Below are 144,179 nucleotides of genomic sequence, written 5' to 3'. Positions count from 1 at the left end.
TGCATTCAGATGTTTGCGGTCCGTTTGATACAAAAAGCCTTGGAGGCAGCAGATACTTTTTGACATTTATCGATGACAGGTCACGTCGCATATTTGTATATTTCCTGAAGGGAAAGGATGAAGTATTTGGAAAGTTTGTCGAGTTTAAAAACATGGCAGAGCGGCAAACTGGAAAGAAGCTAAAGTGCATTCGGAGCGACAATGGTCGCGAGTACGTCAATAAATCATTTGACGAGTTTCTCAAGGGCAATGGAATATTGCGGCAGCTCACGGTACCATACACGCCGCAGCAGAACGGTGTAGCAGAGAGAGTTAACAGAACTCTTGTGGAGATGTCAAGATGCTTGCTCATCCAGTCTGGTCTACATCAATCTCTTTGGGCTGAGGCAGTTTATACAGCTGCTTATCTGCGGAATAGGTCACCAACTCGAGCCCTGGTTAACATGACTCCAATGGAAGCATGGAATGGTAAGAAACCATCAATAAGTCATTTAAAAGTTTTTGGGTCTATTGCAGTGGCACTGGACAAAGGACATCATAAGGGCAAGTTTGATCCAAAGGGCAAAGAATACCGAATGGTTGGTTATTCTCGAAATGCGAAAGGGTATCGGTTGTACGACGCCGAAACCAGGCAAGTTGTTGAGAAGCGAGACGTTTTGTTCGACGAGCGTTTCGGCAATGGCGATTCGAATGGTGATATCGTCAAGTTTGATTTTCCATATGCGGATGATCAGGATTCAGGATCTGTTGATGCAGCAGATGACTTGAGCAGTACAGACGACTCTGATGCAGAAGTCAGCGAGAAGGGCAGCAGTAGCGAAGATTTCGACAGAAGATTTCGGTTGAACAACGTGTTGGACCCGGCAGGCCGAAGCTGATTCGAACTCGAAGGCCTGGCAGACCAAAGAAGCAGTTCAACATTTTAAGCGCATTGATTACAAGTGAGGTGATCATACCAGAGACCTATGAGGAGGCGCTTAGTAGTCCGTTTGCTTCGCATTGGCGTGAGGCTATGCAAAAGGAGTATGATTCCTTGATGTCAAATCACACTTGGCAGCTTAGTACGCTACCGGAAGGGTATAAACCTGTTGGCTGCAAGTGGGTCTACAGTGTAAAGCGTGATGCAAAGGGAGAAGTCGAGCGTTTTAAGGCGAGACTAGTAGCAAAAGGATGTTCACAGCGCTATGGAGTGAACTACAATGAAACATACTCGCCTGTATGTCGCTTGGAGAGTGTTCGATTCATCTTGGCCCTAGCAGCGCAGTTAAAATTGTATCTACACCAGATGGATGTATGCACGGCTTACTTAAACAGTGATTTGGGCGATACCGTATACATGAGGCAGCCCGAAGGATACGCAACTGAAGACAAAAGTAAGGTACTTCTGTTGAAAAAGGCGTTATATGGACTCAAACAGTCTGGACGGGAGTGGAACTCCAAACTCGATAGTGTTTTGCGAGCTAATGGGTTCATACCTTGCGACAATTAACCATGTCTATACAAACAGCAAGCAAAAGGTAATCTATCTCTAATCCTTGTCTATGTAGACGATCTTCTTATAGGATGCCAGGAGAAATCGGATCTTGACAGGATTAAGTCAGCTATAATGGCAGCGTTTGAATGTGTGGACAAGGGACCTGTGCGTTTGTTCCTTGGCATGGAGGTTCACCGTGATGGCGAACTGGGCGAAATATCATTGGGTCATTCACAGTACATCAAGGATCTACTGGAGCGATATGGCTATGCTCAGTGCAGATCAGCTGCAACACCGTTAGAAGCAGGGTATCAGGTAGCCTGCGATAAAATGGAGTGTAAAAGGGTTGATGCAACTCTTTATCAGTCAATGATAGGCGAGCTAATGTGGCTTGCGTTGACTACTAGACCAGATATACTTCACTCAGTATCGAAGTTGGCTCAACGTAACAAGGACCCCCATAATGAACACCTTGCAGCCATAAAGCATGTTTTACGATATTTGGCTTCGACAGTTGGCTTCAAGATTCATTACAAGCAGTCGGATGCGGCGTTTACTGGTTTCGTGGACGCAGATTGGGCAGGCGATAGGATTGATCGCAAGTCTTATACAGGATATGTATATTTTCTGGCTGGCGGACCGATATCATGGAAATCGGAGAAGCAGCGGAGTGTTGCTCTTAGCAGCACCGAAGCAGAGTACATGGCGTTATCAACAGCGTGCAAAGAAGCCATTGTACTGCGTCGATTAATCATCGAGATTGGTTGCGGAGAGGAAGATACATCTACCGTTTTGTATGGCGATAACCTCAGCGCGCAGCAATTGGCTAAGAACCCGGTACATCATTCAAGGACGAAGCACGTGGACATTAGATATCATTTTGTTAGACAAGTAGTTAATGATGGTCAGATTGTTTTAAAGTATAAGTCTACTAATGAAATGATAGCTGATATCCTAACCAAGAATCTTGCGAAGAAGAAGCATGTAGAGTTTACGAATTTGTTAAGTATAAGATAAATTTGTGGACATACTTGCATTGAGGAAGGGTGTTGAAATAAGTCTCTCTCAACTCAATGCATGCATGATCACACACATACGAATATATATATGTAACTTTGTATACTCTCTCTCGAGATGCGTTAAAGAGAACAATGACTCGATGAGAGACAAATAGAAGTTAGTCGCGAATAAACTGCACAACCAACCACACGCATTCTGTTTTATTATAACAATAAAATTGAACTCGAAGAAGAGTCACGAGACATAACATCCTTTTCCACATGTAATGGCTCAAATCGCTTTACGCGATTACCATTCGGTTTAAAAATAGCGCCAAATTCGTTCCAGAGAATGATGACTATAGCATTCACTGACCTTGAACCTTCGCAAGCATTCTTTTACATGGATGACTTAATAGTCATTGGTTGTTCCGAAAAACATATGCTCAATAATCTAACAGATGTTTTTGAGAAGTGTAGGCAACACAACCTAAAGTTACATCCTGAAAAATGTTCATTCTTTATGCATGAAGTCACCTTTTTGGGACATAAATGCACAGATAAAGGAATACTTGTGTGCCTGATTACACAAAGGATGATGTCATTCAAAATTATCCAGTCCCACATGATGCGGACAGCGCTAGAAGATTCACCGTATTTTGCAATTATTATCGAAGATTTATACAAAACTTCACTGAATATTCTCGTCACATAACAAGACTATGTAAGAAAAATGTTAAATTCGAATGGACAAGTGATTGTCAAAATGCGTTCGAGCATTTAAAATAAGCATTAATGAACCCAACTATTTTACAGTACCCAGATTTTAGCAAAGAATTTTGCATAATCACAGACGCAAGTAAATATGCATGTGGAGCAGTCCTCACGCAAAATAATGGACTACAGCTTCCAGCAGCATACGCGTCTAGATCTTTCACAAAAGGTGAGAGTAATAAGAGTACAACTGAACAAGAGTTAGCTGCAATTCACTGGGCAATCACGCACTTCAGACCATACATTAGACAGTAGACAATCTACTGTCAAAACAGATCACAGAGCATTAACTTATTTGTTTTCAATGGCAAACCCAAGTTTCAAACTAACTAGAATGCGAATTGAATTAGGGGAATATAATTTTACGGTAGAATATCTAAAGGGAAAAAATAATTTCGTAGCCGACGCGCTATCGAGAATAACAGGACTTACAAAATATACCAATGACTCACAAAATTCTGAGAGTCACTACCAGAAATCAAAGTAAACAGTCAAATTCCTGCGCAGGAAAAGAAAATAATATAAAAGAGTTTTAAAAGCAATCTCTAAATGCTTCTAAGAACAATGTGTATGACGTCATTGTAAACGACGAAGTGCAAAAAGAAGTGACCTTGCGAATAACTGATTCTTTAACCACATTCAAACATGGCAAGAAAGTTATAGCAAGAGTTGACATTTGCAATATGTACACCAATGGAGTTCTCGACTTAGGTCAATTTTTTCAAAGGCTCGAACAAGAAGCCGGTATACTCAACATCAGTCAAGTCAAAGTGGCACCGAGCGAAAAGATCTTTGAAACTATCTCAATAGAATAAGAATAAGATTTTACAATTATTAAAAGTAGCGCTACTCAAGCCGGTGACCTTATTATCAAATAATGATAAAGAAAAAGAAGCAATACTGTTTACGTTCCACGATGACCCCATACAAGGAGGTCATATTGGAATATTAAGAACTATGGCCAAAATAAAAAGGCATTACTATTGGAGGAATACGACACGAGATATATCTCAATATATAAAAAAATGTAATAAGTGTCAACAAGCGAAAATAACAAAGCACACAAAAACTCCATTAATTATAACTGAAACGCCACAACTGGCTTTCGACAGGGTAATTGTGGATACGATCGGTCCACTCCCAAAAGCACTTTATATAACTTAATATCTTGTAATAATACCAATAAAAGACAAAAGTGCAAAACAGTAGCGAAAGCTATATTTGAAGATTTCATTCTGCAGTACGGTCCAATGACCGTCCATTTCGCACATGGGAACAGAATATAGAAACTCAATAATTGAAGATTTATGCAAAAACTTGCAAATTAAAAAGAACTTTAACTGCACATCATCACCAAACTGTAGGCACTGTGGAGCGAAGCCACCGAACACTTCATGAATACTTGCGATCATACATTTCAGTTGACAAAATTGACTGGGATGTATGGATACGATACTTCGCATATTGTTTTAATACAACACCCTCTATGGCACATGATTATTGTCCATATGAGTTGGTATTTAGTAAAACTGCGAACTTAGCCAAACATTTTAATAGTGTTGATAATATAAATCCACTATATAACATAGAGGATTATGCTAAGGAATCAAAATTAAGATTAGAACAGGCTAATAAAAAAGCCAGAATTATGTTAGAACAGCATAAAGCAAAGAATAAGGAAATATATGATAGAAAGGTAAAAGATATCGAATTAGAAATAGGAAATAAAGTTGTACGTAATGATACGTGTCATAAGTTAGAACCTAAGTATTTAGGCCCATACATTATAGAAGAAATAAAGGATAGGGATAACATTTTAGTTAAAGATACAAAGAATAAGAAACAATTAGTGCATGAAGATAGGTTAAAAATTTTTATCAATTAATATATATGAAAAAAAATAATAATAAAACAAAACAAAAATTTTTTATCTACATTTAATGACACTATACATATATACAAAAATACTTTTACCACATATATCATCAAACGAAAATCAAACATTCAAACTGAAAAAAAAACACAAAAAAAAAATATTTTTTTTAACAATAATACAAAAATAAATTTCCATTAGAAAATAACTCCATATAATTACGTTATTTTTCTAAAGATGGGGGATGTAGCATGTTCTAGAATAACAACATTACAATGTATACAAATATATTGTAGCAATTAGTTACAATATTTATGTGCGCAACATTCATTGGGCCACTCTGGCCCAATATGCAATATGATACATCCTCACTCTCCCGCTGCGGCGACATATATACATACATACTCTTATGTACACATTAATCATTTATACATTTATACATAAATATATTTATACAAAAGCATAACGCTCCTCTGCCTGCATTGCCAGCAGCGCAGCTACGCGGTCTTAGCTATAGAGAACAATTGTAATAGAATTAAGAATGATTCAATAAACCATACTCAAACTAAAAAGACCTGCTTGTGTCTTTCTTTTGCAAACTCAAAATACTACACCACGAATGATACAACATCGGACCTATTACATTGCAGTAAAGTAAAGCATGTCAGCTGTGTAGAGGGTGTAGAGCACTGGACCTAGAACGCTTCCTTAGGGGACTCCAGCTCGGACGTCTTCGATGACAGAGGCTACTGTCAATATTCTCTGAAGCCAAACTGGTTATCAGGGATCAAAACGGCCTCCTCCATTATTGGTCGGACTCTACGCAGAAGTAGTCTTTCAGCTACTTTGGAGAGAACCGCCAATAAGCTTATCGGACGCTATGAGACGAGATTGGCTGCAGGTTTCCCAGGTTTTGTATCAGGAAGCTTTTATTTGTAATTTGGAGGGAAGCTGTATACCATTCGGAGGCAGGGCTTTGATGGCTGGCACATCGATTCCGTCGTATCCAGGCGACTGTCATGGGTTTAACTTGGCGATTTCCAAAACTAGCTCGTCTGTTTCAACCTCTTGGATGGAGAGGGCCATTTGGTAGGGCACGTACAAAAACTCTTCAATCTCTTGGGCCTCCTGTTGGGAGCATCTATTGAAGGGGGTGAATGTTTCATAGAGATGGTTAAAGCTGCCGCGCTTTCGTTGTTCGAACGGCACCAGGATCCATTGGCGTCCTTAATTTGCTCCTTCCTTATGACAGAGTTTTTGATGCCTTTGGTCTGCCGCCATAGGTTGTGTTGGGGGTCTCCAGGCTCGACGTTCTCGAGAAAAGATTCAAGTGACTTCCTACGAAGACTGTTCAGTAGCTCTTTGAGAGTTTTTGAAGCTCTATTGAACAGGGTCTTGTCTATTGGGCTCCTTGAGTTGTGCCACGTGCGGCGGAGACGTTTTTTCTCAGCTACCAATGCGGCTACATCGGGTGACCAAAGATGGATTTCTCTGTGAGGGACTCTGTTTTTCGTGGAGCTCCTAGCGGGAGGTATGACATAGGTAACAGCCTGAAGGATACTCGCATTGAGGTCTTCGACAGCATTATCCAGGTCTTCACCGGTAGAGATCTCGGTCGTCGAGTCAAGATGATTTTCTAACCAGTACTGGCAGCGCACGATGTTGGTGCTTCTTTTAAATAGCCTGCTTCCTTTGGATTTGGTACTATATGCATTGTTATAGTTTATAATTTAACATTGTTTTTTTTCGTTTTTCCTTTTGACTCCGAAGCACGATTTTAAAACAAGTACATTCGGCATCCAAACGTCGTAACATTTTCATTCGTTCTGTTTTAATTCTTAAATGAACACAAAGTAGATAAAAACAAAAACAACATATATGTATAAATATATGTAGGTATATAAAAAAGATACAAGGCAAAATTTGACGACTAGAAAAGGAAGTTTGAAAATAGATTTGAAATTTCTAAATATATAAAAAAAACGTATTTGATAAATAGTTTGGTTAGATTAGGTAGATATATAAAAAATATATAGATAAAATCGCTAGAAAGTTGATAGATTGCCTCTTATTATAGTGTTGATAGATAACATTTATAAGGTAGTGTGTGCCAGTGTCAAAAAACATATACACATATGCATATATGTATGTATATAAAGAGTTGAGAGCCAAAAAAGCTTTTTTTGAAATTCGACTTATTTAAATGCAACTTTGTGATCTGAGCCAATTTAATATATGCAGCAGCGATGTGAGAGAGTGATTAAAGGTGGGCATTATTAGGATGAACTAGCTCGGGTCCAACGCCACCAGCCAAACGTTGAACTAATATTCCAATCTCATGGGCTAAACTGACGGTGTCCTCTTTGGTATTGGCCTCAGCATAGACACGTACAACATCTTCCGTTCCCGAAGGCCGAACAAATGCACGTCCACGTTTATAGTTGGACACCGCCTTATTAATCTCAAACTGCAGACCTTCAGGTTTCACACAAACTCGCTCCGCATCAGTAGTTGCGATGACATTGCGATCTTGGACTTTAATCTTCAGCTGTTGATTGGGCAGATCCGTGTAGGTAGATATCCAGTCTTTAACATCCCAGCCCTTATGATTAAGTATGGTCTCGACCAGCAACATGTCCGAGATGGCATCGCCGACAGTTTCGTTAATGAGATCTATGATTTTCAAGAAGATCTTGGCGTCCGGTTTATCTCCGGCTTTGGCTGCCTCAGCCACAGTGCTCTTGGCATGATCGCTAAATACCACAGTGCCATGGCCATTGGCCTCGAAATACACACCGATGTCATATTCCAGAGCCTTGTGGTGCAAATGCTTGACACCGGTGGGCACACAGGACACTGGCACCTTTAGTTCGTTGACAATGTAATCGGTTGATGCCCCATTGGCATAGGCTGTTTGCACCAGACCCAGACGTAAATCGAGTTGACACTTCTTCGCCAGATCCATCAGATAGCCGGCTACCAGGGTGGCGATGCGATCTCCGTCAAGCAATTGAAATTCCCCCTTGTCGTTGCTGAAGAAATAGACCACACGATCGGCATCACCATCGACACTGCAGCAGCGGGTATAGGGTTCGACTTCGGGCATGGATTTTGGTGGTCGTTGCTGAACTTTCACATAGTCGGCACCGCAATCCTCATTTATTTTGCCCTGGCCAATGCCCTGATTGATAACCGTCACTTGCAACGAATTCTGCATCCGCTTAATGAATTGCAACATTTTCCTAGCACCCACACCATTAGCACCATCGAAGATTAGATTATTCTTGTAGTTGCCATTCTCCAGTTGATCATTGCGCAGCGTCTTGAATGCAGTTATCAGTTTGTCATAGTAGCCCTCTTCCATGGGCTTGCCATAGGCCTCCTTTGTGTTGGCTGACACCACAAAATAATGGAGCATGGGCGTTGTCACTATGCCATATTCTCTCACATTGCCCTTAAGGGCTATCACACCATCGGCGACTGCTTTGAGCAGGCGCGGACTGTGATAACGATTATCCATGCCAACATAGACTATTGAGCTCGATGTTATATCTATATTATTGTCCTTGATTATCTTAGCTACTTGCTGCTCCAATTCCTGATCGCTAACATTAACCAAATCTGTGGCAATTGATTCCCAGCTGGCCTCAAGCATTTCGCCCTTGGGGTCAACGAGTTTGACGCCATTATCGGGTTCAGGATTGTGAGAGGCAGTGATCATAACGCCGATGGCAGCACCCGAACGGAAACGAGAACGTAATGTGGCCAGGACACCCATGCGGAACATCACACTGTCCAGAAATTCAGCCTTGCCGCGAAACCCACCTGTTCCATATTGAATATGTTCCGTGGATAGTTTCGGATACATTTCCCTGGAAAATGCGTAAGCCGTTCGCAAATTGATCGACATATTTTCACAGTTTTTGCTCTCACACTTTGGTAAAACGAAGGCAAGTCTTGGTGGCACCCAAAAAAACAACAACAACAGCAATAAACTACCAAAAGATCGAAATATATATAACCGGTCGGGAAACAACTTTCGAGTTTCACTTGCTGCCAACTTGAATCTAATTTTCATTTACTGGCTGGTAGGTTAAGAAGCAGCCTAACAGCACAGTGGGTAGAGCATAGCTCAAGCACATTACTGGTGACAATTTTGTGGCTTGGGATTCCTTTTGAGACTAAGATGTCTAAAACATGAGGAATTTTGTTGGGAGAAGTGGGCCAGTAAGTGGGCTCCCCAGATGATTGGTAAGACATGCCGCTGTCGGTGATGCATCTATAGAGCGCTCTGCCTTTGGGGTTGGTGATTCGTGATCCCCAGCAGAGTCTCCTCCAGCTATAAAGCGAGTACCAAGAATGTCCAATAGGCTGTGAAACATTATCTCACATACTATATCCCTAGGTGGGCAGTAGACAGCAGCGATCGTTATATCTCCTGTAAGGCTGATAACTCTGATCCTGGCGCATTGAAACCATGACTCTTGAAATGCCGGTAGCTCGATGTAGTTAATGTTGGATTTGATGATGATGGCTGCACCTCCTCGGGCTGTACCATTGGGATGGTTGGTGAAGATGACGTCGTAGCCGTTGATATTAAAGTATGATCGTTCCGTGAAATGATATTTTTATGAAGTATTCAACTTTTGGACTGCTCCTACACAGACCTTCGCATTCCATAAGACGATATGGATATTTACTTGCATTTTTTGGGCCATGATTAACGTTAGGAGTTGAGTCATGGCAGCAAATTGGTCCATCATTTTCTCCATTAGTGCTTCTAGACGATCCAATCTTTGGTTTGTTTGAGGCGAATTGGCAGGAGGGGCTTTTGCCTGCTGGGGAGGTAGCTGATTGCCTTTTGTATATTGGCGAAAGTGATGCCTGGCTTGCTCGCGGAGGTTTGCCAGTTAGCAGGTGATGTGGTTGGTGGGATTGACCTTGGCTTGGGCAGGTGCGTCTCCTTTGCCTTCAAATATACTTTACAACCCTTGTAAGAGGCGGTATGATTGCGGCAGTCTGAGGAATTATGAGTGCCACCGCACTTTACACAGATGAACTGCAGGTAACAGTTCTTTTGTGAATGTCCAAATCTTGACATCTATAGCACTGGATTACGTCAGTGGACTTACGGGGTGGTTCAATGGTGACCACGCAGCTGGAAAAGCACTTGATTGCAAAAACGTCCTTGTTGTTGCTTGCCGGTTCTAAATTGACAAAGAACATGCCCAGTGGTTTCTTCGTACTGCGGCTAATTGCGTTTTAAATGTCTTGACCTCTTACGTTGTGCCCGTTGGCAGCCAGGGCTTCTTTTATTTATTTATTTATTTATTTATTTATTTATTTATTTATTTACGTCAACTAACACAGCAGTCGACGAAAAAGCTTAAGCTAAAGACAGATAGTAATTAATTGAAAAAGATAGCTTAGCTATATACACAACTAAACATCCCCGACCCGGTGGAGGTGTTTTATTTGCATAAGGTGCCAGCTATGCCCCGATTCACAGCCAATGTGGTCAGGGATGAGTTGCAGCCAATCCAAGTCCAGAATATTATTATTAGTTTCGCTGTAGATGATTAAAAAGTATAGCGCGAAGAGAAGTGACAGAAAGATGAGGAGAAATTAGGTGAGAAAGGTTGTTAAAAGATTGGCAAAGAACACGAAAAGGTTCATGAAGAGAGTAGTTAGTCAGACATCTACGGTCTAAGGTGAATAGGAAAAAAGTTTCTGGTCCGACGTGAGGGAACACAAAAATATAGCGTATCTAGTAAATTAGTAGAAATGACTTCGCCGTTGACTAGTTTATGAAGAAAGAGAATGCCAAAAACGAGCCTACGGTTGTAAAGTGAAGGAAGATTGATAAGAAAAAGTCTGCTAGAATAAGAAGGTAGGCAAAGACTCGGGTCCCAATTAAGACCGCGTAACGCAAACTTAAGGAATTGCTTCTGTACCGATTCAATACTACGCTGGTGAACATCATATTGCGGATTCCACACTGGCGAGCAATATTCTAGAGTAGGGCGAACTAACGAAGTGTATAAAACCTTTGTTACATGGGGATCATCAAATTCTTTGGCCCAACGTTTAATGAAGCCAAGAAGGCTGCATGCTCTATTGACAATAGAAGAAATATGAACATTAAATGAAAGTTTTGGGTCAAACATCACGCCTAAGTCTTTGAACATTGGTACACAATCTAACAGAACAGACTTAACAGAGTAATGAGCTAGGAACGGAGACAAACGACTGAAAGTCATAAAAGAACACTTAGAGGCATTAAGGTGTAATTTATTAACGTGGCACTAATCACAGAACGCATCGAGATCTGATTGCAAGTACTGTTGGAAAGAAAGATCATTATAGGAATAACAAATCTTGACATCATCCGCAAACATGAGCACGCGTGAATGAGCCAAGGCCAAAGGCAAATCATTTTTAAACAGTGTAAATAACAGGGGGCCCAGATGACTGCCTTGGGGTACACCTGACGTAACACGAACAGTTTTAGATATCGAGGAACGAAAAGACACCTTTTGGGTTCTGCCAATAAGATACGACTTTAACCAAGCCAACAGTTTTGGGGAAAAACCCATTATGTTAAGTTTCACGAGGAGCATAGAATGATCAACCGTATCGAAAGCCTTACTAAAGTCAGTATAAATAACATCAGTTTGACACTTTTTACGGAAGCTATGGTGTACAAGGGTAGTCAATTCTAAAAGGTTAGTAAGCGACGAACGACCTTTCATGAATCCATGCTGACAAGGAGAAATAGTGGATCTGGATAGGTGTTAAAGGGAAGACGTAATAATTTTCTCAAACAGCTTTGGTATTGCCGAAAGTTTGGCAATTCCACGGTAGTTAGAAACATCCGATTTGCTACCCTTTTTAAAAACCGGAATAATAAAAGACTCCTTGATATCGGGAAAGGTACAAGTCTCACTCGATATAAAAAATAACCGAGATAAAGGCTTGGATAGGGAATTCGAACACATTTTAAGGATGCAACTAGGTATATTATCAGGACCGGGAACGAAGGAAGACGTCATAGATGACAAGCTAGAGATAATACAGTCTTCAGTAATACTAGGAAAAAACATACAATTTAAATGTGGGATTGAAAAGGGATAGGGTGTGGGTTCCGAAACAGTAGTAGGATAAGTCGACTGAAAGAATTTAGCAAACAGCTCTGCAATATCTGAATCATTATTAGCAGTCTGGTCATTAAGTCTGAAGGTGGAGGGTAGTACATTAGAGCGTCTTTTGGAATTAACAATGTTATAAAATCTTTTGGGGTTCTTATAAAATTCAACCTTACAGCGACCGATATAATTATTGTAGCATTGAGTGTTTAAAAGACAAAATTGAGATTTGGCTATACAGTAATTTGCATAGTCAAGTCGCGAACCAGTTTTTTTAAATCTTTTAAAATATCTCGATTTAATGTTACGGAGATTAGAGAGCTTACGTGTGAACCAGACTGGCGCGCTGGAGACGGTAGAGACATTCACATAAGGAACGCATTTATCAATTAGAGAATTAAGAGCAGAGTAGAAAAACTTCACTGCACGATCTATATCGCAGCACTTAAAAGAAAAAGGCCAATCAAAAGAGAAAATAAGGCTATTAAGAAGATTGAAATTTGTTTTACGAAAACATCTACGACGAGAATTTGCGATGTTATTAAATGAATTAGTAACGGAATTTTAAGAAATAGTAAGTTCAATGGTAGGGTGATAGGGATCTTTAGGTTTCACTAGGGGCTGTGTTCGGGATACAGCACTAACAGTGGGATCAGAGACAAAAACAAGATCAAGGATTCTTTTAGAAGAGTTAAGGAAAGAATTCAACTGATATAGCGGACATTCAAGTAGGCTATCAAGAAAAACATGTTGAGATGAAGGAATTAAGAAAGATAGATTATCATTAACAAGCCAAGAAATATTAGGCAAGTTGAAATCACCTACCACTATAAAGAAATCGCGATCTTTAAGACGATTAAAAATAGTTTGCAAAGCATCAGCATGATGCATATAGGTCGTTATATCAGAAGCTGGAGGAATATATGAACAAGAAATATATAAGCTAAAGTTGGAACATGTAATTTCGACGCAAATAAACTCAACACCTAAGGACAGATCAATCGGCACAACACTTGAACACAGATTCGAGTTGACAGCAATAAGTACTCCACCGCCGCGACGACCAACACGATCAAGCCTATAAGAAATAAAGTTATTAGAAAGAATTTCATTATCCAAAACAGAGGAGTTAAGCCAAGTTTCAGAGAAAGCTAATATGTCAGCCGAAAAGGTATGGCTATCACAGAACAGGTTCGAGAGCTTGGTAAGAAGTCCTCTTACATTTTGATAATGGATGCAAAGACTAGACGTTATTAGTTTTTTGAAGCAGAAGATAAATTAGGAAGGTGGACAGGCAACGGACGGGAGCGCTTATTGGGCGCAAACTCGTGTACAACTAGGCCCTCTGGCCAGAAATTAGTGTCAACCATAGCTGAGAAATACTCATTAGGTACTGTAATTTTAAAAGAGGAGATTTCGCGAGGCCTAGGAAACTTAAACTTTTGAATTAAAACTTTAGCAGGGCATATATTACTAATGTAAGCTGCCACTCAGAAGTATCAGGAGCAAGCCTAGAGATAAATAATTGTTTGCGATGAGGCACTACAGTTAGTGGAGGCGGAGGAGCATTGGGATCCGCAAGTGATTGAGAGCTAGCATGATCCTGTGATTGATCAGAGTTCCCGTGAGGGATAGAATGAGGTACACCAGGGCTTGTAATGGGTACTTCAATCTGAAAAGAAGAGCATAAAGAGGGACAAGAAGATGGTGTAGGCGAAAGTAAAATGGGAGACGATGTAATAGAGAGTGCTGGCGACTGCTTGCGAGGCAACTCAAGGGTACATTTCTTGGGCGACTTCTCAGAAGATGGAACAAACTTGAATTGCGACAATAAATGTACGCTAGAGTCACACTCGTTAGACAGCTGTTTGGCCAGTTTGTTTAAAGAAAGAAACTTTAAACGAATATCCCTATACATACGGCTAAAATCAAGCTGCTGGCTGGCACAAGATGGGCAAGTCCAGCGCATTAAGCCAAGCTCAGGCTTAGACACAGACAAACCAGAAAATTTGTCGTAGTCGCGGCCATTGAGGCCAGCACATTTTAAGTGAATAAGATTATCGCAAAGCCAACAAGATATTGCTCTATACTGATCATCAAAACGATCAGAATGCTTGCAAATAGGTAGACAACAAGCCATTATAAAGCCAAAAGAAACACAAGGCAAAAAAAAAATAAATAAATTTATATGTATAAGAATAAATAGAAAAATTTAAATACACAGCACAAAGATGTCCATGGGATTGGTGGTGTGGTGTAGAACTACTCTCTATGCATATGGGATGTTCTTTACATTGAGGTAGTTTTTCAATGTTGAAAAGCTCTCCTTGTCCTGTAGCGCTTAATTAATTAGCTGTAGGAGCTATATCAATTGTTGGCTTTATTGCCCATTTTGGCATGCCCATGTTTGTGCCTGTTGGGGCCGGAGCCGCAGACAAGTATGTGTCACTTTTGCTTTTTTCTTGCAGCACGCAAATATGCAACCCTCTTTAGAAAAATTGCTCCCCAAAAAGGTGCAACAGTTTATAAGTCTTTTCTGATTGGCAGGCCAGAGGCAGATAATACAGTTGGTTTATGTTATTGTTCTTCACTTTGTTTTTGTTTGTTATTCCGTTTACCGTTATACATACATAGTATTTACCCACTGAAACCATTATAATATGCCCGGAAGAAGGGTCATTCCAAATATGTTAGATTGTATAGTTTTAATTGAAGACACCAGTAGGTCTTAGCAGTTTGAGTTGGTTTTTATTCACTGATTCTTAATTCTATAACAATTGTTAACTAAAGCTAAGACCGCGTAGCTGCGCTGCCAGTGACGCCGGCAGAGGAGCGGTATGCTTATGTATAAATGTATGAATGTATAAATATTTAAATGTTTAGATAAAAGTATGTATGTATATATGTATGCCGCCGCAGCGGAAGAGAGAGGATGTATCATATTGCATATTGGGGACAGAGTGGATGCGCATGTTAGACTTGCCGACTCAGCAATGTCTAGCACCATGCTATGGAGGCATGGCACTTGAATGTTGTATACATAAATATTGTAACAAAGTGATACAATATGTTTATAATATTATTAATGTGTTTCACTGAGTACAGTGATCACTTGATATTTCAGAACATGCTACACCATCCGCAACACGTCCGATACGTTTGGCGTTCACAACTAGAATATGTAATATAGTGACATTCTAAAACTTGTGACACGTAGCGAGGATGCTAAGCTCAAAGCCGTGGGCGAATGTGTCCAAAAAGGGAGACAAACAGCAAGGGGCAACCTGCTTCTAGTTTTAAAAGGCAGTGCCAATGATTTGCAACAGCTTAAAGTAGATATCGATACAACATTCATCATTCTCTAAGCATCACAGGTGTGGACAGAGGCAGTGAAGACCGAGAGTTATACCAGAGGTATCCGGGCAGCATATCGTCTTAGCGCGCTCAGAGTCTGTTGTGTGTTCAGTACCATCTCCGACGATGCCTCGCTTGTTATCGCGGGAATAGTTCCGATAGAGCTGCAGGCGGACGAAGCTCAAAAAATGGCATTATGGCCCGAGGATGGCCCACCTAGAAGGGAGCGAAGGCTAGATAGAGAAGTCTAGCTACTTGGCAGCGGAGGTCCATAAATCAATCATCCAAGGCGCGTTGGACCCATAGAATGCTCCCCGATGTGCAGCACGGTGCCGTAAATTTTCACCTTACGCAACTCATTAGTGGGCACGTCTGTTTTGGGTATTGCCAACATCGCTTCGGACACAACGCATCCCCCTCCTTCCCTTATTGCATGTATGCCTGCCGTGGTTTGCCTAGTAAAAAAAGAGTAATAGTTTTAATATTTTGTTTGTGTATTGATAAATTGAGTTGCAGGAAATTAATTTTGAACATGTATTATTGCCTAGAACTAGAATGGTATAAAAACATCGGCACAGCCGACGATAGCGTCTTTGATATTTTGAAATTTATTATTATTTGCGATCTATCCTAAATGGACATTAAGCAAATATTGTGCAAGGTAATCATCAAATGGGGGTGGAATTACCCAGAGTCGAATGCCATAAGTCCATTCAGGCTTTAGAATGGCCTTGTAGAGCAGCAGGTGCGATGAGTGCTGACATCTCCTGCCGAGTAACCACTACATCTTGGAGAGCTTATGCGCTCAATCTTGGACATCGAGCTCTCACACATGACCTAAAATCGCATATCAACGAGGTATGATTTTAAGATCATGTAGTGCGAAGCAGATAGCGGTTATTTCAATTTGTGTAGAAGTCCATCGGGCTAAACTCGGTCGAAGGCCTGCTTGTCTTCAAAGGAGCAGAACACCTTGCTCACGATACGGTGAAATTACTCTGGTGTGCCGTGATGCCGTTGAAAACCAAATTAATGTTAGGTTGCCTTCTTTCACTAGGCTTAATATTCTAGCGAGAAGTACAATTCGAATCTATAAATTCTACATAATTTATAGTCAACAAATTTTTCGATTGTCGTTGAAAAGTTACAGCGCTGGATATGTGACTCGTGACTAGCTAAGAGCTGAACTAGGCTATTTTCGAAAGGATATCGTTTTTTTCTTACGTCCTAAAATTAGACCATAAAAAGGGTGTTTATCATAAAATACGGTGTTCAAGTTTATTTCAAATTTTCCCACGCCCCCTTACACCACCGAAAATTAAATATAACTGGATTTCTCGAAAACTAACATAGCTAGAAACACAAAATTTAATGTGTTGATTTGCTTAGTATGCGTGCAGATTATTAATATTTAACATTTTTGCCAGGCCTACTTTCGCCTCCAGAATCTAGAAAAATCGTATTGCCTCCTGCAATATTTTGATTATAGAAACCAGCACACCAGACTTATAAATATCTACCAACCTACCAAATTTTTTTAAAATCGGACTAGAAACATGGAAAATAAAAAAAAATTGTCCATAAGGGCGGAGTTGGCCGTAGGCATGTGGTGGCTCTAGAGTGTTCGTGTGTTTTTGTGAGGGTGAGCTACGACTTACTTAGGTTATAAATTTAACTCAGTTATCCCCTATGGTCTTATTACACAATTTAAAGGCACCTATCATTTATCAGAGTCTCTAAAATGTCAAATGCCAGACGTCATGCCATCATTTGTGTGTGTATACTGGCATACTGGTCATGAAAAATGCACCACTTAATAGACTAATGTTTTTTTAAGTTGTTCAGATAAAAATAATTAGATAAGATTTATTCTTTAATAATACTATAAGTGAAAAAATTGATTTCTAATTTACAAATTTCTTTGCATTTTGCTCCAAGAGAAAAATACACGAAAATTAAAAAAAAAAAGAACAGAGGGCCGGGGCCCTTAAATATGGCCTTCAAAGTGGAAAACCGTTTTATCTAAAAAGTCTAATGTTTGCTGTTGGTGTTTAGATTATATAAAATAAGATAACATTAAGACAATTATAATATAGAACAAATGGAAATGTATGTCAATTAAGTATGTAACCCGATTATAGATATCAACTAGGCGACTACTTTCTTTGCACGCTTTGGACACAGAACAATCCAAGGCGAGGGCACAAATTGATGAACATTTCACATCAATCTGGGGACTAAAAACATCGCAATTGATTAACTTTGCAATCATTGCGTAGCCACCTTGGCGAATAAAAACAATTTATTGGAAAACTAGGAGTTGGTTTTCTGCAATGGGGTAGAAGTGCATACCCATTGAATAAAAGTTGATCAACTAGGCGATCACTTTGTCAAAAACATTTAACAACGATTTGTGTCAACAAGGCGACCAAATCATAAAAAACTCGGTCATTAACCCAGGTAGTACGCACGAGTATATAGTTTGGCATTGGTCAGCAATTTTTGAAACAAAGAAACTCAAAAAAATTGGTTCCACTGTCGTGGCATTTATCAGTGTAAAAGAATAGGTATATTGGAAATAAAAATAAACTATTGTTAAAACACCAATCAAAAGGCGACTTCGATTTATTTTTTATTCTTATTTGTGCTACACTTGACCAATTTTAGGAACGAGTCGGAGCGTTCCCTGTCTTTGACAAAATAAATAAACTCCCATCGGGTCAAGTACTAATACAAATAAGCAATTACATAAGAATATAAAAGAACATGGAGGAGTTTTATAAGCAGCAGACAGAACGAGGAGAGGCAATCCAGGCCTTCATTCGGAATACCAAAAAAGATTCTTTCGCCAGGAAAACGAAGCCATCTTATTTCGAGGAGAAACTTGAGCTCCTGGAATACATGTGGGAGAACTTCGAGAAAAGTCATCAGGAGTTGATGGACAAATTAAATGACGTGCCAACTGAAGATGACTACTTTGTAACGGACTACTTCGACAAAATGAAGGCGGTTGTATCTAATATAGTGGAAGATTGGAAGGACGATTTGGCAAAGATAAAACTAGAGAGACAAGCTCGCCAACGGAAGGAAGAGCGAGACGTGATCAAACCACTGGTTCGCAAGCAAAGTGCTCTGCTGGATTCATTGTCCAGGACATTAAGACAAATTGTGCCTGAAGAAAAAATGACTTACAAATCGGTAGTCGACAAATTATGGATGCAAATTGAAGAAATCCATTATGAGATTCATCGGCTAGCTGAAAATCCAACCGAAGCCGGATATAAAATAGCTACGTTTGTAGCAGCACAAAATGCAATGCTGATATTCTGTGTGGCGCCAGCAGAAAATGTAGTGATACAATCACCACCTGTATTGCAATCGATACAATCATTGCAACTACCCAAAATTCCCATTCCAAAATTTGATGGGGATTATCTGAAATGGCAACATCTATAAAAAGGTGGTTCATGAGTCAAATGTATCCACGATAGAGAAAATGTGGTACTTAAAATCAAACCTTTCTGGAGAAGCAGAGAGATTGATACGGGCACCTGGAATTAACAGAAGCCAATTACAACACTGCTTGGTCAGTGTTGCAGGAACGTTTTAATAACAAACGAATTCTAGTAACAGCCATACTGGCAAAGCTGTTTGATCACCCAATTGTGGGAAATGACGCAGCTTCTATAAAGAATTTGCATGACAACATTATTGAATCATTGCAAACCTTAAAAAATGTAGGCGTCAATATGGAATCGTCAGATGCTGTCATAATATTTCATATGACAAGAAAATTGGATAGATTCAACCACGCACTATATGAGCAATCTTATTCCAACACAAGGGATCTGCAGGAAGTCCTTTACTTCCTATCTTCTTGGAACAGCGCTTCCTAACATTAGAGGCGATTGGGAAACCAAGAAACGAAAATCGCAGCATTGACAAACCAAATCCAAGGAAGACATGCGCAACAGCATCTGGGACAAACAGCACCTTGTGTGCTTTCTGCGAAAGAGCAAAGCACAAACTCTTCCAATGTGAAAAGTTCAAAATCAAATCCGCAGCAGAGCGACTTAATTAGGTGCAGAGACACAAATTGTGTGTCAATTGCTTCAAGCCGGACCATATGGGAAAAAATTGCTCTTGGATGGGATGCTTTAAATGCGACAAGAACATAACCCAATGTTGCATTTAGAAACAGGCAACCAAATGGCTACATCTGCTTCTGAATATGGAATTGGCAGAAAATACACCCTGTTGGCAACGGCCAAGGTAGTGGTAAAAGGGATCAATGAAAGGAAAGGAGAATTTCGAGCGCTCCTGGATAACGGCTCACAAATAAATCTCGTCTCAGAGAGACTGGTAAAGAAATTATCGTTAAAAATTAGCGAGACTCATGTGCACATAAATGGAGTGGGTGGTCAACCACAGATAAGCAAGGCGCGAGTAAGCTTGGTTGTAAGGTCAAGATACAGCAAGTTCGCAATGCTAGTTGAGGCATTTGTATTGCCACACATAATAGGTGACCAACACACAGAACAAATAACGCAGAAAGTCAAATTACCAGACAACATTCAATTAGCGGACCCAACATTTGATAAACCAGGAAAAATTTATATGCTGTTGGGAGCTGATGATCACTATGCTATACTGCTACCAGAAAGAAGACGGGGCAATCGAAACCGTCCAACATTACAAAACTCAGAGTTTGGATGGATTATTGCTGGCAGAATTAATATGTCAACGCTTCAATCACATGTATGGTAGGCGTGACGAATCCAGAGGAATCTCTAGAAAGATTCTGGCAGCTAGACACACTAGAGCCAATGAAAAGGTAAAGGAGTCCGGAGGAAGAGTATTGTGAATTTGAAGAATTGAAAAATTCTTCCTCGATAACCTACACACGGCGGCGGACAATCGAGTCATTGTAAAGCTTCTATTTGCTGAAGAGACTTCATCTCTTGGAGAATTTTGGGAAGTAGCCATAAGAAGATTCATGTCGTTAGAGAGGCGAATGAGCCCTGACATAAAAAAGGAGTATGTAAAATTTATGTCAGAATATGAACAGCTTGGACATATGAAGCAGGTAATGGTAGAACAAATTCCCAAGAACCATTACTTTATACCGCATCATTGTGTACTGAAGCCAGAAAGTACCACCACCAAGCTAAGAGTCATGCAAAACGTCATCAGGAAAATCACTGAACGACATTTTATATCCAGGACCAGTTGTACAGAGTCAGCTCTTCTCAATTCTTCTGCGGTTCAGTTTTATTTATTTATTTATTTATTTATTTACGTCAACTAACACAGCAGTCGACGAAAAAGCTTAAGCTAAAGACAGTAATTAATTGAAAAAGATAGCTTAGCTATATACACAACTAAACATCCCCGACCCGGTGGAGGTGTTTTATTTGCATAAGGTGCCAGCTATGCCCCGATTCACAGCCAATGTGGTCAGGGATGAGTTGCAGCCAATCCAAGTCCAGAATATTATTATTGGTTTCGCTGTAGATGATTAAAAAGTATAGCGCGAAGAGAAGTGACAGAAAGATGAGGAGAAATTAGGTGAGAAAGGTTGTTAAAAGATTGGCAAAGAACACGAAAAGGTTCATGAAGAGAGTAGTTAGTCAGACATCTACTAAGGTGAATAGGAAATGAATCAACCGTATCGAAAGCCTTACTAAAGTCTATATAAATGACATCAGTTTGACACTTTTTACGGAAGCCATGGTGTACAAGGGTAGTCAATTCTAAAAGGTTAGTAAGCGACGAACAACCTTTCATGAATCCATGCTGACAAGGAGAAATAGTGGATCTGGATAGGTGTTGAAGGGAAGACGTAATAATTTTCTCAAACAGCTTTGGTATTGCCGAAAGTTTGGCAATGCCACGGTAGTTAGAAACATCCGATTTGCTACCCTTTTTAAAAACCGGAATAATAAAAGAAAAGAATAACCGAGATAAAGGCTTAGATAGGGAATTCGAACACATTTTAAGGATGCAACTAGGTATATTATCAGGACCGGGAACGAAGGAAGACGTCATAGATGACAAGCTAGAGATAATACAGTCTTCAGTAATACAAGGAAAAAACATACAATTTAAATGTGGGATTGAAAAGGGATAGGGTGTGGGTTCCGAAACAGTAGTAGAATAAGTCGACTGAAAGAATTTAGCAAACAGATCTGCAATATCTGAATCATTATTAGCAGTCTGGTCATTAAATCTGAAGGTGGAGGGTAGTACATTAGAGCGTCTTTGGAATTAACAAAGTTATAAAATCTTTTGGGGTTCTTATAAAATTCAACCTTACAGCGACCGATATAATTATTGTAGCATTGAGTGTTTAAAAGACAAAATTGAGATTTGGCTATACAGTAATTTGCATAGTCAAGTCGCGAACCAGTTTTTTTAAATCTTTTAAAATATCTCGATTTAATGTTACGGAGATTAGAGAGCCTACGTGTGAACCAGACTGGCGCGCTGGAGACGGTAGAGACATTTACATAAGGAACGCATTTATCAATTAGAGAATTAAGAGCAGAGTAGAAAAACTTCACTGCACGATCTATATCGCAGCACTCAAATAGAAATGACCAATCAAATAAGAAAATAAGGCTGTTAAGAAGATTGAAATTTGTCTTACGAAAACATCTACGACGAGAATTTGCGATGTTATTAAATGAATTAGTAACGGAATTGTAAGAAATAGTAAGTTCAATGGTAGGGTGATAGGGATCTTCAGGTTTCACTAGGGGCTGTGTTCGGGATACAGCACTAACAGTGGGATCAGAGACAAAAACAAGATCAAGGATTCTTTTAGAAGAGTTAAGGAAAGAATTCAACTGATATAGCGGACATTCAAGTAGGCTATCAAGAAAAACATGTTGAGATGAAGGAATTAAGAAAGATAGATTATCATCAACAAGCCAAGAAATATTAGGCAAGTTGAAATCACCTAAAACTATAAGGAAATCGCGATCTTTAAGACGATTAAAAATAGTTTGCAAAGCATCAGCATGATGCATATAGGTCGTTATATCAGAAGCTGGAGGAATATATGAAAAAGAAATATATAAGCTAAAGTTGGAACATGTAATTTCGACGCAAATAAACTCAACACCTAAGGGCAGATCAATCGGCACAACACTTGAACACAGATTGGAGTTGACAGCAATAAGTACTCCACCGCCGCGACGACCAACACGATCAAGCCTATAAGAAATAAAGTTATTAGAAAGAATTTCATTATCCAAAACAGAGGAGTTAAGCCAAGTTTCAGAGAAAGCTAATATGTCAGCCGAAAAGGTTTGGCTATCACAGAACAGGTTCGAGAGCTTGGTAAGAAGTCCTCTTACAATTTGATAATGAATGCAAAGACTAGACGTTATTAGTTTTTTGAAGCAGAAGATAAATTAGGAAGGTGGACAGGCAAAGGATCACAAATATGTGTTCACGGCGGATATTGAAAAAATGTATCGTCAAGTTTGGATAAACCCTGCCGATCAATTCAATCAGATGATCAGCCCCATATTTAGCGACGAAGTGTCTGTCTAAAATATGACTTTTATGTTGATGATTGTCTCACAGGAGCAAACAGTTTACCTGAAGCCCTGCAAATAAGACAAGAGCTTCTAGAAATCTTGAGACCTAAGGGTTTCAACTTACGAAAATAGTGTTCAAATAGCAGTCAACTTCTAAAGGAAATTCCAAAGGAAGATACGATTGCTGACATCAATCTCGGTGACACACTGGAACAAACAAGTGTCAAAACATTGGGAATCATATGGGCACCCAAAGAAGACCAATTATGTGGAAAGGCTCAAAGACATACAAAAGGAATAACCAGACGAGTGGTGCTATCTGAAGTCGGTCAAATCTTCGATCCTCTAGGACTGTTCGCACCGGTAGTGGTAAGAGCGAAAATGTTTCTTCAACATGTTGCTACCGAACGAATTGAGATGGATGGTAACCTACCGCCGTATTTGGAGAAGCAATAGGAAGCCTAATGAAAGGATGTACAGGCACTAAATCACATGAAAATTCCAAGGCATATTTTTTATGGCAAAGTCCCGACTACAAAGGAACTGCATAACATTTGTCGATGCATCAGAAAAGGCGTATGGTGCGGCAGTTTATGTCCGATCAACCTATAAAAATGGCCAAATGTCGGTCAGATTGTTGTGCGCCAAGTCGAGAGTGGCTCCCCTGGAAAAACAGACACTGCCCCGGCTGGAACTATGTGCAGCTGTACTTGGAGCTGAACTCACGGATAGAGATCGACAGGATCTCCAATTAGGATCAGAAAGTGTGGAATCATTTCTCTGGTCAGACTCAACAGTAGTACTCTCGTGGATTAATTCACGGGCATCACATTTCCACACGTTTGTGGCTAATCGGTTGACAAAAATACACGCAGTATCACATCCAAGGCAATAGCGTCATGTGTCATCAGCGCTCAACGCAGCTAATTTTCTGTCTCGTGGCATATCAGCAGTTCAGCTTAGCACACATACATTATGGTTGTATGGACCACTATTTTTGCATGGACCACATCGTGGCTGGCCAGCACCATTTAAGCCTACAGAGCACACGATGGATACCGCTGAGAAGAAAACCAAGGTATTCAACATGGTGACTGCCACGGCAAACAACAAGAGTGAATGGATATATACGGTAAATCACAGAAATTCGTTTTACCGGCTACAGCGAATAGTTGCGTATGTTCTACGGTTTTGTCACAAGCAGAACAGGAAACCAACGGCTCAGTTAGAGGTGGAAGAGTTGGACCAAGCACGTAGAGTTATCATTAAGCAAATTCAAGAAACAGGATTTGCATATGATTTACGGCACTTAAAGAAACGACCTGATCAACCGCTAGATCGCAAAAGCACGGTTGCAACATTGCCACTAATACTGGACGAACATTCAATCGTACGAGTAGCAACTCGGCTACAACAAGCACCAGTATCAACGGAAACAAGGAATCCATATCTTTTGCCATATAATGATCCGGTGGTAAAAATGATACTATGGAAACTTCATGAAGAGAATCTTCATTGTGGACATGAGGCACAACGCGGAATAGCTCGGCAACAGTACCACATCATTAAGGTGAAACCGATGTTCCGTGATCCAGGACTGCGTAGTATGCACCAAGTACCGGCCTCAGTTCTTTAAACAAATCATGGGTGACTTACCTGAGCATCGGGTATCTCAGAATAGACCTTTTCTCAACGCCGGAGTAGACTATTGTGGACCATTCTGGATCCACCATAAGGTTCGAGGAAAACGTCCCGACAAAGCCTACATTGCAGTATTTGTATGCTTTGCAACCAAGGCAGTTCACTTGGAGTTGGTCGGAGACCTGTCCACCTCCTCATTTGTGGGCGCGCTTCAGCGCTTTATTGGGCGCAGAGGAAGATGCCAGAGGAAGATACTGCGATAATGCAACAAACTTTGTTAAAGCAAACAACCAACTTAACCAACTGACCGATACAATACACTCAGAAGCGGCAGCAGGTAGTATCAAGGAATTTTGCAATCAAAAAGGAGTGCAATTTAAGTTCATACCACCACGGTCTCCACATTTCGGAGGATTATGGGAAGCTGCGGTAAAGTCCGCTAAGCATTTACTGTTGAAAAACGTATCGACAGCAAACTTAACGTTCGAACAACTGTCTACCATCATTGTCAATGTTGAAGCAGTGCTGAACTCTCGTCCGTTAACGCCAAACTCAGACGATCCCAACGACTTAACAGCTCTAACCCCAGGCCACCTATTGATCGGAGAACCATTAGTAGCCCAACCAGATGCAGAGCCAATAACACAGCGATCGATTCCAGAGCAATGGGAATTAGTGCAACGACTTAAGCATACATTCTGGACCCAATGGTCTCAAGAGTACCTACAAGAACTGCAGGGTACATCCAAGTGGAAAAAACCATATAACAATGTCAAAGAAGGCATGATGGTAATTCTAAAGGAGGATAATGTGCCAATTTTGCAGTGGCCAATTAGACGAATTATTAAATTATATCCAGGCCTGGATGGATACGTCCGCGTGGTAGACGTTAAAACAGCCAGAGGCACCTACAAGCGGGCTATCCATAAATTGGCCCCCTTGCTTAGAGAGACGGCGACAATACGTAAAATCGAGGCAGATGACACAGAATCGAATTCCCAAAAAGACCCTGGTATCGAGGACAACGCAGAACCAAAAACAAAAAGACGCTTATTGATCGGTCTGCCACCGTTGGCAATGACGATCTGCCTAATGCTGTTGTCATTGCCTATAGCATTTGCTCAAAGAACTAATATAACTCGATTCAACCCCAAACCAGGCATATACTATGAAAGTATTGGCACAGGAAGGATGGCAACGTCTGACTGGACTATTGTGGCATTCTACGATCTCGAACCATATTGGGCCGACCTGAAGACATTTTCAGACGGAGTAGTAAAGGTTGGAGAAATATGCGTGTTAATGAAGGTTCCCGAGGCATGCACCGCAATGCAGAGGCACTTCGAGTATGTCAACTCAGAGCTACGGACAGGAAATGATTTCCTTCACATAGAACGCCAACGACGATCGCCTTTAGATATAATTGGGAACATTGCGAACGGCTTATTTGGTGTGCTGGACTCAAAGTATGCAACAGAGATGTCAGGCACCATACGAAAGGCTAAATCAAATGAAGACTACTTATTGAACTTGCTGCAAAATCAGACATCTGTAATTGACTCAACGTTAAATTGAACGATTGAAAATCAGGTGAAACTAATGGAACAATAAATGAACGACATGACCAAGCTCCAGGACAATGCGGTAAAGGCATTGCAATGGTATATCACGCTAACTACTCAGATGACAGTTATTGCAGGGAATTTGCAACGAATTCAAACCGAAATTTCCCGAGTATTTACAGATGCCCATCATAGCAAAATAAGCCCGTTACAACATTAAAATTCCCATCATTGCTGTCAACAAGGAACAGAATCAATACATTGGGCTTTCAAGAGCCGATTTGGAACTATGCCATCAGCTCAACAACGAGCAATGTATTTGTTTTGATAAACAAACGACGGTTACGGCTAATAGCAACTGTGAGTTCCAGCTATTCAAAAACACAAAATCATCAACTTGTCAAATACAACACACAAACAGGTCATTCGTGTGGGACGACATGTATCACAGAAATCAGTGGATTTTTGCCACCACTAGACCAATTGAACTCGCAGTGACTTGTGACGATAATATACAAGGTGTCACTTTTAAGAAGACTGGATTGTTAACTCTAGACCCGACGTGTACAGCAAGGAGTTCTGCTATACGAATAACAGGTCACCGTATAACTACGACAGACACAATGAAATTGCCATATGTCTGATTTGGCAACTACAGCATTGGCCCAACAAAAGTAGCGCCAACAACAACACAATTCACAAAGATGCAGCTAAGCTACGACGAACTAAGCAACATTCAAGGAAACCTGGAAACAAAGCAACACTGGAAATTACCAGAAGCCCCCAGCCAGCCGGCTCACCATGTTATCGTCTCCTACGTAGCGCTAACAATACCATTGGTTCTTGTGATGGTATATGGAATAAGAACATGCTCACAACCCCCACGACACAATAGTCCAGAGCAGACAACCGTGAGGATCGTCAATCCCATACCGACTCCTGTTGCAGTAAGCCCAGCCCCCAGTAATTTGGATAACGTTGAACAAGTGTTCAAAGGCCGGGAGTATGTTGGTGTTTAGATTATATAAAATAAGATAACATTAAGACAATTATAATATAGAACAAATGGAAATGTATGTCAATTAAGTATGTAACCCGATTGTTGGAGGAGAGCTCCTGAATTTACATTCATTAATTTAATTATTCTGAAATATTAACCATTGGGTTAAATAGCTAAACTATCGATATATCGCAAGCTCAAAGAGAGTTCAATCTAGCATCACTGTTGGCTCTCTTCTTGCGTTTACTTTGTATTACTCTCTCTCGTAGCATATAAGAATATAAGAATTTACTGTACCAAGAGAACTCGATTGCGACCGACGCCAAAATAAATGGAAAACTACTAACGTCGTCTAATCTGATTGTGGCAGGGGAAGTTTTGATTCATTGAATCCAACCGAGTAGCAGATTATAATTATGGCCGAGAAATTGGCCAACATTTTGGCGACCGTGACAGGATCAGAAACGTGCTGTTAAATAAGTTTTGGTTCAAGTGCAAGTTGGACTCGTTGTTTCATGACTTCTTAAGCAGTAAAGTAATTGGAATAAAATCGCAAGTATTCAATCAAACAATTACAGTACTCGCACATGTCCAATAAGAGAAAACCGAACAGTTATATTTTCGTCGTTTGTCATTCCACTCTTTACATATCGAACACAAACAAGCGTGAGTGCCTGCGCCAACTGTACATCAAAAAACAGTTAAGTTTGCGAACATACACATATAACTATTCAACATTCGCGTTGGTTCTGCTGCTTGGAGGTGTTGCTGGGGTTTATTGAAGCATTATGGGCAAAGACGGTTCAAACACTCCCGTAAGCTCAAAGGGAACAGACAAACTAACAAATCTTAGATCCCAGCGGACTCAGTTTGAAAATCATATTCGAACTTTACATGAAAAGATCATTGCTACTAGCGACCAAGAAGTTGCCGATACACTAGACTGAAGACTTCAAATACTTGAATCTCATTATAGGCAAATTACTCACATTCAAACACAAATTGAAAATTTATACGTAATTGATAAAGAGCGCAGTAATTTAGATGAAATGTACATAAAGGTCAAGGTACATTTATTGTCTCTTTTACAAAGGAAACGTTCAACGGGACCAGTAAACACATCGGATATGAGTTTTATGAGTTCTTCAATGTCTCCTACAGTGGTTCACAGTCAACGATTACCTAAACTGAAATTACCCAGTTTCGATGGTAAATATTAAGCGTTTAAGAGATTCAAATCGTCTTTCCTGAATCTAATTCACAACGATACCCACATGCCAACAATTGATAAGTTCAATTATCTTCTCGAATGTTTATCGGGACCTGCACTGGAGGTCGTGCAGTCGTTCCAAGTCACCGAACAAAACTATAGTCAAGCTTGGTCAAGATTAGAAGCTCGCTACGACAACGACGTTCTAATCTTCCATGATTGTATATCGAGTCTGTTCAATTTACCATTAGTCAAGCAACCAGAAGCAAGACTTTTGCAGAAGCTCATCGATAATGCGTCCGCTATACGCGGATCACTTCTTACACTAGGATCAACTGAGGAAATAATGAATAACATCATGATTCACATACTTCTTATGAAGGTTGATGCCGAGACCAAAGGCGTTTACGACGAAAAGCAAAGCTTCGACAAGCTTTCAACGTGGGAGGAATTCTGCACAATTCTTCATCGCCGCTGCCAGTTCCTAGAAAGTCATCAGACAGGTCAACTCGGTCAGCGCAATAGTTCACTAGGAGGAAAACGACCATCAACGTCAAAGGCATTCCTCAATATTAACTCTCAATGCTTACACTGCCATTCGACGGCACACTATGTTAGTAATTGTAAATCATTTGGAGAGTTATCGCTACAACAAAAGTTCGAAACAGTCAAACGGACAAATGCATGTCTTAACTGTCTGCGAACGGGACATCGCGTCAAGGATTGTCCCCCACTCTCCCAGTGCAAGGTGTGCCGATCGGCACATCATACGTTATTGCATCAATTCGCCTTCACCCCGATAGAAAACCTATCATCATCGATTCAATCTGTTAATCCAATAACTAATTCACAAAGCACTTCGTTATTAACGAACACTGATAAAAAGGGGATGCTTCCTACAGCATTGGTTCACATAATGGATAAGTCTGGCCAATTACATACTGTACGGGCACTTTTAGATTCATGTTCTGAACTTAATTTTATTACAGAAGAGACTGCCAAGCGGCTAAATCTGGATAGGACTCTTGTATCTCACGAATTCAGCGGCATTACCGGAAGCAGTCAAGGCATTAAACACAATGCGTTTGCGACAATACGTTCTAGGCATTCATCATTAAAGTGGTCCGCCAACTTTGCCGTCATTAAGAAAATTTGTGCTCAGCAACCACACGAGCATATCGATACATCAAATTGGACCATACCTACGGATCAATCAAGCCGATCCGTATTTCAACAAGCCCCACAAGATACACATTTTAATAAACACGAATGGGCTGTTTGCAGCAATCCTCGATGGTCAGCAAGGCTTGGGCGAAAACATGCCATGTTTAATCAACACGGAATATGGATGGATAGTTAGTGGAAATTTGGAAACCACACACGGTAGGCCTCGACAACAATGTTTATTGGCACACGTCAACCCATCACTTGATCTTCTAGTTAAAAGATTTTGGGAAATTGAAGACTGTGAGTTTGTTGGTAACCGACAAACCAAAGAAGAACAGGAATGCGAAAGCCATTTTTGTAAAAATGCAATTGTAAAATCGGATAGAAGACTCCAAGTTCGACTTCCATTTAAGGAACCCCCAGAGAAATTAGGATTCTCCTACGACAACGCAGTACGGCGTTTCAAATCCTTAGAAAATCGTCTCGACCGCGACGATCAACTAAAAAAAGCATATGTAGATTTCATCAACGTGTATGTAAAACTTGGCCACATGTCTACCAAAACTGTCGCAAGCCACAACGAACCGCATTATTACATACCTCATCATTGCGTGTTGCGTCCGCAAAGCGTTACTACGAAACTTAGAGTTGTGTTTGATGCTTCGGCTAAAACATCATCGGGAAAATCATTAAATGAGCTGTTAATGATTGGCCCCACAATTCAACAAGACCTATTTATAACATTTCTATCATTTCGTCTGAACAGATATGCACTTACAGGCGACATAGCCAAGATGTATCGCCAATTAGATCCAAGAGACCGAAGATTTCAGCGCATTGTATGGCGACCAACAAAAACAGAAGAACTAAAAACTTACGAGCTCAACACCGTGACATATGGCATGTCAGCTGCACCCTTCTTAGCTATCAGAGGCGTTCACCATATTGCCGATTTGTACTCACATAATCATCATATAGGAGCTAAAACATTACGCAACGACTTATATGTGGATGACTTGCTAACCGGAGCTGATAGCGTAACCGAGCTTCAACACATTAAAAATTATACAGTAGACATCTTAGCACAGGCTGGATTGCATCTTACAAAATTTAGTAGCAACTGCAAGGAAATTACGAAAACTTCAGAGGACGAATTATTTATCGCCATGGAAGATCAAGACACTACCAAAACTCTGGGAATGACGTGGATGCCCAGCAGTGACATCTTTACATTTCGATACATTTGTGACCACCAAGAACCATATACAAAACGATCAATTCTTTCAGTAGTAGCAAGAATGTTTGACTTGCTGGGATTCATAAGTCCGGTCATTGTTCGGTGCCAAATTCTTATGCAAGACTTGACACTCAACGGCCTAGATTGGGATGAGCCTGTCGATGGTCAAATTAAGGAAAGATGGAAAGAACTTTTACAGGATCTTAAAGACTTAACAAATCTACAAATACCACGATATGTGAACACATCAAAATCGTATCGATGCTAACGCATCCGATTGCGAAATCAAAGATAGCACCTACCAAGACACAGTCATTGCCTAAGTTAGAAGTGTGCGGAGCATTGTTGCTCAGTCGGACTTGGCGCAAATTCGAAAGGACATTAAAATTATACATCGACAAGGTATACTTTTGGACCGATTCAAAAATTGTTCTGCAATGGCTGAAACTTCATGCATCAACACTTAATTGTTTTGTAGCAAATAGAGTATCAGAGTTACAACAACACACGGAAGAAATAATATGGAAGCACGTCCCTTCTAACAAGAATCCAGCAGACATTGTTTCTCGTGGTTGTCGGACATCAGAGCTGCAAACAAGCATGTGGATAACATTGTGGCCAACATTCTTAAAATTGTCTAAGGCCGAATGGCCAATTCTTAGGGAACCACTTCCGCCGCCTATCGAAGTAAGAACCAAGTCAGCACTTCTTTGTAGCAGAGCAGACAACGCTAATTCACAATCTATTCTAAATATGATCAAAAATAATTCTTCATCGTATATTCGAATCGTTTGAATTGTTTCATACCTTTATCGCAGCGTGAACAAAGTGAAGCCTGATCGCACTCTAAGTTCATCATCAATAGCCGATATTCGCATTACTGAGACAGAAATGTATCAATCGTTTTGGAAAATTGTTGCACTAATAGAACAAGAATGTTATGCTGATGAAATATCTTTACTAAAAAACAAACAAACCTTAACACCGTGTCTACAGCGTTTGACACCATTCATGCACACAATGATATTTGAACAAACTGCAGTATGTGTAATGAGAGTCGGAGGACGTCTCGACAACGGAGACCTTCCATTCAACGCCAAGCACCAGGCCCTGCTACCTCAAATTCATCGTTTTACCAAGCTATATATCGAATTCTTGCACACCAAAAATCTTCATGCTGGCCTAAAGTTTATTTTATCTCTTTTACGAGAACGAATTTGGGTAATCATCGCAAGAGCGTTGATTAGAAAAGTTGTGCGAAGCTGCATCCGCTACTTTCACTGTAAACCTCGCCTCATGACTCAACTGATGGGCAATCTTCCTGCTGATCGACTACGAGCTGAAAGACCATTTCTAGTAACAGGAGTAGATTTTTGCGGCCCATTTTTCACGTCTTACAGGATTCGCGGAAAGCCGCCGTACAAAACATATGCGGCAATTTTTGTATGTTTTGCTTCAAAGGCGATTCATATTGAATTAGTCTCCGAATTGTCAACAAATGCATTTCTGCTTTGTACACGTAGATTTGTAGCGCGCCGTGGTATACCATTGCGCATGGTGTGCGACAACGCCACAAACTTTGTTGGCGCTGCTACAAGGCTAGCTGAGTTTAAGTCAGAATTGTTTAACTCAGACGTCATAGACCACATAAAAACATATAGTTCAATTAAAGGATTTAACTTTTGCTTTATTCCCCCTAGAGCTCCACACTTTGGCGGCCTCTGGGAAGCGTCAGTAAAATCAGCGAAGACACTGGCTCTGAAGAATATTTCAAACGCGCCCTTACTTTCGAGGAACTACTCACTGTGTTCTCGGCTGTGGAAGCTATCCTTATTTCAAGGCCAATAGCACCCACTTCAGATGACCCCAATGATTTCAATGCTCTCACTCCTGGGCATTTGCTAATTGGAACCGAATTAACGTCAGTACCAGAATCATTACTTTACCATTCCACGGACCCTCCCGGAACGGAACTTCGGTATCTGGATAGATGGCAGCGAGTGACCTATTTGAAACAACAATTCTGGACACTGTGGGCACGGGATTATGTTCATAACTTACAACAATGCAGCAAATGGATTTACGGAAAAATGTGGCCTTGGGACAACTAGTTATAGTACATGAAGACAACGTGCCGGCTCAACATTGGCCTTTAGCAAGAGTAGTGTCTGTAAATGCCGGACCTGATGACAAAATTCGAGTAGTCGAACTTAGGACTGCAAAAGAAATCTTTAAAAGGCCAATTCACAAGATCGCTCCGCTTCCAGAATCATTTATTTGAAAGTTGGTTCTTTCAACAGGGGGAGCATGTTGGAGGAGAACTCCTGAATATATCGCAAGCTCAAAGAGAGTTCAATCTAGCATCACTGTTGGCTCTCTTCTTGCGCTTCCCTTTACATTTTACTTTGTATTACTCTCTCTCGTAGCATATAAGAATATAAGAATTTACTGTACCAAGAGAACTCGAATGCGACGGACGCATAATAAATGTAAAACTACTAACGTTGTCTAATCTGATTGTGGCAAGGGAAGTTTTGATTCATTGAATCCAACCGAGTAGCAGATTATAATTATGGCCGAGAAATTGGCAAACACCGATTATAGATATCGATGGCTCATCAGTCATAAGTAGATCTGATATGGTCAGCAGTAAACAATAAAGACCTAGTTAATTAAGCTGCTATGGTTAGCTATTATCAATAAAGACGTATTTTGCTGACCTAACACTATGTCGAACTATGCATATAAATTCATACAATTTCGAAAAACAAGAGAAAGAAAATTTGTCTGGCCAGACACAAACTAAAAACTATTTTCCTAACATACTATAATAATAATAGTTTTAATAACTCCTTCTAAAAAGGGGAGGTGTAGTATATACATACATATATACAAATAATCATTTAATACAAAGAGCTCAACTTGTAACACTTTGTTGCAAGTATAAACAATTAAACATATACGCATTAAAATAGAATTGTGCACTTGAATATGTTTATGTGTATACATTGATGTCACATAAATACAGATACAGCTAAGCATGATCATACGTATATGTACATATGTACATTTGTATATGCACATACATATATTCACATAAGCAATGTCAACAAGTCAAAAAGCACACAGAAACACTACGCCACGCTCAGTCCATGTAGCCATCCCGCTCGCACCACAAGGCTCGAAAGGTCGCATACAGTCACTCTTTGCATATTATCTACATATGTTTATTCACACGTTTCTCTGTACTGACAATACACATACATATCTTAACACTAGCAGTCTATGTCTAATCGAAATGTAATAAAAAAAAATGCATAAAAAAACTATGACTAAGATGGAGGTTTTAAAAAAATTTTTTTTTGATAGTCTTATTTGGTTGGTGTCTTCATGTGAGGTTTAACATGAGAAACGTATCCACGTGTATTCGCCACTGTATGTGTACAAGTTAATAAATGGGGTAGTCCCGCGTAGCTGCTAACTGCGTAATTCAAGTCAGGAGGGATCCGTAAGGATGCCGGTCCGAGGTGAGACACTGAAGTGGATGACTGTTAGGAAGTTTAGGTTGGAGGACTTGACTTCGTCCCCTTTGATGATTACTGCCCTTGTGGTACAGTAATGTATTTAATAAAGACAAATATATCGGCTGTGCGACGGAGTACAATTGAAGCGACTTGAGTCTTCTTTATTTAAAATCGAACTAAAACTAACGACAAAGGCCAAGCATAATTCTACCCAAGAAAGCCTATGCATCGCGCCATCACGCCACAGTCGGCATCCCGACTCAGCATTCAAAGCGATCAGCACTTCAGCATAAGAAGTGAAATACGATCGCTGCTGCCTGTTGCTAGTGCAGAGCACTGAACACATAACTTGGCGTGTCAACATTGTTTACGTAATCTTACTTAGTAGCTACTCGTTCGAACATTACTAAGTTTGTTCCCTTTGCGATTATTTCTGGGTTATCGTCAGTGCGTATGCGGACCGTTGCTTCATTGATGATGATAACTCCGTCATCTACGTGCAATTTTTCCTTTAGGTAACTGGGTTGAGTTGTTGTGTGTGGTCTGGATGCATTCGGTGACCGCGAAGGTGTCCTTTTCGCATTCGGCCAGTAAGTTCTCGTCGAGACGTAATATAGTGTGATTGTGAGACACGGGATAGATGGTGACATTCTTACATCTGGCTTCGATCCTTGGAAAAGCTATTAGTATGTGGATTATATCATCGGACTGTAAGGCCCTAACTTTGATGCTTCTATTAGACTAACTATTGGGGTGTCTTGTTTGACAAGTGAATTCAAATCTGCATGATTTAATATTGTAGGATTTACTATGCCAGATTTTGCCAAGGTTATTGTAAGGATTAAATTCTGGATTTCGATGGTTAGCATTTTGTTCCTCGCCAAGAGCGCCTCATACAGGTGTGGGGTGTCGGTTAACTTATTTTGTTGGGCTTTTATTATTTGGTTAATAGTGTCAGTTAGTTTATTTATCTGTTTCTGTGTTTCGGAATTTATGGCTATTTGTCTGGAATTTGATTCAATTAATTGGGCTTCTGTTACCTTGATTTTTAAGAAGTCAGCGGCATCAGAGGTGCCAGCCACTAGCTTCAAGGCTGTGCCTAGGAAGTCTAAACTCCTCGCCATTCTATGGTGTATTTTAAGGATGGACAGAAGTGTTTTCAAGTGATCAGTGTCTACATCTAGCAGATTGCGCATATGTGAATGGGGAAAGAAATCGGATAATTTTTCTGTCGCTTCTATTATGCTGACAAATTCAGAAAGGTTACTAGTGTGCCGACTATTACTGGGATGTAGTTGGCATGCGAGAAATCGGTGATCCGACCGTTTGCTACTGCGAGGATGATAAGTGCCACGAGGGAGAACCTGTAATTTGGATTGAGTGGTGAAATTATTTGTCTTGGAAACCTTAATTCTTAACTAACTATAAGGTAGAACTATTTTATGTTGTCCTTGTGGACCACCCTCCCTTTAATTAAGACAGACGTTCCTAGGTCTGCTTGTATTTCTTGTCTGGTGCAGAGGGGGGTTAGTTTGTTTCCTAACCTCTTGTTGCTTTTGAGGAATACTTCCTCTCCTCCTTCAAATACGCGGTTTTACCTGTTTGCGTTATTTCTTTTTAATGTGTTTTGTTGAGCTTTTGCTAGTTTGGAAGCAATGCCTGAACTGCGTTTTTCGGGGCCCGCGTGAATAACTTTAATTGGTTTTTCGCAGGTGACCGAATGTAGCGTTTTATTGTATTCAACCGTTGCTCTTAGGATTAATTCAACTGTGTCCCCGATTTTTTTGTCAATCTTTAGGCACCTAGCGATCTCGACTAACGTACTGTGGAATCGTTCCACTTGGCCGTTGGTTGAACTATGCAGGGGAGGAGCGTTTACGATGTCTATGTCGTATTGGTTCTTCAGCATGGATGTTATAGTTTCTGATTTGAATGCAGGCTCATTGTCGCAATATATTGTTTTAGTGTTGGGGAACATATTCACAATTTGCAACAGGGGACCTTTAATATCGACAATTGTTCTTGATATTATTGGTTGTACCAAGACGAACTTGGAAAACTTGTCGATACAAGTTAGGAATTGTCTTTTGTCGGATGTGAATACGTCTATATGCAACATTTCGCCGGTGTATTGTGGAATGGGCGTTTCGCCGAGTTCTTGCTTTTTGGTATGCGTGCAAACTTTGCAATTTGAGACTACTTCCTTGGCTAAGTTGCTCATGTTTGGAAAGTAGTAGTCGCGCAGGATTTGGTTGACGTTCTCTCTATTTCCAATTGATCGCTTTTACCTGTTATATCTTGTACGAAATTTTTACAAAACCGAAATTTTGTAGCAGGAAAATGAGCAATTAACTCGTGTTGGAAAAATGCCAATGTGGGAAGGTTACAATGGATAGCGTTTACGACCGCCGTATTTACCACTTCTTTAAGGATTTTTAAGATATTGTGTTTATCGGTAAAATTGATCAAGTGGCGAGTTTTGTTGCAGAATAAGACCAAGATGCGTTTCAATGGGATACGCGCTTCTTCCAAAACGATTTGGTTTCTGAAGTAATTCAAGTGTTTGTCCGTGGCTTTGACCGTGTAGGTCAAGGAAAGTTCATTGTGAACAGTTGCAGCGTCCGATTGGGGCTCGTTTTGTAGGGTATTGAGATTTTGTCTTGACAGTGCGTCTGCTTCAAAATTTTCCTTGCCTGGTTTATAGTAAAACTTGGCGTTGTGCTGATCAATGTATGCTTTCCACCCTTTTATTTTCGCATTAGTGTTTTTGTCTGCTACTACGAAGGTGAGCGGCTGGCGGTCAGTAAAAATGTTGATTTCCCTGGAGCCATATAGATAGTTCTGTAATTTACCTAAAGCCCATACAATAGCAAGCAATTCCCTCTCGTTGGTTGCGTAGTTTAATTCTGCACTCTTTAGGATTCGAGAAATCATGGTAATTGGTCTGCCTTCCTGAGACAGAACTGCACCGATTCCGTCAGCCGAGGCATCGGTGGTTAGGTCAAAGGCTTTTTTAAAATGCTGCGCAAGCGCTGAAATGCGTCGCGCTGTGTTTCATTGAACTCGATTGCTATTTTCTTCGACCTATATTTACTTACTGAACCATTTACTCCTTTTAGGATATCGGTTATTGGACGAGCTATAGCTGCGAAGTCTTTTATAAAGACTCTGTAATAGCTTGCCAGACCTAGGAATGATCTGACACTGTAGATGTCTTTTGGCTCGGGGTACTCTTGAATGGACCTGACTTTTTTTGGGTCGGACCTGGTGCCGTCTTTGCTTACGATGAATCCAAGATACTCTACGCTTTCTTTAAAGGAGTTCGTTTTCTCTTGGCTTACCCTCATGTTGGCATCAATTAGGCACTCGAGTACCGTGTTGATATGCCTGACATGGTCTACTTCGTTTTTTGAGATATGCCCTGGTATTCTAGTAGATTCTTTGTAAGGTTTAACTGTACTCCGGCTTGTGTTAACAAGTCGCATCCAATAATGGCATCGAACGAACTCAGAGTGTCTAATAGGAAAAAAGGGAAGTGTGATTGAAAATGTTCATCAGGCATTTCTCCTTTATTTCAGTGAACCCGTGGATTGAATTCACTGAGAATGGCTTGGCAACTGGCAATATGGTTTTCACCTCCTTTATGGGCTTAACATAATTTTTTGCCGCGCCAGTATCAATTAACATTTTTAGTGTTTTCCCAGCCAACCTTCGTTTAATGAACGGCAGCCGGGAGCGTTCCCTAAAAAATGGACAGAGTCGCCTTGAGAGTACTCTTCTTCACTGTCAATTTCTTCGAGCCTTTGCAGCTTTTTCGTATGTTATTTTTTGTTCTTGGGACTCTTCTTGGACAATGTTGTTAATACGTTGCCGTCTTGGTCCCGTTTGTCGCTCTGAGGAGTTTCTCCTCTTAGGGGAGAAACTATGTGGTTCTGATTGTATTCGGTAAGCTGTTTGAATTTGGAGGAGGTGTCTACCTCTATTGGTTGTGGGGCTTGCACTTGGCTATCTTCGTTTGGTTGCTCCTGTGGAGCGTCCTTTTTGCGTTTGTAGTGAGGGTTTCGATCCTGACCGTGGTCTTCCTTGCTGTTTTTGCTCGGTTTGCCATACGGTTTGTGTTTGCTGTTTTCAGCTGCTTGGGATCGTTCCTCGACAACTTTTGCGTAGGAGTTTGCAAACATGCTCCTCTCTATGCTTGCTTCTGCTTCTATGGCGAGAGCTAGTGCAGAGGGCAAGTCTTTGGGTTGGGCTGGGAATAGAACGGCTCTAAGTTGTTTCCTCAGGCCTGAAATAAAGAAGTGTAATGCGTCAGCTCTAACTTCCACATTTAGCAAATCAGCGCCTTCCTGTTCATGTGACATAACAATCTTATTAGTTTCCAGAGTCAGTTTCTTTTCAACCTCATCATAGTATTGCATAAGCGTCATTTCACCCTGTCTGACCATGTCTAAGTTTTGCCTCAGCAGGCGTAAATATGTTCGGTCGGCATAGGTGCAATCCAATCTAGCCAGTATGGCGTCGAAATTTAGCACTGTGTTGGAGACAAGTAAAGCTCCGGCGGGCCCTGTGACCTTGTTTCTTAGAATGGCTACTGCTTGGTAGTGTTCGGTACTACCGTCGAAAGGCTTGAAAAGTTCATACGCATTTATTGCTGCTTGTCCCCAAGCCACATATTGGTCTTGTGCACCAGAGAAGTCTGGTATAGATTTTATTATATCAAGTTTTTTTCGCATTTTACACCTATGTAAAATACGGTAAAAATTTTTAGGGTATAATCATTTTGGTCAGAAGTGTGCAAGGCATAGAAGGAAGCATCTCCGACCATATAAAGTATATATATTCTTCATCAACACGACGAGATGAGTTCAAATAGCCATGTCCGTTCGTCTGGATCGACGCGATCTCCTAAGAGCTGAAATTTCGCATGTAGACAGCCACTATATCATATAGCTCCCATACAAACGTCAAAGTCACGAACAGTGACTTTTCTCAATAACTTCGTTCTTTTCTGAGCAATTGTCGTGAAATTAAATATTTATGAATTTTTACACTAGCAAACGACTGTGCCAAATTTGATCAAGATCGGGTGACTATATCATATAGCTCCCATAGGACCGATGGGTCGAAAACAGTGACTTTGGTCAATACCTTCGTTACTTTTAAAGCAATTACCAAAAAAATGTATCTTTAGCATAACTATTAATGACTGTGCCAAATTTGATTAAGATCGGGCGACTATATCATATAGCTCCCATCAGTGGCGTAGTAACTCATCTAAACTATAACTCTGCCGTACTCTGTTGACTCTGGACTCTGGTGACAACTATCCGACTTCAACTTTTTCTCTTCACCACACGTCGCGTGTGATGCCACCTCGATCGCTGGTTAGTGTGACCCTCTTTATATATGTATGTATATTCGTAAACGAGAAATCAAAACTTTTTGAGCCGTAGATTTTCCATTGTTGAAAGCAAAAAAGCATTGAATAGTTATTTGAAATAACTTATTTCTAATATCTAAGTTATAGTGTGTTAACTCAGAATGGACAAGTGGTTAATAAAGCGGCCGAGACTTTCCGATTCCATTAATAAAACAAGTGTGGAAAATGAGAGCCAAAAAACTTCCACAAGTTGCATGACAGATGTAGACAAAAATGAATGTATTACATCAACACGTGACTCCCACAATGACAGTAAGATTCTTTTCTCATATGTAAAAATATTACAGTACATATATTATTGTCAAGCTTTCAACTGTAATCGGGAAATCAGATGTATAAAAAATATCACGACTCTCGTTTTACTAATTGGAACTAAAATTGGAAGCACAAATGAGTATCACGATACTACCACCGACTACGCTCGGAACCAAAGAAAGTTTCTCCTTATAAGGGAAAAAATACTTAGGCTCCGAGCGTAGCGTCGGTTGTTGTATTCGGACGCTCAATGTCCCGGGAAAGTCCCGAGAATATGCCACGGGCATTTAAACGCCCCTGAAACGCGATTGGGCACTCCCGCGGAACGCTCTCGGGACACTTGCCCTGGACATTTGTGCTTTACGAAATGTTAAATAAAATATATTATGATAATTTAATTTATTAAATGTTTTTCGTTTTGCACGAAATGCACAATTCTTCTGCAGAATCTGATGAAGGCTCCAGTATGAACATAGATCTTCGTTCAAGGAATATCAGTATTCATTTTGACAAAAAGTTGACGGATGAAGAGAAATACTTTTTCTTGAAAAATCGTTGGAAGCCGGAAAATTTACATGCATTTCCAGCCAGAGGTCCGAGAAATCTAAAGTTTCAAGCAAAATGGCTTGCCGAGTTCTATTGGCTAGCATATTCTGAAAAAATGGATGGTGCGTTCTGCAATTATTGCGTTTTCTTCAGTTCGAAAGAAGTTGGGAAAGCAAGTCACACGCGCGTTTTATCTCTAGTAACATTCCCTTTTCATCGGTGGAAAGATGCTAAAGAAAACTTCTGCAAAACGCGAAACTATTCTCAAAGATGCCGTTCAGACTTTGGATTGTTCAACAAAAAAAGAACGATTGAAGAAATTGTGTGAAACAAGATGGACTGAAAGACTTGATGCTGTAATCTGCTTCAAAGAAATGTTTGTTCCGATTTGTTCGAGTTTGGAAAAAATTAATGAATGTGGAAACTCTGAAAGTTCCAAAAATGCTTTTAGCTATCTACATACATTGAAAAGTGGAGCATTCATTGTGTCGATGACAATAATCCACGAAATTTTTTCCCTTACACAACCTTTAACTTCTTACCTCCAAGGGAAAAGAGTTGATCTCTGCATCTGTTTCGGCGGCTGATGATTTGGCTGTTTTGTTGAAAGAAATAAGGGAAAACGTTGCATCAAAGTTCAAAAAAGTATTCGCTGATGCTGAAAAATTAGCTGAATCAATAGGAGAAAAAATTGAAGAATATTATCGCCAATCAATATTCATACCATTCCTCGATCACTTCATATCTTCCTTATCTGACAGATTCGTCAAACACAAAAAGACATTGTCAATTATTGAAAATATCCTCCCTGAAAAATTGGTTAAAAAAGGAGTTGAAAATGGTATTGTTTCTGAAACTGTCGAAGTAATAATGGATCAATGGCCAACAGCTACTGAGGCAACTGTTTTCATAGTAATAAATGAAGTCCTATTGTGGAGACAACGTTGGATTGGGGCAGAAACTCATCCGAAGACATTCATCGACGCATTAAATCTTTGCAACGAAGGACTTTTTCCCAACGTTTCAAAATTTTTGAAGATAGGAGCAACGTTAGCTGTGACCATTGCTAGAAGCGAACGGAGCTTTTCAACTTTGAGGCGTTTAAAAAATTGGATAAGAAATTCAACTGGAGAAGATAGACTGAACGGACTTGCTCTAATGAGTATTAACAGAGATATTGATACCACGGTGGAAGAAGTTATCGACAGATTCGCTCAAAAACAGAGGAAAATCGATTTGTGATTTACATTTAGGTTTTTCAACAGTTTTTTTATGCTCCAGAATTATCAATAAATTGATCAATACTTATTCAATACAATATGATTTCAACTGTTTTTTCCACAAACAATTATTTACATGTAAATATTGTTTAGTTACTTATTAAAAATGTTTTATCCATAATTAAACTACAATCGAAAATCGTACGTCAAATTTTATCTTGAGATGCTCATATATACACTCTATAAAATCAAATTTTCATATTCTATACAGCATTTCAATATACAACACCCTATATATTACACATTATCTAAGTGATATCTCATATTTAGAATTTTGGTCAATATCTTTGATCCTAAAACATGTTAACACATAAATAAAGAACCAGAAAGAGCGAAGAATGTTTGAAACAAAATATGAAAAAATACCGTTATTTTACCATTCGTTTCGACTTATGAGCATTTGTAAAGCGAGCATACAGGGAGTAGGACAATTGGCGCGCAGTGCAAATACATATATAGTTAATTTTTATTTTTGCCACACCCCCCAAAACTGATTTTTTTAAAAACTATAACAGCTAAAGGCATACATTTGGTATGTATACCGGCTTTCTCGTTACTTGGTTGCTAAATCGAATTTTATTGTTTCTAATTCTAATTGCTATAATAATTACTTACAACGTTGCAAGTTGCAATTCTCAGAAAATCCTAAAGAGTTCTATAGTTTCGTTAACTTAAAGCGAAATTCTATCTCCCTTCCATCGTTTGCAGTTTTTAATAATGTTTCGGCCTCTTCTGATCAATCTATTTCTAATTTATTTGCTAACTTCTTCTCGACTACGTACATATCCACTAAGTACAACTCTAGTCAGATATATCCATATCCCATAACGAAATCCAACTGCATTCTTAATCCTACGCAAAGTTCGATAGCTAAGGAACTAATGACGATTAAGCCGGGATTAACCGGGCCCAGACGGTATTCCCGCTTGTGTCCTGAGGTTCTGTGCGGAGTCATTGTGCTCGTCTTTACTTAAGCTTTTTGAGTTGTTCGTTACACTGTCCGAGTTTCCAACTATATGGAAGAATTCGTTTATTTTACCTCTTCACAAATGTGGCAATAAATCCGACGTCACTACAGAGGAATTTCTAAATTGTCAGCGATACCTAAACTGTTTGAGAAAATTATGACGGCTCAAATACAGCATTTATGTAAACCTATTTTTTCGCCATGCCAGCATGGGTTTGTCAAGAATAGGTTTACCACAACTAACCTTTTCCAGTTTACATCTTTTGTAATCCAAGGTTTTAAAAAACAAAAGCAAACTGATGTTATATATACGGATTTCAGTAAGGCTTTCGATTCGGTAAACCATGCCTTACTATTACATAAGCTGAATTTAGTTGGCTCTCCGGGTGCTCTGCTTGCTTGGATTTCACAATATCTAAGCAATAGGAGGCAGAGGGTTTTTTTTAGGTCCTCTCTTTCTAAGATCATTTGTGTTGAATCGGGAGTCTCACAGGGCAGTCACCTTGGCCCATTACTACTCACAATTTGGTGAGAAAACTATAGAACTCTTTGGTTGTAAAAGATTTGGGGATCTTAATAGACCACAAACTTAGTTTTAATCAGAATATATCGACTACTGTTAGTAGGGCTAAGAGTGATCTTGACTTTATAAAGCGCTGGTCGAAGGAGTTCAAGGATCCATATACTACCAAAATACTTTTTACTTCTTTAGTCTGCCCCTTATTGGAGTATGGATCTTGTGTTTGGTCACCCCCTTATGAGTTTTATCAAAACAAATTAGAATCTGCACAAAAACAGTTTTTACTCTTTGCCTTTCGTGATTTGCGCTGGGATCCAACTGTACAACTTCCATCTTATTCTAGTCGACTTCAGTTAATTAACCTTCCTTCTTTAACTAATGCAGAACTATGCTTGGTGTAACTTTTCTTTACAAACTTTTGAATGGTGAGATTGACTCTTTCGAGCTGTTGAGTCAAATTAACATTTCTGTTCCATCTAGAAGGACCCGTAATTTCACACCGCTTATACTTCCCACTTGCACAAGTAACTTTTCTCTGCAAGAACCTTTTCGTATACTATGTAGTGACTACAACAGACTTTGGCACGTTGTAGTGTATTCACATAGTCGCCTATCATTCATACTTAAAGTATAGCTCAACTTGTAACACTTGGTTGCAAGCATAAACAATCTTCAATTGTTTGTATATATGTATGTGCAGGCATGCACATGCAAACATACTGATTATGCATATGCGTAATATGAGCTAGGGCTAAGAGAGCGTGTGACCGCTGAGTCAGCACTTTGGCCGCCCAGACTGTGAGCGTCCAACTATGTGAACACACTCGCCCCGCACACCCCCCCCCCCTAAAAAAAAAAAAAAAAATATATACGAAAAAAAACAACAGCTAATAATTGATGCGGCGAAATATCAGCAACAGCAGCAGCCAATTAAGGCCACAGTGTCGGAGAAGGCAAATATGCCCACATGAGTGACACTGGATTTGGAAATTCTGCACCTGTCGTGCAAAGGGACGCGCCAACACTCGAGGAAGCACTCGAGGCGTGTCCAGCCGATGGACCCCGTCCTCTTACCATAGAGCAATATAAGGCGAGGACTGCAAGGAAACAGGAAAAACCAAAACATAAACGAAGCGGCCGGAGGATAAAGCTACTACAACAGAGACGTTTAATGAAGGACATGGTGGAGGCCACCAAAGAAAAAGAAGACCGACAGCGCTACATAGAGCGCCTGCAACAAATAAATAACGAGCTTCGCCAAGGTGCGAAACAACGGCAAACGGGCTGCATAATTGCAGTAGCCCCAATTTGCCCTTAATTTTAATTATTTATAACAAATCTATGCGGGAAACCGCTGTTTACAAATTACTAAAAAAAAAAATAATAGGCTTGTACTAACACATGTGGTAGACATAGATTTAATCAAAATTGTAAAACTTATGTAAGTCTACCACATGCCCTTAACTCTTTTCCTTTTCTCTGGCTCACTGCATTCACAGTTGATGCACAAAAAAAAATCATCTCTGGCTCACTGTTTAAACAGTTGAGATTTCCAAAATTAAAAAAAAAAATATTAATAAAAAAAAATTTTACTAAATATCAATACTTATATTTGCATAAAATTGAAAAAGAAATACAAAAAGAGAGCTTACAATTTTTTTTTTTTTCTCAAAGTTCAAATTCAAATTTTCAAATTTTCCCATGAAACTCTCATTAAATGTATGGAGTCGAACTCCATATCAAAGCTAGATAGTACAGAAGAAAGTATTAGAAAATTAGTTAGCATGTTGGACCATGAGTCCAAGGTAGCGGATTCAACCGCTAATGTTATAAATACTGTCGAAACATCTTCAATCGACTTAAAATTTATAACAATTTTATTAGTAATAATCGTCGTTTTGCTATTAGCAAACTCCCTGACGAAACTTTATAAATTGCACAATAGATGCATCAAAAAGAAATACCAAAGTAGGGCCATAGACTTAGACAAGATCTAAAAAATATGGAATGGAATAATTTAGTAAAAAATCTAAATAATTCCAGAGACAAATTTAACAGATCATATAATTGTATCAATAAAGATACAGTTATTAGAATAGAAACTCTAAAATTACACATAAATAACCTTATTCAACAATATAATAATATTGTTTTAAAAATTCAATTGGTCGACGACCAGCTTACTCCTGCTCATAAAACACAGTGCTACAATTTAATACAATCTTTAAATGAAAGGTTGACAAAAATAAGCGCGAGAAGAAATACAAATACCAGAAGAACCATTAGCTTTAGCCGAGTTCGATGCAAATCAACTAAGCGAGCTAAATGAGTCAAAGCCAACAGTCGACATCGAACAAGATAGTGACATTGAATCATTGTTCGAAGAAATAATCCCTACTAAAATGGCACTAACAGTTGTAGATTTTTTGAAGCTGGCCTCAAGTCTAATATCAGACTATGACGGTAAGCCAGAAAATTTGCAAAGTTTCCTAGATTCTTTGAATCTAGTAAACACACTAAAAGGCGACCATGAGCAAACAGCCATAAGCCTGATCAAAACAAAATTAAAAGGCCACGCAAGAAATTTGATAACCACTGAACAGACAATAGGTGAGATCATTACTCACTTGTCTACAACAGTGAAGGGAGAGTCGGTAGAAGTGGTATCAGTTAAGCTTCTCAATCTCCAGCAAAGAAACAAAACTGCTACTCAATACACCCAAGAGGTGGAAAAGTTAGCAAAGGACCTTGAAGGTGCCTACATCAGCGATGGTGTGACCCCAACTCTTGCTAACAAGTATAGCACAGTAACAGCAGTAAAGGCAATGACGAAAAATTGCACAATAGAAAGGGTTAAGAACATCATGATGGGAGGTATTTTCACAAATATGGATGATGCTGTATCCAAATTTGTAAACACTTGTACTGAGATAACAGGACAAAGCAATTCAGTCCTATATTATCGACGAGGTACAAGTTATAACAATAGAGGAGGCCGAGGTTATAATCGCGGAAGAAATTATAACTATAATAATAACAGCAACAACAATAACAACTTCCATAATAATAATAACCGTGGTGGAAGACGAGGCCAGAATAGAGGAAGAGGCCGAGGAAACTTCAACCGAGGTTATAATACCGGTAATGTCAGATTATTACAGAATACATCGGAAAACCAACAGAACCCTTTAGGCAACACACAATAAATCCAAAAATTTACACTATCAACCTTAGTCTTAACATATTTGTTTGCTTCACAAATCACGAAACAAACACAAATTTAACATTTTTAGTAGATACAGGAGCAGATATATCACTCCTAAAAATAAATTCAGATAATTACAATATCAAAGACAATAAAATTATAGACATTGAAGGCATAGGCCAAGGAATAATTCAATCCAAAGGAATCACAGCAATAGAAATTCAAACAGCCAAATACATAATTCCACATGAATTCCATTTAGTAGATCCCGATTTCGCAATACCATGCGATGGAATAATCGGCATTGACTTCATAAAAAAATTCAATTGCCAGTTAGACTCCAACCCAACCGAAGATTGGTTAATAATTAGACCAAACAACCTAAATTATCCGATTTATGTTCCGATTACATATAGTTCAGGCAATAATGCACTACTTTTACCAGCTAGATCCCAAGTGGTCCGAAAAATAGAAATAAACACAGAAGAAGAGTGCATATTGATACCAAATCAAGAAATTCACAATGGAATTTATGTCGCTAATACAATAGCAACGTCCAAACATGTTTACGTCCGTCTGTTGAATACAACTAATTCTGACCAATTGGTCAATGTAGGAAAACTAAAATATGAAACACTTTCAAATTACGAAATTGTCCGAACAAACCCAGACATCAGATGTGAAACAGTTTTGAATAGCTTAAAGAAAAATTTCCCCCCTCAATTTAAAGAACAGTTAACAAAATTATGTACCAAATATAGCGATGTATTCGGACTAGAAACCGAATCGATATCAACAAACAATTTCTATACGCAAACATTAAGACTAAGGGATGATGAACCTATTTATATTAAGAACTATAGAAGTCCGCATAGCCAAATAGAAGAAATCCAAAAACAAGTAGGAAAATTAATAAATGATAAAATCGTAGAACCATCTGTATCCGAATACAATAGCCCACTCTTATTAGTCCCAAAGAAATCTAACTCAGAAGAAAAGAAATGGCGATTAGTAATTGACTATCGTCAAATAAACAAAAAATTATTGTCCGATAAATTTCCGCTTCCCAGAATTGATGACATTCTAGACCAATTGGGTCGAGCTAAATACTTCTCCTGCCTCGACCTAATGTCCGGTTTTCACCAAATTGAACTAGAAGAAAGTTCAAGAAACGTAACATCTTTTTCAACAAGCAATGGCTCATATCGCTTCACGCGATTGCCATTTGGACTTAAAATAGCACCGAACTCTTTCCAGAGAATGATGACAATAGCATTTTCAGGATTGGAACCTTCGCAGGCATTCCTTTATATGGATGACTTAATGGTGATAGGATGTTCCGAAAAACATATGATTAAAAACTTAACTGATGTTTTTAACGTATGTAGGAGATACAACCTAAAGTTGCATCCAGAAAAATGCTCATTTTTTATGCATGAAGTGACATTCCTAGGTCACAAAGGCACTGATAAAGGAGTCCTGCCCGATAACAAAAAATACGATGTCATAAAAAACTATCCGGTTCCGCATGATGCAGATAGCGCGAGGCGATTCGTAGCATTTTGTAATTACTACCGTCGTTTCATAGAAAACTTCGCCGACCATTCGCGACACATAACTAGATTATGCAAAAAGAATGTCCCTTTTGAATGGACGAGCGAATGCCAAAACGCATTTATGCATCTTAAAGAAAAGCTTATGCATCCAACACTACTTCAATATCCCGATTTTAGCAAAGAATTTTGTATAATAACTGATGCAAGTAAACAAGCTTGTGGAGCGGTTCTAACTCAGAACCATAGTGGACTTCAACTCCCAATAGCTTATGCATCACGTTCATTTACAAAAGGCGAAAGCAATAAAAGTACAACAGAACAAGAGTTAGCAGCAATTCATTGGGAAATAACATATTTTAGACCATATATTTATGGAAAACATTTTACAGTAAAAACAGATCACAGACCACTAACATATTTATTTTCAATGACAAATCCAAGTTCCAAATTAACACGCATGCGGCTGGAACTTGAAGAATATGATTTCACAGTAGAATACCTAAAGGGAAAAGATAATTTTGTTGCGGATGCACTTTCCCGCATAACAATAACCGATTTAAAAGACACTCAACATAAAGTCCTGAAAGTCACTACCAGGCGACAAAGTAGACAAGAGAAGAACTGTACAGTTAAAAACAATGAACTTTTGCCAAGGCAAAATCATTTAAATGTATCCAAGCCCAACGTGTACGAAGTCATTGCAAATGATGAAGTACGAAAAGTAGTGACCTTGCGCATCACAGAATCTAAATGTTTCTTTAAGCATGGAAATAAAGTGATCGCAAGAATTGAAGTTAGCGACATATATACTAATGGAATTCTCGACTTAGGTCAGCTCTTCCAAAGGCTTGAAAAAGAGGCCGGTATATTAAACATCCGCCAACTCAAAGTGGCACCGAGTGAAAAGGTCTTTGAATCAATTTCAATAGATACTTTCAAACAAATGGGCAATAAAATATTAAGATCATTACGAGTAGCGCTACTCCAGCCGGTGACCCATTTAAGAAATGAGAAAGAGATACAACAAGTACTGTCTACATACCATGATGATCCAATTCAAGGAGGTCATAGTGGCATTACAAGAACAATATCGAAAATCAAAAGACATTACTATTGGAAAAATATGACACGTCATATAAAAGAGTACGTACGTAAATGTCAAAAATGCCAGGTGTCTAAAACAACGACACATACAAAAACTCCTATGACTTTCACTGAAACACCAGCAAACGCTTTCGACATAGTGATAGTGGATACAATTGGTCCACTACCAAAATCGGAGCATGGTAACGAATATATAGTCACATTAATATGTGACCTAACAAAATATTGTATAAGTAAATGTCGCAAAAGCAATTTTTGAAAACTTTATACTCAAGTACGGTCCAATGAAGACGTTCATTTCGGACATGGGAACAGAGTATAAAAACCAAGTAATAACTGATATATGCAAGTATATGAAGATCAAGAATCTCACCTCTACTGCATATCACCACCAGACTTTAGGGACAATTGAACGAAGTCATCGAACATTCAATGAATACATTCGTTCATATATCTCTGCAGATAAGTCTGATTGGGATGATTGGATTCAATATTTCACTTATTGTTTCAACACGACACCATCAGCAACACACGAGTATTGTCCATATGAACTCGTATTTGGTAGATTGCCAAAACAGTTCATAGATTTTAATAAAATTGATAGAATAGACCCCCTTTACAATTTAAATGATTATGCTAAAGAAGTAAAATATAGATTAGAAATAGCATATAAAAGAGCTAGAATTATGTTAGAAAAAGCCAAGGCTTATAGGAAAGATTTATATGATAAAACCAGTAAAAATTTTGAATTAAGTGTAGGAGATAAAGTATTAATAAGAAATGAAGCAGGGCATAAATTAGACCCAGTATATTTAGGACCATATATAGTAGAAAAAATAGGAGATAATCAAAACATTTTTATAAAAGATAGCAAGAATAAAAGACAAAAAGTACATAAGGATAGATTAAAAATTTACATTAAATGAAACGTTTCATGAGAAAATAATAAAAAAAAATAATTAGGTCTGATCAACCTTTTCAAAAAAAAAGAAAGATTTTTTTAATTTTATATAAATTTTTTTTTTTAAATTTTATGCAAACAAAAAAAAAACAAAACAAACAAAAAAAACATACAAAGAAAAATAGACAAAAAAAAAAAACTTTTTATCCAAAAATTAATTCTTAAAAGAAAAATTTTTTTCTCTAAATGACTACATATGTATATTACGTCATTTCTTAAAAAAGGGAGGTGTAGTGTATTCACATAGTCGCCTATCATTCATACTTAAAGTATAGCTCAACTTGTAACACTTGGTTGCAAGCATAAACAATCTTCAATTGTTTGTATATATGTATGTGCAGGCATGCACATGCAAACTAAGAGAGCGTGTGACCGCTGAGTCAGCACTTTGGCCGCCCAGACTGTGAGCGTCCAACTATGTGAGTACACTCGCCCCCCCACCCCCCCCCCCCCCCCCCCCCCCCCACCCCCCCCCCCCCTTTCCATTTGTAGCTGCCGTCTAACGGCAGCATAAGAACAGATATAGGCTAAGAACTCTTCAACGAAATAAAGTAAAATGATTATCAAAACTCACAGCTAAGGGCACAGACGTGCCGCTGTTTTTATTTAAACTTTATAACTAATACTCAAACTCGGAACCCGGTCATTACAACGTTATCGGTTCCGAAACGACTCCGACTTTAGCGGACGTTGACGATAATATGCGCAATACGTTCAAGTGGCCCCTACGACACCAGGATAAGGCCTGTTTCGCGCGAGCCCAAGCAGATAACTGCCCACCTCCCACCCGACCGACCGAGGGGTGCTGCCGTATAACGCACGGCACGAATCGCGTGGACAAAATACACAATAGAAAAGACAGACAAACACATAATACTATAGCTATCTATTAACTAAATGGGATAGGATAGATGTTTTAAGCATATTAATAGAAAACTCTGAGCCGATTACAGGGGATACAAGATTGTAATCAGAGCAGAGGACCCTAAAAGGTTCATGCATAGCATAGTTAGAAGAACAACGACAAAGGGATAAAGGTATTAAAGGATGTCTACTCCGTCTACATGGTACCGACAGATTTACCTGAGCTAATAACTCAGGCGAGTCGATATCACCAATTAGGAGCTTGTGCATAAAAATGACACCAAGCATAATTCTACGGTTAGTTAGGGACGGAAGGTTAATCAAGAGAAGTCTACTAGAATACGAAGGCAAATTGACATTGCGATCCCAGCTTAAGCCACGAAGAGCAAATAGCAAGAACTGCTTTTGAACGGACTCTAGTCTAATCTGGTGCGACTCATATTGAGGTGACCAAATGCAAGATCCATACTCTAAAATAGGACGGACAAGCGAAGTAAAAAGAACTTTAGTTGTATAGGGGTCATCAAATTCTTTTGACCATCTTTTAATGAAACCCAGGACATTCATGGCCTTTGCGACCGTGGTGGAAATATGGGTGTTAAAATTTAACTTATGGTCCCTAAGTACGCCCAAATCATTCATATTATTTAGACGTTCTAAAGGGCTGTTGTTTAGAAAATAAGTGACCAGTTGAGGAGAGTTACGAAAAAAAGTCATTACCTTACATTTGGTAGTGTTAAGATTTAGTAGATTAAACTGGCACCAGGATTGAAAGTATTCAAGATCAGCTTGTAGCCGACTAAATGAATCTGTATCTTTATTAGTAAGACAAAGCTTGACATCGTCAGCATACATAAGCACACGCGAATGAACAATGACTGATGGAAGGTCGGCCAAGAAGAGCAGAGGGCCAAGATGACTACCTTGAGGTACACCAGAAGTCACAGAAATGGAAACGGAAAAAGAAGACTTAAAAAGTACCTTCTGTTTTCTATTTGTTAAATATTCTCGAACCCAAGAAAGGAAAAGGGGTGGAAACCCAATGTCGCTCAGCTTAGAAAGTAATAGGGTATGATTAACGGAATCAAAAGCTTTTCTGAAGTCAGTGTATATGACATTAGTTTGTTTACCATTTTTGAACCCCTTGATAATTATTGATGTAAATTCTAAAAGGTTAGTGGTTGTAGATCTACGTTTTACAAACCCATGTTGGGATGGCGAAATAATAGAGCTGCAAAAATGTTGCAATTGAGAAGTTATAATTTTCTCAAAAGCTTTCGGAATAGCGGACAATTTTGAGATACCCCTATAGTTAGAGGCTTCGGACTTTTTGCCATTTTTATGCAGAGGAATAATATACGACTCCGATGGAAAAGAGGAAGATTCTACAGACAATAGAAACAATTTTAAAATGGGTTTACATAATGCGTTTGCACAGAACCTGAGTACACATCCAGGAATACCGTCTGGCCCCGGAGAATAAACAGGTTTAACTAATTTAAGTTCGCTAAGAATAGAACTTTCATCAATCACCGGATTGAAAATGCAATTAGCCTTTTTTAAATGATAAGGATACGGACTTGCTCGATACTCCGTTGAGGAATAAGTTGTTTTGAAAAAACATATCGGCAATTGCCTGATCAGTGCTCGCTTTTTTATTTTGAAAAGACAAAAAAGACCTCTGTGCGTCTTACGTTTAGAATTAACAAAATTATAAAATTGTTTAGGGTCAGAAGAAAACTGAAGCGTACACCGCTGAAGATAATTCTTATAGCATTGTGTATTAAGCATCATGAATTTTGAACGAGCGACTGTATACAGAGCATAATCTGATGAACGACGTGTTTTTTGAAACTTCTTATAATATCGTGTCTTCACATTTTTCAAATTGGATAGCTCGCGAGAGAACCAGGGAGGTTTGTTAAGCCGCTCCAGCCTACCAAGAGGCACACAAATATCAAAGAGTGAATACAGAGTATCATAGTAGCAATGTTTTCATTAAGGCTGGCGATGTCAGTCTTACGAAAGCACCTAGTTAGTGGTAACTCATTTGAACCAAGTAATGGTGAAAGCAAGGGCAAATCAATTTTTAAATTTAATGTAGGATGAAATTTGTCTTCTGGAAGAACAAATGGTTCGATCCTAGAAACCTCACAATAAGAAGAATCCAATACAAAAATAAGATCTAACGATTTTCCATTAGAATTTAAGACAGGATTGACTTGGGATAAAGATAAGCCTAGAAGGCCATCAATAAAGTCATGTGACAAAGAGGGCAGCAACGTGGTAGATTCATCTGTTAGTGACCATGCTAAAGCGGGTAAATTAAAATCACCTACAACTATGAGCATGTCTTGACTCGAAACTAAAGAGGAGACAAACTGAATTGCCTCTAAATGATTTAAATATACCACCATGTCTGACAATGGTGGAATATAGGAACAAGTAATGAAAGCATTAAAAGATTTAAAATTTACTTTAACACCGACAAACTCAATCTCCTGGGTACTAGAAAATTGAATCATTTCAGATGATAAAGCAGCATCAACAGCTATCAGAACGCCACCACCTATGCGAGAAATCCGGTCACGTCTGAAAATAGAAAAGTTTGATGAAAAAACCGATGCATCAGCAATATCAAATTTTAGCCACGTCTCTGTGAAAGCTAGAATGTTATGCTCAAAAGAAAGACTATCTACATAGAGATTAGGAAGTTTAGATTTCAGTCCTCTAACGTTCTGGTAACCCAGGTTAAGGGACGAAGCTAGTTTTTTGACACACCAGCAGATGCTGATGTGGCAGGAATAGTATTAATTGTTGTTGTAGGCAAGCGAATCGGTTGCCGATTTTTCTTTTTTACAGTATATTCCTTAACTATTATATGTTTAGGCCAAAAATCTTCTCGACATACAGTGTCGAAGATATTGGCAGAAACACTAATTTTAAAGGACGAAATGTCCCGAGAATAAGAAAATTTAAACTTCTCCACCGCAATATTCGAGACGATAACTTTCTTCCGAATATAGGCTATTACATCATCAGATGTGACAACAGGGTCTAGCCTAGAAATAAATATATGTTTCTTTGGTGGTATGCCAACGAGAGTCCGCGGTCTCGAAGCGTCAGCCGCAGCAGTAACGTTGGACAAGTCACCCACTGCAGCAGTCAACTTGTTTAAGGGGCCCTCTATACTTTTAGAACTATCGGCAATTTCCATTGGAATGGGTAATTGCCCAGAGACATCGGACACTACAATAGGCATCGTTTTTAAGAGATCATTCCCAGGTGATACCGGTAATTCATTACTAACAGCACCCCAAGGACTGGTCCTTTTACGTTTCGGAGACTCATTCATAAGCGATAAACTTCTGAACTGAGTCTCCACCGCAGTAAACTCCGCTTGGAGTTTATTAAAACCTGCCCTTAAAGTGTCAAAAACTATCTCTAGTCCGCCTCATGAAAGAGCGCATCTCATTCTCGATCTCCCGGCAAGCATCACATCCATATTTTAAGCCACCACCTTTAGCAATAGACTCCTTGATTCTGCCTGTGTAACCTGCACACTTAACGTGAACCGCATTGTCACACAACCAACAAAGAATATAATGATGGGAGTCAACCGTATTAGTGGCAACTATGCAATTATTTTTTGAGCAGACAACCATTTTATCAAAAAGTTTAATTTAATTACAAAAGGAAATACAAAAAAATAAAAATTCTAAAGGTAAAAAATCGGTGTATAAGAATATACTGACCAGTTCTGACACAAGGGTTAATGTGCAGAGTAAGCCTTCACAACTAAAGAATAAAAAGAAATTAAAACACAAAAACAAAAACACGTATCACAGAGTCGCGGGTAGGCAAAAGACGAGAGCGCAAATCAATCAAGAATAGGAAAGAGCGGGAGAGCGCGTCAAATTGAACACATGCAACAACAATTTGTACGCAAGAGCGCGAGAGTTAGTTAAAACGGTAATGACACAAAAGCAAAAGAGATAAACAAAACAACAGCACCGCTAATGCAAGTATTGTTGTAAGTTTTGATTTTATTTAAATTTAAACAAAAACGACAGCAAGAATTCGCAAAATGAGAATTAAATTCGGATGTTGTAATTATTATTAATTAAACCGATAATTTAAGAGTTATGTAAAAGTATTTAATCGCGAGAAAAAATAAAAGTTGATAAGCGCAAAAAAAACACGTCCGTCCTCTGCAACGAGTGAAAGTTTTTTTTGACATATCCTGTTTTCTTTTTATATGTAACCTATTATCTTATTACAGTTAATATTTTTTATTTCTTTAGTTTAATTTATGTTTATATATGTAATACGCCTATGCCCTTAGGCCGGAGTGGGTAGAGGTTGTAACATTAACTTAACTAAGGGGCCTGGTGTCATATGGGCCACTTGTTCGTACTGAGCGTTGTACGACTACGTCTATATAATAGACGCGCAGTTATTTAAAAAAGGCTGTTTAAAAATTTAGCACACGCTCACTTTCGCTCCTGATAATTAAATAAAATTAATTTTCTCGAAAACAATTAAAGTTTAAGTCACAAAATTTGGTAAGCAGACTTGTTTGGTATACACGCAGATTATAATTATTTAAATGTTTTGTAACGCCCACTCCTGCCTCCATAATTTTGCAAAGAGCAATTGCCTGTCCCAATTTTTTGACTATCGTAATCAAATTTGGCAGACTAATTAATTTTATATATATATTTTTACCAACCTACCAAATATTTTTGAAATCGGCCATTCATAAGGCCGGAGTTCGGCTTAAGGTAGTGCGCTAGATTACTCGTGTGTAACCAAATACATTTGGATTTTGAAATCCGAAATATTTGTTTCACCTGGTGCATGGTATACCCAAGTCTGCGAGACGACTTACTTACTTTATTTAACTTCACAAACTAAAACAGTTGACAAAACCCATTGCCATAAAATAAATAAAAATCGTATGTTGCAAACATGTTAAAAGTTTTAAAGTGTGTACTTCATTTATCTTTTTTATTAATTAGTTTGTTTATTAATTTTTGGGATTTTTGGGGATAAATACAATTGCTATATTTTGTTTTTATGTTTAATGTTGTTTCAATTTTATTTTAAATTATAAATTGAAGTACACTAGGTTGGCTCTTTCAATTGTATAATAAAATATTAAAGAAGCTAACATCGGCTATACCGAAGTTTATATACCCTTGCAGTTTTTGGCAATAATATTCAAGCTCTCACACTATCTATCAATTGGGCTATTTCGGCCATTCTCCATCTCCTTTGCAAGCCCATTGTATGTTTAGATATCACACAGGATGTAGTGTGTGTGCTCTGCTGAGTTCCAGAAAGGACGTAGTAGGCAGCTGGCAGCGCTATCCGTTTAAGCAAAGCCGATATATAATGGCTATAACTTGTGTTGTATTTATGCGATATTATTAAAATTTTGCGATACGATATTTTTCATGCAAAACTATCTCATAAGTATAGCACTAAATGATATTGTGGTCCGATCCGGACTATTTTTATGCTTGATCTCACCTAGATATTAATAGCATATATATCAAGTTTTTTCCTAATTGTGTAAATACGCACCGACGGACGAACGGACCTGGCTATATCGATTCAGCTTCTCATGCTCATCAGGAATATATATGGGACCGAAAACGTCTTCTATGCGTTACAAACATCTGACCAATTTTTTAACGCCTTCTGAAAGGGTATAACAAGTTTTGAAGTAAGAACATAATAATAAGCTAACCACAATGAGAGAACAGCTTTTATTCACAATCACTATATAATTTATGAGAAATAATTTATATACTATTTATTATACCGTTGAATGTATATATTTTTAATTTTTTTTTAATTTGTTTACCGTTTATTTTTTGCTTTTTTCTTTTAGATCACGCACAACAAATTTACATATAAAAAATGATCTGTTTATTTTATTAAGGGCTTAGTTTTTGATACTATTTTGTTGCTATTTTTCCAATAAGAAAATAATAAAAAATTGCCATCCCTCTATAAAAAAGCTTTTTAGAGCGGCTACTATACGTGTACTATATCTCATTTTCGTCTTGTTGATTTGGCTGACGATTTACTTTCAGCAACAACCACTATTTGCAGCTCCAGCAGCTCCCCCAGAACCAGGCAGAGATGGATTTGTAGGAGAATGTTGTTGTCCAATTTTTATGCCATTCGCCTCATTGTTAATATCGAAGACACCTTCTTGAATCTTTTCATAGATCTCCTTAGCTGTGTTAATAAATGCCTCTTCCACGTTGGCCGCTGTGCGCGCCGATGTCTCCATGAAGACCAGACCATGCTCACGAGCAAAGGCTTCGCCTTCCTCTTTTTTTACTTCACGTCTAGAATCCAAATCGGATTTGTTGCCTATTAGCATGATCACCATATTAGAGTTTGAGTGCTGGCGGGCATCTTCCAACCAAGTAGTCAGGTGATTGAAAGTTTCGCGTCTGGTAATATCATATACAAGCAGAGCGCCTGCCGCTCCACGATAATAAGAGCGCGTAATTGATCTGGTAAAAAATAAAAATAATAGAATAGAAAGATTATATAAATGGGGTAAACTTAAGACTAACCTGAATGCTTCCTGTCCAGCTGTATCCCAAATTTGTAATTTAATTTGTTTTCCATCAATGGTGATCATGCGTGCTCCAAACTCTACGCCAATTGTTAAATCGTGCACTGGCTGAAATCGCTTATCCGTAAATTGAAGAAGCAAGCATGATTTGCCAACGCCTAAAGGAAATAGATAATAGAAAATAAAAAGGATTTGTTTATTGTGCTTGTTTTTATCATTTTTTTGTTTTTGTTTTCTTTTTGTTTTATGAAGCACAAAATGCTTCATCTCATAAATTTTCAAAAACATAATTGTTTAGGGTTGCTAAATACATCTATGGTTAGATAATTGGCACAAACAAAAGTTTGCCTTAGAAACATGTTTGCGTAACGTTGATCACATTTTTATTTTGTTTGTATTTTTTGTTAGCTCATGCTCTCCGAGGAGGAAGGTTGTGAAATATATTTTATACCGCACAGAACTTAAAAATAGCACCACTTGCTGAGGTTATGTGTTCAAAGGATTCATAGCTTTAAGGTTCAAGAAACATGTGAATACGTTTTTCGACGTAAAATATTTACTACTAAAGGAAATTATAATAATATTCAACGTATTCAAAGTTTTTCAAGGATTTTCTTCAAATATTCAAAAAATACGCGAAACTAAAAATAGCACCTCTTGCACCACTTTTTTGAGGGAAGATCGTATCGCTAAGTTTGAAAATTGGCTGGTAGTTTCAAAAATAATTAATCAAAATGCGATCAATTTTAAACAGAAGTCTGACACTCGCATATGAAAGCCAAAACTGAAGCAGCAAGAAGAATCCGAGAAATCGTCTTCGTTTCCAATCGCCTTAAGTTTGCCAAAAATCATGATAATTGGCCTATTTAAAAGTGTAGTCACGTGCTATGGACTGATGAAAGTAATGTTGTCATGTATGGTGGAAAAGGCTCTGGAGTATACGTCTGAAGACTGTTAAACATGGCGGATTCAGTGTCATGATATGGGCCTGTTTTTATCAACAAGGTGTCGGTCTAATTTAGTGAGTCATTCGATTATGAATCATAATGTGTATGTAAATACCTTGGAGACGGTGATGCTACCAAACGCGGAGGATAGTTTGCCACTTATATGGGGGTTTCAACAGGACAACGACCCAAAGCTCACCAGTAAGAAAGCCAAGCAGGCGTTCTCTGAGAATTCTCTAAATGTAATGGAGTGTCCGGCACGGTCACCAGACCTAAACCCTATTGAACATCTTTTGGCTGACATTATACAGGCAGTTGCTGTTGCAAAACCAACAAAAAATAAGACGTTTTGGGAAGTAATCCAGTAGTCCTGGAAGAAAATACCAGTCAAACGCTGTCAAGTCCTGGCTCAATGCCAAGACGTTGTGTAGCGGATTTTGACACTAAGGGCAACGGAATGAAGTATTGAGTTTTTAATCTATATATGTATATAAAAGAAAGTCGTGTTAGTTACAACACTTATAACTCGAGATCTGCTGAACCAATTTTCATGGTTTTTGATTTGTTGTATTTGTCTCCACCCCGAATAGGAGAATACATCTTAAAAACAATAAATAATTGTCGGAAAACCCCTTAAAACAGCCAATTTCTTTTCCCTATACAAACGTTTTCAAACAGTCAATTTAAATAAAGTCAACTGTTGTTTTAATGTCTTTGTAGTGCTCTATAATATACAATGTGAAAACTGTTGTTTGCGAGTATTGTGGTGCATTAAAGTTTTCCGGAGAAACGCCTGTATTATGCTGCCTTAATGGTAAAGTGAAATTGCCAGCGTTGACTCCGCCACATGAGTCATTGTATTCATTGCTTTGTGGCGAAACACAAGAATCACGCCACTTTCTTGCAAATACTCGAAAATACAATAGTTGTTTCCAAATGACATCATTTGGGGCAGACATTATCGAAGACGGAGGATTTAATCCGACTTTTAAGGTATTTTTTTTTGTACTTACATAGAATGTAGTTAAAGAATAACTTACTTTATCTATTGGTATGTATTATATTTGCTTATACTGAACTCTACTCTCCCACAGAAAAAGTGCTTATAACCCAGTTAATACTGTCTGGTTTTTATTTTGTAGATACAAGGACAGATTCACCATCGAATTGGATCATTACTACCTTTCGAAGATACACAGAATGAATTTTTACAAATATATTTCATGGGCAACATGGAAGAACAACTTGATCGACGCCTAGGGATCAATGCAGGAATGAAACGAGCAATTATTCAAGACTTGCAGTGTCTGCTTCATGAACATCATGCGTTGGTCAGGTTGTTTAAGAGTGCGTTAGAGCGCATGCCAATTGATGACTATAAAGTTGTCATTAAAGCAGATAAACGACCATCTGGAACACAGGAACGCACATTTAATGCTCCAACAGTAGACGAAGTTGTCATCCTGATTGTTGGTGAACAATTGGAAAAACGCGATATTATGCTTACACGTCGCGATACTGGGCAACTGCAACAAATATCTGAAACTCATCGATCATATGACGCATTGCAATACCCACTGATGTTTTGGCAAGGAGAAGATGGATATTATTTTAATATTAAAATGATAAATCCATTGAATGGTAAAGTATCAATATCTTAATAATGGTTAATGTCTGTATTATTTGTATGTATATATTATTTTTTATTTCTTTGAAATGGTTAATTATCACAATCTGCTTATTTAATGTCATTATTAAGGCGGAACAAAGTTCGCCGGGTCTCTAGTTTATTAATATTTTTAATAGCTAATCATAACATATAAATTTAATTTGTTTTTTCCTTTTCAGCGAGGTCTGATTTTAAGATCATGTAGTGCGGAGCAGTTAGCGGTTATTTCAATTTGTGTAGAAGTCCATCGGTCTAAACTCGGTCGAAGGCCTGCTTGACGTACAGTAGGACTGCGGAGGTGTACTGCTTATTTTCGAAGGAGCAGAACACCTTGCTCACGATACGGTGAAATTGCTCTGCCGTGATGCCGTTGAAAACCAAATTAATGTTAGGTTGGCTTCTTTCACTAGGCTTAATATTCTAGCCAGAAGTACAATTCGAATCTATAAATTCTACATAATTTATAGTCAACAAATTTTTCGATTGTCGTTGAAAAGTTACAGCGCTGGATATGTGACTCGTGACTAGCTAAGAGCTGAACTAGGCTATTTTGGAAAGGATGTAACGTTTTTTCTTACGTCCTAAAATAAGACCATAAAAAGGGTGTTTATCATAAAATACGGTGTTCAAGTTTATTTCAAATTTTCCACACACATTAAATATAACTGATTTTCACGAAAACTAACATAGCTAGAACCACCAAATTTTGTATGTTGATTTGTTTAGTATGCGTGCAGATTATTAATATTTAAAATTTTTGCCAGGCCAAAACTAAAGGAAAAATTGGTATATTGTGTTTTGTGTAGTAACATAGAAATTCGAATATCGTGTTTTGTGCAGTGTTTAGTAACCCATATTATCAAACCAACCCAATTAGCAATCTAATCATTATGCCACGTCCTAGATTATCCGATGAACAAGGAGAAATTATACGAGAAGAGCGGCGCTTTAGTATTCAACGATTAAGGGCATTAATTCGTGCTTCTCAAACACAAGAGCACAGAGGACAGCCTATGAAATGGTTAGGTTAGAAACGAGAAATCGTCGAGCCTATCGTACAGATGAACATAGGAATAATCTTCAAAGTGCAAGAAGAAATGGTTCAAGAATTGATTTGAATCGAGCAGCCTTTCTATATGATTGCACCATCGACTACAGCTTGCATCGATTAGTTTGTGGCATTGTGGCTCATTGAAGTTTGCTGGTAAAACGACTGGTTTGTGCTGCCTTAGTGGTAAAGTAAAATTGTTATTACTGGTCCCGCCAACAGAGCCATTGTGTTTCCTGCTTTATGGCGAAACACTAGAAATATGACATTTTCTAGCGAACACTTAAAAATACAATGTCTGCTTCGAAGTGACTAATTTTTTGGGGCTGAAATTATCGAAGAACACGATATAATCCAACATTTAAGGTAATTTACGTTAAAAACCAGAGGGCCGAGGCTAACTTCGACCGCGTCAAAGTTTGTATACCCTTGCAATTTTTATGGAAACTCTTTCCTTACCTATAGCCATCAAAGTGAAAAAACGTTCAAGCTAAAAAGGCTAATGTTTGCGAAAGAACGGCCTACAATGTTAGCATAGGAAAAAACTAAGATATTGATCAAAGTCACTGTTTTCCACCGATCGTTCCTATGGGAGCTATATGATATAGTAACCCGATCTTTATCAAATTCGGCACAGTCATTAACAGATATATTAAACTAACAAATGTTTAATTTGAAAGCAATCGCGTCAAAAGTAACGAAGTTATTGACAAAAGTCACTGTTTTCGAAAGATCGTTCCTATGCGAGCTATATGATATAGTAACCCGATCTTTATCAAATTCGGCACAGTCATTAACAGATATATTAAACTAACAAATGTTTAATTTGAAAGCAATCGCGTCAAAAGTAACGAAGTTATTGACAAAAGTCACTGTTTTCGAAAGATCGTTCCTATGCGAGCTATATGATATAGTCACCCGATCTTGATCAAATTTGGCACAGTCGTTTAAATGTGTAATTAACTCACCAATATTAAATATTATGACAATAGCTCAGAAAATAACGAAGTTATTAAGAAAAGTCACAGTTCCTGACTTTGCCATTTGTATGGGAGCTATATGATGTAGTGATCCGATCCGGCTGAATCCGAGATATACAACGCCTGCAGTATATACAATCCTACATGTAAAATTTCAGCTCTGTAGCTCCAACGGTCTAGGAGGAGTTTGCGTTGATCCAGACGGACGGACGGACGGACGAACGGACGGACGGACAAGGCTATTTGAACTCGTCTCGTCGTGCTGATCAAAAATATATATACTTTGTATGGTCGGAAATGCTTCCTTCTATGCGTTGCACACTTCTGACCAAAATTAATATACCCTTTTTGCAAGGGTATAAAAAGTGTTTGTTCCCAGATTGTGAACATAACTTTCTTTATCGGTGATGATAGAGACGAAGCCAATGCACGATCTATAATATATACCTCCGTAAGCAGGTCCATCATTTCGCAGCTACACGAGCTTCTCCGCAATCGAAACAATTTAATGCGTTTGGTTAAAATAGTGGAGGTGGGGGCAAACTGGGAAAAGATTCCTAATAAGGCGGGGGCACAGCGAAGCGTATTTTAAAAAAAATATAATCTTTATAAAATATACATATTTTGATTTCTTGACTTAGCACATGAACAAACTCATATGCGTTGATTTAAATCAATGTTGAGCTGAAACAACATACGCCCAAAAGTTAGGTAGCACATTGACCATGAATAAACTCAACAGTGAGTTCGTGTACATATGAATGTTTCATCGGTTGAGCCGAGTGGCACGATTATTCGGTCAAATGTGTACCGAAGGCTGTGAATATACGCAATTCGTATGCTCATCAGCATGAGCTGATTTTCATTCATCACTGACCTTCGTTCATTGAGTGGAGTTGAGTGAGAATTTTACCGTATGAGTAAATCAAGAAAAAAGTGAATTTTGCAGATTTCTGGTATGTATACTGGCGGTCATGAAAAATACACTAATGTTAATACTAATTAAGTTGTTCAGATAAAAATAATTTGATAAGATTTATTTTTTAAAAATACTATAAGTGAAAAAATTTATTTCTAACTTACAAATTTCTTTGCATTTTGCTCCAAGATAAAAATACACGAAAATTAAAAAAAAAACAGAGGGGCGGGGCCCTTAAATATGGCCTTCAAAGTGGAAAACCGTTTTATCACTGTTTTCCACCGATTGTTCCTACGGGAGCTATATGATATGGTCACTCGATCTTGATCATATTTAGCACAGTCATTAATAGCTATGTTTAATTAAAAGTAACGAAGTTATTGACAAAAGTCACTGTTTTCGACCGATCGTTCTTATGGGAGCTATATGATACCTCATGGGAATAAGTATATGTGCACAATGTTTTTTGTTTATATCTTAATTAAAACTAATCAAACAATTATTTCTGGAACGCACATATATATATTTATATTTTATATTTGGGCCTACTGCAAGAATGTTCTTGTAAAATTCTTCTTTCGCCACCGTTTGCGGTACCGTTATCACCGTTTTGTATGGCATCATACTACTTTTGATAGGAAAGATGTATATGTGCAATCGGTATTTGGCAGCGATTGCGGTCACATAAAAAAGTTTCGCAGGTCTTTTTATCTTTTTTTTATAATGAAAAACGTAAGTAAACCTCCTTTTGGTTGATTTTTTAATCACGTGGGCAACTGGAAATTATTATATTGTTGTTAAATTGCCTTTAGGATGCCACGTGCAGAATTGCAGAAATTGCTTCCCGAGTGAATCGTCATAAAAACACCATAGCAAACTTTTGCAAAAATATCACCAATTATGGTAAAATCAAGCGTACCGGCCGACCGACGACCATCCAAGAACGCTGTAAACGGGAAATTTGGGGTCTTGCTGCCAAAAAGGAGATGTCCTGCAGCGAAATTTGCAGTCATCTGAATCTCAACGTGTCCAGGAGACGGGTCAACCAAATAATTTCCGAAAACAAAAACATTTTATATGCTTTGCGAGAGCCTGTCCCGAAGCTACTACCACGCCACCTTAAGGCCCGTTTGTCGTTTGCCGAAAAATACAAATTTTGTACTCACGAGTTCCGAAATGTAATTTTTTCAGACGAGAAAAAATTTAATTTTGACGGTCCAGATGGGTGCCACAAGTATTGGCGAGATAATCGACTGCCACGGCAAACGCGTCACCAACGCAACTTCGGAGGAGGGTCTTTAATGGTATGGGCTGCTTTTGGATATGCCGGAAAGTCCCGAATATGCTTTATTCCGACAAAAACAAATGCGGAAATGTATATTAAACTTCTTGATATAGAGCTCATTGATTTTTCGGAAAATTTTTATCCTGACGATATGATTTTTCAACAGGACAATGCTCCAACACACACGGCAAAGTCTACAAAAGAGTTTTTTCCTCACGTAATATTGATGTTTTAGAGTGGCCAGCTTTAAGCCCAGACCTTAATCCAATTGAAGACATTTGGGTCATTTTAACGGCCAATGGACGTCAATTTGACTCATTAGTGTACCTTAAGCAAGCTTTGCTCGCTGAGTGGGAAAAAATTAGCAAATCCACTCTGGAGAAATTGGTAGACTCAATGCACAGTCGCCTAAACAAGGTTATTCAAGTAAAAGGCCATCATATTAATTACTAATCATAAATAGATTAGTTGAAATCATTGAAGTCGGCTAGAATTTCGCCAAAAGTGAAATATGCACATATCATTTTTTCCTAAGAAGATTTTTTTTTTCTTTCAATATTTTTATGAGTTGAAAAAAAAATGCATTTTTGTTATGGTTTTTTTTTTCTTTTATTTTCTTTCATTTGAAATATAATTTTTTTCCAAAAATTGTCTTGCACATATGTATACTTATTTCCATGAGGTAGTAACCCGATCTATGATTGCATTTGGCACAGTCATTTATAGGTGTTCTAAACTTACTACTATAAAATTTCTCGACAATAGCTCAGAAAATAACGTTATTGAGAAAAGTCACTGTTTGCCGTTTGTATCGGAGCTATATGATAAAGTGGTCCAAACCGGCTGAATCCGTGATATACAACCTTGTGCAGTATATATAAGCCTACATGCACCTCTGTAGCTCTTACGGTCTAGGAGGACTTTGCGTTGATCCAAACGGACGTGCTGATCAAGAATATATATATACTTTATATGGTTGGAGATGCTTCTATGCGTTGCACACTTCTGACCAAAATTAATATACCCTTTTTGCAAGGGTATAAATATGAAAGAAGCTAACTTTAGCTATGCCAAAGTTAAATTACCCTTGCAGTCCTTGGCAATAATATTTTTACATGCTCGAAATTCTTTTTTTGTAATTGAATTTATCAATACGCAAACAAAACCTTTAAAGTCTTCTTCTTTCCCCATGCCCTTTGCAAACCAATTGTATGTGTGCATTCATATATATATATATATATACATCAGCCTTCGTCACGAATACACCGTTCTAAGAGCACACCAAGAAAGCTTTCTTGAAGAGATTGTTCCCATATTCTATAAGTGAAGGAAAATAAAATGGATACAAGCCTCATAGAGGTTGGCTAAGGATATTCAAATAAAGCTAAAGCCGAATGCCCTGAGACTGAGAAAAGTACTCAACCCCAACTCATAGTTAGGTACTATTATTGAAATAAACTAAACTTTGTAATATTGAACGCTGAAAAGCCTCCAGAGTACTGGAGCGACGTTATATTCTGCGACGAAACTAAAATCATGTTGTACTACAACAATGGCCCTGATAAAGGTTGGCGCAAGCTGAAAACAGCCCTTCAGAACACAAATATTGTCCTTACCGTAAAATTTGGGAAACTTTCAGTTATGATTTGGGGCTGTATTTCCTCGAATAGCGTTAAAGATCTGTGCATTTTCCACGAAATAATGACTACAGAGTATTATTTGGACATTTTAAAGAAGGAATTCACAACAAATGCGAATTTTGGCTTTGAGGATCCTGAAAACACCAGCAAACTAAAATACAAGCTGTATCAAGACAAAGATCCAAAGCATAAGTCACTTTTGTGTGGGGGCGTACAGAGTCCGGATCTCAATCCCATTGAGAATTTGTGGCCAAGAAGAGGGTAGCGAAACGACGCCCTGTCTCAAAAACAGATTTATCCCATGTTTCAACATTTTGCATGTTGCAAACAATAGACAGATTAAAAATTGCCTCTGCGCTGATTTTTGTATTTCTTTAACGTGTTTCTTCAAATTCTTGAATTTTTTTTACTTTCCTATAGTTTATACCTATGGTAATAATAGTTGATAAAAAAAAATTTGACACAAAGCCCTCCTTTTTCGCTTTTCGATGTGGAAGTTAAACTTGTGGGACTTTTTTCATTTTGCAAACAATTATTGGACATACTGTACATATGTACGTACATTTATACATACATACATATATTGGTAATCCGGTGTTAGCGTGTAACTTTGCTTTGCTTGCTGATAAAAGCATGTGAACGCCCAAGAAAGCACCTTTAGTAAAGTGACACTTGAGGTCCTTACCAGCTGGTCGCTAACTCAGGACGGCAACTTGAACACCGAGACCAGTCATTTGAAAAAATAACGGGTCGGTTCACAACTGTACAATGATATGGTTTTATTGATTTTTCATCTTTGACAGGTGGCCGACTTTTTACGAGGCAGCTGCTAGCTGAATTATACATTCACTGAACGAGTTGAACTGCATAGCACTGCGCAGTTCATAATACACTTTAGACGTTGTCTAATATCATAAATGCATATAATCTTTAACATGCGATTTATAATATTTCTACGTATGAACATATGTACATATGTATGTACATACATATGTTACATTTCAAAATGGAATGAAAGACGGTTAATACTCACCAGTATCGCCAATGATGATGTATTTAAACAAATAAGCATAAGACATTTTCAGCCAATGTCTTTGTTTGGTCTAAGCACAAAAGACTTCTTCTTAGTATCTTGTTGGACAATTAAAACGCAATTCCTCACAACTTTTCTTCCAAATATGCTTGACTGGAGGCTAGAGCTGAGTAATTCATTTATGGCACTGGCAGAGTGCGATAAACAATTTTTTCATCAGTTTTATCGAATCTATGTTTTTCCTTGTTGCCAGACTTTTAGCTTTTTGTTGTAGCATAGTTTGGTAAAAATCTTTTATAGTTTTAACTAAGTTTATCTTAGCGGCTAAGTTTAAGCCCTATTTTGTAAAATCCGGATGTCGATACAGCTCTAACCTATCGCTTGTTATTAAATTGTATCTTAAGAGATTTTTAGCTTCTAGTCGTTTAAGTAAACATTTACCAAATTTTACTTTGATTCATTATTTTTTCGACTACCATTATTTCATGCCAACGTCAAACCATTGGTTTGAAACCAATGGATGACAACATCGAACAAATTGTTCTGCTTCGCTAGAGCTGAAAAATTCGTCGATGGTTTCTTCAACATTCAAAAATTTGGAATTGTGTGCAGCGTTGCCAAGTCAAAATTTGAGAAATACGTAGCCAGGCTCCAAAATCTACGTATTTTTACGTAGCACAATTTTGCGGAAATACGTAGATCTACGTACTTTTTTTTAAAGCTTAAAAACAATAAAAAAAAATTAATAAACCATTAAATTTTTAAATTAACTGTATTGTACTTCGTTGTTATTAATTTCATTTGTCGTTTTAGAAAGCAAATTACATTGTTTAAATTATACATATTAATTTATGTACATGTTTTGCAAAAATGTATACATGTTTTGATTAAAATATTTTAGGTGTTTGTCAGAAGGCTCTAAGTTTTCCTTTAATCCACTTTTGGTGTGAAGCCATCCCTTTATAGTCTCCGTGTCTAATTTGTTTCTGTTATTTGTCTACTGAGTACTTCGCGTCGTAGAGGACTTTCCTTTTCTTGGTTGGAGTTACGTTTGCTTCTTCGTCGGAGTCACTTGTTAAAATTTCCATTTTTCACATTAATTTTTTACCTCCAATTTCAAGCACAAATTCTGAAGTAAGCGCTGCCAATCTTTTTGCAATTTAGCGCTGCTAACCCATTGAAAAAACGTAAACATATCGAAAACGGAATTAAGTGTGCTAACCCAATATAAATCATATCATCTTTTTTATTTAATTTATTTAATAATATATTGATAATATCCAAAAATTTTGGGTTTTAAAATTATTTTACAATATTTTTTAAAAGTACGTTGTTTTAGTCTCTTCGTACGTAGATCTCCTTCGAAATACGTAGATCTACGTACAAATACGTAGACTTGGCATCGCTGATTGTGTGGCTTTCTGATATTTTCAAAGCCCGATTCCGAAACGAACGAGCAACGGTTAAGATGAACGGTGGATGTGAAATAGCGATTCCCACTGTCAGCACTAGACTTGTAAAAGTGTGTATAGGTACATAAATCTTAAAGGCATCCGACAGTAGCGTTCCAATTAAATTGAACCTCATCATAATATATTATGTCGGAGAGTCCTCTATATAATAATATTTTTGTGAGTGAGTAGACACTCATCATTTTATATTAGTGGCACTTCTTTACTTTTTATTTTATTTTACTTAGAGACACTGTGAAGTTAGTTTCACTTAGATTTATTTTCTGAGCTTTCTATCCCAATACCCCTCCTTATGTAGGACCTCAATTGATGACAGTTTTCAACATTTATTCATAAACATGTTATTATGGCAAAGATGCTAATTTTCCTGCAATCTCAACATTCTATGCTACATTCCAAGTCATATTGTAGCCGCTTCAAAGGTTAAAGCCAGGGCTACAACTGACACACTATCCATTGTGAAACGCCTTCTTTCCATGATTTCGCCTATTTCCGCATACGATTTCCCTTGATTATGTAAATGCAGGTTTATTTTCCTCTACGCTACGGTGCTTTCGTTTTGTTTCGATGGCATATTGGCAGCAAACAGCAAAACAATCCCAATACAACTTTATATTTCCAAATTCTAATTTGCCAAATTTTAAATACCAAAATTTTAAATTTATACGGGATACCCAGGCTGCCATATTTCCAACAAAAAAAGAGTAGCCCAATCGGTCATAATACTAAAAATTTAATATAGAAAGCCTAGTGTGCCAATAATTGTGTTCATCGAAATATGCCTTATTTTTTAGTTTTTTTGGTTTTTTAGTAATACTATGTTTAAGTTTTTAAAATAAGTTCTTTGTTTATGTATAATAAAAACTTTAATCTCCTTGTCTAATATACTTTTTGCGACTCATTTTTATTCCAAGGGTCAAAGTTAAAAAAGCTTACTGTGCCAAAAATTTTGTTCATCACTGTATGTATGTATGTACGTACATATGTATTTAAAACCCCTCTGCAGTATTGTATAAAGTGGAAAAATAGTAAAACTAAATATATAAACAATTGAGATAATACCGATGCACTTTCGAATATAAAACTATTTGTATTTGTTGTACGTTCGAAAACAAAATATATATGTTCAATTTAGCTGGAAGGATGAGGATGAGGATAGGCCATACGCATATAGACATACATATGTACAGAGGGCCTTACCGGAGGTCAAGGGGGATTTTGTGCAAAATTCACACGGAGGCCCTTTTACCAAAAAAAATTCATTCGCTAATCACAATTGATTAAAGTTACAGTTTTCTGCCTTACTTACTTTCATTTCAGATTGACTTGAAGTAGTAATGAATTGGGGTTGCACAAGTATTCAAAACCATATTCATTCAAAAACCTTTCCTCAAATTTAATACTGATACCTTCTGGTGGATAATGCCAGTGGGAATCGTTGTTTTACATCCGCCGTTAATATTAAGCATTCCTCAGAGATGGATCGAGTTGTAATCGTGCCTTTTGCACCATCCCCCAAAAGAGATGGTGGATGGTTGCCAGTGGGAATCGGGTATTTTATATTCCGGTGACTCTGTATCGATAACAATATAGCCATATCTAGTGCTGAAAAATGCTCTGATCTAATAATGAAAATCGATATCGATATATGTCAAGAATTTTCTCGCCCAAAAATAGCGACGTTTTTCTTTGTTTTTTCGGTTAACAATGCAATGAGCAAACATAAAATAAAATTGATTCAAAAGTAAAACTGAACTGTACACTAGCTACAATATATTAACTGGGTGTTCAAAGTAGCTTTCCTTTCAGTTTTAGCAAGTTGAATTCCTGATTTTCTTTTGTCTGAAAGGATACGACGGGATAAGAAAATACAGATCAGTGAGATACGAAGATGAAGATGGCTGATGGATCGACAATATTGCGCAGAAACCGACCGGGAACTAAGTCTAAGGTATACATATACCTAGGCTTTGAAGCTCGTTTCATGAGCCTGTCGACAATCGCGTTGTACAAATTTTAATTTCTTTTAGGATTTCTGTCGCTGGCCTGATGAGCCTCTGGAGGAAATGGACAGCACTCTGGCGGTGCAGCAGTTCATACAGCAGATGATTAAACGGGATCCTAGCAATGTGGAGATAATTTTAACGATGCCCGAGGCCCAAGATGAAGGTGTTTGGAAATATGAGCACTTACGTCAATTCTGCATGGAGCTAAATGGATTGGCGGTTCGCTTGCAGAAAGAATGTTCACCCACAACATGCACACAGATGACAGCCACCGATCAGTGGATTTTTTTGTGTGCTGCTCATAAAACGCCAAAAGAATGTCCAGCGATTGATTACACCAGGCATACCCTAGATGGAGCTGCTTGTCTACTCAACAGCAACAAATATTTTCCAAGCAGGTATGGGCAATAACAACTGAAAATTCGCATAATGCATACGAAGTCAATTTTTCAGAGTATCCATCAAGGACTCATCGGTAACGAAATTAGGGTCGGTCTGCCGGCGTGTGTATCGAATTTTTTCCCATGCATATTTTCACCATCGTCGCATTTTTGATGAATTTGAAACCGAGACATTTTTATGCCACCGATTTACGCATTTTGTCACAAAATATAATCTTATGTCGAAGGAAAATCTAATTGTGCCCATCAATGAAGGGAACGAGAATACAGGTCCTGGTGAGAGTGAAGCCTAAACAATTACCAGCAGTCACTGAAGAAAATACTACAATTCATTAAAACACAAAACCTACATATATGTATTTCTATATATTATATGGAGCTTGCATAATAGTTTACTTTTGGCGTCAGTCAGAAAGATAAAAGGTTATATAAATAGATTCCCCATAAGATAAATTATTAATTATATTAAACTTCTAATTTCAAATAAATTATGTGTAGACACTCAGAGTCCAGTCAAAAAGAAACTTACAGATCAATGCTATGTAGTGTCTCTTGACAACAAATGACTCTCCTTAAATTTTTGTCGTTATATTAACTCGACTTTATTGACATTAAACATTGCATATATGGTAATAAAGCCTTTTAGTCAAAGATATGAACAATTTATTAATTTTTGTTTTGATTGGAATCCAAATCTATTATGTAACAAAAAGAGATAATTGCAGACCATAACCATTAAATAAATTACGTTGCACCACTTCTGTGTTTCTATGCATTGATATCTCATAAACAAAAAATATACCCATTAGATGATTAAAAAAAGTTGCTTAAATGTCATATCTTGCCTAATATGTACATATAAAAATCGAAGTTTGTGCATCCAAAAAAAACAAAGTAGTTTTTACAATAATTAAAATATTTCGAACTTTTAAATGTTTTGAGATGACAAAAAAAACAAGTTTTGAAGGTTTGATTTAACAGTTCTTTAGCAAAGTTGAAGAATGAAAATAAAACTTATGAATATTTAAATTTTTTTCAAGTTTGTTGTATGTTGTATGTTTTGCCGGCTCGAGGTCAAATTGTTGGGTGAATAAGAACAAAATCAAATATCAAAGAAGCTAACATCGGCTATGCCGAAGTTTATATAACCTTGCAGTCCTTGGTAATAATAATTTTACATGTTCAAAATTTGTTTTCTGCAACTCAATTCATCAATATACAAACAAAACAATTTTACTCTCTATTTTACAATTTGTTCTTCTTCTTCCCTCAATCCCAAAGCAAAGCAACGCACGCATACACATACCGTTCATGTAGCGTTGCGTCTGTGTGTGTATGCATGTACTCTGTTGATGACGAAAGACGTAGTAGACAGCAAGCAGCGCTGCCGGCAGAGCTGAGAGCAGAGCCGATTATTATATTGACTGTAACTTGTGTTATATTTATCCGATCACATTCAAATTTTGGGATCTGGGGTTTTATATCCAATATTATCACATATGTAAATTTCATAGCATACTCCGATTTTTATGAAAATGTTTCTTCTAGTTCTTCTAGGGCTATATGATATAGTGGTCCGATCCTGATGGTTTTCGTACTTTATTTTTCCCGGGTAATAAAAAACCCCGAAAAAAATTTCAGCCCGATAGCTCTTAAGACGGCTGAGTAAAACGCATTCGCACAGACGGACGGACAGACGGACATGGCTATATCAACTCAGCTTCTCATGCTGATCAAGAATATATATACTTTATGGTGTCGGAAACGTCTCCTTCTGTGCGTTACAAACATCTGACCAATTTTATAATACCCTCTGCAAGGGTATAAAAACAGTTTGTTCTTATATTCTTCTCCGATTTGTTTCGACCACTGATCGGTGGTCATCTTCAGGGCAACTATAAAAACATTTAATTGTGATTAATTTAACATTTGTTCTATTAGTTTGTCATTTTCGTCGAATTCAAGTATGCAGCGAATATTATAAAATTAGTTTTTAAAGCAGAGACAAGGCATTTCCAATCACAAATAATAGAAACTTAAGGTTAAGGCGAAATAAAAAAATGGGATACTACGTTGCTATCTGTAACAACTGAACCTATATTAAAAATAAAATAAATTTATCTTTAAACTTTTTAAATTTATGAATATATTTCAGACCATTTAAATCGCAAAAAGCTTGGACGCAATTAGTGAAAAATGAAAAAATAAATTTTCAAACAAAATAAGTAACTGGGACTAATTGTTAATTTATGTCTTAATTTTAAAATCAAATATCAAAGAAGCTAACTAAGTTTTTATACCTTTGCAGTCTTATCCGATCAGATTCAAATTTTGGGATCTGAGGTTTTATATCCACCATCATGCATTATATCGAAAATGCAAGCCACTCAGCAACCAACAGCAATTTGCCGTGGGAAGAGCAATGTGCTTCTCCATCAATATTGATAACTCGGTCACCGATTGCACCGACCAGCACCGTCAGCTCGTTGACAGCAACTACTGCAACGTCTGCTGAAGTATTGACCTGCCCCAAGCCGTCAACGACAAGTCGCCCAGAGTCAGCCACAATAATAAGCCCAACGCCTTCTGTCCAAACTGGAATGGATAGATATATTAAAATAACTAAGCGGAAGCTAAGCCCGCAAAAGAAAAAAAGTGGCAATACGCCGAAAATAACCGAACCAAATGAACGAGTAGCACTACTTCCGTAATGCTAACATCAACTTCTATACCTACCAACTAAAAACCAGTAAAGGGCTCCAGGTTGTGTTGAAGGGGATTGAGCCATTGGTCCCTACTCAAGAAATAGCAGACGCATTGGCCGAAAAAGGGTTTGCGGTCAAGTCCGTTGTCAACAGGAACAAAGTTCGACAGTCGCTCTTTAAAATCGAGCTCCAACCAGATGCAAAGCGGTCGTAGCCAAATGAAGTGCACCCAGTCTACAACCTACAGCTCCTATTGCGCAGAAGAATCACCGTAGAGGAGCCCCATAAGAGATACCAACCACCGCAGTGTAAAAACTGCCAGGAATACAACCACACCTCTAACAATTGCAATCTTAGGTCAGTGTGTGGTGGCTGCGGCGAACATCATGAAGATGGCATTTGCACCAAGGACAGAAACAACGTCGCACTAAGACTATGCAGCAACTGTGGAGGGAACCACGCGGCCAACTACAGAGGATGTCCTGTCTTCAAGGATCTTAAATCACACCTAAACGGGCGCAAACCCCCAGCTGGACCAAAAATCATTTTCAACGCCTCCAAAACTACACCGGAGGTATTCTTCGCTAAGGCTGTTAGATCATACAACATGCCTGCTACAACCAGTCCTAGTGTATCCTTCGCTAGTGTGCTCCGAACTGGACAGACGGAGCCCGCGAATGAGTTCCCGTCACTCCACCATCTACAGAATCCGCAACCTAGCGCACCAGAGCTTGGCCAGCAAACTCCAAGTGGTTTAGAGGCCCTATTGATCTCACATAATTAAAAAATAACAATCATACGCACTGGGGATCTCACCTGGTAAATCCTAAAGGCAAGCAGTTGTACAACACAATAGTCAACCCACTCAATAAGATGGATTGCGTCTCACCGGGTAGGCCTACTTATTGGCCCACAGATCCACTGTGGCTTGATTGATTTCGCAGTAACCAAGAGAATTCTGCGTATTTGATTCACTGCGGATACACTGCTAGATTTAAATCGAAAATGTATATGAGTTCCCACATTGACTGTTCGCCGAAACTGGATGCTGCAGAGGGCATTGAAATGTGCGTCTCTACTCCAGAAAATGGCAGACTACTCGCTCACCAGCTGCAAAACTTCGGCTAAGGCATGCCAATCGAAACCTCTTCAAGGCGTTAAGACAAGAGGAAAGCTGAAATACATAGAAAAGCTCAGTCCAAGCAGCACTAACCTGTGGAAAGCCCACCCAACTTTAAGCGCTCCTACAGAGACAATTTCACCGATAAGGAGTCCAACTGGTGGATGGGCCCGCAGTGACGAAGAGAGGGCATCAGTATTTGCCACACATCTTAAAATGGTTTTCCAGTCAAATCCAACATCAAACTCATCTGTACTTCCCCCTTCAAGCACATTAACGGATAGTGAGTACTCGGAACTCCAATCGGACGAGATCACTGCAGTTATTAAAAACCACATAAAGCCGAAAAAAGCCCGTAGCCATGACCTAATCATACCGAAAATGTTCCTAGAACTCCCTATCATCATATAATAAGAATTGGCTACTTCCCAAGAGTGTGGAAAATGTCCACTACCATCATGAATCGTAAAGTGAGAAAGGACAAAACCCAGCCATCATCCTATAGGCCAATTAGTTTGCTGCCATGTCATTCAAAGCTTTTTGAAAAGGTCCTGCAGATCCGACTAAACTCATTTCTGGCATTGGAGAATACAATCTCTTCACACCAGTTCGGCTTCCATGAAAAACATGGGACAATTGAACAAGTCAATCGTCTAGCATTCGAAATACGACCAGCACTCGAACTAAAAGAATACTGTGCGAATGTTTTTTTCGATGTTGCCCAGGCTTTCGATAGAGTTTGGCTGGAAGGTCTGATGTTCAAAAACTCCCACAGTACATCCACAAACTCATTAAATCTTATCTTTACAGTAGGAAATTCGCTGTAAGATGTAATGGCTCCGTCTCGGCTGACTTTGAAATCAAAGCTGGTGTACCGCAATACAGTGTACTCGGCCCATTGCTCTACCTGCTGTACACAGCAGACTTACCAACGAGTTAAGGACTTACAACGTCCACTTTTGCCGATGACACGGCAATCCTCAGCAGATCTAAATGCCCAATACAAGCCTCTGCAAAATTAGAGAAACACCTCAAGGTGGTAGAGGAATGGCTAGCAACCTGGCGTATCAGGGTCAACGAGCAGAAATGCAAACATGTTACATTTATTTCCAGCTCTAATGCTAAACAACGTAGCAGTTCCTCAAGCCGATGATGGCACTTACCTTGGCATCCACCTAGACAGAAGGCAAATTTGCCGCAAGCACATTGGAGCAAAAAAATCACAGCGTAAACTGAAAGCGGATTAATTGGATCATCAATGCTCACTCCCCTACGTCTGGAGTATAAAGTCCTCCTATACAACTCCGTACTGAGACTTGCGGTGCCGTACTATGGGGAAACGCAAGTATCAGTAATGTCGACATCATACAAAGGACGCAGTCGAAGATTTTAAGATCAATTAACAATGAACGACAACATTCAAAATGATCTAAATATACCTAGCATAATATCTGAAATATGTAGTCAACAACTAAAGTATTCTGCAAAACTGGATGCACATCCAAATGCTCTAACCAATTCCCTTATCCGAACTAATAATACAACTCGTCTTAAAAGAAATGACAGACCAACACAATAATAAGTGATCCCCAGGATTTAGCTTAAGTACTAGATGAAGAAAAATATCTCAAACTTGTTGTTAGGGTCTAATTTAAAATTAGATTCAACAAATATATTAATCGTTAAAAAAAAAATCTTTAATTTATAAATATTTTTTCTGTGATAAGTAATTCTAAAAACCAGAGAGCCGGGGCTGACTTCGACCGCGTCAAAATTTGTATACCCTTGTAACTTTTTTGGTAACTCTTTCCTTAGCCATCAAAGTGGAAAAACGTTTTATCTAAAAAGTCTAATGTTTGCGAAAGAACGGCCTACAATCTTAGCATAGGAAAAAACTAAGACATTGATCAAAGTCACTGTTTTCCACCTTAAATTCTAATGGGAAATCGTTAGATCTTATTTTTGTATTGGATTCTGCTTATTGCGATGTTTCTAGGATCGAACCGTTTGTTCTTCCCGAAGACAAATTTCATCCTACATTAAATTTAAAAATTAATCTGCGCTCGCTATCACCATTACTTGGTTCAAATGAGTTACCTCTAACTAGGTGCTTTCGTAAGACTGACTTTGCCAGCCTTAATGAAAACATTACTACTACCGATTGGTCCTATCTTTACAATTGTAGAGATATGAACTCAGCTGTTCGCTGTTTCAAAATAAGAAAGCGAGTACTGATCAGTCAATTGCCAAAATGTTTGCGTATTTTTTCAAAACAACTTATTCCTCAACGGAATATCGAGCAACTCCGTCCCCTTATCATTTAAAAAATGCGAATTGCATTTACAATCCAGTAATTGATGAAAGTTCTCTTTTAAGCGAACTTAAAACTAGTTAAACCAGTTTATTCTTTGGGGCCAAGTGGTCTACCTGGATGTATACTCAGGTTCTGTGCAAACGCATTATGTAAACACATTTTAAAATTGTTTTTATTGTCTGTCGAATCTTCCTCTTTTCCATCTATTTGGAAGGAGTCGTATATCATTCCTCTGCATAAGAATGGCAAAAAGTCCGAAGCCGCTATCTTCGCAATTGCAACATTGTTTGTGAAACGTAGATCTACAACCACTAACCTTTTAGAATTTATCACTATAATTATCAAGGGGTTCAAAAATGCTAAACAAACTGATGTCATATCCACTGACTTCAGCAAAGCCTTTGATTTTGTTAATCGTATTCTATTACTCTGTAAACTGAACGATATTGGGTTTCCACCTCTTTTCCTTTCTTGGGTTCGAGAATATTTAACGAATAGAAAACAGAAGGTACTTTTTAAGTCTTCTTTTTCCAATTCTATTCCTGTGACATCTGGAGTACCTCAAGGTAGTTATCTTGGCCCTCTGCTTTTCACATTATTCATTAACGATCTTCCATCAGTCATTGTTCATTCGCGTGTGCTTATGTATGCTGACGATGTCAAGCTTTGTCTTACTTATAAAGATACAGATTCATTTAGTCGGCTACAAGCTGATCTTAAAAACTTTCAATCCTGGAAACAGTTTAATCTATTAAATCTTAACACTACCAAATGTAAAGTAATGCCTTTTTTTCGTAATTCTCCTTAACTGGTCACTTATTTTCTAAACAATAGTCCTTTAGAACGTCTAAATAATAACAATGATTTGGGCGTACTTATGGACCATAAGTTAAATTTTAACACCCATATTTCCACCACGGTCGCAAAGGCTATGAGTTTTTTTTACTTCGCTTGTCCGTCCTATTTTAGAGTATGGATCTTGCATTTGGTCACATTAATATGAGTCGCACTAGACTAGACTTGTGTCCGTTCAAAAACAGTTCTTCCTATTTCGTGGCTTAAGCTCGGATCGCAATGTCAATTTGCCTTCGTATTCTAGTAGACTTCTTTGGATTAACCTTCCTTCCTTAACTAACCGTAGAATTATGCTTGGTGTCATTTTTATGCACAAGCTCCTAATTGGTGATATCGACTCGCCTGAGTTATTAGCTCAGGTGAATCTGTCGGTACCATGTAGACGGAGTATACATCCTTTAATACCTTTATCCCTTAGTCGTTGTTCTTCTAACTATGCTATGCATGAACCTTTTAGGGTCCTCTGCTCTGATTACAATCTTGTATATGCTTAAAACATCTATCCTATCCCATTTAGTTAATAGATAGCTATAGTATTATGTGTTTGTCTGTCTTTTCTATTGTGTATTTTGTCCACGCGATTCGTGCCGTGCGTTATACGGCAGCACCCCTCGGTCGGTCGGGTGGGAGGTGGGCAGTTATCTGCTTGGGCTCGCGCGAAACAGGCCTTATCCTGGTGTCGTAGGGGCCACTTGAACGTATTGCGCATAGTATCGTCAACGTCCGCTAAAGTCGGAGTCGTTTCGGAACCGATAACGTGCCAAAGTCTGTTGTAGTCACTACATAGTATACGAAAAGGTTCTTGCAGAGAAAAGTTACTTGTGCGAGTGGGAAGTATAAGCGGTGTGAAATTACGGGTCCTTCTAGATGGAACAGAAATGTTAATTTGACTCAACAGCTCGAAAGAGTCAATCTCACCATTCAAAAGTTTGTAAAGAAAAGTTACACCAAGCATAGTTCTGCATTAGTTAAAGAAGGAAGGTTAATTAACTGAAGTCGACTAGAATAAGATGGAAGTTGTACAGTTGGATCCCAGCGCAAATCACGAAAGGCAAAGAGTAAAAACTGTTTTTGTGCAGATTCTAATTTGTTTTGATAAAACTCATAATGGGGAGACCAAACACAAGATCCATACTCCAATAAGGGGCGGACTAAAGAAGTAAAAAGTATTTTGGTAGTATATGGATCCTTAAACTCCTTCGACCAGCGCTTTATAAAGTCAAGAGCACTCTTAGCCCTACTAACAGTAGTCGATATATTCTGATTAAAACTAAGTTTGTGGTCTATTAAGATCCCCAAATCTTTTACAACCAAAGAAGTATTATTAATTCTTTCTAACGGGAAATTATTTAAAAAGTAATTCTTAGAACAGTTTAGCGATAACAAGTTAGCCCTACACCGAGAGAGAGTCTACGATGCGATTAGCGATTTTTACATCATCGGCATACATAAGATCTCTGGAATTTAAAAGAACGGTGGGGAGATCATTAATAAAAATTGTGAGTAGTAATGGGCCAAGGGGACTGCCCTGTGAGACTCCCGATTCAACACAAATGATCTTAGAAAGAGAGGACCTAAAAAGAACCCTCTGCCTCCTATTGCTTAGATATTGTGAAATCCAAGCAAGCAGAGCACCCGGAGAGCCAACTAAATTCAGCTTATGTAATAGTAAGGCATGGTTTACCGAATCGAAAGCCTTACTGAAATCCGTATATATAACATCAGTTTGCTTTTGTTTTTTAAAACCTTGGATTACAAAAGATGTAAACTGGAAAAGGTTAGTTGTGGTAAACCTATTCTTGACAAACCCATGCTGGCATGGCGAAAAAATAGGTTTACATAAATGCTGTATTTGAGCCGTCATAATTTTCTCAAACAGTTTAGGTATCGCTGACAATTTAGAAATTCCTCTGTAGTGACGTCGGATTTATTGCCACATTTGTGAAGAGGTAAAATAAACGAATTCTTTATTTTTATGCACAAGCTCCTAATTGGTGATATTGACTCGCTTGTGTTATTAGCACACGTAAGCCTACATGCAACTTTTCAGCTCTATAGCTCCAACGGTCTGGGAGGAGTTTGCGTTGATCCAGACGGACGAACGGACGGACATGTCTATTTGAACCCATTTCGTCGTGCTGATCAAGAATATATATACTATATATGGTCGGAGATGCTTCCTTCTTTATTTATGCATAATTAAAAATATAAATTTTTAAAATGACCTTCTATACAGTGAAGGGGTTGCTAGATATATGCAACAATCACTAACGTATAGCTGCCATAGAAAAGGATAAGTCACTTTTATTAATTAACTTTAATTCATATATTTCACTCTTATATTAACTTTAGTTAATCTTATTTTTAAGTGTACAAATTTGATATTTTTTTTAACTTTGTACCTTTTTAGGCTTCTTTAGTTCTCTTACCGTAGAGTCTTTCTACCTAAATTCTTCGTTTAAATTAGTTGTTTTCATCTCATGGATATCTCTTTATTACTTTTGCTCGTATTTTTTGCTTCACTACTAATGTAATGACTAAAATGGTGGATATAATTGCCATGATACTGGAAAAAAATTTTCTGTGAGCGATGTCGCGTGGATGACCCAAAAGAATCACTTTCATACACAATTTGCAGAGTTTGGCGATTGTTATTAACTGGAGGCCTAACATTTTTTTACGATTAATAGTCCACTCTTAAAAATTTGTAAGTGTTGAAAACATTTGATTTTTTATACCCTTGCAAAAAAGGTATATTAATTTTGGTTAGAAGTGTGCAACGCATAGAAGGAAGCATCTCCGACCATATAAAGTATATATACTTTATCGTCGTGATCAGCACGACGAGGCGAGTTCAAATGGCCATGTCCGTCCGTCCGTCCGTCCGTCTGGATCGACGCAATCTCCTTCTAGACCGTAAGAGCTAAAGAGCTAAAATTTTGCATGTAGGCTCGTATATACAGCACAGTTTGTATATCTCGGATTCAGCCGGATCGGATCACTTATCATATAGCTCCCATACAAACATCGAAGTCACGATCAGTGATTTTTCTCAATAACTTTGTTGTTTTCTGAGCTATTGTCGTGAAATTAAATATTTATGACTTTATTACACTAACAACCGACTGTGCCAAATTTGATCAAGATCGGGTGACTATATCATATAGCTCCCATAGGACCGATCGGAAGAATACAGTGTCTTTTGTTAATAACTTCGTTACTTTTGAAACAGTTGTCAGAAAAATTTATATTTGTCAGTTTAGCATAACTATTAATGACTGTGGCAAATTTGATTAAGATCGGCCGACGATATCATATAGCTCCCATAGGAACAATCGGTGGTGAACAGTGACTTTGATCAATATCTTCGTTATTTCCTGAGCCGTTCTTTCGAAAACATTAGACCATTTACACAAAAAACTTGCAAGGTTATACAAACTTTGACGCGGTGAAAGTTAGCCCCGGCCCTCTGTTTTTTTTTTTTTTATTCATTTCACATATAAAAGTTTATTCTACTTTCAAAAGTCGTGCCGCGGAAATGCCCAAATAGCTTGTGGTCGAAAACATCTCGACTGCGTTGCAAAAAATAAAAGTTATAATTTCCAATAAAAATTATAACTTTGTCTACTAGGGTAAAAAAATATTTGAAAGAAAGAAAGAAAGAAATTCATTAAAGGAATTAAAGATTTCAATGGCAAGCATGGTTATCTTCTTTGATATTTAATCATTCGTTATTCACAAACTTTTGTTTCAATCGATTTCATGCTGACTTTATTTACTACTTCGATCGTCCTCCAAATAAAGTAATACAAATTAGTTATAGCTATTACGGAAGAGGCCAAGGAGTGTAAACTGATTGCTCAAGTGTTCTTATTTTAATTTTTGGTGACATTTGAAATCGATAAAAATAATTAAGCTTACTAGATATTTAAAAAAAAAATTTTTGCAATAGCGCCTTTCTTTGGATTTACCCTTTTAATTATTGAATTCTGCACTGCAACTTTAAAACATGAACTTTTGAATTGCGTTTAAAATTTTGATCAAAGTTTTTATTGTTTATATTGTGCTGTGTTATTAATGTGGATGCGCCTTGTCAATAGAAGATTTCATAGATGCCGCTGCAGAATGGAACTTCGGCTGCTGCTTCTGATTGTCTCGCCAAAAGTCAGTCCTAGTGTTTGAATTCTGGAATCTTTTGACAACTCTTTAAAATCAAATGTAAACCAATCAATCAAAACTACTTACCCTTCGATGTTTTCATTTAACTTATCTATACTCATTAGAATGTGTATTGCAGGTATACGACGTTTCACAATAATTTCTTCAAGACCGTTTATTTGGGGTTTCCAATACTCCTCCACACTGTAAAACAGTTCGGTATTAAAAAGCATCCGATGCGTTAGTTTAATTGGAACTTACTCCGTGTAGGCCATGCGGGTCACCTGGTAGAGTGGTTGTTGTTGTTTCAGAATCTCGGCACAGGAAATTGTCTTGATAACACCCCCGCCTGAGCCACTCCATACTAACATACGGTATTCTCCCTTATTTAAAGAAGAGTGAACATATTCCACCACATTTCTAACTTTAGTGCCACCTTTAACCTTTAAAGACCAAACAAACATTACTATTCTTCTTCGGATACCGTTTTTTAGAGACTTACCTGCATCCATAAAAAATTCTTTGAATTCTTTGGGATAAAATCATCAAAAGGGAGGTCATTTATGGTCAATTCCTGTTCCAAGTTTTCTGCTTTACTATAATGCATCATTTTTTATATTGATATTCTCGAAAAATGTGTTTGCATATACAGTTATGTTCATAAATAGTAGTGCAGCACCTTACAACATTTACATTAATTTTTCGACATGTTAAACACTAATAATTAAAATTTTATTTAATATTTTTCAAAGAATAGAATACAACGATGGTAATTGTGATTAGATTCCGTTTGTTTTACATTGGTTTTTGTAATTTTACATGTGTTGTCCATGTGTTGCATTTGTATGTGTGCGTAATTTTGGAAAATATCTGAAAGAAACGTTCAAAAACAAATTTTTATATTAAAAGTGTGCGACGCTTAGAAGGAAGCATCTCCGACCATATAAATACAAATTTTAATATTTTATGTATTTTGAGAATATATTAGTTCGTAATTAGCATTTTTATTTTATTTGAGCACTTTTTCTTTTTCTTTTTTTTTTACAAGGAAAAGCGTTTAACAAAAAATGTTTCTCACATTACAATCAATTAAAAAAAAATTGGGATTATAATGCAACCCGCATAATTTGTAAATTCTCGAATTTTCTTTGCCCACTTTTATAAGTTCCGTTCGACATCGAAAAAGAGGATTATTTATTTATTTATTTACGTCAACTAACCAGCAGTCGACGAAAAAGCTTTAACTAAAATACAGACAACAAATTGATTAAAGAAGGTAGCTTAGCTTTATACACAACCAAACATCCCCGACCCAGTGGAGGTGTTTTATTTGCACAAGGTGCCAGCTATGCCCTGATTCACAGTCAGTGTGGTCAGGGATGATTGAAAAGTATAGCGCGAAGAGAAGTGACAGAAAGATGAGGAGAGATAAGGTGAGAAAGATTGTCAAAAGATTAGCAAAGAACACGAAAAGGGTCGCGAAGAGAGTAGTTAGTCAGACATCTACGGTCTAAGGTGAATAGGAAAAAAGTTTCTGGTCCGACGTGAGGGAACACAAAAATATAGCGTATCTAGTAAATTAGAAGAAATGACTTCACCGTTGACTAGTTTATGGAGAAAAAGAATGCCAAATACAAGTCTACGGTTGTAAAGTGAAGAAAGTTTAATAAAAAGAAGTCTGCCAGAATAAGAAGGGAGGCGAACACTCCGGTCTAAATTAAAACCGCGTAACGCGAACTTAAGGAATTGCTTCTAAACCGATCCAATACTACGCTGGTGAACATCATACTGAGGGTTCCACACTGGCGAGCAATATTCTAGAGTAGGGCGAAATAACGAAGTGTATAAAACCGTTGTTACGAAGGGGTCACCAAATTCTTTGGTACAACGTTTTATGAAGCCAAGAAGACTGCATGCTCTATTGACAATTGGATAGAGGTGAAAATTAAATGAAAGTTTTGGGTCAAACATAACGCCTAAGTCTTTGAATGATGGTACACAATCTAACAGAACATACTTGATAGAGTAATGTGCTAGGTACGGAGACAAACGACTGAATGTCATAAAAGAACATTTTGAGGCATTAAGATGTAATTTATTAACGTGGCACCAATCACAGAACGCATCGAGATCTGATTGCAAGTACTGTTGGAAAGAAGGATCATTATAGGAATAACAAATCTTGACGTCATCCGCAACCATGAGCACGCGTGAATGAACCAAGGGCAAATCATTAATAGCAGTGGGCCCAGATGGGTGCCTTGGGGGACACCTGAGCTAACTCGAACAGTTTTAGATATGGAGGAACGAAAAGACACCTTTTTGGTTCTGCCAATAAGATAGGATTTTAACCAAGCCAACAGTTTCGGGGAAAAGCCCATGTTAAGTTTCGCGAGAAGCATAGAATGATAAACCGTATCGATAAAAGACTCCTTCTAAACATCAGGAAAGCTACAAGTCTCACTCGTTATAAAGAATAACCGAGATAAAGGCTTAGATAGGGAAATCGAACACATTTTAAGGATGCAACTAGGTATATTATCAGGCCCAGGTACGAAGGAAGACTTCATAGATAATAAGCTAGAGATAATACAGTCTTCAGTAATACTAGGAAAAAACATACAATTTAAATGTGGGATTGAAAAGGGATAGGGTGTGGGATCCGAAACAGTAGTAGAATAAGTCGACTGAAAGAATTTAGGAAACAGATCTGCAATATCTGAATCATTATTAGCAGTCTGGTCATTAAGTCTGAAGGTGAAAGGTAGTAAATTAGAACGTCGTTTAGAATTAACAAAGTTGTAGAATCTTTTGGGGATTCTTATAAAATTCAACCTTACAGCGCACGATATAATTGTTGTAGCATTGAGTATTTAAAAGACAAAATTGGGACCTCGCTACACAATAGGTTACATAGTCAAGTCGCGAACTAGTTTTTTTAAATCTTTTAAAATATCTCGATTTAATGTTACGGAGATTAGACAGCCTACGTGTGAACCAGACCGGCGCACTGGAGACGGTAGAGACATTCACATAAGAAACGCACTTATCAGTTAGAGAATTAAGAGCAAAGTGGAAAAAATACACAATAGGTTGCATAGTCAAGTCGCGAACCAGTTTTTTTAAATCTTTTAAAATATCTCGATTTAATGTTACGGAGATTAGACAGCCTACGTGTGAACCAGACCAGCGCACTGGAGACAGTAGAGACATTCACATAAGGAACGCATTTATCAGTAAGAGAATTAAGAACAGAGTAGAAAAAATTCACAGCACGATCTATATCGCAGCACTCAAATAGAAATGACCAATCAAATAAGAAAATAAGGCTGTTAAGAAGATTGAAATTTGTTTTACGAAAACATCTACAACGAGAAACTGAGATGTTATTAAATGAATTAGTAACGGAATTGTAAGAAATAATAACTTCAATGGTAGGGTGATAAGGATCTTCAGGCTTCACTAGGGGCTTAAAATACGGAACTCACAGTGGGATCCGAGACAACAACAAGATCGAGGATTCTTTTAGAAGAAATAAGTAAAGAATTCAACTGATATAGCGGACATTCAAGTAGGCTATCAAGAACAACACGTTCAGATGAAGGAATGAAGAAGGATAGATTGTCATCAACCAGCCAAAAAATATTAGGCAAGTTAAAGTCACCTAAAACTAAAAGGAAATCACGATCTTTAAGACGACTAAAAATAGTTTGCAAAGCATCAGCATGGTGCATCTAGGTCATGATGTCAGAAGCTGGAGGACTACATGAACAAGAAATATATAAGCTAAAGTTGGAACATGTAACTTCAATGCAAATAAACTCAACACCTAAGGGCAGATCAATCGGCACAACACTTGAAGACATATTCGAGTTGACAGCAATGAGCACTCCACCGCCACGACGACCAACACGATCAAGCCTTTAAGAAATAAAGTTTTTAGAAAGAATTTCGTTATCCAAAACAGAGGAGTTCACATTGTGCCAAAAATCCAGAGCCTTAGGAGAAGTTAAAAAGTTGGGAGCAAATATAGTTTTCAACTATAAATTGTAAAAAAAAAAACAAATAGGAAATAATTAGTTTATTGAATTTTCAAAAAAAATTTTAAAGTCTGTCCGTTCGACACGGTATGTGCGAATTTCTACCGTTCTAAGTACTAAGCTTGGTACATTTGGTAGGGTAAACGGCATCGTCAAAAAAAAAATATTTTTTTTTGGTTTTTATGTTTAATTTTAAATATTATTACAATACTTGTGCAATTTGTAACAGCTTTTAGATTTAAGTGTAACGAAAAACCCTGAATATATTTGATTTTATGACACAACTTAGCTGTATTACCCCAATGGAAAAAAAAGTCTGTTCGACATGTCCGTGCGATAAAATTTAATATATTTTTCTTAAGCAAAATATGAAAGTTTTGCATAAGAAACAAAAATATTTTCAAAATACCATTCAAGAATGATCCTTAAAAATTTTTTTACGTTAAAATTATCTCTAGTTTCGATGAAATCCTTCCTTATGCAAATGGCTCCCAAAAAGACTTCCGTTTTTGTCCGTGCAAACTGCGTCAAATTTTACAAAATTTAAAAAAAATATACACTACAGCTTACATTCTCTTGATTGTTAAATAAAGTTCAACACAAGAGGCATGTAATAAAGTAAAAATTATTTAAAAAAGCGTCGCGTTCCAACTTGTTTTTTACTTTGAATGTGTACGAACGTCTGTAGCTACACCGCGGAAATGCCCACATATTTTTGATTAGCACACCAAGATGAGTTCATATAGCCATGACCGTCCGTCCGTCTTGATCAACGCGAACTCCTTCTATACCGTTGAAGCTACATAGTTGAAATTTTGCATGTAGTGGCTTCTTGTATATACCTTGTATACCTTATACTTCTTGTATAGTTCAAAGTTCAAGTTAAAAAAAAAAGGGGCTAACCTACTGACCACCACTGTATCTCAGATTTATCCGAATCGGATCACTATATCATACACCACCCATACCAACGGCTACGTCACGAACAGTGACTTCATTATTAAATATTTATTATCTTTTTTTTTTTTTCTTAGTGGTATATTTTGCTATATTTAAAAGCATTGTCCTAGGGTTTCTCGAAATAAAATTAATAAGGCGTCCTAAAGATATTGTTTTTTATACCATTTAAGATAAAGTTAAGTCCTCGTCTGATTAGTATGGAGTCTAGGTAATGTATATTTCAGTCTTCCTACGATTCCATTGTCAATTTTATATTACTGTCAAAAGAGTCAAATATGTGCCAAGTGTACTTTGAATGTCGTCCTCTCTTATAACTTCATCAGTATTACTACAAAATGCAATAATATTTTTAGCTGTGACAACGACACGCAGACATTACAAAACCACTTAACAGGTAAACTTTCCCATACAAAAGGCAAAGCAACAAGAAGTTATTTTTCTCAATAATTTCTTTATTTTCTGAGTTAGTGTCATAAAATTTAATATTGGTGGTCTGAAAATCAGTGTTTAAGAATGTGGGATAGTAGTTTTATTATTTTCATTCATTTCGACACATGTTTTCGCGAAACTTTTTCTTCTACATGCTTGTCTTAGCTATTGTCATACAAAATAATATTTGTTAGTCTTTTAGTTAGTCTTTTTTTTATTAAAAACTGTTACTTTATTAACTATTTTCATCAAACTGTTGCACGGTCAGAAGTTCTCAATAAAAATGTTTCACGCATTGTAATCAATAAAAAGAAGGGCAAACCGCGAACTAGCCCACTTATCGAAAATTCGTTCGACATGGAAAAGAAGATTAGTATAAATTGTGCCACAAAGTTTAAAAGTTATGGAAATTTTGTTTTTAAGGTTAATAACGGCATTAATGTGCACATTTTCATGTGACTTACATATAAGTGGTTGGACATACGGTTCACGAGATATATAGGAATGTTTGAAATATTTTGAGATACGGGAATATCTTATAATCGGAGTTAAATAAAAAATATTAAAAAATATCAAGTTTATATACCCTTGCAGTCCTCGGCAATAATAGTTTTACATGTTCAAAATTCTTTTTCTGCAACGCAATTCATCAATACAAAAACAAAAAAATTTTTTACCCTTTTTACTACAATTTTTTCTTCTTCTTCCCTCAATCCCTAAGCAAACCACGGAACGCATGCACATAGAATGTGTGTGTGTGTTTTTTTTTTTAATTCATTTATTTAACAATAATATAACAAAGTTAGATTAAGATGAAAGGGTATAGTGTGGAGAAGGTAGAAGTGGAAAAGAAGAAGTGTTGGGTGCCAATTTAACCTGCGGGACTGCCGGGAGGTATTGCTTCGCAGGCTTAAAAGGCGGGCCTCATGCCCCTCAAGCGTTTCGCTGCCTCTCCAGGCGGCGAAGAGTGTCCATAACTTTTTTAGCAATGTGTGTGTGTGTGTGTGTGTGTGTGCGTGGTCTGCTGCTCTGTTTATTTCGACCAATGACGTAGTAGTCAGCAGGCAGCGCTTGAGCAGAGCCCATTTATATTCACAGTAACTTGTGTTCTATTTATCCGATCGGATAAAAATTTTGGGATCTGATGTTTTATATCCACTAACTAATATGGTACAGTGGTCCGATCTGAGATATTTTCATACTTGACAGATCAAGCCCCTGGGTCAGAACCCAGGGGTAATAAAAACCACAGAAAAAAAATTAATTTAAGTTTAGCTTTTAAGATGGCTGAGTAAAACGCATACACACTGACGGACAAACGAACAGACGGACATGGCTATATCGAATAAGCTGCTTAATGCTGATAAAAAATATATATACTTTATGGGGTCTTAAACGTCTCCATCTGTGCGTTACAAATATCTGACCAAGGGTATAATTAAGGGATTTTCATCATCGAGTTTTTCGACTTCTAATTTAATTTTCGTGAACTAAATACAATACTATTTGTTTTAAAACCATTAAAATGTTTTTTTTTTTATTAAACTTAAAGTCTTTGCTTCTTGATTTATCATACTTGTAGTTCCATCGTTAACTGTCCCTTGCAGGTATTGCTTTTGCAATCTGTGTAAATTTAATAACTGTCGGTTGCTTTATGTACTGAAAGAGACCGCAAGCAAATGAAAAAACAAATGATGAGGTTTTAGTGGCTGACAGATTAAAAGAAAACATGAAGTAACACAAAACTTACATAAATAGCACTTACATTTGCATAGATATAAATGTTTTTGAGACATATAACTTAATTATAAGAAAATGGACAAATAAAAGTATGTCATCACTAAAAGAGAAATTCATCTTGCTCACTTAAAATGCAATAAATAGAATTTCCTTAGCAATTAAGTGTATGCGGTAGCATCGTCAGCACTTTTTCCATTAAATTAAATGCCACTACAGACAACACTACAAACATCGAAAACACAACCACAAGTCAAGGGAAGGACACAGCTTCAATAGCACGGCCACTTGTTAGAGATTTCTAAGGCCAACAGTGATGTTCGTCTCTGAATTCGACAGGCAACATGCGCAACGATAGAAGTTTATTAATGAATATTTTCACACTAAGGAAAGAAGGACGTGGAAATACAGAGGGTATGGCCACGTGTCTTGTAAAAAATAGACAATTCAATTTACAAATACAACCAAAGGGCCGGAGCCAACTTGCCGAACTATACGAAATTTCGTATACCCTCCAAACTCTTCGGTTATTTATTTTTTACCTACAGGCGACAGAGCGGAAAAAATATATATATAACGTTGAATTTCCAAGAAGATCAGTTTTTTGACGGATAGTTCCAATGATATCTATATGAAATTGTCTTTCGATCTTGTTTCAAACTTTATGCCATACATTATTATGTAATATTATTAAAATTACAAATCTTACAGAGAACTTTTTAAAATATCTTGAGAATAAAAGTTTAAAGGGGTTATATATATTCTTTGTCGGAGAAAAAGAGGAAAGTTTGGAATTTTTTTTAGGTATGTAGCAATTATTTCATTAGACGAATGTTTTTTTGATATTTTTTGAAATTTTTTGATAGTACACTTTATTAACAATGATTGTGTAAAATTTCGTGGAAAAATATTGAATAGTTTTTAAGGGGTGGCTGTTTCCCTTACAGGCCTTTTTTTGGAAGAGCCTTACGGTGATAATTCGCCAGGTCAAACAGGTCAACAGAAACCATAAAAGTAAACAAATTGCAAGCACAAAAAAAATTTCATTACGAACATTTTAAAAAAATTTTGAAGAAAATCGGTTCATTAGTTTTCCGCCAATCCAAATCAACGCAAAGTCATTTTTCAAAAAACACCATTTCGAGATATTCGTTTTTAAAGTTTCAAGTTCGGGTTCTCGGCCGCGACGAGGCGCGCTGTTAGGATGGCTGTACCTTTTTCTACTGCTCGAATCTCTATGAAAATTGGGGAAAATGTTCTCCAAGGGTTGTTCTTTACGATAAAGCAATACAAAATTTTTAGATTTTTTTATAATATAAAAGGTATGTAACCCCTTAAATTATTTATGTATACACCTTATAAGTCTAATATTCTTTTTTATGAAGCACGTAAACAAGGGTACTTGCTTTGGAATTTCAATGCTTCTTGAATACATAGAAATGCGTTAAAATTCCAGCCATTTTCTTTCACTGCTGGAGCTGGCACTTCTTTCTTTATTGATAATGCCATCATTATTCGTATCAAGCACAATTCGAATGATAACTCAATTTGGTTTTTTACAAAACTGGATAAAACGTACCCAAAACATGTAATTGAATGTCATTAGGAAAGAAATTCGATTTGTGTTATGTGTAAATGGCATAGTGACATTTTATAAAATTAGTTAAAATTATGCCTTCAACGGTTTGAAATTTGAATTTCAAAATATGGAGTGGGTTCGCGAATTTGTGATGAAATATTTTATAAATATTTTGGCATATTTTCACGCTTAAGAGCAAAAAATAGGGGAGGTTGATATACGTGGATGTGAATGGTTTGCGTCCAACTGCGTCATCAGACATGCGCCAAGCTTGTACCAAACACTTTATTTTCATTCCCCAATTTGTCTCCTCCCTGCTAAAGTATGCAATGATTAGACATACCAAGGCGTAGCAGAAGCAGCCACAAAGCAAAAGCCAAGCTTAGCTGCGGACCACACAGCGAATACAGGGAACATTACAGTTTTGTCAACCGGGCAAAAAGGTTCAACAAGTGTAATAAATTGATGTAAAAAAAATTGGTGGTGTTTATTCGACTTTAGAACAAAAACTTTAATTGATTACAAAGCATTTGAAAGAAAATTACAATAAGTTATAAAATTAAACAAGCCAAATTGTTTAAATAGTCAAATTGTCGCACTTGGCAATTGAAAAAAAACAACTTAGACAACTTAGAGTAAAAAAATTAAGATGGATAGCACCGAATTTAGAAAACGTGGCATGGAAATGGTTGAATATATTTGTAATTATCTGGAGACCCTAAACAACCGCCGGGTTACACCCAGCGTGGAACCTGGCTATTTGAGGCATTTGCTACCATGTAAGTTATCAAAAGATAAAAAGTTAATAAAATTTATTGCCTTATCGATTCGAAAATATCTACTTTTATTCATATATATGAATAAAAAAAATGTCATATTTATGAAAATCAGAATTCAAGTAATAATTGACATTTCAAACTTTAATCCAATGTAAAATTTGAACAATCGATTTAAAGAATATATTGCGAGGGATTGAAATTTTAAAATTGTACGTTTTTGAAATATAATAACATTGCGTCTATCAATTACTCAAATTTTTTTCTTGCTTATGAATTAAGAATTATTTTTGAAGTGAAAACTTCTTTAGAATCGTTGGGAGTGATTAGAGACTCGATGAAACGAAAAAGCGACACTAAAAAGAGACACATATAGATCTTATAGTATTTAGCCTGCGAGAGAATGAGATGCAAATATATAAAAAGCATTATGAATAAAAAGCATTATGAAAAACTTTGACCAAGCTGGGAGTCGAACCCCGGCCGCCCGATCGCCAAGCGAGCACACTAACTACAGAACTCGACGGCAATTTACAAAGTGTCGACGTGGCTCTGTTTTTATATATTTATATATTTTTTTGTGATACATTTTTATTTACTTTTTATTTACTTTTTATACCCTTGCAGAGGGTATTGTAAAATTGGTCAGATGTTCGTAACGCACAGAAGGAGGCGTTTACGACCCCATAAAGTATATAAATTCTTGATCAGCATGAGAAGCTGAGTTGATATAGCCATGTCCGCAAAATGTTTTCTTTTAGACCTATATGATATAGTGGTCCGATCCTAAGGATTTTCATACTTTATCTTACCCGGGTAGTAAAAAACCCCGAAAAAAGATTTCATCCCGATAGCTCTTAAGACGGCTGAGTAAAACGCATACGCACAGACGGACGGACAGATGGACATGGCTATATCAACTCAGCTTCTCAGGTCGTAAACGCCTCCTTCTGTGCGTTACGAACTTCTGACCAATTTTACAATACCCTCTGCAAGGGTATAAAAAGTAAATAAAAATGTATCACAAAATATATAATGAATGAATGCACAGCAACTAGAATCACTGTCTGTTCAGCTCTCTAAAGTGGGAGAAATATGTGCATGCGAAACCAGATTGAGCAATGGAAAAACAGTTTTAATTGTGGCAATTTATATTTCACCCAATCAATCAATAAATAGCATCACGGAATTCATTCATGAAAATTTAATAAAGTATACACCAGAAGTATCGCGGATACTTAGAAAAGATTACGATAAAGTTCCAATGATTTTAAGTGGCGATTTTAACGTAAATTTTGCATTGGACACATCGGTTCCTTTAATTGACTTTCTCAATACAACATTCAGTTTAAAAATGTGTAACAATCGCACTGAATCAACAACACGATCAAAAACAACAATTGACGCGGTATTTCAAAGATATGTTGACAACATCGAAACCAAAGCATTTGTATCATATTTTAGCTATCATAAGCCACTCGTATCATTTGTTGAAATTGAAAACATTGAGGATGAATAATAATAACATGAAGAAAATAAAACATGACCTTTATAGCAATATTATAATGAACCTATAATTATCCCGCTCCTAATGCTGCTTTCGTCTCATTCTCTCTCAGTTTGTTTTACGGAAGGTTTCACTTCTATCGTGTCTAACCGTTAGACACCCTCTTTTTTTTTTTTGTTCCGTTTCTAAAAACGTATAAGAAACTTAAATCTAAGAACAGATTTAATAATTTTTTGGATTACATAACCCTCGCTAATTGATTCTGTTAGTTTACCAATCGGTACCAGTGAGTTCAAAAGCCTTAACATCAAAGAGGCTAATACACCCTTGCAGACTTTGGCAATAATATTTTTAAATGTTGTATGTACATGTGGTCTGATACGGATGGTTTTCATACTACATTCATACTACTATTCCAGGTTATAAATTACTTAAATACCAAGTTTTATCCCAAAAGCTTTGGCGGAGGAAAGTGCATACTCATCGACGGACGGTCGAGATTATATGATAAAGAATATATATTGAAATATCGGAAACGTCTCCTTCTCTCCTTCATCTACCCAATTTAATAAAACCCTGTGCACGGGTATGCAAGGGAACACAGAAAGACACATAACAAAATATTATTGCCAAAGATTGCAAGAGTTTATTAAATTCGACATAGCCGATGTAACCTTTTTGGATATTTTTTTAATAAATTTTCAACCATTTTCTAAATTTTGACCGTTTGGCATGGTACTTGCGAAAGCCTACAGTTCTTATTGAGTTCAGATGGAGTTCTTTTAACTGGCACTTTTTCGCTTCCTGATAATTTTCAGACGTACAGTTAACAAATAACAAAAGCTTTGATTTTTGATTTCTCTTTCTCACATGCCTTCTTTTTCGATGAATGTGCATATTAATGTCAGTTGGTCATTCTATGTGAGTTGGTCATTCTATTGAGATGATGTACCGTAAATTTGGTACGGTTTTTTTTTAAAATGAATTTTGATAAGAATCCCCAAATTCAAACTTGGCAAAAAATTTACGGTTCATCATCTCGATAGAATGACCAACTCAACGCTATAAATTAACACATCAAAACTTTTCACTAATATTAAATAAATCGAATTAATGTATCAAATTTTTTGCCGCCACTGTATATATAGGTATGTACATATATGTACAAGTAGGTATGTATGTATATGTGTGAAAATCTCCCAAGTGAGCCACCTAAAAAAACATTTGCGTATTTTTATACCATACACCCATAGGGTGAAATGGTATATTAAAGTCGCTAAAATGTATGTAACAGGCATCTGCGACCCCACAAAGTATATATATTCTTGATCAGGATCAACAACCGAGTCGATCTAGCCATGTCCGTCTGTCCGTCCGTCCGTCCGTATGAACACCTAGATCTCGGAGACTATAAGAGCTAGAGCCACCAAACTTGGTATGCAGTCTCGTGTAGTATGTACGCTTATCGAGTTTGTTTCAAATTTTTGCCACGCCCCCTTCCGCCCCCGGAATTTACAAAAAACAGATTTTCTTAAAAATTATTAAATTTGGTATGTAAGCTAGCTTAATAGACTCGCAGATATTGACTATTTAAACATTTTTCCAAGCCCATTTCCGCCCCCGAAAATTAAACAAAACTGATTTTCTCGAAAACTAACAAAGCTAAAGTCACCAAATTTAGTATGCATATTGGCTTAGTATGCGCGCAGAATACAATATGTTGCCACGCCCACTTCCGCCCCCATAATTTAGAAGAAACCGATTGGGTCTTGCAATTTTTTGACCATCGCGATTAAATTTGGCAGACTAATAAATCTTATCTATTTCTATCAAACTACCAAATTTGATTGAAATCGGACTAGAAACATACAAAATATACGTATGAACGTATTTTGCTACGCGATCCATAAGTGCAGAATTTTCCGTTGGCTAGTGGCGGCGCTAGAGTGCTCGTGTGTTTGTAGAGTGAGCGAGATAGCATATGGTATGAGGCATGTTAAAACAATTAAATAGGCATACATTTGGTTTTCGAAATTTTAAATATTTGTTTCACCTGACGAGACGACTTACTTACTTCATTTTTTACTCAAAAGTACATATTTCGATTCATATGAATAAAGGAAAAATTCATTTTGAACAGTTTTCAAAGATTCGAACTTGTACCAAAGTTTCTAGATAACCAGAGGGACGGGGCTAACTTTGACCTCGTCAAAGTTTGTATACCCTTGCAAGTTTTTTGTGTAAAAGGTCTAATGTTTGCGAAAAAACGGCTTAGGAAATAACGAAGATATTGATCAAAGTCACTGTTCACCACCCATTGTTCCTATGGGAGCTATATGATATCGTCGGCCGATCTTAATCAAATTTGCCACAGTCATTAATAGTTATGCTAAACTGAGAAATATAAATTTTTATGGTAATTGCTTCAAAAGTAACGAAGTTATTGACCAAAGTCATTATTTTCGACCGATCGGTCCTATGGGAGCTATATGATATAGTCACGCGATCTTGATCAAATTTGGCACAGTCGTTTATTAGTGTATTAAATTCATAAATATTTAATTTGAAAGCAATCGCGTCAAAAATAACAAAGTTGTTGAGAAAAGTCACTGTTCGTGACTTTGACTTTTGTATGGGAGCTATATGATATATTGATCCGATCCGGCTGAATCCGAGATATACAAACTGTGCAGTATATACAAGCCAACATGCAACATTTTAGCTCTTTAGCTCTTACGGTCTAGGAGGAGATCGCGTCGATCCAGACGGACGGACGGACGGACGGACATGGCTATTTGAACTTGTCGCGCTGATCAAGAATATATATACTTTATATGGTCGGAGATGCTTCCTTCTATGCCCTATAATATACGCTTTTTTTGTATAAAAAAATCGTAAATGGTGTCAGCCAATTAAATTATATTTTATGTATATCAACACGTTGCCTTTTAGCTTAATATTCATTGTCGTCGTTTAAACGTCAAAAATTTTGAACAAGCCTACCATTTAAGTGCCTTGAGCAATGAGAAATCTTTGTTTTTTAGCGATAACTTGAAACTTAATACATTCTTATAATTTTTTATTTTCGTATTCGATGCGTTATGAATCAAAGATTCGTATAAGGTAAAAGACTTCTTATAATCACATCCAGAACACAGAAATATTTTGATTTTTCTTAATATCTTTTGAAATTACGCGGCTTATTGTAAAAATTTTTTTGGCCTAATAAAAGGCCAGACTAAAAAGAATTCTTTTTTGTCTCAATGCAGATGTATGTACATACATACATCGGAACGCACACTCATACAGTTTTTGAAGCATTGCGTCTAAGGATAATATGTTTCACAGTAAAAACTATCGCATGAGTATATATAAAATTTCATAAATGATATAGTTGTTCCATCTGGATACTTTATTATAGTCTTTTCTACACAGGTTATAAGTAGCAGAAATACAAAGTTTTATTCAAAAATATTTCAAAATGAAGGTGTGACGTTGATTTTCTCCGAGCTATGTCATATTTTTATGCCCATGTAGCACTCCATTTTATTTAAACTGACCATTTTTTACGAAAATCGTGATTAAAGTCACTGATTTTGACCGATCGTTTCTATGGAAGCTTTATAATTTAGTCACCCGATCTTGGCACAATATTTTATAGGATTAACCAATTCGTCAATTAAAATTTCATGAAAATAGTTGAAAAAATAACAAAGTTATTAAGAAAAGTCACTGTTTGTGGTATAATGATCAGATCCGGCTGAATCGCAGATATGCAAACTGTGGGGTATATAGAAGCCCACATTCAAAATTTCAGCTCTTAAGTTTTTACGGTCTAGGAGATCGCGTCGATCCAGACAAGCGGACATGGCTATGTAAACTCGTCTCTTTTATTTTATTTATGTTGAATTTTTAATATCCTTATTTCAGCGGAGGCTCCTGTAGAGCCAGAAAACTGGGATGATATTATGAATGATGTGGAAGAAAAAATTATGCCTGGTGTAACACATTGGCAGCATCCGAGATTCCACGCCTATTTTCCGGCCGGTAATTCATTTCCTTCAATTTTGGGAGACATGCTAGGTGATGGTATCGGTTGCATCGGATTCTCATGGGCTGCAAGTCCAGCCTGCACTGAACTGGAAACAATTGTGTTGGATTGGTTGGGTAAAGCAATTGGACTACCCGATCATTTTTTGGCGCTGAAGGAGGGTAGTACCGGTGGAGGTGTCATTCAGGTAAATGAGGTTATCAATAAATTTATCAGATATATTTTAAGCTCAGACTTTGTATATCTAGACATCGGCATCAGAGTGTATTCTTGTCACAATGCTTGCGGCTCGTGCGCAGGCTTTAAAACGCCTAAAATCTCAGCACCCCTTTGTAGAGGAAGGACACTTGCTTTCCAAACTAATAGCCTATTGCTCCAAAGAAGCGCACAGTTGTGTGGAAAAAGCAGCAATGATTTGTTTTGTTAAGTTACGAATTTTGGAACCAGATGACAATGCCAGTCTGCGGGGCCAAACCGTTGCAGAAGCTATGGAAGAGGACGAACTCCAAGGTCTTGTACCATTTTTTGTATCGACTACTTTGGGTACCACTGGATCTTGTGCATTTGACAACTTGCCCGAGATTGGTAAGCAGCTGCAGAAATTTCCTTATGTTTGGCTACATGTGGATGCCGCTTATGCTGGTAATAGTTTCATCTGTCCTGAACTGAAACCTCTTTTGAAGGTAAGTGGCAAACAAACAAACACTCTTCCTTGCCTTTTTTTTTCTTTTGTCTTTTCTTATAACAAGTTTATCGAAACATTAGGGCATCGAATACGCTGACTCATTCAATACAAATCCCAACAAATGGCTGCTAACTAATTTTGATTGCTCGACTCTGTGGGTGCGAGATCGCATCCGTCTGACATCAGCACTGGTTGTGGATCCATTATATCTCAAACATGGCTATTCGGATGCGGCCATCGACTATCGACATTGGGGAGTTCCACTTAGTCGACGATTTCGTTCGCTGAAACTTTGGTATGTGGTCCTAGTGTATATGATTTTTTAACTAACTCTCTAAATCTCGTGTTGTTTTTTTTATACCATGCATAGGCAGAATGAAGCTTTTCCGACATCATAAGGTGTATATACTCTTAACCAGCATCAACAGTCAAGTCGATCTAGACACTATTTATATATTCATGGCTGCAAACGGTCATAATCAACAGCAACCCAGAAATCAAAAAAAAATTATCAGATTAGATTGTTCTAGTTCATCTTCATATTACACCCTTGCAGAACGTAATATAAAAGTAGTCATATGTTTGTGATGTAGAGAAGGAGATGTTTTCGACCCCGTAAGGTATATATATATATATATCAAAAGCTGAGTCGATATAGCCATGTTCGTCTGTCCGTCCGTCGCTGCAAATGAACTTCACGCCTTCATTTGGAAAGCTATTGGAAAGAATCTTGGTATTTAGGCTACCTATAACAGGGGTAAGATAAATTATCCGGATCGGACCACTAATTATTTAGTGATATACGAAAAATAGTTTTACTTTACCAAATTTACTAATAACGGGTGTTATTTTAAGCGTTTGGTTTTTAAAATTAAAATGAAACACACAAAATTTGAATATTACACCTAGACCCCGCTTTGCGTCGTTTCGTTTTGCGTTTTTTCGAAGTTGCGTCGCTGCTTTATTAGTACTAATTTTCACTGTGCGTCGTTATATTCTCGTTGTTGCGTTGTTTAACTTTTTTTTTCAAATCAACCATTGTGGCAACGCCAATATCAACGTTTACCAACATTGCCTTTGAATTTTTGGCAGTTTTACGTTTTTCAACATTGACATCTAGCTTACCTACTTCTGTTTATGATTGCGTCTTGATATCAAAACTCGGGGATGGTTTAGTAGAAATGTTCGTAGAACAGTGTTTAACCTCCAAACAAATTTCAAAAGCGATGGGTCTGATTGACGAAGCAATGGAGAATTTTTATAAAAAACGATCCTGACAATGACAGAAGTTTTAAGGTATCCCAGGCGGTAGCTGCAAACATCAACTGCTACCAAGAAATTTATTTAAATTTACAAAAAAAAGCTATTACCCAAACTCTGGACAAATTTTTGGTGAACGAATCCACTAAAAACTCATAAAGATAAAATAATTGAATAGGTTATTTTGATTTAATGGAAGCAGTTTTTTTTAATGAATGAATGCAATAATATTTTTGTTTTTAAATGTTTACTTTGTTCAATTTTTCTTTCTAGAAATTAGTATTTTCATAGCTCGGGAACCTATCTTTGATCTTTCCATGGTTGCCTATAGAAAATCTTAATTCACTTTGCGTCGTTTCAGTTTGCGTCGTGTTTTTTTGGAACGTATCCCCAACGCAAAGCGAGGTCTAGGTGTATTGTTAAATTTTTATTTGAGATGATAAAACAATCTCTGCCAATTACTTTTTAAAAATGACTTCATGTAAATGTTGGCCGCGACTGCGTTTCAAGTGATCAACACGGAAGGTCCAATTTTGCACCACTTTTTCCAGCATGTCTAAGGGAATTTTCATTGACACTGGCCGCTACAGCTGCAATATTCTCTTCTGTGCGATCTTCATTGACACTGGCCGCTACAGCTGCAATATTCTCTTCTGTGCGCACTCTCCGTACACGATTCGATGGTTGAATGTCCAATAAAGTAAAATGTGTGCGAAATTTGTCCACAATTGCCTTTATGGCTTGCTCGGTTGGTCGGTTGTGTCGACCATAATATGGACGTAATTTGCGAAACACATTTTTCACAGAACACGAATTTTGATAATAAATTTCAATGATTTGTAAACGTTGTTCGGGCGTAAGTCTTTCTATGATGAAATGGCAAACTAAACTGAGCATTTTCACTTTCACAGCTGTCATGAACATCATGCGGTATGTCAGTGTTGCCAACGTGAAAAACCAAACGCTTAAAAAAACACGCGTTAGTAAAAACTAATTGGATAGTTTTGCATGAATATTCCAAAATTTTAATATGTTCGGATTAATACAACACAAGTCAATATAAATCGGCTCTGACTGTCTCACGCAAGAGAGTGAGTAAGAAATGCCGAAATCCTGAGTCTAGTTACTAGAAGACTGGACGGCAAGCTAAACGAGATAAAAATAATATTAAAAGGACGAGACTATGGCTTATGGGGATTTCAAGTGAAAAGGCCACAGTAAAAAATTATGAAGGCCCGACAAGTGAATCTAAGAGAGACAAGCTGATGGCCGTCATAAGTGAGAGAAGGCTCAATAGATTTTGGCTATGAAATATGTCCGATTCGAGAGAGACAGTTTCAAAACAGATGCTATTAGTGTCTATGCTTCGGCCACAAAACAGTCATAAGCCAGTTTGCTTTAACATCCAAGGCTGAAATCTGGAATTGCGGATCGAGTGTCCCACCTATGCAGCATATTAGAGCATTTAGGTGCTTCGTTCGGGCGCTTATCGGAGACGTGTGGTTCTTCACTTGCTACATTGCACCTAGTCTTTCACTACATGAGTTTAAATCGGCAGTAGATCAACTCGCTATGGATGCCAGAGGAAGGGGCAAGCTGCCTACGGATCCATCGCGGAGGCGCGAACACGGTGCCTGCAAGCCAAACGTCAATACCCGAGATCGCAAATTCCAATAGTACCACCAAGTACGGAATCACACATCGTTGTACTAGACGCTTGCAACATCAGCCCGGAAGAGGAAATCCAAATAGCCGCAGGGAGGAATGACCACAAGGCTCCAGTACCAGACGCAATTCCTGATAAATTCTGATAATTCAGACCATCTGAACTTGACGGCAAAGATGTTTGAGAAGCTAATAGAGCTCCGCTTAGGAGCAGCCATTTGACGATCTGTCACCGATGCAGATTGGGTTCAGAAAGTCTAAATCCATTTTTTTTTTTTTTTTTTTAACGTTTAATATATATTTGTTGAATCTACTCTTAAATTAGAGCCTAACAACAAGTTTGAGATATTTTTCTTAGACTAGTACTTAAGATAAATCCTGGGGATATTGCAGGCGGCCCTAATCACTTGTTATTGGGTTGGTCTGTCATTTCTTTTAAGACGAGTTCTATTATTAGTTCGCGTAAGGGAATTGGCAAGAACATTTGGGTGTGCATCCAGTTTCGCAGAATACTTTAGTTGTTGAGTACCTATTTCAGATTTTACGCTAGGTATATTTAGATCATTTTGAATGTTGTCGTTTCGTATATACCACGGGGCACCCGTGATTGATCTTAAAATCTTCGACTGCGCTCTTTGTATAATATCGACATTGCTGGTACTTGCATTTCCCCATAGTACGGCTCCGTAAGTCCAGATGGGTTTCAGTACGGAGTTGTATAGGAGGACTTTATACTCCAGACGTAGAGGGGACCGAGCATTGATGATCCAATGTAGGCTACTCGCTTTCAGTTTAAGCTGTGACTTTTTTGCTTCGATGTGCTTGCGCCAAGTTAGTCTTCTGTCTAGGTGGATGCCAAGGTAAATGACATCCACGGCTTCAGGAACTGGTACGTTGTTTAGCATTAGAGCTGGGCAGTTTCTTCTGTTAAGCGTAAATGTAACATGTTTGCATTTCTGCTCGTTGACCCGGATACGCCAGGTTGCTAGCCATTCCTCTACCACCTTAAGGTGTTCCTCTAGTTTTGCAGAGGCTTGTATTGGGCATTTGGATCTGCTAAGGATTGCCGTGTCATCGGCAAAAGTGGACGTTGTAAGTCCTAAACTCGTTGGTAGGTCTGCAGTGTACAGCAGGTAGAGCAATGGGCCGAGTACACTGCCTTGCGGTACACCAGCTTTGATTTCAAAATCAGCGGAGACGGAGCCATTACATCTTACAGCGAATTTCCTATTGTAAAGGTAAGATTCCATGAGTTTGTGTGTGTACTGTGGCAGTTTTTGCCGGATTTTGAACATCAGACCCTCCAGCCAAACTCTATCGAAAGCCTGGGCAACGTCGAGAAAGACAGCCGCACAGTATTCTTTTAGTTCGAATGCTGTTCGTATTTCGGATGTTATGCGATTGACTTGTTCAATTGTACCATGTTTTTCGCGGAAGCCAAACTGGTGTAAAGGGATTGTGTTCTCCGATGCCAGAAATGAGTTTAGGCGGATCTGAAAAAAGCTTTTCAAAAAGCTTCGAAAGACATGGCAGCAAACTAATTGGCCTATAGGATGATGGCTGGGTTTTGTCCTTTCCCACTTTGATAGTGGACTTTTTCCATGTTCTTGGGAAGTAGCCAATTTTTATTATAGCGTTGAACAGTTTGCAGATATATTGTATTGCAATGATAGGGAGTTCTAGGATCATTTTCGGTGTGATTAGGTCATGGCCAGGGGCTTTTTTCGGCTTTATGTGGTTTTTAATAACTGCAGTGATCTCGTCCGATTGGAGTTCCGAGTACTCACTATCCGTTAATGTGTTCGAAGGGGGAAGTACAGATGAGTTTGATGTTGGATTTGGCTGGAAAACCATTTTAAGATGTGTGGCAAATACGGATGCCCTCTCTTCGTCACTGCGGGCCCATCCACCGGTTGGACTCCTTATCGGTGAAATTGTCTCTGTAGGAGCGCTTAAAGTTGGGTGGGCTTTCCACAGAGGATGTTTAGTGCTGGTTGGACTGAGCTTTTCTATGTATTTCCTTTGAGCCCAGCTTTCCTCTTGTCTTAACGCCTTGGAGAGGTTGCGATGAGCTTGCCTTAGGCGAAGTTTTGCTGCTGGTGATCGAGTAATCTGCCATTCTCTTCTTAGACGTCGTTTTTCCGTTACTAATTGTTCTATCCGCCGGTTCGTAGGCCTGTCAACAGGTTTGGTGTAAGAAGAGGCATGTGGAGTAGATACACTTGCTGCAGCTCCCATCATCGACTCAAGTGCAGAGACGCACATATCAATGTCCTCTGCAGCATCCAGTTTCGGCGAACAGTCAATGTGGGCACTCATGTACATTTTAAATTTAAGCCAATTTGTTTTGTTGTTTGTAAGCCTATATGGGCGATCAAGTACTTGAGGTCTTGTTAATAATGTAAATAGCACTGGAGAGTGATCGGAAGTTAAATCTAGCAGTGTTTCCGCAGTGATCCGATTACGTGGAATCCTCTTGGTTACTGCGAAATCAATCAAGTCAGGCACTTTCTGTGGATCTGTGGGCCAATAAGTACGCCTACCCGGTGAGACGCAATCCATCTTATTGAGAGGGTTGACTATTGTGTTGTACAAATCCACAATTGACGCCTTAAAAACAGTTCTCGACGTTGCAAACAAAGCCATCGAGGGAGAACGGTAAAATGGTGGTAACAAGAAATACTGTTTGGTCTTGATCATCCTCGAGCACTACCAATTGGAGCAGAATTTTGCATGATCTGTGCTCGTTCCAAGCTTCTGATTACTTAATTCGCTCAAAAGAAGGGTCCAGAACCTGAATCCAAATTGGTACAGTCATTTGGCAGTAAACAAATAAAAAATTTTATAACAAAAATATTATAACTCAGAAAAAATTTCACAGTTTGTGACTTTGTCCTTTGTATGGGATCTATATGATATAGTGATCCGATCCGGCTGAATCCGAGATATACAACCTGCAGTATATACAAGCCTACATTCAAAATTTCACATAATAATATGTCCTTTTTGCAAGAAAGAAGAGCCAGGCTTTGGTATAACTTACAAATTTTAGGTTTATCTAATTTAAATAATATTTCTAGGTTTGTATTGCGTTCTTATGGCATATCTGGCCTCCAACATTATATACGACACCATATTAAATTAGCAAGGCTCTTTGAAGAATTGGTACTTAAAGACAACCGCTTCGAAATCTGTAATGAAGTCAAGGTATTTAAATTTATTATTAAACATTAAAGGCCTGATTTAATATCAGGGGTGTCACAGAAATCGATAACAACCTAAAACCAACCTAAAAGCAAATGTATGGTGTCACAGAAATTACGTTTGATAGTTTTAAAATCTCGCTGCTTTTCCTCCAACATTTGGATAATATTGCGCTACTGTCGAAACATAAATGGAATAAAGTACTGTTGAAATAAACTTTGATTTCTTTTGGATCGAAATACATTTAAGCAATCGCCTAAAATGTTTATTCTTATATTAAATTTATTGTTTTACGACAACGCCATTGAAAAAATTAAGCATCGGTCGTTCTTGCTCAAAGCGCCCCTACCAACCTGCTGGATCTAGTACGTTTCTATAGAAAATTAACCAAGTGGACAACTCTGTACTGATATTGGCCTGCCAAAAGAAGAAGATGCATTAATAGCTCCGAATAGTAAAATATTATGCCGCCCTGTGGAAAAATGAGATTTTAATTAATTGTATTTTGTATGGAAATACATATTATCAAATGAGAATTTAAAAGTGAATATGAAAGTTGATTGAGAAAACTCAACAAAACTATGCATAAATGATCGAAGAAAATAATACAACATTTTTCTTGCCCCCGCTTAATTTTCTTCAAAGACCCAAAAAAATAGCATAATTAGTTATATAATATAACGTTAGTTGGCTATGCTCTAATGTGGGATTCAATTTTTGTCAATTTTAATTTAATTTTAAATGTACACAATAGGGTTGTCGACTCAACGACTATATTGCATGGAATTAATATTTTGAAATTTTTGAGTTTGTAATATAATATTAATTCGTTCACCAATTTCTCAAATTTTTTCTTGTTTTTCTGGAACATTCTTTATATTTTTCCATTTGCAAAAACGAATAAAAACGTTAAATCGAAAACAGATTTATATATTTTTGCATTGCGTTACCCTATTGCCTTTAGCAACTATCGAAATAGCCACTATTGGTAATCGTTTCTGCTAATTTGCCAATCGGTACCAGGGAGTCCAAAAATAGTTTCAAAAATGAAATGTCTTTGATATTTGTGACAGTAACACCAACATTTTTCGTTTTCATTCAGTTCTGTGACACACCTGTATTATATGAACAAATACAATTGGTCTTTTGGATTTTTAGGTACCATATTCACATATTTTGTAACGATTCGATTATAACTTTATCTCTTTACATTTTTCAATAGCTGGGATTGGTTTGTTTTCGGCTTAAAGGCACTGATAAATTAAATGAAAAATTATTGAGTATAATTAACGAATCTGGCAAGTTGCACATGGTTCCTGCTAGTGTTAATGAACGTTACATCATTCGTTTTTGTGCCGTAGCTCAGAATGCCACAGCTGAAGATATTGAATACGCATGGGACACTATTGTGGACTTTGCCAACGAACTCCTAGAAAAAGAGCAACATGATGAGATCAGTGAATTTGCAATTATCCGCAAGAAACAGCAGGATAATTTGGCACAAAAACGTTCATTCTTCGTACGCATGGTTAGCGATCCAAAGATTTATAACCCTGCTATCAACAAAGCCGGGACACCAAAACTATCAATGGAGCTGCCATCACCAGTAGTCAGTCGTGGCAGTGCACCGATAATACGAACGCAAAGTTCGGTCGATCATAATTCCTGGATTTCGTGGCCATTAGCGTTTCTGTTTAACAGCAATAGTATCGGCGGCAGTAGTATTAACAGCAACAGTGGAAACCCTCCTCTGCGGTTTGCTAATTTGCTATTCTAGTTAAAACTTTATCGTTGATTGTTTCTTTTATATCTTATACTCGCAGCTTTCGACATTTGGACACGAATGTGCGTCCCCATTCCGCATCCCGACGAAATTCGGGAGCAGGCTCTTCACCATCTCCGGAGAACGAATTTATAACGGGAAACATATCGTCAAATCTAAATTTAATCCCGAATAGCAGTGCACATCCAACATCAACTGTTCAGCATCAAAAACAGTAACAACAGCCGCATTTACGTAAAATTTCCCGAGATAATTAAAATTAACTGTTGCAATCAAAAATTAATTAATTAATTGTTAAAAAAAAATAGCTAAGAAGTTAAAAGGCTACATTTATACCCTAGCAGTCATTGATTTGTGTGCACATGAACATAAATACATATATGTATGATCTTCAAATACAACAAAAACAAAGTTATAAAAAAAATACAGTTGGACCTCAATTATCCGGGAGGCTCGGCAGCAGAGTCATCACGGAAAATCGAAAAACCCGGTAAATCGACAGCAAAATTTCAACGTATTTCGTTCTTTAAATTTTATAAGTACATACATAGATAACTTTAAATCACTCACACTGACTATAGAAATGTGTTATATGTATATACACGCGTGTTTCTTGTTGATTGCAAACTAAAACGGGGAAGACCCGAATTCGTTTTATTATTTTAGAAAAAAAAAATCGTTTGAAATCACGGATAATAGGAGTAATCACGGTTAACAGTGAGAATGAAACAAATTCAAGTTCATCCCGGATAATAGGAGTGCCCGGTTAATGGGCGGGCGGATAATCGAGGTCTAACTGTATATACATATTTGACGAAAAACTTTAAGAAATTGAGACCATATCCAAAATGTTCTGCTCATATACCTAACAAGATTAAAAAGTTAAAATGTTTAGTAAATTTACTTTAATATTGTGTAGGATGCCCTCTGCCCTTAAAAACAGTGGAGCAACGCTTAGGAACACAATCTACTAGACCTGCGCACTGTTGAGGGATGATTTGCCATTCTTCCTGTAAGATTCTTCACAAATTGTTGAAATTGTTCAGTTGTTGAAGAATTTTCTCTAATGCTCTATTCTGCGCGTATTGACAAATATTGGAAAATAATTCAACAAGGAATAAAATCTTGTGTTTTATTTATCGAACCCGATCCGGCAAAAAAGAAGTTTGATATAAATTAAAGAGGTTGCTAAAACAAGCTAGATAACTACATCCATTTAACCCTTAATATACTGAGTTTGGAATGGAAACCCGTGTATTGTCTTTTGATTGTAGAATATTTTCCCAGGTTCCTTTTTTATACCCTTGACAGAAGGGTATATTAATTTTGGTCAGAAGTGTGCAACGCATAGAATCAAGCATCTCCGACCATATAAAGTATATATATTCTTGATCAGCAGATATCAAATAGCCATGTCCGTCCGTCTGGATCAACGCAAAAGACCGTAGGAGCTACAGAGTTGACATTTTCCACGTATATAGTGCACAGGTTGTATATCTCGGTTTCAGACGGATCGGACCACTATATCATAAAGCTCCCATACAAACGGCAAAGTCCCGAACAGTGACTTTTCTCAATAACTTTGTTATTTTCTGAGCTATTGTTGAGTTTATTACACATATAAACGACTTTGCCAAATTTGATCAAGATAGGGTATCATATAGCTCCCATAGGAACGATCGCTTAAAAACATTTGAATATTTGAACTCGTCTCGTCGTGCTGATCAAGAATATATATACTTTATATGGTTGGAGATGCTTCCTTCTATGCGTTGCACACTTCTGACACAACATTAATATAACCTTTGTGCAAGGGTATAAAAAGGCATGAGGAAAGAAGAAGAAAAAGATTGTGTATTGTAGAATTGAGTAACAGAATGAAGTAAGTCGTCTCGCCGACTTAGGTTACTATGCGCCGAATAAAACAAATATTTTAAGTTTATAATAACAAATGCATTTCACTTTTAATAAAAAATTGTGTTTACATGCTCTGTTTACAAACATATCTCACTTCTCTTACAAACACATGTGCACTGTTACATACAATTTAATATTTACTAATATTGTATTCAACTACAAGCGTTTAAGAAATACACTAAATATTGGCGTTTTTTGAACTTTGGTGGAATAGAACTGTTATGAGAGGAGAAGCTTCCACTAATAGACAATTGTTGTTACAACAACAGCAAGAACTAATGCAAAAACAAATACAGTTCATGGAAACACTGCAAGTGCTAGTTCAAGACGTTCCAGCATTCAACAAAGAACAACAAAATTGAGAAACGTATTTGCAACAATTAGCACAATTCGTCGAATCACATAGACGAGATGATTCACGATCAAATAATTGTACACACGCCTTTTGATACTGTCCGCACACCTGCATTGCACAAGTTACAGCCAACTCTACAAGACATTCTAACATTAGCAGAATCGTATGCAACGAAGTGAAGAACAAAAAATTGGTGAAATAAATGCAGTATATACAAATAGAAAAAAGCAAAAACACGAAGCAAAAGCAGAGAAGAACGCGCTAAAATCTTGGTCTCGCTGCAGTGGTTACTCTCATAATCGAAACCAATGTAAATTTCGTGATACTGTGATGCAAGGCAAAGATAAAAGTGGTAATGGAGATCAAAGAAAAAAGCCAGAAACAGAAACAATACAAACAGTGCACAATGTCACAAATTTTACAGAAAGTGGAAAAAATTTTATTGAACTGCAAATTCTTAATGAATCAATTTCCTTTCAAATTGACCCTGGTGCAAGTGTTTCAGCTATGAATTTTTTGTTTACTTGATATACAAAATTACACAGTCCGAAGTTTAAAAAATGTCATAGAATTTTAAATGCGTTTGGTCAAAATAAAATCCCAGTGATAGGGGAATTGCGCACAACTGCAAAGGTTGGCAATGTCGAGTCAATAGTGACCATCGTAGTGACAAATGTAGACAATTCCATTCGTGTTGGATTTGTTTAAGCTATTCAATTTTGATCAAGATCAAGAATACCAATTGACAGTTCTTTGTAACAAATATAAAGACGTATTTAAACCGGCAATCGGTGTCAAAAAAAAATGCAAAAGCAAGCGTTTTTTTTTACCCTTGCAGAGGGTATTATAAAATTGGTCAGATGTTTGTAACGTACAGAAGGATACGTTTCCGACTCCATAAAGTACATATATATATTCTTGATCAGTATAAAAAGCTGAGTCGATATAGCCCTGTCCGTCTATCTGTTTCTATGCGTTTTACTCAGCCATCTTAAGACCTATTATATTGTCTGGACGTTGAAGCGTACAATGCGAATTACGTACAAGTGGCCCATACAACACGCCTGTTTCGCGCGAACCCTAATAGAGAGCTGTCCTCCTCCCGCCCGACCGTGGGGCGCAGCCGTATATCGGACGGCACGATCGCGTGGACAAATACAAATAAAACAGACAAACTATTAAAATATTAATTATTAATTAAAAACTAATTACGAGCTAAATGTGATAAAATAGAGGTTTTCACAAGAGAAAGAGAGTCTTCTGATCTGTTTACGGGATACAAAAGATAGGAGCATAGGACTCAAAAGGTTCATGCAAAGAATAGTTAGAAATACAGTGTTTTAAGGATAGAGGAATACAATTTCCAGTAGGTCTACGGGGTACAGATAGGTTTAACTGGTTCAATAGTTCAGTAGAGTCTATTTCACCTATTAAAAGTTTGTGAATAAAGATAGCACCAAGCATTACTCTACGATTAATTAAAGAAATTGCTTTTGAACAGATTTAATGTTACTTTCGTGCGTCTCATATTGAGGTGACCATATGCAAGATCCGTACTCTAAGATAGAACGGATTAATGAAGTATACAGAATTTTGGTTGTGTACGGATCGTCAAACTCTTTTGACCATCGTTTCACGAACCCAAGAACATTCATAGCTTTACTAACTGTAGCAGAAATATGAGGATTAAAAGTTAATTTATGGTCCATAAGAACACCTAAGTCATTGATAATATCTAACCATTCTAAGGCAGTGTCGTTAAGATAGTAAGTTGCTAAGTATGGAGTGCATCTATAAAAAGACATAACTTTACATTTAGAGCCTTTGAGGTTTAATAGGTTGGTTTCACACCAACTCTGAAGATCATTAAGATCGGATCGACGCAGGCAAGAAGACGATATGTCTTTAAAACTGAGGTAAAGCTTAACATCAACCGCGTACATAAGCACACGAGAATGTGTCACTACCAATGGAACATCATTTATAAAAAGAGTGAATAGCAATGGACCCAAATGACTACCCTGAGGTACTCCTGAGGTCACTTGGATGGTCTTAGAAAATGAAGACTTAAAGAGGACCTTTTGTGTACGCTTAGAAAGATATTGAAGAATCCAATCTAGCAAAAGGCTGGGGATGCCAAGTGCGTTCAACTTATATAAAAGCATGTATGATTAGCAGAGTCAAAAGCCTTGCTGAAGTCAGTATAAATGACGTCAGTTTGCACGGCAGTCTTGAGTTCTTTGATCGAGTGAGATGTAAATTCTAATAGGTTAGTAGTTGTCGATCTACGTTTTTTAATCCCATGTTGGGATGACGAAATAATTGAGCGACTAAAATGCTGCAATTGAGATGTTATTATTTTTTAAATGGTGCATATAATGGTTTCAAGGAACTGAGCGCGCTTAGAACCGAACTTTCATCAAACATAGGGTCTAAAATGCAGTTAGACGATTGCAAGTGATGAGGATAAGGAAGATTTGCTTGATAAATCAAAGAGGAATAAGTTGTTTTGAAAAAATCAGCAAACATATCGGCTGATCCGTGATCAGCTTTATTGTTCTCGAAAGACAAGTAAGACGGGTGCACTGATGTCTTACGTTTTACATTAACAAAGTTATAAAATTGCTTAGGATCGCGAGAAAACCTTTGTTTACATCGATGAAGATAATCCTTATAGCGTTTAACACCATGAAATTTGATCGAGCAACTACATAAAGGTAAAAATCACATGCTTTACCGGATTTTGTAAATCTTTTATAGCATCTTGATTTTACGTTCTTCAAGTTACATAACTCACGTGAGAACCAAGCAAGTCTATCAGACCATTCTTGGGTCACACGCGGGACACAAACATCGAAGAACGACTCAAGAGTTTTATAGAAGACAGAAATGGCAGAGTCCATATCCGTGCAGGTATACAGATATAGTAAAGTTTGTCTTGCGAAAACATCGGGTTTGAGCCATCGAGTTATTATATCGAGACATACCCCCAAAAGGAAGGTCAATCGTTACATCCAGATTTGGATGAAAGTTGTATTCAAGGATTACTAAGGAATCAGTCCTGGAAACATCGCAGTTGGAAGAATCCATACAAATACCAGATCTAGTGATCTGTCACGACTATTCCGGACAGGATTTATTTGAGTTAGGGACCACTCAAGCAGACCATCTATGAAACAATGTGGCGAGGAGGGCAACAGTAATAAAGAATCATATGAAAGGGTCCAGGCAATCTCAGGTAAATTAAAATATCCCAGAACAACGAGCAAGTCTTAGCCAGAGAAATATGAGGAAACAAGTTCAATGGCTTCCAAATGGTGAATGTCGGACTGTGGTGAAATATACGGACAAGTAAAACAAGTACAAGAAAAAGAATTTTAAGAAATTTTAACACATGTATATATGTTAAATATTTTGAGGTGAAATTTGAAGCATCGCCAATATCAGGCTTCAGCCAAGTTTCAGCAAAGCCAAGACTATGAAAGTCAAAAGCTAAATTATCTATATAGAGTTACATTCTGATAGGCCATGGATGTAGGCTATGACTTCTTCAGAAGTAGTATTGGGATCAAGCCTCAAAATGCCTTTTGGGTGGAACTACAACAAGGGAACTGGAAGTGTCACGCACGGCAGTAGCAGCAACAGCAAATGCAGTAGCAGCTGAAGCAGCCAACACTTTACTAGCTCCTCTTGTAACTACTTTATTGGCAATATTCCTGGGAACGGATGTTTGCCCGGAATGCTAAGAGAGGCGTATACAAATCAAAGCAAAAGCTAACTGCAATATGCAAATAAAAAGGAGACAACAAAAAAAGAAAATATTTTTGTATTAAAACACACAACAACAAAAACTTGTCACAAGCGCGAAGTTAACGGTCGCGAGCGAAAATTAGAAACAAATCAAAAACTAAGCAGCGTAACAACAAAATAATATGTGCGTTTGCTAATGTTTTGATATTAATAAAAATGTAAATTTACCTTTAAATTTCGCGATGAATAAAGCGATGATTAAAATTGGTTGAGCTAATTTAATTTAATACGAATGTTATAAATTAAGTACACGAAAGAACGAAAAAAAGTAGTTGAGCGCAAAAAACACGACCTACTTCGATGAAAGACAATATCAGACTATTGGGATGAAACTTGGTATTTAAGCTACTTCTAGCCCGAGTAAGATGAAGTATGAAAATCATTAGGATCGGACTACTATATCATAAAGTTCTAGAAGTAACATAGGTGAAGAAATTGAGGTATCCCTATGCAATTTATTAATATGATAATATTGGAAATAAAATTTTAATCTGATCGGATAAATAGAACACAAGTTACAATCAATATAAATCGGCTCAAGCGCTGCCGTCAACGCTGCTTGCTGCCCACTACGTCTTTGGTCGCAATAAACAGAGCAACAGACCACACACACAGAGACGCAACGCTACATAAACTATATGTGTATGATGAAAGAAGAAGAAAAAATTGCAGCAAAAAAAGAGTAATAATGTTTTGTTTGTGTATTGATGAATTGAGTAGCAGAAAAAGAATTTTGAACATGTAAAAATTTTTTGCCAAGAAATGCAAGCATATAAAAACTTAGTTAGCTTCTTTGGTATTTTAAAGAAAAATTTTGTTCCAAAATTCTACAAAAGCCAGCCAATACCCTATGCACAACTCTCACTCTTCAAGAAAGAAGCCCAACGTCTTGAAGATGTATTTGGTATTTGGTCTTAAATAAAGTTTATACTCGCACCAAAACCAGATGGAGCATTACGGATCTGTGGAGATTTGAAACAGGGTGTCAATTATCAGTTAGATATTGAACAATATCCCTTGCCAACTCGACAAGCGCCGTTCCACGTTTTACGCCATGGTAAATTTCTTTTAAACATCGATTTAAAAGAAGCATACTTCCAAATGGAGTTGGATGATGCATCAAAGAAAATTATGGTTGTCAATACGCAGTTAGGAATTTATGAGTACCAACGTTTACCATATGGAATCGCGAGCGCCCCAGATATATTTCAACGGTATTTAGAGCAGGTTTTGAGTGGCATAGAAGGTTGTGGAAATTATCTCGACGACATAATTGTCTCATCGTCAACTATCGAGCAGCACTACGCCTGCGTCGAACAAATTTTAAGCATTCTTCAGGAGAATGGTATTAAATGCAAGGATACATTTTTTTTCTTTATATATTTATTTATTTATTTATTTATTTACGTCAACTAACACAGCAGTCGACGAAAAAGCTTAAGCTAAAGACAGATAGTAATTAATTGAAGAAGATAGCTTAGCTATATACACAACTAAACATCCCCGACCCGGTGGAGGTGTTTTATTTGCATAAGGTGCCAGCTATGCCCCGATTCACAGCCAATGTGGTCAGGGATGAGTTGCAACCAATCCAAGTCCAGAATATTATTATTGGTTTCGCTGTAGATGATTAAAAAGTATAGCGCGAAGAGAAGTGACAGAAAGATGAGGAGAAATTAGGTGAGAAAGGTTGTTAAAATATTGGCAAAGAACACGAAAAGGTTCATGAAGAGAGTAGTTAGTCAGACATCTACTAAGGTGAATAGGAAAAAAGTTTCTGGTCCGACGTGAGGGAACACAAAAATATAGCGTATCTAGTAAATTAGTAGAAGTGACTTCGCCGTTGACTAGTTTATGGAGAAAGAGAATGCCAAAAACGAGCCTACGGTTGTAAAGTGAAGGAAGATTAATAAGAAGAAGTCTGCTAGAATAAGAAGGTAGGCGAAGACTCGGGTCCCAATTAAGACCGCGTAACGCAAACTTAAGGAATTGCTTCTGTACCGATTCAATACTACGCTGGTGAACATCATATTGCGGATTCCACACTGGCGAGCAATATTCTAGAGTAGGGCGAACTAACGAAGTGTATAAAACCTTTGTTACATAGGGATCATCAAATTCTTTGGCCCAACGTTTAATGAAGCCAAGAAGACTGCATGCTCTATTGACAATAGAAGAAATATGAACATTGAATGAAAGTTTTGGGTCAAACATCACGCCTAAGTCTTTGAACGATGGTACACAATCTAACAGAACAGACTAAACAGAGTAATGAGCTAGGAACGGAGACAAACGACTGAAAGTCATAAAAGAACACTTAGAGGCATTAAGGTGTAATTTATTAACGTGGCACCAATCACAGAACGCATCGAGATCTGATTGCAAGTACTGTTGGAAAGAAGGATCATTATAGGAATAACAAATCTTGACGTCATCCGCAAACATGAGCACGCGTGAATGAGCCAAGGCCAAAGGCAAATCATTTATAAACAGTGTAAATAACAGGGGGCCCAGATGACTGCCTTGGGGTACACCTGACGTAACTCGAACAGTTTTAGATATCGAGGAACGAAAAGACACCTTTTGGGTTCTGCCAATAAGATACGACTTTAACCAAGCCAACAGTTTTGGGGAAAAACTTATTATGTTAAGTTTCGCGAGAAGCATAGAATGATCAACCGTATCGAAAGCCTTACTAAAGTCAGTATAAATAACATCAGTTTGACACTTTTTACGGAAGCCATGGTGTACAAGGGTAGTCAATTCTAAAAGATTAGTAAGCGACGAACGACCTTTCATGAATCCATGCTGACAAGGAGAAATAGTGGATCTGGATAGGTGTTGAAGGGAAGACGTAATAATTTTCTCAAACAGCTTTGGTATTGCCGAAAGTTTGGCAATGCCACGGTAGTTAGAAACATCCGATTTGCTACCCTTTTTAAAAAGCGGAATAATAAAAGACTCTTTCCAAATATCGGGAAAGGTACAAGACTCACTCGATATAAAAAATAACCGAGATAAAGTTTTAGATAGGGAAATCGAACACATTTTAAGGATGCAACTAGGTATATTATCAGGCCCAGGTACGAAGGAAGACTTCATAGATAATAAGCTAGAGATAATACAGTCTTCAGTAATACTAGGAAAAAACATACAATTTAAATGTGGGATTGAAAAGGGATAGGGTGTGGGTTCCGAAACAGTAGTAGAATAAGTCGACTGAAAGAATTTAGCAAACAGATCTGCAATGTCTGAATCATTATTAGCAGTCTGGTCATTAAGTCTGAAGGTGGAGGGTAGGACATTAGAGCGTCTTTTGGAATTGACAAAGTTATAAAATCTTTTGGGGTTCTTATAAAATTCAACCTTACAGCGAACGATATAATTATTGTAGCATTGAGTGTTTAAAAGACAAAATTGAGATTTGGCTATACAGTAATTTGCATAGTCAAGACGCGAACCAGTTTTTTTAAATCTTTTAAAATATCTCGATTTAATGTTACGGAGATTAGAGAGCCTACGAGTGAACCAGACTGACGCGCTGGAGACGGTAGAGACATTCACATAAGGAACGCATTTATCAATTAGAGAATTAAGAGCAGAGTAGAAAAACTTCACTGCACGATCTATATCGCAGCACTCAAAAGAAAAAGGCCAATCAAAAGAGAAAATAAGGCTATTAAGAAGATTGAAATTTGTTTTACGAAAACATCTACGACGAGAATTTGAGATGTTATTAAATGAATTAGTAACGGAATTGTAAGAAATAGTAAGTTCAATGGTAGGGTGATAGGGATCTTCAGGTTTCACTAGGGGCTGTGTTCGGGATACAGCACTAACAGTGGGATCAGAAACAAAAACAAGATCAAGGATTCTTTTAGAAGAGTTAAGGAAAGAATTCAACTGATATAGCGGACATTCAAGTAGGCTATCAAGAAAAACATGTTGAGATGAAGGAATTAAGAAAGATAGATTATCATCAACAAGCCAAGAAATATTAGGCAAGTTGAAATCACCTAAAACTATAAGGAAATCGCGATCTTTAAGACGATTAAAAATAGTTTGCAAAGCATCAGCATGATGCATATAGGTCGTTATATCAGAAGCTGGAGGAATATATGAACAAGAAATATATAAGCTAAAGTTGGAACATGTAATTTCGACGCAAATAAACTCAACACCTAAGGGCAGATCAATCGGCACAACACTTGAACACAGATTCGAGTTGACAGCAATAAGTACTCCACCGCCGCGACGACCAACACGATCAAGCCTATAAGAAATAAAGTTATTAGAAAGAATTTCATTATCCAAAACAGAGGAGTTAAGCCAAGTTTTAGAGAAAGCTAATATGTCAGCCGAAAAGGTTTGGCTATCACAGAACAGGTTTGAGAGCTTGGTAAGAAGTCCTCTTACATTTTGATAATGGATGCAAAGACTAGACGTTATTAGTTTTTTGAAGCAGAAGATAAATTAGGAAGGTGGACAGGCAACGGACGCAAACTCGTGTACAACTAGGCCCTCTGGCCAGAAATTAGTGTCAACCATAGCTGAGAAATACTCATTAGGTACTGTAATTTTAAATGAGGAGATTTCGCGAGGCCTAGAAAACTTAAACTTTTGAATTAAAACTTTAGCAGGGCATATATTACTAATGTAAGCTGCCACTCAGAAGTATCAGGAGCAAGCCTAGAGATAAATAATTGTTTACGATGAGGCACTACAGTTAGTGGAGGCGGAGGAGCATTGGGATCCGCAAGTGATTGAGAGCTAGCATGATCCTGTGATTGATCAGAGTTGAGAGAGAAGAAATCGAATACCTAGGCAGAAGAATCAGCCAAAAAGGAATAACCCCTGACACATCGGGTCTTTAGCTTTAAAGGAGCTGAAGCCACCCACTAATCTAGCACAACTAGAGGCGTTCATGGGCAAAGTGAACTATTAGTGTAATTTCATTCCAAATTATTATTATAACAAGGGTCAACCTAGGACCACATACACTGGGTAGATTAAATATTTACCTATCAGACGGATATAGTCTAAATGTGCGAAGTATTGCGATGTAAATGTATCTTCGGCCATAAAAATAGAGACACGTCGCACAGTGGGGCCTTTTGGCATTTTACATTGCAAAAATCATAGCTTCTAAACCAATACAGCGATTTTTAAAATTTAAAAAGTGTTGGGTGTTCGTGGTGCTGTAATATTCAAGGTCAACGTCAGAAAATATTTCTAAGCATGTTTTTCCTTTAAAAATGGAGCGAACACGGTTTTTTCAATCACAAATGGAATTTTTCATTGTTCTGAACGACTATGTAACATTTTTTAAAGTTTTAATTTGATTTTATAACATAATTACAAAAAAGAAAAAAAGAAAATTTAAAAAAAAATTTTTTTAATTAATTTTGAAAATTTGCTATTGATGGCTGATTTTCTTCAAAATAATTTTCAATATTTACATCAATATCTAATGAACTCAACGTTTCGGGACTATATTTCCAAATCCTTTCGTGATCGCAAGTGTCTCAGTGATGCAATAAATGGGTCCGAAGAGGCTGCTAGCATGTTAAAAAGGTCATCATTTTGTCTAACACGAGAAGTTTTTAAAGTATTAGTATATCTGAACCTTTTGTAGTCCTTGTTTTTACATTCCTGTGCTTCTTCGGATAGCTCTCCAATTGGTAAACACTGAGATCTATTAAATCCTTTATTTGAGCCAAAATCCTATGTAGCGTTAAGGTAAGTTTTGTTTGCGGATACAATTCAGTCAAAAGTTGAGCAGTTTATTAAGTATATTCGGCAAATTTATCACCATTTACAATTTCCTTGAAATTTTTAACATTCAAGATAACAGCCAACCTTTTAATGATCTCTTGACTAATCCCTGTTATTAAAGATGTAATTTTATTACCCTTTTTGTATTAATTAGGTAAAAAACTTAATATTTACATCCAATTAGGTAAACGGAAATAAAATGGACCAACCTACAACTAGGACCAATTTTTCATAAACTTAATTAACACTTACCTGTCTTGTCAGTTTTTCCAAAGCAGCTAATTAGCAGTTAGTATTTACATGACAGCATTACGCAATGTTATCATTTAAATACAAAGACGCTACAGCCAAATACGCATGCCCTCGTCTTCTTCCTTATACCTTGCAGCACATTTTTTAAGCGAGGTTACCTTAGTTTAATGGCTTCTGCATCGGTGTCGCAGAGCTCCGCATTTTGGGACGATATACATCTGATAGGTAAATATTTCACCTACCTAGTGTATATAGTCCGGTATTGATACTCGTTGAGTCTTGCTAGTTTTATTCCATCAAAGTTCAAAAAATGCCAATATTTAGTACATTTTTTAAACGCTTCTAATTCAATAACTATTTAAGTAATTATTAAAATTTATGAAACATGCTATTAATAAAGAACATACTTTCAGATAAAAAAAATCCAAGATCGATTGTTGAAATCGCCCAATATTCAGTTTTAAAGTTGCGATTTTTTTTAAAAATTAGCATTTTTTCCTTTTCACTAAAAATGTCTCATCTTTGGGCGCCTCTAGCACCCATGAATCTCAACCGATTTCAAAAATTTTTCGGATTCATAATCTCTGAAGTATTCCCTATCATATATCAGCATATATCATTTTTGCCAAACGCGATCATGAAAAAACTGATTTTTGCAACGCTATCCGAGCAGAGGCCAAACTGTGCGTCGCCATAAAAAAAAACCGCGCGAAAGTATAAGGAAGATGTAGAGCGAAATATTGCACTTTTAATTACCTGATAGGAAAAGCGGAAACAGGTATATATAATTTTAGGTCATAGAACATTGGGTTGCTTCAGGTTTGGTACTTCTTTAGATTTTCTCGTTGAGCTATTCATATTGATTGCAAATCATAACTGCTACGAATACGAAATTTTTTCGATTGTTTAAGAATAAACATCGTGTTCATCTGAAGCGGCTTCACCAAATCAGATGCACCAACAAAATATAGTACTGTTAGTTGTCACAAACAACTAACCTAGCATATGACTAGAATTACAATCAGCCACACACGTTGTGGAAAAACACTTGTAAACTAAAGGTTTTTCGTCAAATTTCCTTTACCATTTAAATGCAAAATTCTACAGAATAAAAAAAAAATAAAAAAATAATAAAAATAATTAAATTTAAACATCGGCTATGCCGAAGTTTATATACCCTTGCAGTCCTTGGTAATAATAATTTTGCATGTTTGTTTTCTGCAACTCAATTCATCAATATACAAACAAAACAATTTTACGTAGACGTAGTAGACAGCAAGCAGCGCTGCCGGCAGAGCTGGGAGCAGAGCCGAATATTATATTGACTGTGACTTGTGTTATATTTATCCGATCACATTCAAATTCTGGGATCTGGGGTTTTATATCCAATATTATCACATACGTAAATTTCATAGCATACTCCAATTTTTATGAAAATGTTTTTTCTAGTTCTTCTAGAGCCATATGATATAGTGGTCCGATCCTGATGGTTTTCATACTTTATTTTTCCCGGGTAATAAAAAACCCCTAAAAAAAATTTCAGCCCGATAGCTCTTAAGACTCTTAACTCAGCTTCTCATGCTGATCAAGAATATATATACTTTATGGGGTCGGAAACGTCTCCTTCTGTGCGTTACAAACATCTGACCAATTTTATAATACCCTCTGCAAGGGTATAAAAATAAGAAACAAGCTGCATAGACAATAGTCTAAACTCTGTAATGTAAATAGCTAGCTTTAAGCTTAATTTAATAATAAGGAAATAAAGCATTTTATGAAATGATTCCTAAAATGAGGGATTTAAGTCAAAAGTTATATAACTTTTAAGATCAGTGCCATTTTGTATTAAACAACACGGTAAAAAGAATTATGGAAATCGAAGAAATAATGGATTGTTTATGAGTCAAAATCGTTTGAGCATCGTTTGAATTCATGGGTTCACTGTACTATATTATATTATTTGGCATCATGGATGCAGATGACAGAGTACAGATGGAAGAAAAAAAGAGCAGTTTACTGATAAATCGGCAAAGCTCGAAACAGCTAGAAGAAGAGCAGACTTCGATAGTAGTTCGTCAAACATTCTTAAGACAACTATAAATAAAATTAATGATAATTTTCATAACATGAACAACCAGATCGAAAATATGACAGCATTACTAAAAGAAAGCTATTACAAATAGAAAGAATCCATCCAGTTCTTCATGATTGTAAGGCAATTGAGTTCCGTGGTTGATGAATGTGAAAAATTCAGACAGGAATAATAAATCTTTTAATAGACATTAACCATGGTAGGTTGAACCCTAACTTTTTTAAACCAAGCCAAATGAAATTGAAAATAACAAAAATAAAGGACAAGTTGTCCGAAGCATTAGTACTACCAGGTAAAAGGTAAAAGTTAAAATAAATATATACTCTGTTGACGGCCAAGGGTATTTTTATTGACAGAAAAATAATTATAAATGCAAAAATACCACTGTTTGGTAGACATCCGTATTTTCTCTATAAAGAAATTCTAGTGCCTGTACGATTGAGCAATAGTCAAATGGTAATGGTCCATATAGATAGTTAGTACTTAATATATAACTTTGAAATAGACTCGTATAATTTTATGTCTGAATCAGCTATGCAATAATTTCGGAACCGGCAGTCGAACAGGAGAACATGGAGTGGGGCCAATGATAATGTGAGCTGACACCTTTTGAACAGAATACCAAATCTAACTGCTTATACACAACGATTGTAGAGACAAGATCGTACTAGGTAGAATTAGATAGCAGCAGTAGTTGGTTATTCAAGGTCACACCTAAAACTAAGGCCAGAGTCCAATGCAGTAACGAATAGCAGGAGGTGGTGGAATTTTGAGCCTCAGGCCTCAGATCAGGTTGCACAGCTAGGACAGAAGACAAAATTTTAGTAGCTCATCATAGTGTCCAATCAGAGTCGTACATAGCTATTAAAACTTCGCACATAGGCGATATTAGTAACATAGCAAATATAGAACATAGAACTTAGTAACATAGCAAAATATGGAACCCAGTAGAATCAAACATAGTAAACCATTCGGCACAAATGGAAACAATAGGAAGCCAATTACAATCATTAAAGGAACATAATACTATATTACTAGGTTTAAGCTTCAATCATGTAGCTGGTCATACTTCTTTAATGTTAGTCATCTTACTAATGATAATATTAATAATAATAATTTGTTTAAGACAACTTAATAATAAAAGGATCCAAATCTCCTCATATGGCGGCACCCCTCAGAATGTTTAAGAATAAACGTGTTCATCTGAAGCGGCTTCACCAAATCAGATGCACCATACAAAATATAATACAACTGTACTTTGTCACAAACAACTAACCTAGCATATAACTAGAATTACAATCAGCCATATATATATATTGTATAGTAGCTGTAAGATACCTATATATACTATATTTATGTACATAAAATTTAGCCGAAGGCCTCAGTAGCCATGGCTACAAACTGTTGGCTTAAACTTTGTAAGTTTAAGTTAACTCTACAAATAAATAAAAAATACAATCAGCCAAACACGTTGTGGAAAAACACTTGTAGTTCTAAACTAACCCAAAAGATCACAACGGCAGGATGTCAAGTGGCTTATGCCGTGCCTAAAATAATAATAATTTTGCAACCCCCGAAAATGTGGGTTTAAGTCGCACTAGAATAAGATCTTCTAAGAACAATTGTTACCTCCTAGTTCAGTTCAGTTCATATTTTGAATTCAACGAATGAAGATTGTTTTTTTTAGTTGTGGTTCTAAATTCCCTATTCACCGATGCATTGCAGAATTATGTGTACAGAATTTACTATAAAGTTTGCCTAATCACCACCTCGGCCACGATAAACAAAAACTGATAATACACCTTGCTGGGATGTACATAGAACGAAGTAGGTTATACAAGCTGTATTCTTTGCGAATCTAGGATGAAAAGTTGATTGCCTTAAACACGGCATGAAAACACGTGGAAGAGGTTTTTTAAAATTATAAAATGACATCTTGAATAGCAGATGTAAAATTGCCAGGAAATAATAGATGGTGCAGAATTTGCCGAATATGCATCAAAAACAAGTCCACTTTTGAGTGAATTGTATGCGCAAAAGAAAAGTTACATCATAGAATATAATTTTATAGCTTACGGAAAGAACTTAATCGGAAAGCACAGGAATGTACGACCGAGGACTACAAATGGTTCAGATACACTAAACATTCAAAATTTCTCGAAGTAGACACAATGAAGTCCTTTTTAACATCCTGGCAGCCTCTTTGTACCCAGTTATTGCATCGCTGAGAAACGTGCGATCATGAAAGGATGTGGAAAATAGCAACTATAGTTCCGAAAGGTTGAGTTTATTACATATTGATGTAAATGTGTCTAGATATCGACATTTTTGCAGTTATTCAAAATTGAGTTTTAGCCGGCTTGAGTTCAATAAATCTTACTAATTTATAAGATTTTTAGCTATTTCAAGAACCACCAAGCTCTATCATCAGCATGGCCATATCATACCATCAACCCTAAAAGTAGTTGGAAATTAAAAATACATAAAGCGAAAAAACAACGACAAAGCTTGCAACTTCACTTTTTTATGTACTTACCCTTGGGCGCCATCGGAATCAGTGTAAAGGGCTTCGTCTTAACCAACTAACTTACAACGTTTTTATGCTTGGAAATATTTTTTGACTTTGATCTAGAATATTACAGCAAGGATAGCTAGCACTATTGGCATTGGCAAACATTCATTTCAAAGCTTGATCAATATTTTATCAAATGCTTTTAACATTTTTCATGCTTTTTTAAAATGCTTTTAACTTTTTTCAAATAGAAGGTATGATTTTTGCAATGTAACACCACCCTTATGGGGGTATTCTTAGTATGTTTTAAAAAATTTTTTAAGCTTAAAATATAGCTTGGTCTATTGAGAATGTTTTTTTAAACTGGCGGCAAGGATACAGACGCAATGAACCTATTAAAATGCAATAGACGCGGAATATCCAATTGTTGGGTAAATAAAAACAAAACTAAAAAAACAGTTTGTTCTTAAATTCTTCTCCGATATATTTCGACCACTCATCGGTGGGGCAATTATTTTTACACGTCCGTCATAAAAAGGCAAAATCTAAGTTCCGAGGGATTTTGAATTGACAGATATCCGACATAATTGGAGTGTTGAATAGGTTTGATTTGAAAATAATGTTTTCTCGTAAAACGCAATTTTTCTGACAATCAGCTACACTCCATCTTCACCGCGCTGAGCTGGACACAACATTACATTGTTTAGTTTTGGCTTGCCTTTGCGCATCGACTTGCAGTTGTGTTTTATCAATAATATGCTGTAAAAGAGTATCGAAATTTCGTTCAGATTTTTGATTATCTTCAAGATTGGTCCGAGTAGTTCATCTGCGCTGAATTAATCTGTTTGTCTCTCTTTCGGCATTCTTTTTTCATACACTTTTTTGGTACCCATTCTCCGACAAAATATTAGTAATTTGCGTAATTTGAACGCCCAGCACTTCCGTTCTATTTTTCGCTTTTTAGCGTTGCTACTTTCCGAGTGCTCTTTTATCGCGGTAAATAAATTTCATTAATGCATCTAAATGCGGTTTATACATCAAGATGTATCCTCAAAGTTAAATGGCAAATAGCCCTTTAGTCAGATATATAATTGGTAATTCCCAGTTATATATTAATATTTTGGTAAGAAACGCAAAATCTAAAAAAATCTACATGTTTTTCTTTTAGTAAATTGTCCTGACATTAATATTGAGCCAGTTCGAAACAAGCGCAAACTGTTGGACACCAATTAAATGAATATATAGGCATGAAAATTCGAAATTAGAATACATGTCGCAACAAAAGTGAGAGAAAAGACATAAGCGATATTTAATATTTTTATCATAAAAAAATTCTAAAATTCTAAAAATAATATAATAAAATACCCAAGGAGCTACACCTCCCAGTACTGATTTACTATAGTTCGAAAACTCGATAACAACAAGTATTATATAGCTTCGAATGTCTCCACTGAGCCACAGACTAGATTAATTCTAATATATAGCAATTCCATAGTATTTATGTAAATAATGTAGGGGAGGAGGCCCAGTTGTTGAAAAAACTCGAAATTTTTTCCTCAATTCCGGGAAATGAAAAATTATGAAGTTTACCGTTTAAATATTAACCAAACGCAACTTTTTTCCACAGAAAGTATGTTTATTTGAGTTACTCAAAAAATTTTTGAACAAATTTATTCTGGATAACTTTTTTTTAGGCCAGTTGTGACGCACCTCACTGAAAATGAGAAAATAGTAAAGTAATGTCACACCAATTGTTGTGATTTAATGTCAAACTGTCATTCAATACCGCATGTCATAAATATTTGAGAATGTCACAACTGGGACCCCTCCCCTAAATAATTCGTCTTGCCGACTTGCACCAGGTCATATAACCAGCTATCCGTTGAAAACAAAAAAAATATTTTGGAAAACTCATAGGCCGTGTGTTCCTCCTGCACATTTCAAAAATGTAGAAAGCAGAAAGCCTAAAGATGAAATTTAATTATACTGGCTGTTCCTGGATAAACTTTGGTTAGTAAGTTCCAAGGTCATACGCCCGTTTTTACGATTAGAAGCATCGTTCAAGCATTCTACCACTATACTAAACGTAAAGGTAACCGTACAAGTGGCATCATAAGCATTTATTGAATTGATTGAAAAGTCGCAAAAATAAAATTAAATGAATCGGATCGACGCTGATGACTTATAACTAAACGTAATTTACAAAATTTGTGACGCCTTTGCTGAGAAAAACTTAAAGCAATAAGAAAAGCAGTTAAAAGGTTTTTCAAATTTCGGAGACTTTGAACCAAGTTGTCACTGCCTTCAGAACTATTGTTATTAGATGATAAGAATCAAACAGTAGTAAAACCATAAAACTAAAAATTCGAAAAGGTTATATAAATATAGATTTAATCAAGGGAAAAAAAGAATTATGTTTTCATGAAGCCGGCTCTTTGTTTTGTTGTACTTTTGAGGAAGACAGTCACTCAAACTCATGCAGTTTTCCGTTACCGTACTGCTTTAGCAACGTAGGACTGATAATTCTGAGTGGTACACAAACATTTGTTTGCCGGAAGTCGTCGAAAAAATTCGCAAAACCGAAGACGAATTAATCCGTCGAATAATCCGCCCTACAGTTCTTACTTAACACCCATAGACCTTTTTTTATTCCCGTTTCTGGGAAAGCAGACGACGAGCTCAAAACATGTTTCGGATGTATCTCAAGAGGTATGGAAGTTCTTCCATGCTTTCCTTTTGGACGAATACAAAAGTGTTATTATCTAAAAATTTTTGTTCTTATTTGCTATCTATTAACACACCAAGTCTTATCACAATCTGTTAAAAAAAATATCAAGTTACGTGTAAGCTATGCAAAAGAACGCAGTTGCCCGTTGGATATTCTACGTGCGCTTCAATATTTAAACGAGATACCATATCTTTGCTACGAACCGTAAATTTAAAAATTTGTATTTCTGTAAGGGATAAAATCACCAATATTTTCAGATCCGGTTTATTTGAAATTATTGCGAAGAGCTCTTCCGTTCCCGGAATTTGAAAAAAAAAACATTTTGTTTAATTATCGCAATCAAACTATTTACATTGATATTATATATTAATATCTATCAACACTTTGAACTTTAGAAAGTAAAATTTTCGCGCAAGAACACGCTGACTAAATTACAAATTTGTATAGAATAGATAATAATTATTTATAAATTTATATTAATTTTACCACATATGCATTACTCTATAGTCTATCTATAAAAGCTAAGTTTTACAACTTACATATCATCTCATCTTGCCACAAATATTTTCATTTAATTTTTTGGGTACAGATTTGATGAAAAATATCACTATGCTTAATGTTTTTTTAAATATTTTAACATCAGCATTTAACTTTTACAAATCGTCTTAAAGTAAGTAATTTTTTACATCATTCAAATAAAGTTTTTGGCTGTGCCATCTTAAACACTTTAAAAATTTATAATTAATAAGTAGACAACTCTAACTATGAATGCGTACATACACAAAGGCCCTCAATTCGGTTGCTTTAGCAGCTTAAATCGTGAGCGCGAAATCTGAATATAAACAAACGAAATATGTATTTATAGCCGTACGACGTCATTTCAACGTTGTGTAAAATATTTATATATGGTTTGAAGTCAGCTAGTCATGCTGTAAAGGCGTCTCTTCAAGTTCCACTGCTTTTTTCCGGTGCTTAATACTCGAAATAAATTTAGGCCGTACCAATTTTAGTTGTGATGAAGTTTCTATACTCTGACAAATTAAATAATAAGTCAAAGTTTTCAGTGAGTTTCAAATTATAGTAACAATTTAAAAAAAAATTTAACAAATTTTATTCGTGAAAACTTGGGTTGTTCGCCTAGTGGGAAATTTTTATACATATTAATTTTCTAATATTATCTGAGTTTTACAAATAGACCTTAAGTGTGTTTTTTTTCCGAATTACTTCATCTGCTTGTATACCAAATTTGGTCCAGTTAGTTTAGTTATAGTTTATAGTCTCAAATGAACAGAACGAACGATTAAACGAACAATTTTTGAATTTATTTTGTACACACTACAAATAATAGATTTATTCATTTAAGAACACGAAATACAATTTACAGAAATTCTCAAAAAATAGCTTTTTAATAATAGTAAAGATATTTTACCATAACGGTGTGCAACATATGAGTCTATTGGTATAATATACCCTATTCTCTACGGACACACAGGGCACCCTGTACAGCAAAAAGATGACGACGCGTGCGATAAATACATATGTACATATGAGTCAGAGAAGTAAATTTTACCCCATGCTTGATTAATTAGGTTATGATTTGAAATTAGCCCAAATTTTGCAAAACTACAAACCGAATACAATAATTTCGTATCAATTATAAGAATTCATATTTGCGGCAATTACAATACACATCACCATATACATAACACAAACTCTAAGTTTTATCTAGTTCTGTTCTTAAGTCGTTCTAATAAATATAAGTTCATTAAACAACAAAGTTTGGTATTTTAAAGCCTTTAAACACGTTGTCTCCATTATGGGTATTTAAATATATATATATATATTTTTTGGCGTCCCAAAGAGATGCAAAGATTTTCTTTTTGTATCTTCAGACCTCTATGTATATTAGCAAAAGCCAAGAAATAATATAATTATAAATTAACTTACAGTAATTAGTATCTGCTCCGCAAAAAAGAACAACCGATTTTTCAACACTATGAGTGGGGATTCCCTATATTGAATTTCAATTTGTACATAATTTCTTAACTTTTTTCAGAGTACGTTTTTGTCAAATCGCGTCAGTACAAAGAAAATGATAGTCCATGTGCTTGCGCCAAATGGGAGAAAAGAGTACTTCCAAATTCGATCTGAGAGCGAGATAAACACGATGGGGAACTTTGTGTGTTCGTGACTATTTAATCGCCTATATAAAAACGAATGCAACCTTCGAGTTCGAATCAGTCGCGCAAAGAAAGCTGTGCCATAACCATTATATAAATTAAAACAAGAGCTGCTTCAGGATACTTATAAGTGATATTTATAATAAGAAACAAGGAAAAAAAAGTGATTTATTAAAAAATTTATTTAACCTTTGGAGTTACAAAAATGAATGTAGATGAGTTTCAAAAATATGGCAGGGAAGTTGTAGATTATATATGCGAATACTCTACCCATATTGAAGAACGTGATGTGGCTCCCACTCTAAATCCTGGTTATTTAAAAAAAATAATTCCAGGTGAGGAAAACATTTAATACAATTGTAAACATTGCAAACATACCAAAATCAAACAATACTTGTTAATTATAGTGCAAGTGATATATTGTGGAATTGTAGGCACAAGGAAGGTCGCAAACTTTCTAAGCGAACACGAAGTTTTAATACACTTAAACTGATTATTACTAGGGAATAAGAAAAGTAGTCTGTAAAGTATAATTATAGCACTGTTGGTAACAATTTTATTCATATTCAAACTCATTATTCATATATGTATCTTAAAAAAATAAATTTTGAAGAGTCATGTTCATTAATTGTTTAACAATGATTTGGTCAGAGTCAAGTGGATAGTGGAACGGTAAATGAGTGTGCATATATAGCACAATTGCGGGGGTAGCAAATGGCTTAACACTTAGTCAGCCCCAATGTATTAAACTTTTTGATGTCTTTTGCTTTCAAGCGAATTTCGCACCAAGTTAAATATTTGCTTCTAAATGAGGAATGTGTCTTTCCACCTCTCTCTGTACCTCTGTACCTGTCTTGTGTGAGTTTAACTAAACAAATCAATTAATTATGCATAAGCAAACATACATAGCACAAACAACACACCTTTTCTCGATTTACTTGTTGATATTGCCCCTAGACTCACTGCCAAAAATAACAAAACGAAACTTACTATAAATATTGTGGGGAAAAACTAACTTAATAGGTGCTGAAAGAAATATCTTTCAATTTTTCATTCTATTTGTCTTATAGCGGATGCCCCACAATCGCCCGAATCATTCAAAGATATTCTCAAGGACTTCGAGCAAAAGATTATGCCAGGCATTGTACATTGGAATCATCCCAAATTCTTTGCTTATTTTCCGTCGGGGAATTCATTCCCCTCTATTTTAGGTGATATGCTAAGCAGTGCTATTGGATCAATTGGATTCAGTTGGGCTAGTTGTCCAGCTGCCGCCGAATTAGAAACAATTGTTATGAACTGGTATGCCAAGGCCCTGGGTCTTCCGAAGGCATTTATTTCAGATGCACCAGGCAGTACTGGCGGCGGAGCATTGCAAGGATCTGCTTCGGAATGTGTCTTAGTTTCGTTAATAACAGCTCGCGCCAGAGCAATAAATGAATTGAAGGGACAAACAACGGTCCATGATAGCGTTTTCTTGCCCAATCTTATAGCATATGCCAGTCGAGAAGCTCATTCATGCGTGGAGAAGGCCGCTAAGATGGCATTGGTTAAATTGCGAATCGTTGATGCTGATGAGCATGGACAAATGCGAGTTGATTTGCTACAACAAGCCATTGAAAATGATGTGACCGCTGGCTTAACACCATTTTTTGTAGTAGCAACTGTAGGCACAACGGGAGGATGCGCTTTTGATGATATCACGGAGATTGGTAGGGTTTGCCGACGAATTTCAAGTATTTGGTTGCATGTAGATGGAGCCTACGCGGGAAATTCATTTATACTGCCCGAAATGCGTACTTTTTCAGCTGGGCTTGAGTTTGCGGATTCCTTTAATACAAATCCCAATAAGTTGCTATTGACTAATTTCGATGCATCAGCACTTTGGGTGCGTGATGTGATGAATCTGAAAAGTGCTTTGAATGTAAATCCTTTATACTTACGCCATGATCATATGAATGGCGTGGACTACAGACACTATGGTATACCATTAAGTCGCAGATTTAGAGCTTTGAAATTGTGGTTTGTGTTTCGCATATATGGTATTAAAGGTCTTCAAGAGTATATACGCAACCACATGGCTTTGGCTAAAAAGTTCGAAATGCTGGTACGCAAGGATGAACGTTTCGAAGTGCGTAACGATGTTCATTTAGGACTGGTCTGCTTCCGAATGCGGTAAGTGGTGTATTGGACTTGCGATAGGGGTCTCATTCTAACCACATCATATTTATTTTATTTTTTATGACAGTACTGATGATGAGTCCAATCATTTACTTCTCGCTCAGATTAATCACTCAGGAAAAATGCACATGACTCCAGCGAAATTTAATGGACGCTATGTTATTCGTTTTTGTGTTACATACGAACATGCAACCGAAAAAGACATCCTTGAAGCTTGGTGTCAAATTAAAAACTTCGCCGAAGAAATCTTACGCGATGCAAAACTGGAAATCGGTTCAATCCCTAATTCACCAGATTCATCGGAACGTTCAAGCTCAGAACCAGCAGCTAACGCCCTTGCCGGCGCAGGCAAACCTCCAATCAAAAAGAAGCTTACGCGTACCAAATCCTTGCGTTTTTCTTTCACACGCAGTATTTCTAGAGAGCAATACCAAAATCAAACTGAACACTTAATGGATGGATGTACCCCCATTTTAGTTGTTGATCCAAAAACCATACAACAGAGCTTTGAACAAGCCACAGAAAACAATGAAAGGAACAATAATAATCAAAGTAAGCTAAAGTATATCTCAGATGTAGACACAGATGACGCGAGTAATTAAAATTAAATTTAATATGTCACATCTCGCGTTGATGTACAACTAGTAGATAGTATTAAAATTACTGAGCTGAAATGAGGCCTACCTAGTTAACAATTTTGTTCTCCGTTTTAGCTTATTTATGAATTCAAACGCATACAAACATATATCATAGAACAACATAGAACAAACATCATAGATTTTTGTTATATTTTTTATGTTTGTCAAAAATTTATTAAAAAAAAAAAAAAAAAAAAAAAAAAATTACTACGCAAAAGAAAACACATGACACATGATCAAAATTGGCATTTGTTACTAAAGCTACTCAAAACTGTGCACAATGTGCTAACCAAATGTTGAATGAAGACGGGAAATGTAATCGATTAGAATTGTTGTTTTGGCAAAGACCAACGAGAATTAGAATGGGTGAAAATAATTTTATTATCGTAACGTTGCAGGTGGGACTTTGGAATGTACATGTGTATGCATGTACATACATGTCATATATGAATATTATGCTAACTTATATTTTACATATCTATGTAAGATGTGGGGGCTTTAGTTTATGAAAGTCAAACAAGCTAATTTCGTATTTTTACCACGCCATGTTATACTATATACCTTAGACTAAATCTAACGTAAAGTCGGAAAGTTCCGAAACCACCAGCCAAGTCTATATGTGCGTCTGTCCGTCCCTCCATAAATATGACCTAGATGCAAACTTGCAGAATTACAATTTTCACAACATACAACATTTCACATAATACACTGGTGAAGAGCTTAGAATCAACCAAAGTTATGTAAAGCTTGAAGTGGTTTTGGTTCTTTGTATTGATAAAACTGGAAGTCCTTCCAAAACGTTAATAACTCTGTTTAGGGTCTAATTTTTTTAGCGGTATTTTTCTGCAAAGTGCGCGACAACGTGCTAAACTCAGAATACGATCTCGTCAAAATACTTATGCCGAAAATGAACATGAGTGATCAAACAATGCTTTAAATGGTTTGGATGAGAATAAAAATGGGTGAGATGATCAATCACAGTATTCAAACGAAGCAAAAACGAAGTGAATTAGTTTGCATTTTTAGAATTGAGTTCATATATTTTGAATCCTGCTTTTTATATTAATCTAATTATTTATATTTATGGGCATCACCGAGACAGTTTAAACAAAACTTAAAATGTTTATGTCAAAATAATATTTATTTCTTATTAGTTTCATGTGGTATATATTCAATCTCTATCCTCGATAAAGGACAAATAAGTCTTTAACATTTGTGTATGTAGCAACACAAACGAACTGCGAAACATTTCCTTTCTTTACACTAAAAATAAAGGGTAGTTGTTTCAAAAAATTATTAAATGTATTTTAATTATGTAATACAGGTAATGTAATATAATTATTTGATGCATTATAAACAGCTTTGAAAGAATTTGATTGGAAATAACGCATTGTAAATCGCATGCAAATTTAAAAAAAAGAACAAAATTAATTGTTATATTTGTCAAGAAACATTTTTATACCCTTGCAGAGGGTATTATAAAATTGGTCAGATGTTTGTAACACACAGAAGGAGACGTTTCCGACCCCATAAAGTATATATATTCTTGATCAGCATGAGAAGCTGAGTTGATATAGCCATGCCCGTCTGTCCATCCGTCTGTGCGTATGGGTTTTACTCAGCCGCCTTAAGAGCTATCGGGCTGAAATATTTTTTTCGGGGCTTTTTATTACCCGGGAAAAATAAAGTATGAAAACTATCAGGATCGGACAACTATATCATATAGCTCTAGAAGAAACATTTTCATAAAAATTGGAGTTTCGCTATGAAAATTAGATATGTGATAATATTGGATATAAAACCCAAAATTTGAATGTGATCGGATAAATAGAACACAAGTTACAGTCGATATAAATCGGTTCAAGCGCTGCCGACAGCGCTGCTTGCTGCCTACTACGTCATCATCAAAACATATACATATACGTCATCGTTATAATATACTATAATTGTAAGATTTTAAAATGACTCGCTTGTCAAGAAAATCTGCTAAACAACGACGACCGGAAGCTGCAATTCGGACTCTTACTTACCGCCAAGAAAATGGCAACGAGGTTCGCGAGAGAAATTCGCAACGCATGGCAAATAACCGGCAAAATGATCGGGAACGAGATCGTAGGCAAGACGCATTGGCACGTGCTGAACGACGAGCCAATAGAGAGTACAGGCTGCAGGAGCAGGCCCGAAACACACGGACCCGCCGTATTACGCAACAAGATCCTGATTATCGTTCGACGGAGTAGGAGGCCAACACTGCTCAGCTTATTGTTCGGAGACAGGATGGCGCGTTCAGGCAGCAAGAGCGCGAACGGGACGTAGAGGCCCATTTCGGTGCTCGCCAGGATCCTGATTATCGTTCAATGGAGCATTTATATTGTCTAATAATCAGTAAATGTGTTTTGAATTCAGTAGTTGAAATATTTAAGCATTTTAATAATACGACAACTAATTCTGTTGATGTATGAAATTTCACCTTTGTTATCGGATTAAATATAATAAAGAACTGCAAGGGTATATAAACTTCGGCATAGTTAGCTTCTTTGATATTTATATGCACTTTTGACATTTTGACCGATTTTTTCATTCTATTTTCGAGAATAATTTTTTTTCTGACAAGCACGAGACGAAGTGCTTTCAGTGTATGTGAGACGGTAGCTCTGCGGCAGAGCCGACCACTGGATTATTTCTATATGGCAGAATGGGTATTGTCCGCAACAAAAAGATAGTTAAAAGAAAAAAAAAGGCGAAAACTCGTGCCACATTAATATTTGTTTTTTTGTGGAGTCGGTTTTTAAAAAATGCAACATTGGAGTAGCGGGAAGTTGTGTTACAATTGCACTTAAAGAGCACGAATGGAATGAAAGGCCCCACTCTTTGACGAAGACAAAATGTAGAAAAATTAAAATTATTAATTAATTTTGGGAGTGACGGCAAAACAATGGTTGGGCGGAGATGGAGATGAACTATTTACCAACAGTAAAACACGACGGGGATCACGTAATGATTTAGGGCTGCATTCCGACAGAGGGAGTTGGAAATCTGGTCTTTATCGATGAAATAATGAACCAGGATGGGTATCTAAGCATTTTGAAAGAAAATCTGAAACAATCGACAAGGACAATGGGCATTTCCGAGACATTTAAGCTTTACCAGAATAAGAAGCATAAAGCTTTTAAAGTAAATTAATGGTTGCTATAGAACTCCTTAAAAGTATTAGATACAGAGCCGGCCGCAATCGCCAGATCTCAATCTGTGGAATGAGTTTTTTCGTTATCTTTTAAGTCAGATCGGACCGACTTCAAAAAGATTACCGTAACAATATTACTATACTTATGGCTTGGACTACGGGATCAATTAAAGAATAATCACCTAATTACAAAAAATAATTTTGAAATATGTATAAGAATATAGTTGGTATTTGTTATAAATAAGATAGTGCGACAACATTTTTTTTTTACATATGTTATAATATGTTTTCTCATTACTATCCATCAAAAAAGCTGAATTTTGGCCAGTAGTTCAGGATGAGCATGGTCGCAAATCCCCTTGAAGCGTTGTCAGGACCTCATCGATTTGATGCTCCTTCAATGCGAAGCCGGCATTTAAAATAAAGGATATACAACAAAATATTAGACTTTATTGAGTAAGGGGAACTCGAAAAATCATTTTTGATTTAAATTGATCTTTTTTTTTGCCTCTTGTGTAACTACTATAACAGACACTTTTCGTATTTCGCAAAAGCCATTAAAAACTGACAAAGACCAATGAAAAACAAACATATTCTAATCACTATTCTTATCTGTGTATGCTATTTTTTGAAAAATATGAAATAATAGTTTTATTTTTAAGGTTGAACATGTCAAAAAATAATACAAATGTTTTAAGGTATATACATAAATATACATATATAAATTTATGTTTATTGCATATTAAAGGCATATTTAAACTAATAATTATATTTACATATTTTCTGGATTTGTGGTACCTAATTGTCTAATAAATTAGATTTCTACCATTCCGCTAAGTTGAAGCATATTCGAATTAATTCGAGGGTCGTATTACTTTTGAAAGCATTCTTTCGGCTTAACAGCTTCAGTTTATTTACGTATTCAACCAGGGACCGGCATTCATATCCCCCGGGGGACAGACACGCTCGCCACCTCTTATGCGTGTAACGGCTGCCGATGTCCTCACACAAAAAAATCAACAGCATGAGCAGTGCGCTTGTTTTCCTGATATGAGGCAAAATTTGATGAATTTTCATTTTGCGAAGTGTAAAGCAACATACGCACACAAGCAAGTGCACACATACACCTACATTTTTTAAGCGCTTTCTTTGTGCCGGGTTTTGACTTACCCTCATACATATGTATGTATACATATGTATGTATATACTTTAATATACATACGTTCATATGTATGTATAGCAATTCGAATGGATTCCTCTAATAAGTACATATGTACATATGTATGTATAATGTGCATGAATATACATATACGCTGGGACATTGCGTCGACATGTCGCCGCAAATTCGATTGAAAATTCACCCACTATTTTGCTCGGACATTCCGGCGAAATGTCGTTGCAAATTCCGTTGAACATACGAGCGACTTGGTTCTTCGTCTTCAGCGGAATTTCCGGCGACATGTCGCCGAAAATTCGTGAGAATGTCCGAGGCGCTAGGACACACAATGCTAAATGTCGCCGCAAATTTGTATGGCATGTCCCCTGAAATTCCGAAGCGACATCTGACAAATCGCCTCGGATTTTCAGAGGAATTTGCGGCGACCGGTACTGAAGGGATGTTCATTTATATGCACGTCTTTGTTTGTTTTTTAAAATTTTGAAACAGAACAAATTTTTTTTCTTATTTTTCGTCTTTCTCTACGATTTTTAGCGAAATAAGCGTAGAAACAAGTACATATTTATAGACATTATGTACATATGTCCTAGTTTCTATAAACTTACCTTTATAAATTTAATGCACAAAAAACTCCACCAAACTTATGCAAAATCGTAAACAAATCCTATTTGGATAAACATGTGCGGAAACAAGTATCGATAAATAACGATTACACCAAAGGTATCGATAACAACTAATGAGTACAATCTTAAGTAAACAAATGGGCAGTTGACAAATTTTTGGTTAATTTGAAAGGGTAAATATTTACTATCGCTACTCGGGCTTAAAAAGCGCTTAAACTACCTAAATTTGGTATCAAACAAAAGAGAAAAATTCCACGAGCACAACCTCAGGTGCGCCTTGGCGATTTATTATGTAGTTTTTGTGCAATTAACAAAAGAAAAATCATGTTTTTAGCGGGATTATAGCTAAAAGTAGATTTTTCCGGCTAAAAGAAGCTGTCTAATTTTGAGATCGCGTTGCCAGATGCCAAATGTTGGATACACGAATACGCTTTTTGAAACTTTTGATCGCACTATTCTCAACAATCGAAAATATTGCTGAGTTTACATTATTTCTTGATTTTAGAGAACAAATATAGTTCAGAATACAATATTCGGCTGCCAGAGCAGCGGAATATTCCTTAATTTTATAATTTAGAGTAAAATATTTAGCTGCCAGGGCGGTCAAACAACGCGCCAAATAAAAATTAGCATTTGCCAACACTGAAATCTAGCTTTAGCCGATTTTTTTACTTTTCAACACTGAAATCTCGAGTATAAAATTAAGGAATATTCCGCTGCTGTAGCAGCCGAGTATTGTATTCTGAACTATATTTGTTGTCTAAAATCAAGAAATAATGTAAACTCAGCAATATTTTCGATTGTTGAGAATAGTGCGATCAAAAGTTTTAAAAAGCGTATTCGTGTATCCAACATTTGGCATCTGGCAATGCTATCTCAAAATTTGACAGCTTCTTTTAGCCGGAAAAATCTACTTTTAGCTAAAATCCCGCTAAAAACATGATTTTTCTTTTGTTAATTGCACAAAAACTACATAATAAATCGCCAAGGCGCACCTGAGGTCGTGCTCGTGGAATTTTTCTCTTTCGTTTGATACCAAATTTATGAAGTTTAAGCGCGAGTAACGTAAGTAAATATTTACCTTTTTATTTAACTAAAATATTTATTTTCAACTTTAAAAAATGTCGAAAAAATTTCTGGCAGCGCCAATAGAAACATAATTTGGTTTTCGCATGTTTTGTATTTTTTAACACTGAAATGTGGTATTAACTAAATGCTAACATTCGTCAACGCTATCGCTAACGTAAACAACACATCGTGCTATTTACAAATTTAAATTTTTATTAAAATGCCTAACTGGAATCAAATCCAAACTCAACTGCGGAGCAGCGTCAACCCTGTTGTGTTCTTTGACATAGCTGTAGGAACCACAGTAAGTAACAAACGTTCAAAAGGATGACGTATCATACAACAATTGAAACTGCCTGTAGGAGATTGGACGCATTATTTTCGAGTTGTTCGCCGACGCTGTACCCCGTACTGCAGAAAATTTTCGACAATTTTGTACAGGAGAATACCGTCCAGATGGAGTGCCTATAGGATATAAGGGGGCAAGTTTCCACCGAGTAATTAAAGACTTTATGATCCAGGGCGGCGATTTTGTGCAAGGCGACGGAACTGGGGTAACAAGCATTTATGGTATTAAATTTTCAGACGAGAACTTTATATTGAAACACGATTCCCCCGGGCTACTGGCTATGGCCAACAGCGGCAAAGATACCAATGGCTGTCAGTTTTTCATCACATGCGCCAAGTGCAACTTTCTCGATGGTAAGCATGTTGTCTTCGGAAGAGTATTGGATGGATTACTTATAATGCGAAAAATTGAAAATGTTCCGACTGGGCCAAATAATAAACCAAAACTGCCGATTACTATCTCACAATGTGGGCAGATGTAGTTTTAATAATGAATAAAAAAATTTAAATATTTTTATTATATGTATAAGCTAAGGAGTAGTCACCTTTTAATGCTTTCTCTTTGCGTAAAGTGCAGCAGTCCTCGATCATAAAATTATAATAAACAGAGACTAGAGGAATAGTGGACAAATGCCATAAAGCGTGTGCATCTAGAATCCACAATATGGGTGGAAAATCAAATAATTCCAAGCTCATGGCTAAGGCAAACAACACATAAAAGCGTAGAATACGTCGAAAATATGGTCTCCTTGTTCTTACTTGGTGACACCAAATGAACCACCCCACAGCGGACAGCAAGCCAGTGCACACATTCACTTTCATATTAAAGGAATAATTTAACTTGCCCAGGCTTAAATAGGCAAAGTAATTAATATAGTACGAAACAAAAGCCAAAGTAATAACACCGCGTAGAAACAGCGAATACCGATGCAGCATTCTCATAATCATGCAGTACAGACAGCTCAGGACAACCGCATAGCCACAGGCGTAGTCAAGTAGTTCCGTAAGTGGGTTATCACGCGTATGAAATATAGAAGACCATATCCAGCCATTTAGAGAAGTCTGCAAAATAAAGTAGTTTAGTAAATTTGCTTATGATTTTTTAAGTCAAAATTTTTTACCAAACCAAAGATATGACATAGAATATAGCAAGGACTATCATCACGTACTTCTCTACGAAACTTCCTCAGCATACGTAAATGCATGAGAAAATTCAACAAGGAAAAGAAAACCGAAGCCGGCTCCTGCATGCCCATCAGTCTACAAAAAGGCCATTTGCCATAGAATTGGGGAATGGGCCATCCCCTCTCAAAAAATGCAAATACAGTCCGCCACATGCAGGCATACTGACACTCATCCTAGACGAAATCAGGCGAAAGCCTATAATATCTAACATATTACAAAGACCAAATTAAACATACTGCACATGTCCATTGTGTGATTAAATCAAAAATTGATTGCTTGTAGAACTTCACCGCTTGCTCTTGAATTTCCTTTCCGTTTAATGAACAATTTGTACGCTCACAGTTCTCACGACAATTACGAAAAAACTGTGTTCTATCACCTGTAGATCCTGATACTAATGTGGATATCTCACTTAGCAAGACCAACAGTAAGAGGCGACCTTCAGTAGAATTAACATTAAATTTAGTCTTTCTAATAGTAATCATTTTTAAGTTTTAAAAACAAATTTTAACCAATTTGCCACCTGATAAAGATGTGCAGTACAGCTAGGAATGTTAGAAATATCTATACGATACATCGCATATCGATATTCAAAACGATATGTAAGCCTTATTGCGATATTTGGTCGATGTATCGATATTTATTGCAATATATCGAATAGGACGTTTTTTTTAACCCCTGGCTCTTTGTTACAGGCAATTTATATAAAGTAACAACTGGTTTATAATGCCAAAGTAAGTTTTTTATTTGACTAAACTCAAAAATTAAGTCTGGCAAGTAATTCTTTGCAAAATGAAAAAATCACACAAATTCATTTATCAACTTATAATTTATTACAATGTATGTATATATGTATGCATATTAAAAAGACCATTGTCGCCACGTCAGTACCTAGAGAACGGTTCTGGTCAGACAATAAAGCAAACAAGAAACCGACTAAAGCCACAAAGACTCGAATCTTTTATTTTTGGGATGTTTGAGTAAAGTTACTCGGGCCCAAAACGCGCTAATTAACAAAAGAAAAATTAAGTTTTTAGCGGGATTATAGACAAAAGTAGCTATTTCCGGCTAAAAGAAGCTGTTAAATTTTGAGATAGTGTTGCCAGATGCCAAATTTCGGATACTCGAATCGCGTATTCTGAAACTTTTGTTCGCAGATTAAAGGCCGTAATCTTAGCATATAAAATAACAAAGTTATTAATCAAAGTCACTGCTTTCGACCGATCGTTCCTATGGGAGCTATATGATATAGTCACCCGATCTTGATCAAATTTGGCACAGTCGTTTACAGGTGTAATAAACTCACCAACATTAAATTTCACAACAATAGCTCAGAAAATAACGAAGTTATTGAGAAAAGTCACTGTTCGTGACTTTGGTTTTTGTATTGGAGCTATATGATATAGTGGTCCGATCCGGCTGAATCCGACATACACAACCTGTACACTATATACAAGCCTACATGTAATTTCAGCTCTGTAGCTCTTACGGTCTAGGAGGAGTTTGCGCTGATCCAGACGGACGGACGGACATGGCTATTTGATCTCGTCTCGTCGTGCTGATCAAGAATATATATACTTTATATGGTCAGATATGCTGCCTTCTATGCGCATCTTTGACAAAAATTAATATACATTTTTGCAAAGGTATGTACATATATCCAGTAAAAAAGCTTTTCTTATGTGTATTCATTGTTGTTTTTATTTTTTAATTAAAAGGAAAAACCACAGTTAAATGTTAAAAAGAGTTTCGATATCGAAAATATCGATATTGGACGATATTGTACGTCAAATGATATTTTCGATTTAATATTAAATGCGATATTGTCGTTGATATGCAAAATTATTTTCTTGGCCCTTATGCATCGCTAATTACAGCCAACATTAAAGAAAGACCGCATAAATTGACCAAATTCGAAACAGTGAAATCTTAAACACCAATAGATTTTTATATTTTACAAAATTCCACAAGGTACAGTAGTTGGCATATGTATTTATACGAAAAATCGTTTTTGACTTTAAGACGTTGTTGTTGCTTTTACAGACTAATAACGGTATATATATATATAAAAAATAGATCACCCTTTTCACCATCCAACAGAGACGTTCATACTTTACGCGGTCCGATTGACTTTTTTTTATCGGTATTTGCTAAATGCATCACTGAAAATTTGCCATTCTCTAGAAAAGAGTCATTTTACACCAAAAACAATGGGTGAGAAAAGAAAAAGCAATTTTTAAGCAGTTAACAAATTTCTTTCCAATTTGGTTCTATTTGAGTTTCAAAGCTACCACATCGAAGCTTCGGAAATACATACATATTTACATATATGTACATACATAATGTATGTGTGTAAGACATACATACATACATACATAGTTATAACTACTTAATAATACCTATGTATTATATATATTTTTTTTTGACGATGGAAAGTTTTTTATTTATTACAGGTGTTTGGCTCGCAGTATGTATGTATTATTAAAACTTTCTAAACATTTAAAATCTTAGAAGTTTCTATTCGCTGTTTCACATACACCGTTAAAAGCATTCGCTTTAAAGTGGTCTTTTGTGTTCCAATTTTTACCATTCCGATTTGATAATTACCAATCGTCGCCTTTTGGTACGAAACATTATTTTTGGGAAAAAACAATTGAAAATACTAAAAATATGCAGAAGTTGAAGGACTCCACTGACAAAACATTGGGATTCAATTCAGGTGTGATTCGCGAGAAGTGATCAAACGAAGGCAGGAGATGTGGCGCACGTGTGAAAAAATTTTCTGACTTTTGTACATGTCGATCTGCGACCGACATACGACTGAATAAAGAACTCTAATGGCCTAGCTTACTATGACTGACTACAAAAATAAAACAAAGTGATTTCTGAATTCGCCACGAGCGGTGGCAAATGTCCCAGCAATTGGAAGCCGAGGATGCTCTGAGATTAGACCCAAGCGTACAGCGGGAGTTTGGACCGTTGATAAATATTATTGAGGTAGGTATATTATTTAAATTGTTTTCTGTTTAACGTCATATGTCACTCTTCAGGCAAAAAAAACTTTATTTACCATCATTATGCGGGTTAATCTAAAAGTTATGCTCCTATGTCTTATTTTGGCGGTAATGACGATTACTGTTGGCGTTTACATGCGTTGTGTGACTTTCCCATTCGGACCTGGCGAACTTCAATTGAGGCGATCTAATGAGGATTCACCCACTAAAAACTCACTCCGAGTTGAGGCGACTTCGGCTTGCCATCTTCAAGACATAGAATGCTCCATTAATCAGGAGTATAATATTCACTGTAAACGAGATGAAATAGATAATGAGGTATATGTGCCCTTTTCATTTCTCCATCAGTATTTTGACGTAAATGGAGCTCTTTCCACCACCAGTGTTGGCGGTAGCTCCGTGGCAGATGTAGCTAGATTTGATTGGATGCATAGTAATGCCAAGATCAATTTGCCAAAGGGCAAATACGATCCTCATGGTGTTTTTATGTATTTTGAAAACTATAATGTAGAAGTCAGGGATCGCGTTAAATGCATCAGTGCAGCTGAGGGAGTTCCTGTCAGCATTCAGTGGCAGAAAAGTGGGTACTTCTATCCAACTCAAATAGCTCAGTTTGCCCTCTCGCACTATAGCAAGAATTTGACGGAGGCTGCACCACGTGTGCACGTTCTGGAGGATGCTGATGCAAGTCAAATGGAATGGCACATACCAAAAGCAAGTAATATGTCACGAATTTGGCATCCCAAATTTAATACAAATGTCATACAATTTGAAACAGCTATTGGGTATTCCAGTGCCATTTTTATTAACCCTCGTCAGACTTTGGACCTTTTATTAAGCGTTGACCTTTTATTGGTAACAAACAGTAGCAGTTTAATGGTCAAGGTTCTTAATCGGGAGACAAAATTAAAATATAATCTGCACTATTTGCCAGCTGATCTTCTCTTGAGCGTCCAGGACACGAATATCTATTACGGCATGGGACGATTATCGTTAAATCGATGGCGCCACCTTACTCGCGATCTGCATATCGATGTACAGAAAGCTATTGTTTTTGGAGCCAAACATTCGCCAATTAAGGTCCGCAGGACTGATTTGGAAATACTTAGTATTTCATTTTTGGGCATTGGATTCTATGACAACATTACATTGTCCACAAGTAAGCACTTGGCCCACTTTTATGATGCTGCAGAATGGTTAGTTCATAATCAGGATCCACAAACTGGTGGTTGGACCAATCCAGTGCGAAGAAGTTTAAATGGTTTCGCTGAACTAAAACCTGGTTGGATTTCGGCCATGGGACAAGGTCATGCAATTTCCGTTTTGGCAAGAGCCTATTGGCACTCTGGCGGAGATGAGCGTTATCTTGAAGCAGCAGTAGCTGCACTGCAACCCTACAAAATTTTGTCCCGAGATGGTGGAGTCTTAGCACAATTTATGGATAAGTATTACTGGTACGAGGAATATCCTACATCCCCTCCGTCGTTTGTGCTAAATGGCTTCGTTTACTCACTACTGGGACTCTACGATTTAAATAACACAGCTCCATCACGAGTTGCCTGCGAGGCAAGCAAACTTTTTACCCAGGGCATGCATTCGCTTAAACAAATGCTTCTACTGTACGACACAGGATCGGGAACTACCTACGACTTGCGTCATTTAAGTTTAGGTGTTGCTCCAAATTTGGCACGCTGGGATTACCATGCCACTCATGTCAACCAGTTGCTACTATTGGCTACTATTGATGGTGATCCGTTAATAACTCAAACTGCAGAACGTTGGAAGGGTTACATGTTCGGAAAACGAGCCAAACACAACTGAGGAAATTGGTAAAGGTTTATTGTTATTGTCCTAAAATCAAGTGATATTTAGATTTCGTATGTAAGACAAAAAAAAAAAATTAACATTTTATTTATTGTTTAATTGTTTTCTATGATTTTTTTTACCTTTTACGTTAATTTTGTGTTAAATAATAAGATATTCTGTAATTCTGTTTATCTGTAACCAACAAAAATCAAAAATGAAGACAGAGTTAGTTCTGCAATAATAGTCATTCCCCGTTGATAGAGAACTGCACCATTTTTGATCGCAAAATCTAGTATTTAAGCTTATATGTACATACATTAGTATGAATATCTATAGTTATGTATGCAGGAAATAAGTATCTTAAATTGAACAGGATAACATAATTATACTATTAATAAAAGTATTGAGGGTATATGTACTTTGATTTGTCAATTTTTTTTTAAATATATAAAAACTAATTCCTGTTTCAACACTTACCTACTAAAAACCCCTTAAGAATTTTTGTCAAAAATCGCAAATCAAAAACGAGACTATTGGGTCTTCACAAAAGTTCAGATTGTTATTTACTTGCACCTTGGTATATGATGTATTATCGGTTGGTTAGAAAAACACACAACTTTTAGGTAAATTCATACATTTATTTCATGTATTTAGTGTTCAAAATTAAAAATATTTAAGAGCACTGTTCTGTTGCTATGCTTTATATCCCAGCGACTTCAAATTGGCATTACAATATAACACATGTTTTTATTGTTTATAAAAATTTGTATCTGAATTATTCTTCTACAGCGAAAATTTACTTTAGATTAATCAAAAACGTAATTCAAAGAGAGAATTTCTGTTGTTTTTGTTCGTTTTGTCATCAAGACCTTTGCGAGGTAAGCACATGTGAACGTATTGATGGTGGCCCATTCCGCCGCCGCACTTCATGAATAAAAGCATTTTCCATTTGGGTGCAAATCAAATCAAAGAATATATTCGCTATATTGCTGTGAAATAACGATTTAAACTCAAATGCGACTTTAAAGTCTATAACGCAAGAATTGGGTATATCCTTTAAACCAGGACTGAAGCGCCATTCGTTCAACAGATACTTAAAAAGACGTCCATCATGGCACTCGGATTTTACGAGCCGTGGTTTTTCTAACGTTACTCGCGATGTATAGACTTCACTAAATGGAGGGAAGCCAACAATGAGATCTGCCTTAAATCCTTGGGTGTCTTCACTATGCACATTAGATCTCTTTACATAGGGAACAAATTTGAAGTAATTTGGCACATCTGAAACTACCTGGAACATG

General features: G+C 37.1%; 10 protein-coding genes and 1 long non-coding RNA gene across 20 annotated transcripts in view; 6 read left to right on the top strand and 5 right to left on the bottom strand.

Annotated features, from left to right (window-relative positions):
* Positions 1-7,315: 7,315 nt before the first annotated feature.
* LOC6652253 (phosphoacetylglucosamine mutase-like) lies at positions 7,316-9,171 on the bottom strand. The gene has a single exon (XM_047009897.1). The coding sequence runs from the start codon at positions 9,027-9,029 to the stop codon at positions 7,380-7,382; it is 1,650 nt and encodes a 549-aa protein (XP_046865853.1). The 5' UTR covers positions 9,030-9,171; the 3' UTR covers positions 7,316-7,379.
* Positions 9,172-56,955: 47,784 nt separating this feature from the next.
* On the bottom strand, positions 56,956-67,536 carry LOC6652255 (ras-related protein Rab-2A). Its single transcript, XM_002074536.4, has 3 exons — positions 67,327-67,536; positions 57,804-57,963; positions 56,956-57,740 (listed from the first exon to the last, which is right to left on the bottom strand). Exons 1-3 carry the CDS (start codon positions 67,370-67,372, stop codon positions 57,305-57,307), a joined length of 642 nt encoding a protein of 213 aa, XP_002074572.1. The 5' UTR covers positions 67,373-67,536; the 3' UTR covers positions 56,956-57,304.
* Positions 67,537-70,448: 2,912 nt separating this feature from the next.
* Positions 70,449-71,871, top strand: LOC6652205 (MOB kinase activator-like 4). 3 transcript variants are annotated; one of them, XM_047009896.1, is made up of 4 exons: positions 70,449-70,542; positions 70,608-70,749; positions 70,829-71,202; positions 71,246-71,871. In XM_047009896.1, the coding sequence occupies exons 2-4, from the start codon at positions 70,690-70,692 to the stop codon at positions 71,496-71,498; spliced, it is 687 nt and encodes a 228-aa protein (XP_046865852.1). In that variant the 5' UTR covers positions 70,449-70,542; positions 70,608-70,689; the 3' UTR covers positions 71,499-71,871. The 3 variants fall into 3 exon arrangements, with proteins under 3 accessions (XP_046865852.1, XP_046865851.1, XP_002074573.1); XM_047009895.1 differs by having other exon boundaries at positions 70,449-70,749; XM_002074537.3 differs by having other exon boundaries at positions 70,450-70,749; positions 71,258-71,871.
* A 10,350-nt stretch (positions 71,872-82,221) lies between these two features.
* LOC6652206 (ribonuclease P protein subunit p25-like protein) lies at positions 82,222-83,227 on the bottom strand. 3 transcript variants are annotated; one of them, XM_023181109.2, is made up of 4 exons: positions 82,860-83,227; positions 82,619-82,800; positions 82,445-82,561; positions 82,222-82,403 (listed from the first exon to the last, which is right to left on the bottom strand). In XM_023181109.2, the coding sequence occupies exons 1-4, from the start codon at positions 82,965-82,967 to the stop codon at positions 82,274-82,276; spliced, it is 537 nt and encodes a 178-aa protein (XP_023036877.1). In that variant the 5' UTR covers positions 82,968-83,227; the 3' UTR covers positions 82,222-82,273. The 3 variants fall into 3 exon arrangements, with proteins under 3 accessions (XP_023036877.1, XP_002074574.1, XP_023036878.1); XM_002074538.4 differs by having other exon boundaries at positions 82,222-82,391; XM_023181110.2 differs by having other exon boundaries at positions 82,222-82,384.
* An 8,491-nt stretch (positions 83,228-91,718) lies between these two features.
* LOC6652207 (tyrosine decarboxylase) lies at positions 91,719-106,302 on the top strand. 2 transcript variants are annotated; one of them, XM_002074539.3, is made up of 7 exons: positions 91,719-91,881; positions 97,316-97,623; positions 97,685-98,119; positions 98,202-98,416; positions 104,127-104,253; positions 105,473-106,005; positions 106,074-106,302. In XM_002074539.3, the coding sequence occupies exons 1-7, from the start codon at positions 91,752-91,754 to the stop codon at positions 106,249-106,251; spliced, it is 1,926 nt and encodes a 641-aa protein (XP_002074575.1). In that variant the 5' UTR covers positions 91,719-91,751; the 3' UTR covers positions 106,252-106,302. The 2 variants fall into 2 exon arrangements, with proteins under 2 accessions (XP_002074575.1, XP_023036875.1); XM_023181107.2 differs by lacking the exons at positions 104,127-104,253; positions 105,473-106,005; positions 106,074-106,302 and adding an exon at positions 98,492-98,609.
* A 21,404-nt stretch (positions 106,303-127,706) lies between these two features.
* LOC6652208 (aromatic-L-amino-acid decarboxylase) lies at positions 127,707-131,766 on the top strand. The gene is made up of 3 exons (XM_002074540.3): positions 127,707-127,989; positions 128,725-129,829; positions 129,903-131,766. Exons 1-3 carry the CDS (start codon positions 127,860-127,862, stop codon positions 130,435-130,437), a joined length of 1,770 nt encoding a protein of 589 aa, XP_002074576.1. The 5' UTR covers positions 127,707-127,859; the 3' UTR covers positions 130,438-131,766.
* A 4,892-nt stretch (positions 131,767-136,658) lies between these two features.
* On the top strand, positions 136,659-137,385 carry LOC6652209 (peptidyl-prolyl cis-trans isomerase H). The gene is made up of 2 exons (XM_002074541.3): positions 136,659-136,829; positions 136,888-137,385. Exons 1-2 carry the CDS (start codon positions 136,746-136,748, stop codon positions 137,353-137,355), a joined length of 552 nt encoding a protein of 183 aa, XP_002074577.1. The 5' UTR covers positions 136,659-136,745; the 3' UTR covers positions 137,356-137,385.
* Positions 137,327-138,617, bottom strand: LOC26529563 (post-GPI attachment to proteins factor 3). Its single transcript, XM_015176509.3, has 3 exons — positions 138,295-138,617; positions 137,995-138,231; positions 137,327-137,935 (listed from the first exon to the last, which is right to left on the bottom strand). Exons 1-3 carry the CDS (start codon positions 138,541-138,543, stop codon positions 137,378-137,380), a joined length of 1,044 nt encoding a protein of 347 aa, XP_015031995.1. The 5' UTR covers positions 138,544-138,617; the 3' UTR covers positions 137,327-137,377.
* A 994-nt stretch (positions 138,618-139,611) lies between these two features.
* Positions 139,612-140,397, top strand: LOC124459966. Its single transcript, XR_006953923.1, has 3 exons — positions 139,612-139,704; positions 139,777-140,029; positions 140,102-140,397. It is a non-coding gene; the product is annotated as an uncharacterized LOC124459966 (long non-coding RNA).
* Positions 140,398-140,561: 164 nt separating this feature from the next.
* Positions 140,562-143,432, top strand: LOC6652210 (D-glucuronyl C5-epimerase). Of its 4 annotated transcripts, XM_023181085.2 has the most exons (3): positions 140,562-141,055; positions 141,109-141,790; positions 141,851-143,432. In XM_023181085.2, exons 1-3 carry the CDS (start codon positions 140,969-140,971, stop codon positions 142,891-142,893), a joined length of 1,812 nt encoding a protein of 603 aa, XP_023036853.1. In that variant the 5' UTR covers positions 140,562-140,968; the 3' UTR covers positions 142,894-143,432. The 4 variants fall into 4 exon arrangements, with proteins under 4 accessions (XP_023036853.1, XP_002074578.2, XP_046865849.1 ...); XM_002074542.4 differs by having other exon boundaries at positions 140,563-141,055; positions 141,109-143,432; XM_047009893.1 differs by having other exon boundaries at positions 140,997-141,055; positions 141,155-143,432.
* Positions 143,433-143,599: 167 nt separating this feature from the next.
* Positions 143,600-144,179, bottom strand: part of LOC6652211 (coenzyme Q-binding protein COQ10, mitochondrial) — a 1,020-nt gene continuing 440 nt past the window's right edge. For both annotated transcript variants that reach the window (XM_047009894.1, XM_002074543.4), the window contains exon 3: positions 143,600-144,179. This exon is cut by the window's right edge and continues 15 nt beyond it. In XM_047009894.1, the coding sequence (XP_046865850.1) occupies positions 143,741-144,179 (439 nt within the window). In that variant the 3' untranslated portion in view covers positions 143,600-143,740.

Source organism: Drosophila willistoni (assembly GCF_018902025.1).
Source record: "Drosophila willistoni isolate 14030-0811.24 chromosome 2L unlocalized genomic scaffold, UCI_dwil_1.1 Seg168, whole genome shotgun sequence".
Taxonomy (NCBI): Eukaryota; Metazoa; Arthropoda; class Insecta; order Diptera; family Drosophilidae; genus Drosophila; species Drosophila willistoni.
Note: the sequence above shows the minus strand (reverse complement) of the source record. Positions and strands in the feature narration are given on the sequence as shown.

Bases quoted from the DNA above. Each gene is read 5' to 3' on its own strand.
- LOC6652253 (XM_047009897.1), bottom strand. From the start codon at position 9,029: ATGTCGATCAATTTGCGAACGGCTTACGCATTTTCCAGGGAAATGTAT.
- LOC6652255 (XM_002074536.4), bottom strand. From the start codon at position 67,372: ATGTCTTATGCTTATTTGTTTAAATACATCATCATTGGCGATACTG. The intron at 57,964-67,326 runs GTGAGTATTAAC...TATTTCCTTTAG, and splicing joins CATCATCATTGGCGATACTG to GCGTTGGCAAATCATGCTTG. The intron at 57,741-57,803 runs GTTAGTCTTAAG...ATTTTTTACCAG, and splicing joins GCTGGACAGGAAGCATTCAG to ATCAATTACGCGCTCTTATT.
- LOC6652205 (XM_047009896.1), top strand. From the start codon at position 70,690: ATGAAGATGGCTGATGGATCGACAATATTGCGCAGAAACCGACCGGGA. The intron at 70,750-70,828 runs GTATACATATAC...AATTTCTTTTAG, and splicing joins GACCGGGAACTAAGTCTAAG to GATTTCTGTCGCTGGCCTGA. The intron at 71,203-71,245 runs GTATGGGCAATA...ATGCATACGAAG, and splicing joins AACAAATATTTTCCAAGCAG to TCAATTTTTCAGAGTATCCA.
- LOC6652206 (XM_023181109.2), bottom strand. From the start codon at position 82,967: ATGATGCATTATAGTAAAGCAGAAAACTTGGAACAGGAATTGACCATA. The intron at 82,801-82,859 runs GTAAGTCTCTAA...TGGTCTTTAAAG, and splicing joins AGAATTTTTTATGGATGCAG to GTTAAAGGTGGCACTAAAGT. The intron at 82,562-82,618 runs GTAAGTTCCAAT...ACTGTTTTACAG, and splicing joins ACCCGCATGGCCTACACGGA to TGTGGAGGAGTATTGGAAAC.
- LOC6652207 (XM_002074539.3), top strand. From the start codon at position 91,752: ATGGATAGCACCGAATTTAGAAAACGTGGCATGGAAATGGTTGAATAT. The intron at 98,120-98,201 runs GTAAGTGGCAAA...TCGAAACATTAG, and splicing joins AACTGAAACCTCTTTTGAAG to GGCATCGAATACGCTGACTC. The intron at 106,006-106,073 runs GTTTGCTAATTT...TTATACTCGCAG, and splicing joins AGTGGAAACCCTCCTCTGCG to CTTTCGACATTTGGACACGA.
- LOC6652208 (XM_002074540.3), top strand. From the start codon at position 127,860: ATGAATGTAGATGAGTTTCAAAAATATGGCAGGGAAGTTGTAGATTAT. The intron at 127,990-128,724 runs GTGAGGAAAACA...TTTGTCTTATAG, and splicing joins TTTAAAAAAAATAATTCCAG to CGGATGCCCCACAATCGCCC. The intron at 129,830-129,902 runs GTAAGTGGTGTA...TTTTTATGACAG, and splicing joins CTGGTCTGCTTCCGAATGCG to TACTGATGATGAGTCCAATC.
- LOC6652209 (XM_002074541.3), top strand. From the start codon at position 136,746: ATGCCTAACTGGAATCAAATCCAAACTCAACTGCGGAGCAGCGTCAAC. The intron at 136,830-136,887 runs GTAAGTAACAAA...AACTGCCTGTAG, and splicing joins ACATAGCTGTAGGAACCACA to GAGATTGGACGCATTATTTT.
- LOC26529563 (XM_015176509.3), bottom strand. From the start codon at position 138,543: ATGATTACTATTAGAAAGACTAAATTTAATGTTAATTCTACTGAAGGT. The intron at 138,232-138,294 runs GTATGTTTAATT...GATTTCGTCTAG, and splicing joins TCACACAATGGACATGTGCA to GATGAGTGTCAGTATGCCTG. The intron at 137,936-137,994 runs GTAAAAAATTTT...TTTATTTTGCAG, and splicing joins TATGTCATATCTTTGGTTTG to ACTTCTCTAAATGGCTGGAT.
- LOC6652210 (XM_002074542.4), top strand. From the start codon at position 140,969: ATGTCCCAGCAATTGGAAGCCGAGGATGCTCTGAGATTAGACCCAAGC. The intron at 141,056-141,108 runs GTAGGTATATTA...GTCACTCTTCAG, and splicing joins CGTTGATAAATATTATTGAG to GCAAAAAAAACTTTATTTAC.